Source organism: Carassius carassius, chromosome 16, assembly GCF_963082965.1.
Source record: "Carassius carassius chromosome 16, fCarCar2.1, whole genome shotgun sequence".
Taxonomy (NCBI): Eukaryota; Metazoa; Chordata; class Actinopteri; order Cypriniformes; family Cyprinidae; genus Carassius; species Carassius carassius.
The window spans coordinates 19,289,978-19,405,307 of NC_081770.1; the positions used below are offsets into that span (position 1 = coordinate 19,289,978).

At 36.4% G+C, this 115,330-nt stretch overlaps 3 protein-coding genes and 1 pseudogene across 6 annotated transcripts; 2 read left to right on the plus strand and 2 right to left on the minus strand.

The window, feature by feature from the left end:
• Positions 1-1,637: 1,637 nt before the first annotated feature.
• Positions 1,638-98,171, plus strand: LOC132159810 (rab GTPase-activating protein 1-like). 4 transcript variants are annotated; one of them, XM_059569423.1, is made up of 26 exons: positions 1,638-1,656; positions 7,901-8,084; positions 8,178-8,337; positions 8,779-8,986; positions 10,816-10,990; positions 11,059-11,219; positions 11,376-11,486; positions 12,134-12,200; positions 13,048-13,150; positions 16,233-16,399; positions 20,193-20,310; positions 26,257-26,350; positions 26,472-26,622; positions 64,873-64,986; positions 66,066-66,140; positions 69,320-69,445; positions 70,903-71,046; positions 78,950-78,991; positions 85,064-85,192; positions 91,001-91,093; positions 93,598-93,708; positions 93,781-93,885; positions 93,975-94,058; positions 94,902-94,973; positions 95,050-95,247; positions 97,290-98,171. In XM_059569423.1, the coding sequence occupies exons 2-26, from the start codon at positions 7,947-7,949 to the stop codon at positions 97,422-97,424; spliced, it is 3,081 nt and encodes a 1,026-aa protein (XP_059425406.1). In that variant the 5' UTR covers positions 1,638-1,656; positions 7,901-7,946; the 3' UTR covers positions 97,425-98,171. The 4 variants fall into 4 exon arrangements, with proteins under 4 accessions (XP_059425406.1, XP_059425405.1, XP_059425407.1 ...); XM_059569422.1 differs by lacking the exon at positions 1,638-1,656 and adding an exon at positions 7,804-7,822; XM_059569424.1 differs by lacking the exons at positions 1,638-1,656; positions 7,901-8,084; positions 8,178-8,337; ... (13 more) ...; positions 70,903-71,046; positions 78,950-78,991 and adding an exon at positions 82,644-83,829.
• On the plus strand, positions 38,177-43,151 carry LOC132159809 (G-protein coupled receptor 52-like). Its single transcript, XM_059569421.1, has one exon. The coding sequence runs from the start codon at positions 40,303-40,305 to the stop codon at positions 41,413-41,415; it is 1,113 nt and encodes a 370-aa protein (XP_059425404.1). The 5' UTR covers positions 38,177-40,302; the 3' UTR covers positions 41,416-43,151.
• Positions 98,172-100,877: 2,706 nt separating the features above from the next.
• LOC132159812 (interferon-induced protein 44-like) lies at positions 100,878-107,495 on the minus strand. Its single transcript, XM_059569426.1, has 9 exons — positions 107,309-107,495; positions 107,139-107,179; positions 102,492-103,003; positions 102,330-102,384; positions 102,054-102,249; positions 101,803-101,955; positions 101,552-101,723; positions 101,346-101,446; positions 100,878-101,269 (listed from the first exon to the last, which is right to left on the minus strand). The coding sequence occupies exons 2-9, from the start codon at positions 107,159-107,161 to the stop codon at positions 101,081-101,083; spliced, it is 1,401 nt and encodes a 466-aa protein (XP_059425409.1). The 5' UTR covers positions 107,162-107,179; positions 107,309-107,495; the 3' UTR covers positions 100,878-101,080.
• A 1,902-nt stretch (positions 107,496-109,397) lies between these two features.
• On the minus strand, positions 109,398-112,028 carry LOC132159815 (interferon-induced protein 44-like; annotated as a pseudogene).
• Positions 112,029-115,330: the final 3,302 nt, after the last annotated feature.

Sequence of the window (115,330 nt, forward strand, 5' to 3'; positions counted from 1 at the left end):
GTTCAGTGTAATCAGTCATAACAAGGATTGTCTGTTTAGTCCATGAGGAGATGTTTGAGGTAAATATAGTGATATGTTTACGATACACGTTCTTTTTATTACATGCAAAAATTTGAATATGTAAGTTATTAATCTATTTGTTTGTTAACCTGGTTTAGTGAAGGTTGATGTGTTCCTCCAGCCGACTCGTTTGATTATAATTATATGTCATTGACAAGGATGCGATGATTGAACTGGTAGCAACTGTTACTTTCCATGTGAAGAAAAACCTTTATAATATTATATTTATTTATATTATATATATTTGTAATATAATATTTATTTATAATATAAAATAATGAATATAATAGTATCTTGCCACTTCTTTATAAAATACCTTTTTTTAAAAACAGAGATCTATCTCAGAATTTTTCATTAATTCACCCTAATTACGTTTACTTTTTGTGTTTACATTGTGTATAATTTTGTGGTTATTTAATTTAATTTAATATTATTACACACATTTCAAAATAAATTAAATGTACATTTAAAAAAAAATGTTTGGCTATTTTTTTGTTTGTTCAAAAAAAAAACCCCCGAAAGATTTAATAGACTTAGCTCGGCTCTACCACTTATAATTTATATAACAGAGATTAGAGTTTTAGAGATTTTAATCATGATTTTGCCTTAATCACATTTTCTTTTTTCTTTCTTTTTGTTGTTGTTGTATTTTAATTCATTATTATATTTTATTTTAGAAGTTATACACTTCATTAAATGTGCTATAAATGTTGAATTATTATAAATGGATGAAATAATTGGTATTAATTATACTATTTTAGTTGTATCCCTTTAATTGAATTAAAATTTGTCTGATTCATTTTAATGAACTGAATGCTTAATTCATTTGTATAAATATAAAATAATTTAACAGAAATATTAAGTAGACCAGTAATAGTTTGGCTCTACCAATTCTTTATAAAATACGTTTATTTATATTATATAAAAATAATAATAATAATAATAATAATAATAATAATATATATATATATATATATATATATATGTATATATATTCTATATATTGCACTATTGTTATCATTATAAATAAAACTAAAAGTAATAAAGTTTATAAATAAAATATTATATAAGTCTACATAATTATAAATTAAATTTTTATAGTTTTTTTTGGTCTTAATAAAATTTGCATTTTTGTTTACATTCAGTGTATTATATTCGTGTTTTTTGCTCTTTTTAATTTGTTATTAGGCTATATTCTATATATATATATATATATATATATATATATATATATATATATATATATATATAAATTCAGTTTAATGCACTACGACACAATACGTTTTTTAACGTAATATTACGTAATACTAGTAGGTAATTAATATTAAAACAATAAATTAAATTCTATATATTTTTTGTTTTCCTAATAAATATCTAAATACAGAATACTAGTAGTAAGTTAGTAGTAAACACTGATCTATGTCATATATATATATATAGATCAGTGGTAGTAAACCTACAGAGGCGCTGCTGACGCGCGCGTCTGAAGCGGTGGGCGTGGCTTTCTCCAGTGACAGCGATGACGTCGCTTGCGCCATGTGGATAAGGTTTGCGCGTGTGCGCGCGCGCATCGCTCGGCTGACATACTCACAGCAAGTAAGTTGCATTTTACCCTCTCAGGAAGCTCATAACAAACACCAAAATGAAAAACCTTCCGCGTCGACACGACACACGCATTCGGGTTTGTTATGTGTTCAGCGTGGAAGCGTTTAAAAGCCTCCGAGGCTCGTAACCGTTTATTCTGAAGTTAAAGTGGCAGAAAATGAGCTAATTGTTGATTAGCAGTGGCTAGCTGGCTACCTGACTAGCTTCAGTTTAGCGAGGCTGCTCCTCACTGACAGCACACGCTGTGTTTGGGATTTTAACTAGATGTTATGATGGGTTTTGTGTGTGTGTGTGTGTGTGTGTGTGTGTGTGTGTGTGTGTGTGTGTGTGTGTGTGTGTGTGTGTGTGTGTTATGAAACACATTAACAGCAGTACAAAAGTGTTTAGTCAGCCTTATTTTCGGTTGTTGAAGGCGTTTCATGTCAGTTACTCTGAATCCCTGTTAATGTCTTGACAGTTTTTGCACTCACTTATGTTGTATTAGTTTTTAAATAGCTGGGTAAACTGGGCTCGTTTTGTTATAACGTTAGAGCACACCAAAGTCCTTAATACACAACTCATAATTTGTGTGTAAGTATATATCGACGCCGTGGGATTATAAGATTCTGACATTTGTCAAAATCGAGTTAATCACGTTTTATTATTCTGTGACAACTTTTTCTTTTATTTTTATACCTTGTGTGGTTTCTTTTATAAGCTGTGTACATTTTAAGCCATGTTTTTAGAAAAAAAAAAACCTGCTCTGAATTTCTGTCATAGAGCCATTTGTTCCCGTTCTGGTTCATTTAGCCTGTTATTGGTAAATAATTAATTTTAACACTCTTAAAGCCATTAAATAATTTATGTTACCTAAATCATAGTCAGAGCCATTAACCTGTTAAATGTCCCCCTTGCCATTACATGCTCTAAACAGGAACCCTAAAGAACCTGAAGTAATCTTGACAAACATTGGAAAGCTTAAAGACTGCAGTTTTGATATTTGGTGACTGATTTTTGAAATATTTTACAGAGCAACTGTAATTTATTAATATGCAAGAAGAGTACTCATCAGAATCACTTTATTGCTTAATTATATAGTTCCTCTGATTGTTCCTTTCTTGCTGGGTGATTTCATCGGGCAGATTTTCTCATATTACATCATGGCTGGCCCTGAACGAGAGCTCGGACTGAGAGACAAATAACTGAGGAGTGCACTCATTGGATTGGACCATTTTGAACTTTAAACGCTGTGTTGGACGTTAGGAAAGCCTTGGCTCTCTCTCAGTGGCTCAGTCTGGATGGTGTCATCATGTGATTTATGCCATGTTTTAGTAACACAGCCCTTATTTATTTATTGTCTTTAAATGATTAGTGTGAATAATACAGAAAGCAGAGTATAAACCGTCGTTAGAAGAGCCTGTTTCTCCTGCTTTGACCTTCAGTGTGTGTGTGTGTGTGTGTGTGTGTGTGTGAGAGAGAGAGGGAGTATTGTGTCTAATGCACTCCCAGAATAAATAAACTGCTACAGCTTTATCTGTGGTTTTTCACGCGACACGCACGCGTGTTGGAAGCGTTTCCAGGCAAAATATAATAGGAAAATATGTTTATATGTAATTTTGTACACAAATACATATTAATTCATGACATTTTGATGTTTGAAAGTCTATAGGTTGACATAAATTCAGATATAAATGTAATTTAAAAAATAAATAATTATCGATTTTCAAATATTGCACCTGTCAAACATAGTCTATTTTGCCGTCAATACTGTTGACGGTGTCCTTTATCAGTAGGCTTTATATTTATGTTCAACATGAAGTATAGATATTGTTGTCATGAAGACAAGAGCCTGGTCTGTCGGCGGTCTCCCTCTATGTCACCTACAGCAGCAGCAGCAGCGCGCCACGCTTCTGGCACGCAGCAGAGACGCCACGCAGCCAGTGTGTCACCGGCCTTAGTATTTTGACAATCACGTATTTTCGAACGGAGAGATATATGAATTATCAGACCCCTATCAAATCAATATTCCATCTAGCTAGTAGTAATATATGTTAAAAAAAACACGGTTGCCTTTCGTTAATAATTATAATTAGGCTACGTTTATACTGATATCGAACAAGATAGTGAACTGCATTTGAAGCTACTTTATCCAGCTAGATATAGAACACATGTAGATTTACATTATACTCTACATGAGAGCTAGTCCGTCTGCGTTTTACACAAGACATCATCGTTTCACAAAATATATGGATAGATACAGTTAGCTGAATGGATGCATACCTGTTTATTAGAATGCAAACATCTCTCTGTAGTTTCAGCTTGTCACGAAGCTCTCTCTATCTTGGAAATGCAACTCCAATATTTACCCGTGTCTTGTTTGTTCTCTTGTCCCAAAACCTTCTCAGGTCATTTATTTCACCCGTACGTTTGCGCTTCACAGAACGTGCAGGCAAAGCATAATCATGATCCATAACTAAGTTATTGATTGAGGTATAAATACGAATATAAACAATATAAATATAAAATATAATAGTCTCGATCAAGGCTAGCTACTACTTTTTCTTCTTCGTCTCGTCTTTGCTTCTGTTCACCTTTGTATTTGGCGGTTCCGCAGGAAGTTAGATAAACTAGAGGGGTCAAAGTTTATATGAAGCCATAGATGGGCGACAAAACGGAAATAAAGAAACGTGCCGTGTCTTCTAATTAAACTATAATTTTCTTCGGATTTGAAAGTTCGTGGAAACTGTCGGGATAATGTAAGTACACAACTAAAAAATATATATAACATAGATATAGTGATATCTGCTATTTTTAAAGCAGAAAAATTACATATTGCGCCTTTAACTGAGAAGATGCGCAACTAAACGTGGATTTGCGCAGCTTCTCAGTTAACAATAGCTCTGTGTAGTAACAGCTGCTCTGTGTGAAATCACGCACCTGAGGGAATTTAATTATTATGTGCATGTCTTTGTAACTATAAAAATATATTTTTGGGGGTTAAAATTACATATAAATTAGAAAGCTGATGTGATTATTATTAACTGGACTATGTCTTTGCCAGGCTAAACTATAATTCTTTAATTGACATCCAAAGAAGTGAATAGTAATCTTTATATTACTTAACTGGCTAATTCTAAAATATTGACCATGAGTTTGTAATTGCTTATATTTTTTGCCTTCTTGTCTTTCCTGCTGTCTAATTCAATTTGAATGCCTAACTGGTTCTCTCTACATGAGTAGCTAAATGCATTCTCTACAATGAAACTACATAATGGAACTACATAATGAAAATGAAGGGCACACAGAGACCTTCTGTTAGCGTTCGGTTTTATCCTGTGTGCTTTTCAATGGCTGTAATTGACGGAGGATGATGGCCACATGACTGTTGTGTGTGTGAATGTGAAGATCCTTTCACCCGCTGTGACCCACTGAAGGAACTTGATGTTATTGTATTGCTGTTTCTTTATTGGCTCGACCAATCGAACATCAGTGGTGGTTTCCTTCAGTGACTTTGCTTTGAGGCTGTGAAGATGCACTTAGACAGATGACACCTCGATAAACGTGAGCTTGTTGAATCAGCATTAATGTGTGAAATGCTAGATGGTTGATATCATTTTCAGATGACACTACTGTAACTCTCTAAAAGTGACTGGTGCTTTAGTGCTTTTTTTCTTGATTTAGCTCCTGCCTGTCTGAACATGATTAGTATCCAAAGCCAAAACTTTTGTAATGTCCCACATCATATTGTGCACTAGGGGTGGGCGACATCTCGATATTTAAAATATCGATATAGTGTTTATATTTAATTCTGATTCCGCCACTTTGCTTGTTTGTCTTCCCTGTGTTGTGCTCGCCCCCGCTCGCTCGCCCCCCACCTCCTTTCTTTTGTCCCCCCCCAACCCCTCGCGTGTACAGAACTAGTCTAAAAAAAAAAGGACAACTGGCTCCATTATATGGAGATACTTCGGTTTTCAGACGTCGGGCGAACAGCAGGCAGATGTCTACTGTAGGGCCCTATGATTTCCATGATGCAGAAAACGTGGAGGGAATCGCGGAATCCAGTCATAAAAACGGAATTTACAGTTTAACGCGGAATGGCACGGAATTTGTCAAATTTTGAATGAATTAATCAAAAGTAGGTCATTAAACTTACAGTACCTCAAATCGCGATATGGACTTATGGTCTGCAAATATTAAGCCGTAAATGTCTATTTAAATATGAATCCTGCGTGTCTGTGTTAATGAATGTCGCGGAAGCGCATCTTCATTCATTAAACACACGGTAGTGTGCGTAACGCTCGCGGTGATTTCAGAGTCGGTCATCTCACTAAATCGGGACGTAAACACATGAAGAACATCTCCAGAACTGCTCTGGGAGTCACTTCATGAGCATCTGACCGTTTGATTTGAGTAAAACTAGCGTCACATCACATTATAGACTGTAGCATCACATACACAGAACTGTAACGGTTCGTCAAAATAAAAGTATTTGCCAGAAATCTATTACCATTTAAAGGAATAATCACACAACATTTCTTACGTGTTTTATTTTTAAAAATAAATCCCCTTTATTTACCAAAAAATAAAGTTTGCTTAATTTTAAATAATTAAAAGATAAATTAAATGAATGTTTTAGGCCTTCATTTGATAACCAGAAAAATGTAAATACACAGAATTTCTGAAGGGAAAAAACATTTCACATAAGGCTATTGTAAGAATTTGTGTAGAATTTTTAAGAACTAATTAAGTTGTTTTTATGCATTTAAATAATTACACATGCTAAACACAGAATTAGGTAACAATAAAACATATGGTGAAGAAGTGTAGTGTAGGTTGGGCTTCTCCTCAATGGATCCTGTAAATGTTGTTATACACTCTTAAAAATAAAGGTGCTTCACGATGCCATAGGAGAACCTTTTTTTGTCTAAATGGTTTCATTACGAACCTTTAACATCTGAATGAAAAAGGTTCAGTAATGCTTTAGTATAGGGTCCAATTCTCACTAATAACTAGTTATTAGCATGCCTATTGTTAACATATTGGCCATTTATTAGTGCTTATAAAGTACATATAATGCATGACATCCATAATCCTACACAATACCCTAAATGTAACAACTACCTTATAAACTATTAGTAAGCAGCAAATGAGTAGTTAATTGAGGCAAAAGTCATAGTTAATGGTTAGTTAATAGTGAGAATTGGACCTTAAAATAAAGTGTGACCGAAGGTTCTTCAGATTATAAAAGTTGAGAAAGAGACTGTCCTTTAAAGAGCCCTTGACTGATTGATTTTTTTTTTTTTTTGGAACCAAAAATGGTTCTGTGAAGAACCTTTTAAGCACCTTTATTTTTTAACTGTATTTTTATTTATTAAGTTATATTTAAGCAAAATAAGCTTACTGACCTAATGTTATAAATAAATATAAAATAGACACCAATTAACTTATTGATAAATTGTTTTTATAGTACTTTACATTTTATTTATTAAAAAAATATTTTGTATAAATAATATTTTAATAATTGTTACAATTTAATTCATAATTATTACAAAGCTGGCTATATATAGATGTGTTTGTGTGTGATAGGTTATAGAAATAATCAAAAATATTGATTCACTTTATTATTAATACAAAACAGCCAAAACAGCTGAAATTATAATGTTGTATTTAAATATAAAAGACAAAAATAACTTATAAAGAGACAAAAATAAATATTTTTTTTGTAATACTTTATACTTATTTATTTATTATTAATTTTATTATTAATAATCTACTTATTTTAATATTTTTAACTTATACAAAGCTGGAAAAATAACCTTACTGAAATAATTGTAAATGTTCAGATATATATATATATATATATATATATATATATATATATATATATATATATATATATATATATATATATATATATAAAAAAAAAAAATAAATATATATATATATATATATATATATATATATATATATATATATATATATATATACATATATATATATATATATATATATATATATATATATATATATATATATATATACATATATATTAAATGTCATATATTTTGCATTCATACAAATATGCCAGTATGGTTTTAAGTTATAGCATCGTAAATTTGCACATTGCAGGTTTAAGATTCAAGGAAGTCCATTGCAGAGAAAACCATCCAGTCATTGAGTATGTAACGTTGCGCAAGTTAAAGTCGATTTTGTAATCCAGCATGTACCCAGTGTAACAGGTCTGTCTTGTTGGTAGGGTTGCAGCAGCAGTGGGCCAAGAGGGTAGACTGTCCCAGGCTATCATGGCTGACAGCTCCTCTCTGGGCAGAGTGAGCGGCTCCACTGAATCTGTATCAACCGTCACCAGTGAAGAGTTTGTGCTCGTGCCGCCCACCGCTGGGGGCTCACCCTGCAGCTCCGAGGGGAGGCCCAGACTCAAGGTGTCTCTTTCTATCCTTCACTATCTGACTTAATGTGTCATTAAGAATGAAGTTAAAAGTGATCTAGATGATGTATTCTCTGCCATCTGCCAGATGTCGTGGAATGGGAGTGAGCAGCTGGAGCGGGCGATGGAGGAGGTTTTGGATGATGTTGGTGATGGACCGGGATCTGCAGAAGAGAAAGAAAGTCCTGCAGTGCTCAGCTCTAAGATCAGACCACCCAGCCCGACTCTGGACTCTGACTCTTCCCATGGTAAATCCTGCTCACAGCAACAAACTAACTCGTTTTTATCCCAAACTCCCATTGGTCCTTGTTAAACCATGTCTTATACATATTTTACAAATGAACAGAGACATTAGATCTATTTATCTTAACTACTTCCCGTTGCCAGGTGTTGAAATTGGGGGACTTTGAACACTCACTTCCTCTCTTCCTCACACAAACATCCTCATTCAGTCACTCTTGACAATGGACCGATACATAAAACAAAGGTTCATGCAAAGCAAGAGTTTATTGTTTGAGTATTTCGACACGAGCGTAAAACACATTGTTCTACCTCTTAAATATGATTGGATGAGCCACTTGATGACTTGTATAATATAAAAAATAAATAAAAACAAACTATAGAGAAGAAAATAAACAAATACATGTTTGTGCAACCATGTGTTGACTCTTCATCGTCTGTGTCCACAGAAGCATCAGCAGCAGTTTTGGAGAGTTCGACAGAACAGGAGGAAGACAGCGTGCAGTTCAGTAAACTGTCCTATCTTGGCTGCACCTGGGTGAAGGCCCCTCGTAACGAGACGGAGGCCCAGAAAGCCATGGCCACCCTGCGGGCAGAGAGCGCCATCCCCATCCCTGTCACCCTCCATGTGCCCAGCGGTCCAGACGGTTGTGTCCGGTCAGTTATCTGCCAAAAATACACTGGGCTCTAGAAGTCTGAGACCACTCGTGTTGTATTTTCATTACAAATTATACTTAACAATTTGTGTAATTTCCAAATAAAATTCCAGATTAGTGAGAATGCTTGTATTTAGCTGCTTGTATTTTTTATTTTATTTTATTTTTTAAGATTTAGTACTTTTTTAAAATATATATAAAATCTAAATATTTTATATCTATATCTAAAATATCTTCATGGAGCATGATATTTACTTAATATCCTAATGATTTTTGGCATAAAAGATAAATCAACAATGCTGAACCATACAATGTATTGTTGGCTATTGCTACAAATATACCCCAGCGTACTTAAAGTCTGGTTTTGCGCTCCAGGGTCACACAGGTTTATCTGCATTAATTCATTCCACTTGCAAAAAAAAAAACAGATTTAGTATTCATCAAAATGAAATGCAAACTCATAATATGACACAAACCTCCAATAATTAAAGTTAAATAACACAGATGTATCTAATCCCATTTTATTAACCAGTGTCTTTGCTGCTGACCTTTGATCCACTAATATATAGATATATTTTAATTGTGCTTTATTGTTTTTTAATGCTGAAGAGTGTTGAACCTTCCTCTCCTGTGTTCTACTGTACAGACGTGAATTAACTTTTCCTTCAGCCTGAGGTTTATTCATTACACTTTTGGTGTGAAAGGGCTTTTACATTTGTTAAAAATAGAACTTCTCATATTAAAAACAATCAAGCCCTGCTCATATTTAAAAAGCAATGCGAAAGTAACACAAAAGTAACAATGCATTACTTTCCATAAAAAGTAAGTAATGTAATGAGTTACTTTTTTAGGGAGTAACACAATATTGTAATACATTACTTTTAAAAGTAACTTTCCCCAACACTGATCTTAAATCGTTTTCCCTGAAAGCTGTTTCTGGATTTATTCACTCAATTTTTCTATTAAAATATATGAAGTATTTATTGTCTATTATAAATTTACTCTATTTAGCATTTTTCTAATTTCACTATTTTTGCCCAGTTTATTTAGCTTTTTTCTAATGTAATAATATTCTTTTCCAAAGCATCTGATATTCCTGAACTTGTATTGTTATTTTTTATTTTCAGATTTAGGTTTTCATAGGGTTCTCAGACTTAACCTGCACCACACAACCAGTCACGATGTATTTATTTCCACGTGTTACTCCTGCTTCTTCGTAAAAGCTTTAAGACTAAGCACATTTAGCTTTCCTTCTTCCGAGACAAACCGCATTCAACACTAGGGGTATACATGTGACTGAGCTCTTGTGATCTCTGAGCTGCTTTTAGCTCCCACTTTCAGGTTCGTAAATGTGATGCTGCACTACTGTTTTCACACCCTGTGTGGGTTTTTTTCTTTTACTCAGGAACTGTGGCATAACCTCAGGTTTAACATCTCACTGTTTGTCCTCGCTTAACCTCAGACCATGTCTAAAGTTAACTAAGTGAACTTTGATGCACATGACATGTGCCACTGTCATTTAGCATAATTCCAGTGACAACGAACGACCTTTTTGCACCTTAACAAATTATTTATTAAAGTACTACATCAGAAAATATCTTCAGTACCTAATTTTACATGGAAATATATTCGCATTATGATTGCACTATTAAAATTTGACCTATTGCTGGTTTGCATTTTTTTGTGTGTGTGTGTTTTTCATAGCAATAAGTTAGGACTAAAGTTGATGTATATTGTAATCGATGTCCGATTATGTGAAAGATATTACATTATTATATTATACATTATTACTTTAGATTTCATTATATTTCTATTTTTTTATGGCTCTAGGATTGTCGACCAGGCCAATGGAACAGAAATTGCATCTTTTCCCATCTACAAGGTGTTGTTTTATGCCAGAGGATGCGAGGGATCTGTCGAGAGCGACTGCTTTTCCTTCACCGAGAGCTACCGCAGCGCAGAGGACTTTCAGATCCACGTCTTCTCCTGCCATATCAAAGAGGCCGTGAGTTGCATGTGCTCATAAGTGTTCACTGAGTAAATCTCAAAGCTCAACCTCATTTCTTTCTTTAGGTTAGTCGCATCCTCTATAGCTTCTCGACGGCCTTCAAGCGTTCGTCAAAAGCTGCCACAGACATGCAAGACTCGCCGTTGCCACTTTCCCCCGATAGCGACGTTTACACCTTCACCGTTTCTCTAGAAGTGAGAGAAGATGATGGCAAAGGAAACTTCAGGTCTGTCATTACTCGCTTCTGAAGAAACTTCAGTTCGTTTTTACCGTTGCTATTCACTGAGTGAGGTGAACTGTAGCTTCATTTGGTTTCCATTGAGGGCCACCAGAATATCAGTAAGTGTGCCTTTCTTGCTTTTTTTCCTCTTTCTTCTTATAGTCCAGTTCCCAAAGACAGGGATAAATATTACTTCAAGCTGCGGCAGGGTGTACAGAAAAAGGTGGTGGTCACTGTCCAGCAGATGAACAATAAGGAGCTGGTAATAGAGAGGTGGGTTAGAATTTCAGATATTATGTAATTTTATGGAACCGTAGTTTGCCTTTTAATGACTGGCATGGCAAATTATTTATTATTTGTATTTTTTTTAAATGGTTTGACAATAGGCTTTTGTTCATGTCACAGCCGTGAACCATGAATGGCTGCTTGCTATTGCTAGTAAACAGCAGACAATATTAGCAGACATTCTGATTCTAGACATTAATATATAATATTTACCTCATGCATATACATTTATATAAAAGTATATGATTATTTAAAAAAAAGACCAAAATTTGTTCATATGCTTATTATATAATAATCTATAGCAATATAATTTTTTATAACCTTTTTAAAAGCAATTCATGCATACAAGCATTTATATTTGGGTTTATAATAAAGTGTAATAGAAAGTTGTAAGTGTGATTCCTTGTGCAACCACTCGATGGGGCTGTAGTCACAGCACAAACACTTTGTGAGCTGCGCTATGAAAACAAACCCTTTACAAATGTTGCCCTGCTCTTAACCTACAGTCACAACTAATGATGTTATTTCATGAAGCGCATTACAGAAGCTCCAAATGACTCTGAAAATATTATATAATTAGTGGTCACTTTTATTTAATGCCTCATCCTCATCATCGAAACCATATTTTTTTCCAGGTGCTTCGGGATGCTGCTTAGTCCTGGTCAGAAAGTTCGAGATAACGACATGCACCTCCTTGATTTGGTGAGACACATTCCTGGCTCCTGAGTTTTTTTCCCCAGCATTCTCGGGATATGACTGCTAGTGGTTTAACTCTTATAACTGTACCTCAGGCTCAGTATTATGTTAATTTCTTATATCCAGACTCATTTTAATTACCACTCTGTTGCCAGTTTTAGAAACACTTAATGGAAATATAGGCTTTTTTATTATTCATTAAAAACGTCGTTTAGCGTTGGCCCTTGAGCAGATTAAGTTATGGCGGATTGCACATCAAGACCAAAAACAATTAGCACTTCAATCAAGCGTAATTGGGTTCATGGGGATTGTTGAATCAAACATCGTTCAAGGTTTAGTGTTGTACTTTTCTCCATGTTGCCATCTGGACAGTTTAGACAAATGTCATCATTTGATGCTTTTCACAGTTTTTTTTTCTTTATGATACATGTTAATACAATCAACATCAATTTTGCTGCAATATTCAAACAAAAATGCATTTTGATGTATTCAGTTCCTCTTCTAAAGAAACACATCACAGTTAAATAAAGATGTCTTATTAATGCTGTAGCAGGTGGTTGTCGTGATATTTAATGGGATCCTGCCATGCAAAGACTGCAAATGACTTTGCTTTTAATAAAAGTCCCATATGGGTTTGATTTATAGATATCTAATTAGCCATTAAAAGAGTCTTTCTCCATAATTTCCTTCAACTACTTTTTAGAAATCACTCCCTTATGAATAAAATGCATGTCAGATTAGATAAATGAATTTGATATGTTACATTGAACATATTTAATGAAACTCAGATTTTATCCAGTAACCCTAGTCATTATATAAGCGATGAAAACGTATTTTGTGGTTGTGTTTGAAGGAGTCTATGGGCAAAAGTGCTGATGGGAAGGCGTACGTGATCACTGGCACCTGGAATCCAAACACTCCGGCTTTCCAGCCACTGAACGAGGACACACCGAAAGGTAAGAGCTAGTACACAATCCTTGGTTATCAAGTGTCTCTAGTGCTTTCATTGCACAACATGCGGTGACCAAGTATACAGGTTTTACAGAAATTCACCCTTTTACTACTTTTTTTTTTTTTCTTCTCACGTTGCCTTTCAGTTTTCACTGCTTCAGCCATGTTGAGTTCTTGATCTATCACACGTTGAGCTGTTACGACGGCATTCAGAATATGTGTGTTACCCAAATAAAATTGTCAAACAGTAAGTCTTTGACATACTCCGTCTGCAGTGCGTATGCGTTGCATATTTTTTTACACACCCATGTTAACAGATTCCAGTTGTGTTCCAGGAGCGTTGCATCTGCAGCAGTGCAGCGATCGTTTACGTACCGAGTAGCGGACTGCAAACGCGTCCTGTGTGAAAGCACATCGAGTCTGTGCTGCACCACATGCGTAATGCACACGGACTGCATACGCACTGCAGACGGAGAATGTGTGAAACAGGCGAGAGCAGGGCCGGAGCTGGGGTCAGCGGGGAACCAGTGAGGGTTGTACCAGTGGGCCCTGTTTGAAATGGTTTAATTTGTATGTTCGTTTATTTTTATTTATTTGTGCTATTTACACAATGTTTAAGTTTTTTTCAAGTTTGTAGGTGTCAAGGTACAGAAACCAAATAATTAAATGTAAAATAGCACTGGATAGTCTTCAGTGTAAAAAATGAAATATACAATCAAACCTACATTTATTCAGACACCTTCAACATTTCTCACATTATTACAGTTTTGCTATATATATCAAAAATGATATCTGGTGACTGAATAATTTTTGGTTTGACTGTTAAAACTACAAAGTAATTCAGTCAAGAGCAGTGAGTGATTTTCATTTTCATTTTCTTGGATTAACATTACAGCAGCCAGTAGCTAAATTAGACGCGGTCACTTTAAGAGACGATGAACGCGTCCAATATAATACACAGCCCATTTTTTTCCTCAACTGTTTACTTTCACTTAAGAAATAACTGACAGTTTTTTCGAGCATAATTTCCAAGGTGGATATATTGACATATTTTGTATGTATTTGTCGGCACAAGAGCAAAAATAAGCAAATTCGATGTTCAAGTGTTTTGAGACGCCTTTCTCTGCGTGAGTCCTGAACACCTGAACATCGCGGTGCTGAATTGGGCTCTTTCACATCTTTTTGTTTGTTCAAACTGCGATCTGTATTTGTCGTTCAGGTGCAAGAGGGACTTCGAGGAGAACTTCGCTACTCTGTTCAGCTTTTCCGTGTCTTGTGTTTGGATGCTTTAATGTTTTAATCGACAAGCGGTAAGGCTTAAAAACACGTGAAAAAGATAAGCTTTCGTGACGATGCACAGCAGTGGCCCATCAACTGTCCTGAGCATCTTTTTAGGCTGTCCTCAGCCAGTCGGTTATATAAAATATCAAGGTGAAAGTCATCATAGCTTGCTTAGTATAGACCCAGCTCCCAACCCAACTTTGAGAATAGATTAACGGCAATATTTCTTTTTATCGCCCGATAAGAGTCTCACGTTAACGCAGCATGTTAACGCCGATAACGGCCCACCACTAATATATATATATATATATATATATATATATATATGCATATATATAGACACACACATGTACATACACACGTGTGTATAAAGTACATTTTACGCTTTTTTTTTGTTACATTTTATAGTATTTATTTAATATTTTATTTTAATATAATATACAAATATTATTATAGTAAATAAAAAATGCCTAAACTCAATTATTAATATTTAATTTACTAGGTTGTTTGTAAAACTGATGATAATAAAACACTATTTAAAATATAATTAAATTTTATATTAATGTATTTAAGACATGCTTTTATAAAAAATACACGTTATTGTTTTTAGAATGAAAACTGATGACAAGTAAACACTGATTGAAAAAACTGAGATATCATTTAATTTTATGAATATAGTATTTTCAAAACCGCAGCTTTTTCTATGTGGTTTGGACATTCGTCCGCATGCAAATGCTGCATCAGGTCCATGAACATGAACATTTTTGAAAACGCCTGGCAGGGTGAAGATTTTCAAAAACTCTGGTGGCAGAAACTGGAGATTTTGGCTTGTGATGTTGGAGCCTGTGTTCTCCTAACGGAAACATTTTCAGGCTTCTGATTGGCCAACATGGCTTTACGGTTGAAATTATATCACCACCTATTGGCTTGGCATACTCTTGACAGTGCATCATAGCACGCTTTTGCATTTTCACGTGGACAGAGATTTTATTAAAAACGGAAGAAGGAAAAACTGTTTATAAAAATACCAGTGTATGTGTGGACATGGCCATTGGTATGAGGCCAAACTGGAAGCAGTGGATCTCGTAATTTAATGTTCAGTTGTGAAATTATATGGAGTTTGCTTTGAAGTTTAATTCCAGTCTGGTAAATTCAGATTACCACCTCCGTTTAAATAGTGTTTAATTCAGCAACCTGAGTTTTTCATTTCAAGTCTCCACTTCATTACTCTCACAGTAAAACAGGTTTTGTGTCTGTTTGTAAGTCTCAGTCGGTCCCACCACAGATCTTCTATTATTTACCTTCCTATCTTTTCTGACCTGACTCTATCGTAATTGGAATCTATTTTCAGCGATTCCCTCATAAATCTCATAACTGTTGCTGTCTTTGTTTCCTGTTAATTGAAATAATAAAACCCCTTAGTGTGAAACGGACTAGTTTTCACTTTTTTCGTTTCTTTCAGCGGTCTGCTTTTTAAATAGTTATAGGGCTCACTTGAGAGAAAATATCATGAGATCAGTTCCCAGGATGCTGTGTTTTACCACAATTGACTGGAGATAAATAATCGAAGCTGATTGGACTCTTAGTTTCGGTGTAAACATCATGAAACATGCATGAATTTTTTACATAGTTGCATTTGTTGCATGTGAAAAGAGCATGCAATGGGAAATAAAGTGGGCGGGCTTGGTTTTAATTTGATTGGATTGTGAAATACGGGTTTGTGTTGTTACTGGTTAATGTTTTCTGCACACACATTGAGGCAGGATGTCGGTTTTGTCTTTAACTGTGAGTTTATTTCTCCTCCAGACAAGCATGTGTACATGACGGTGGCAGTGGACCTGGTTGTGACTGAGGTTGTAGTGCATGTTCGGTTCCTCTTGGAGGCGCTAGTGCGGGTCTATCCGGCCAATGAGAGGTTCTGGTATTTCAGCCGGAAGGCCTTCTCTGAAACGTTTTACCTCAAGCTCAAACAGGTACGTAAAAAAAAAAGAAAAAAAAAATTATTATGAATTATTATTATTATTTATTTATTTTTCACACAATAATTAAATGTAATTAAAGGGATAGTTCACCCCAAAATGAAAACTGTCATTAATTACTCCTCCTCATGTCGTTCCAAAATCATAAGGTCTTCGTTAATCTACAGAACACAAATTAAGATATTTTTGATGAAATCCGAGAGCTTTCTGACCCATGTGTCAATGTATGATGTATTTATATATATATAGGTGTATATGTAGATGTATATATAAATGTGTGTGTGTCTCTGTATTCATATTATAATATAATTTATAAATAAAAGTATAATAATCATATATTATTATAATATAACGTTAAATAAAACAGATTTATCTTTATTTATCTATATTATGGTTAACCTTAACTAATTGATCTTAAAAGCTGAATCTAGGGTTAAGAATTTATATACATATATAAAAAAAGCATTTATTTCACTGATTAGGTTATTTCATTAATTATAATGAACTAAATAAGAAATATATTATTAAGTGACTGGGTTCAATAAATTATAAACCTTTTATTTCAATATGTAATTTTTTATTTATTACCATCACCTTTAGTCGTCATAAAAATAATGTGACCGTGCCAAAATTAAAAAAATCATTAAGCTTACAAAACTGAATATTGAATATGACCTGGAAACATTTCTGACAGGCTAGAGGTCTTGAACTTTTCATGAACAGGGATGTATCGGCTGCACAGATTGGAGAACAAACCTTGAGGAAGGAAGTGAGCTTTTGTGAAGGGTGAATGGGAGCAGTAACTCCTGGAAGCTGTGAAGCGGCAAATGGAGGCTTTGTATAATTCGTAGCTTAATAAGAGGCCCGGCGCTCATTATCATGCTCAAGTAATTAGAGCCTGCTGCCTGCATCTCTGCCTGATTGCCTCCGTAGTTATCTTATCGCAGAGAGAAAGAATGCCTGGGCTGTAGTTAAAAGCTAATTAAAAGATAATATTATGGCGTTAGCGATAGACCCAGCCCATTCTGCACGTTATTTTATTATTTCGGATTTGTTTACGCTGCTCATTAGGTGCGAGGAATTAGCGTGTAATTATTCTGGCTGTAAACATCATTCTTCGCCTGTAGTACAGTTCCACTTTGCAGTTGAAAAAGGAAACGGTGGTTTACATAAGAGCCACATGACACGAGGGACGCGGCGTTGAGAGGAATGTTTGTGAGAGTTACTGGAAGCGCAGTGGTACAGGTGTGATCTCTGCCAACCGCAAAGGGCTCTTTTTTTATCATCACTTGTTTTCATTTCCTCCCGTGCGTGTAATTATGTATTTGTCATTTCCCCTGAAGCGGTGGAGAAGGTGAAGCTAACTTTGAGTGCTTTGCTCAAGACTTTGAGCAGTTCATCTAAAAATTGTAATTCTGTTATTTATTCACCCCGTTGTGTTTTTGACCATTATGAACTTTGTTATATTCCTTTATTGGTCCCGTGAGAACGTGATGTTATCATTACAAAACAATTAGCATTTTACATCAGTGTTGCACAATTAATCGTTTAAAGATCTCGATTCAGATACCCACGCAATATTATTACTGAATGACAATGATTCAGCTATGTCTATTACAACTGTTTCAGTGAAGCGTGATAAGCATGTTTTGTCCTTTTTCCAACATTTCATAATTTGTATTTCAAAAAAGTAAAACATGAATCTAATAACACTATTTATACATTTGGACGAATGGAGTTTGTTTATACTGATTTTTTTTTCTTCAAATGGTTGATTTACTTGTCCGAAGGACAAGCTCATGTCAAAGCTTAATGTCGAGCCCTGTACAGTATTTGAAAAATGTGTTTTTTGAACATTAAAGAATTTCATCATATTCTGTTACACCAAATACACAAAATAATGATCTTTAAAAAAAGCATCACATGACCCCTTTAATGAATAATTCATGCTGCTGCTGATCCAGAAAGAGCACATCACACATCATCATTTCTGTGTTAGAGACATTTAAATAACATAAGTACTGGGATAAAAGTTTATAGTTTTGGTATAAACACATTCTCTACAGTAAGCGATCAAAATGAAAGCATCTTAACACTTGTATGTATTGTAATGCTTTTCTCTTCCATCAGGAGGTGGTGACAACTACCCGTTTAAAAAAAAGTATTTGAAATTGAATGATTCATTTAGGAGATTGTGAATGGTGAAACAGGTCTTTATGAATTGAATGAGAAATATGAATCAGTGGATTACCTGAACGAGAACGATTCGTTCATGGACGAACCATCACTAGTGCAATTTCATATAGCCTACAGTCGTGGCCAAAAGTTTTGAGAATTACATAAATATTGGAAATTGGAAAAGTTGCTGCTTAAGTTTTTATAATAGCAATTTGCATATGCTCCAGAATGTTATGAAGAGTGATCAGATGAATTGCATAGTCCTTCTTTGCCATGAAAATTAACTTAATCCCAAAAAAACCTTTCCACTGCATTTCATTGCTGTCATTAAAGGAGCTGCTGAGATCATTTCAGTAATCGTCTTGTTAACTCAGGTGAGAATGTTGACGAGCACAAGGCTGGAGATCATTATGTCAGGCTGATTGGGTTAGAATGGCAGACTTGACATGTTAAAAGGAGGGTGATGCTTGAAATCATTGTTCTTCCATTGTTAACCATGGTGACCTGCAAAGAAACGCAAAAATATATTTTGATATTTCATATTTTGTTCAAATGTTTAACATGTATGCTGTTCATATGTTCATTTATTAGTGTGTTATATGATTAGAATGTTGTCCCGATTTTAAAATAAAGCACAGCAATGATATTTGAGAGTGTATTTTCCCCTTTCAGGAAAAGTATCGAAATCGCAATTCTTGACTAGGTATCGGTATCATGACAACACTAATATTTTGTCAGAACCACTAGTAAATTATTTGTAATTTTTTTTATTTTTTTTTATTCAGAATCGTGATCTCCAATCCAACATTATTCTCTATTTATCCAGAGTCGTGCCGCTCTAGTTTACATGTTGTTTATTGCTGTATGTAATTCATTAAAATAGAAGTTTAATTTCATAAAGCACAAGTTGATTTCAAAATGCACCTAAATTTATTTTTGCCATTTTGTGTTTTTTTCAGTTGAATAAAAGACTTTTTTTTCCAAATATATTTCATCATTGAAGAATAAAAAAAATCGAATCTTGTTCTCGTGAACCCTGTCATGTGTCTCGTCTCGTGGGATACATGTCGCGTCACACCCCTAATACATAATTATTTACATTTAAGTATTGTATTTAGTGTATTTAGTAGTGATGACTTTATACACATCGTATATTTATTAATACATTTATTTGTATTAAGTTAGTGAATTAATATCTATATCACATTCTTACATTAATAAAAGTAAAACATATATATTTATGTAGTATTTGTGTATAAATCTATAAATCAAATATAATTTGTAATCTTTAAATGATTGTTTCTTTAATTAATGTTATTTATTATGTCTATAAAGTATTCATAGATTTTTTTATAATGCATATAAATGTTTACATATTATATTTATTAATTCAAGTTTTGTATACATTAGCTTATTCATTTCTATAACACATGAAATATGAAAATATTGAATATATATAATGTTATAGCAAATAATGTTATACGTATTTCATATTAAGTATCAAAGTGTTTATTCATGAAATGTTACTGTTTAATATTTGTATAGTATTTGGATGGATAGACAGATGTATTGTAATGCATCTCTGTGTGTTTGCTGTCTCTGTTTGCAGGGCACAGGGAAGGGCAGCCAGGGAGATGCCATGTATGAAGTGGTCAGCCTGCAGAAACATACAGAATGTGCATCAGCAGCACTGCAGTCTCCCACAGAGGAAGAGGAACCAGAGGACGGTAGCTCACCATCTAGATTATTAGAGTGCTTTTCTGTGTTTTATGCTTGTGGCTTTTTTTTTATAAAGGTGAACTGCTTTAAAGGAACCATATTCTACACTTTTGTAGTGTGCTATTCCCCCCCCCAAAGTCCACTTATAATGTTACTCAAGTTTTTGTGAACTGAAAATCAGGGTGTTTATGACCATTTTTCACGTTATCTCTAACCTTTAAGATTTAAACAGGCTTTTTGCGGCAGTATATTTAAGGATTTAAGGCTCTGTTACATTGAATAAAATATTGCTTACATAGAGAGAGAGAGAGATCTATTTTATATGAATTCTTTTTTTATATAATTTGTAAAAAAAATTAATATATTTTTTTATATATTTCAAATGTATTTTGTATATGAGTAATATAATTTTTATATTAATAAAATATTAAATTTTTTGAAATATTTTTAGATTTTAAAAAAAATTATTTATGAATTTGTTCCAGGCTTTAACAGAACACTTTATACAATTAAGGTTTTAACTTTTGCCCCATGATGACCCTTACTGCCAAAATAATTAAACAAAATAAAATTACAAAAGCAACAATAAGAAGAATAGACAATTTGAGAATTAAAATTAAAATAAATTAAGAATTAAAATAAAATAAAATACAAGATAAACTTTTCAATATTGTACACATTTACAAATGAACAATATTATTGTAGGAATAATAAAATATAAATAATAAATAAATACCTAGATAATACAATTCAGTGCTCTTCATAGTGGTCTTTACATAAACATAAGAGTCTTAACCTTTTCAAAATATGTTATCATAGGTTGCCATGACTTTTTTTGGACAGATCCCTTCATTAAATATAAAGTTTCCACCAAATTCAAATAGCTTTAGATTTATTAACCTTATGTGTTATCACGTTAACATCTAAAACATGTATATTGAGATTTTTACAAAAATATATGTATATCTTTTCCTTTTTTTATGATCAGATAGTAAATGAATCTGTTAAAGTAATTAAATTTCCATGTGAGTTTGCAGCCTTGCCCCACTTACCCCCATCCACTCCTACAAATACAGGAAAAATGAGCATCTCTGAGCTTGTTCGGCTCTCTTTTCAGAGCGAGAGTTAGTGTATGTATGTATGAATGTACACGCAGACGTAAAAATAACAGATTGCCTTGGCTGTAAAGCTGTAGCAGGTCCATTTGTTTTGCTGTTTTTTTTCTTCCTATATATGTCAATGCTAGCACATCAAGTGAATGCGATCATCCGTCCAGATTTTTTCTACCACCAAATTTGAACATGATCAACATTCGCTCCCCTTGCATTTTCCTGCCTGCTGTTTTGCAGCACGAATCCATCGCAAGCTTTAATTTAGTCTCGGGCGATAGCTCTAGGTGAAGTGTTTCAGCCGTCTGTCTCTTTCATGAAGCGGAGACGGCCTGTGTTTTTGACAGGGTGCCACAAACCTGAGATGTGAAACCCCGGTGGCTTTCAAGTGGTTATCAGCACCCATTTCAGAAGAATGGATTCCAATTTGGTTAAGTGCTATTGGCTCTCGGGCTCTGTGTGTCATCTGACCACCTGGAACTGGCCCGTTTTTCTTTTTTCTTCCGTTGTCTTCGGTTCTGCTCAATTGATTTTTGCACACAATGTGGAGTAATTATCAAGTGGGTTTGAGTAGCATCTTAAAAGACATTTCTGTGTTATTTACTACCTAATGTCCACGAACGATGTGATGGTTGTGTGTTTTAAATATTTACTCTATTTGCAGGGCTGATTGCTTTGCTAGGCGTCCATTCTGGCACAAATTTTGTCTGAATATTCATCAAACGTCGCACTTCCTAAACAGTTGAACAAAGAAAGAGTGTTGCGTTGTTTAATACCAGCAAATATAGGTTATAGTTTATGTATGTAACTGCCTAGAGGGAATTGAGGGCGAGGCTGTTTACATAATTTTGGTGATGTTGGAGGTTGCCAGATTTGCCAGACACAGTGGATGTTTGTATTTTACAAATTTTGAATACAGGAACTCCATATGTTCGCAAAACAGAGCTGGAATAAAATATGAGTATCGTTTTGGATAATAAGGGCCAGATTTTCATAGGCTAAGCAATTAGTTTTCCCACACATAGTCCGTTCCCATATTTGATAACGCTAATGATATAGGACTAACTGAACTTTTGTAGCTCATAAATCAGTTGAAAAACGTGATATATAAATGTATATTATTTAAAGAGAATGAATTTATACACAGTCGATATCGGTACAGATTTTTTTTTCACAGCCTTTTTTTTTTTTTAAAGTCAACTTGCAGAAAAGTTGCATTATCCAGGGTTATTATGGTTAATCTTAACTAAAATAAATAGTTCAGCTATTTCAGCTAGTTTTTCATTTTCATTTAGTATTTTGATGTACTAAAATAACTGAAATGAAAATGAATGACAACCATGTAGACATATTTAATCAAAGACTAACAAAAATACACACATTACCAAAATTTTATACAAATACAAAATTACTTGCATTTTAATTCAAACTAAAATGAAAGTAGATGATGTAAAAATAAAATTTTCAAAATTTTAAATATTAATGAGAACTATATCTCAATGCTGCTAAAATAACTAATAATACTAATAAAGTCTAAGCGCCTGAAAAAAAATGCACCTGCAAATAATTAAATGTTATGTTGTTTAATCGTTTTTTGACCCGTCATTTTTAAAACTAGTGTTTTTGTTGTTGTTTTTTTATGATCATTGTGTCAGTGCAAAACTCAACATTTTTTGGCAGTTTGTTAAAATACGTAACTAGGGATATGCCAGTATCTAATTTTCCTGTTGCGGTTAATTGATAATGCTTTTATCACGGTATACGGTATTATCACGGTATTATCACGTTATTGAAATTTTGTTTTAAAAAAGTGGTCATAATACAGTATAACAGGTTAAATATCTTTTTTTCTTATAGCAAAAATAACTAAACATTTAAAACAAAGCAATACAGAAAAATATATAAAAGTTAAATGTTTTACACATTAAAGTGCAAAAGAACTATAAAAACCAATAGGTATCACTTTACAATAAGACCTCATTAGTTAACCTTAGTTAATGCATTAACATTCAAGGCAAGGCAAGTTGATTTATATAGCACATTTCGTACACAATGGTAATTCATAAAGAAATAAAAAAAGTAATGAAGAAAAATAATCACAAAAATAAAAAGCAATTTAAGAACTTCAAACTGAATGAAGATATCATCCTTAATTTCTTTACCACTAAAATATTTTCCAGCAGTAACTACATTTAATCAATCAAAACTTGTCTTGTCTCTCTGCAGACTTTCTGCAAAATGAATGAATGATTCCTTTTTATTCAGCCATTCTCATCGAATCTTATGTTTTGGTTTGTGCAATTTGTTCCAAGCCTCGATTTCTGGGCTGTACAAGAAAGTCATTGTTGTTTTTGGAAGCGTTTGCCCTCGCCAGCTTTCGCCACTGTTTCTGAGATCTATTGGGGAGGCAGATGGAAAAGAAGATTCATCTGCCCACATCTGCTACAAAACCACTATGTCACCTTGCGACAGAGGCTCTCTGCTCAAGGCTCTCTCTCTCTCTCTCTCTCTCTCTCTCTCTCTCTCTCTCTCCCATCTCAGTCTCTCTCCTTGCAACGTTGCCAAGGTACTTGTGCAGTAAATGTAAAAAGAAGCAAAGCATTTCAAAAGAAACCACTGTGTTCCAGACCTCACATCGGGGATTGTAAAATGTATGGCTTTTGAGGCTCTTGCTGGAGGTCATGAACATTGTAAATGGCTCAAAAGCAGTTTTCAGTTTGGTGACACATAAATTGATTCCCTCGGTTTATGTTCTGTTTATTTTTTAAAGATCATTACTTTAAAATCTTGATTCTTCTTAGCGTAATTACAATTGCAGTCTTGTTTCGGATTTACATAGTTGACTCCACCAAATGCATTGCCATCCATTCCATCCTCCTGCGGCAGACATGTTGTGGCCGCAGACCTTGAGATATGGGCTTGTAGGGCAGAGAGTCTGCTGGTCGGCTCTTAATGACCTTTGTAGACATTAAGTCCAAGACAATTTCTTTATCACCTTAAGGCGTGACGGTAATCTTGGCACTCCGCAGCCCTAACTAATGCAGGTGCGTCTGCCGTATAACTCACCTCGGTCTTCTGGATGCTGGAAGGATTCTGGCATTTCGCCTGATTGCTGTGTTTCAAAGAAGTTGTGCAGCATCCTAACATGCTCGAACGGAGTCCTCCGAAGTGCTGCCCTGCAGGGAGTTGTAGGAGTGATGTTTGCCCACAACGTACACGCATTTGCAGTCGGCGACTACAGGACAGGATGTACTTTGAGACTCAGGGCGTAGACTCTCACCAGAGGTAAAGGACTTGAGCTCAAAGTGGGATCTGATTGTGTCACTTAGATCTTAATATTGATTTGTTATGTTTAGATAAAAGGTTATGCTCTCAAAGCGTGACAGCAGCTGTAGTGTGGCTGAATGCCTACCATATGGCCATAATTGATAGAGCCAGTGTTATTTTTACAGTTGTCTTTGTTTTAATTTGTAGTTACATTTACTTGTTCATGGGCAAATCCATTTATTTTAATAGGAATAAACCAGGTTGGGAAAACATACGTAGATTTCGCAACGGGTTCAAGGTGGTCAAGCTAATTTGTTGGGGCATTTGCTTTACACATTGCTACACTATTGACAAGATATTTTTTGTCTTTGAAATTTCAGGAAAGCATTGCTCTCAATAGCTATAGTCATTTTGCCAGTTTTTTTGTTTTTTAAGATTTGGTCACATTTACAACAAAGATTCTGTCATTTTAATAGGAATACAGTAATGCATAAATTCATTAATTGCTAAATTCATAATGACGGAAAAGATTTCCCAGGCAGACTTCGCATTTGCTTCAGATTGGTTTTGTGAATTTGCCGTGTTTTCCAACATAAGCCCGATTGGTTTTGAAAATGACATCTGTGTGAGCGGTGCTTCATACATCGCTACACTGGTAATATAATAGTAATAATAATTGCCTTTTTTTCCCTTTGCAAAATATCATGAAGATCTCATTCAAACAATAACCTGTTTGTCTTTGGACAAAAATATTTGTTTAGTAATATATTTAGTAAATGGCATCTGAAAATAATATTTTAGTTGATGGGGAAAGTGGAAAGCAAAATAATTTAACAATAACAAGATTGGTATTATAATTAGGGGTCGGCCGATATGTGTTGATGCAGATACCGATTATTACAGATCAAGTAGGCCAATAACCAATATTTTAAACCGGATATATATGTCTGGTGTAAAAATTAAAATGATCATTAAAATTAAGAGTAACAAGGGTTCTGACAAAAACCTTCTTTAAATGCTTTTAAATTATTTTATTGGTAAATCGGTTTTGGAGATGACTGATACCGATAACCATAAAAATGCTTAATATCGGCACTGATAATCAGTCGACCCCTAATTATAATACACTATTATAATTTATGTACAGTATGCTTTCATTCAGTGTCCTTGTTTTAGCATTTTTTTATGAAAAGAGCTTTTTCACATAATGACTTACACATTCTGACTAGCGTGTAAGATTGTTTCCACATTTGTGCAAATGTATTACACAATATTTATGTTTTGTAATCTGTTTTTTTTTGTATGTATAGGATCTGTTTGTTCGAGTTCATTAAACTGCTAACAAAGCACTTTATAGTTTACCACTTCAGCTAAATTTGATCTAAAATTTTGATTATGAATGGATTATATGAAAGTAATTTTCGATTGTGCTGCATTCTTAATGCATTAATATTTTGTGCTGTTATTTTTTTCCCTATTTTTTTCCAAACGAATTATCGTAACAACATGTTTTTGACCTTGTTTTCTTTTGCCAGTAACAGCATTAACAAGCATTTATCTTTGTCCCCTGCTGTACAGATAGCGACAGTGAGATCTCTAGCGGGACAGGAGACGTGTCGAAGGACTGTCCCAAGAATATTTTGGAATCCTGGGGAGGGATCCTCAACAGATGGTGAGACTTTTGGCCCGACATGAGAGTATGACCAGATTTGGAGTGCAATCCATATTGAACTCGACAGCAAAATACCAGCTCTGCTGTGCTGTAATGACGCCGTCTGTCTTCCGTCTGTCAGGCAAGGAAACCTTTTGGCGCGACCCAAGGGTCTGTCTACTCTGGTGAAGCCAGGGATCCCGGAGGCCTTACGAGCTGAAGTATGGCAGCTCCTGTCTGACTCGCACAACGATCAGCCCCTGCTGGAGCAATACCGCATCCTCATCACCAAGGTAAGAAATGACAACCATTACCACTGGTTTTTGTTTTCGCAAAAGTCACATTCCATCCAATTTTTACCCAACTAGCAGGCATACGTTTCTCAACAATGTAGCATCCACATTTATGGGTCTTTTCTTGTTTGTTCATTGCAATTTAGTAAATACACTCAACAGATGTACCAAGGGAGTTTTTGTGGTTTTGAAGTGAGGTTTAAAATCGCTGTGGACCCGCTTTGTAGCAGTCTGAAGAACAGAAAAAGTCTGTGCGTATTCAAGGGTAAAATTGATGATCTTTACTTATTACTTTCCATTTGTCAGCGGGATGAACCTTTGTAGTAGAGCAGGCTGTTTATTTACTAAACATATTTTCTACCCATATTGATGCTTCATTCAGATGTTCGTTTGACCTCGTGAACTCGTGGAAACGGAGTTAGTCTAATGTTTTTAGCGGTGCTGAGAATGCATCTAATTGCTCATTCCAAAAGCAATGTCACAGCAAATTCAAGCGATGCCAGCGCAGCTATAGATCTACGACGGTTGATTATCTGCAATAGGACTGCCATTTTTGCAAGGGACAGCTTTTTTTTACATGTTTGAAAGGCTATTTATTTCATGTTGTTCCTGCGGTCAGACTGGTTCTCATGCCAAGCGTGGTCAGTGACTGGAACCTTCCCACACTGATATAACAACTGTTGACTCAGAAACATGAGTCAGATTGTGGTATTCAGCCACTAATTTGGCAAGAAATTATTTCAGTGATCCACATTTTAGCTCTGATTTCCCCTTTTATAAAAAACCTGGTGTTTTAGAGTTTAAAAGCAATTTGTCAGTCAAACACTTTATTTATTTGTTAGGTTTTTTTTTCATTTATGGATATTTTATGTGGTAATAAAGGTTAATAAAACACAATATACATTGACTAACCACTTTACACACCACTGATTTATGTTTTTTAATTTATATGATTAATGTTTTGGGTGAAGATTATATATTATGTATATATTTTTTTATGCATATTTTATAAATATACATGCATAAATATATGAATAAATAGATATTATTAAATGTTTATTATTGCAAGGGATGCACGATCATGATTTTTTATGGTCGATTCCGATACCGATTTTTTTTAACAAGCAAACTGGCCGATTACGATACCGATTTCCGATATTTTTTATTAATTATCTTTAAGCAACAAACAAGAAAGAAGGAAACTGGCTTTTGGCTATTGAAAGCAATAACCATAACCATCTGAAATTAACAGCAGTAACTGCACAGGAAGTACGTTCAATATAAACACAGATGTTACAGACATCAGCATTTAGCTTTTGTTTTTGAATTGTGTTGAAACTACAGAGAACTGGCCTTAAATTAAAAGATTAACTGTAACCATGTGAAATTAAAGGCAACAACTGCATAGTTCTACAATCCAAACACAGTCAACACACATTCAATAAGAGGTTTCTTAATCAGCATTCAGGATTTGTTTTAGTTTTTAAATTTGCTTTTAAATAAAGAAAAAAAGGTTTTTACCTGTGAGATTAAATAAAAGTATGCTATATAAATACATTATTCCAAAATGTTAAAATCAAATAATGTTGATGCGAATAAAACAAAGATGCAAAAAGCATTTCATTCATCCAATAATAATAAAAAAAAATAGGGTAATGATTCACATCTATATTTTTTACTTGAGCCAATGAAAAATAAATAATTTATTGTCTCAAGTAAAAAAATATAGATGTGAATCATTACCCTAAAACATTTTAATTGTATGAATGAAACACTTTTTTTGAGTGTGCTACAGCTGGTAATTTTTTAATCAAATTAAGTCGATGTAATTTCAAGGTAAAATAAAATAATCATCCTAATGCAGAACTGACGTTTACTTCTGGCTTTTCAAACGTGTATGCAAGTTCTACTTTACAAAAAAAAAAAAAAACATTTCAGTTTTGTCACAGTTTACTCAGTTTCGTTTCTCATCCAACACGTGAGAAGTTGATCTGCACATCTCTTCACGGTCTACTCGTGTTCAGGGCGCGGACTGGTACAGTATACGCTCTCGCAGCTTCAGTGTGCACAGAAAAGGGACTCTTATTTGTGCGCCAGTACACCAACGGCTATCTGTGCCTCAGACATGAAGCTCTGCACTTCCAGTGCTGAACGGCTGCCCGTGTCCTGTGCACAGATTTCGAAATACTTCCACACAAATGACATAGCGAACCATTACAATGTAATCTGTGCACGCGAGCGCACTTCCGGAAAAATCGGCCGAAAAAAGACCAAAAACCGGCCGATTGCCGAAATATACTTGTGGTGGTAGCCGGGTGGAAAATCCTCCTATTACCCACGGCACAAAAATGGTCTACTAATAACAAATAATGTCATTTTTAACGATATTTTAATTTATTGAAATTCATTTTAGTTCCATAGGCTACTATTACATTTAATTACATACTAATATTATGCATTATTATGTGTATTGTAAATGATGCAAAATTACAGCATTTTAATGGTAGAGTTCTCTTTACTTTGTCATAAGAGTGTCTCTCTCAGTGAATGGGACAGATTTTACTTGTAAATTTTATATATTGAATAATACATGTCAAATAATGTTTTTTGTCTTTTCTTCCTTTGGAGAAGGATTCCAACCAGAAATAGTTTACTATGAAGGAAATGGAAATAAAATTGAATTAATTGTGTAGCCCTCCCAAAAAACACTGGGACACTTATTTTGAAATGTCTATACTATTGCTGGCTGATCCTTCAGATGAGAGATAAAATATGCATTCTTACAAGCGTCTAAAACATGTGATATAAAGGTCATAAACTAGACATTGTCAAAATTCATAGTGCATAAGCAATAGTGTTGGCATAAATGTGCGCTATTCATTGATTGAGAATCACTTTAAAACAGTCTTAACTGAAACAACAGTTGTGCGAGACTGTTGAAAGTGCAACAGCTCGCCTTGTGCAACGTGCAGCACTCTTTTTTTTTTTTTTTAATGAAATAATTTTGAAGTTTAATTATGGATAGGCTGTATCGTGATTTGTTTTTTAAACCCCAAAATATAAGGCGACTTAAAATGATCATTAAGACATTTGTTTTACCATTTCATGTATTGAAGACTTTTATAAAATTAAATTTAACAAAACTCACCCAGAGAAATTTTTCTTTCTCACATGTGCTCCTTAAATACATTTTACAGTTCGCGCACATATATTTTATTTGCAACTGAAGCAAATACCCCCCCCCCACAACACATGCATCACTGCACAGAAACCACCACGGCCCATGACTTCAAGTTAGGGGTGCGCGATAAATATTGTGCGATAATTAATGCGCATCTCGTCAGTAAAGCCGGTTCTCTAATCAGCAGTGAATTCCATCAAGAGCGTGATTTCACATAGAGCAGTTGTTACTACACAGAGTCGTTATTAACTGACTAGCTGTGCAAATCCACGTTCGTTTTCAGCGTTTATTTGCGCAGCTAGTCAGTTAACAATGATTCTGTGTAGTAACAGCTGCTCTATGTGAAATCATGCCCTTGATGGAATTTACCACTGATTAGAGAACCGGCTTTACTGACGAGATGCGCATTAATTATCGCACAATATTTATCGCGCACCCCTACTTCAAGTTTTATTTTAATACCGCTTCTTTTGTGTCCTCATAGAGGTATTTTTAGGTTATCTTGAGTTTTTCTTTATGTGCAAGCCAATAATCATTACTTTAGGAGCAACTCCTGAAATACAGCACAATAATCAATGCCAGGCTATGAGAATTATGGTGAAAGGGCGCCATAAAATACCTCAGCACTGCAAGAGAGTGTCGAATGGAGTGTGGGATGAATTCAAAGAACGAATGAGAAAACAGAAAAGGAGTAATGATAAGAAAGACTTTGCCAGATAATGTAAATCCTACAGTTCCTCCCGCAACCGCTCCAGTCTTTCCTTGAACCGAACACCGTACTGGCTTTAGTGTTATGGGCCGCGGAGAGAGTATAATTTATTTATTCATTTAATTTCAAGATTCCCCCACTGCAGATCATGATGGTATAACCGTTGTGGTTCTATTAATAAAAATAAAAACACCATGCAGAGATCTGGCCATTAACGCTATATTCAATGTCAGTGTTATGAATGGTTGGTTATTGTGCCGTGGGTAGTTAATGCAATATTTGTTTGAGTAAATTAGCCACAGTTTTTTCTATTTCTCAGCTGAAATAAAAAATGTCCACTCTGGCCAAGCATGTTTTTTTTTTTATGGTCGTCTGCTAATATGTGATTATTTCGCAGTTTTAATTAATTAATTGCATATTTTAATGAATTAACATTTTATGAATACATAATTTTAGAAAATAATTTTAGTTCTGTTTTTTAATTGAGGGAGGATTTTAGTTTGGTGTTTCCCATCAGTCAGGTTCATTTAACTTGTCTAATGCTTTTTCACATCAAAACATAATCCTGTTCTTTCCACCCTGTCTGTAATAGTGTCTGACCATACGTTTTTTTAACACTCTCTTGAGTGTGCAGTGTCCTTGCTGTGGATCAATGAAAATGCAACCCGTGTGGTGTTTCCGAGAGCGTGAAACTGACATTTTCGCATCCTTTTCTACGCTGATGCATGAGGGATCTATCAAAGGTGCTATATTCTCTTGAGTCAGGGCTTTAAAAGTCTTTGTTCCTCCCCGCAAAAGCAGACGCTGGCTGAAAAAAGTATATACAGTTAAGAAATTAAGATTTTGATGACATTATACCATTATTAAATGGTACATATTAACAAAATATTAGTTATTTTGATCAGAATAAAGTGCATACTGTTCCCTGTCCTGATTTGCTCTGCATGCTACTTTTATGAAACCAAAAAAGTCTGGCACAATCAAACATCTGACCTTTTACACCATATTTTCACAAACAGCCTGTGTGTTTAATTACTTACACAGTAAAAAGGCATGTGAAAGCACAATGTTAAGTCATTGTACCATCAGCTGAGACACGTGGACCCTTAGGCTGAAGTAAATTGTTTGATTACAAGATTGTAACAGAGCATGAAACATCCTGAATGTCTCGTGCCAAGAAGCCTCCTTTCAGCCATTTAGATGATCTCTGGGCTGCATCCAGCATTTCGTTTTTATATAATTTTTTGTTCAAGCCTCTGTTTTTCCACCTTCTATTTAAAGTGGCTTGTGGGATTATATAGTGTTCACAAACCTGCTTAAGTAGGTTATAGTCTTTATGGAGCATGTAATGAAATCTTTGATGGCAGATCATTTCAATACAATGTTTTGTGCATGTTCTGGATTTGTAAGAATAGTTCTGCTTTTTCGGACTGTGGGTAGTTTTGTACAGTATTGTCTGGTTTTATGTGATCAGAGGTGAAACAAATTCGGGGGGGGGGGGGGGGGGCATGTGCATTGGAAGAAATGTCTAAGAAAAACTTACAAATGTACTTGGACAATTTCTTATTTTGGACCAGTAAATCGGGCCCTGTAAAATCTGCTTTTTCCCCTCTAAATGAAATTTTAGTAATCAAAAATCATGTTTGATTCATGAAATTTTATACAATTTAGCAACAATTTATTATAAGTTTAACAAAAATTACATTTCTAGGGCTCTATGAAATCACAAATTCACTCTTTTCCATTGGTTTTATTGATTTTATTACATTTTAATAATAAAAAAGCTTGTATTAATAATTGAAATTATGAAATGTACAATATAAAATTCACAACAGTTTAATAAAAGATTAACATAAATTAGATTTTTATGACCCTATGAAATATGTTCATTCAGTTTTATTCTACCCAAAATTATTTTTTCTATTAATTTTTCTGGATTCCCTTTAAGGAGTTTTGGTAAATGTTAATGCTCAGAAAGCCTGTCTAAATAATTGGATTCATGAAACTTATGCAGTTTCAAGGCAATTTACAAAAAGCATTTTAAGTGTTTTCTGTTAAAAATAATTCTGGATTCCATTTGAATGATTGAATTCAATTTTAATAATCATGTCTATTCAGTTAAATTAATACATTTCATTTAATAATATTTTTACAATAATATAGCCCTATGTATTTTTTTTTCCAGAAACTCTGTTATGTCACATGCGTGTATGTGTTGTAGACAAACCGCTCATTCACGCAGAGACACACAGACACAAATCCATATTGTAATTCGCTTTACTTTACAGCCCTCCATGACATTACGCGTTATACTGCAAATTTCATTTTTAGAGCAGGATTCTGTGATTTAATCCACAAACTGTGTGCTGGTGAGCTGCCAGTATCCCAGCGTATGAGATGTTTGAGACTTGTCCACAAAGCCGTCCCAGTTTGCTCTGACCAGCTGCCCCTCCCTCACAATAGCCCCCTGTTCCCAGCACAGCCCGACATGTATCTTAATGCAGTCAACATCTAGCGACTGAGCTACCATTCTCTCTGGACTATAACGCTTCTATTAGCGGCCTCATCATACGCCTGTTCTGCCACCCCAAGAATCAATAACCCGCACACAACGTGATTTCGTTCTCACAACGACACACCACTCACCAACGAGAGAGCCTTTTGGATGCGTTTATACACATGCCTCATTTTATGGCATTGTAATGTTGAAATGGATTTTGGCCCCCATCTGCACTGTGGAGTAGATGGGGTTGGCCCCTGCATAGCGTGCGCTATCAGACTGTGTCGCCGGGGTCAGCTCACTGCTGACACAGAAATGACAGTTTGTATTACCGAGAGACACACTTCATGCAGTCATATCCTTTGGTCATGTGTGCAGAGGTTTGAATCATAGCTACATGCGTGCCTTGGGACTGCCTGCAAGTTGTTTGTGCAAAATTTAAAACATGAAAACTTGCTATGAATGTTACTACGATGTGGTTATAAAACATAAGCAAACTTTTAGTCTCTGTTTAATGATGGTATTTTTCTTGAAGGATTAGTTCACCCAAAAAATTCTGTTATTTAATTACTCGCCCTCATGTCGTTCCAAACCCGAAGGACCTCTGTTTATCTTCGGAACACAAATTAAGACATTTTTGGTACTGTGAGCTCTCTGGCCCTCAATAGACAGTAAGAATTTTACTGTGATCAACGCACAGAGACGTAGTAACGATGTCGGTAAAATAGTCCTTGTGACATCAGGGGTTCACCCGTCATTTTAAGAAGCTACGAGAATAATTCTTCTCCCCGAGTCACCATCTTCCACCATTTTGGAGAGTACCCCAAAACGTGATCAATGTAATTTGTTAAGTAAGTCATGCTGAACATAAACGACGCTGTTTTTTGTGCACAAAAAGTTTACTCGTAGCTTTTGTAAAATAACAGTGGTCACATAGATTTTAACAAAGTTTTTATCCCATTTCTGTGTGTTGATCGTGGTAAAATCCTTGCTCTCTATGGAGGGTCAGAGAGCTCTCAGATTCTATCAAAGATTTCTCATTTTGTGTTCCGAAGATGAACAAGGGTCTTCTGGTTTTGGAACAACATGAGGGCGAGTAATTAATGACAGAATTTTCATTTTGGGGTGAACTAACCCTTTAAATCTCTTTTTTATGAATAAAACATTAGTTTAGATTTGGACATTTCAATGCATATAAATGTATACTGTGACTAGGGCTGCACGATATTGGGAAAAAATGACATTGCGATATTTTAATTTTTCTGCGATATATTGCGATATGAAATCTAATCAAATTTTTTCTTAAAAACAAAAATGGGGTGAGCACACTTACATTCTCATTTTAAATGATTTAAACATCGACACCATCGTGTCAATTGATTAATATGCGCGAGGGAGAGAGTTCGTGTTGTTTGAAGACTGTGAGCTTGCGGCCGGGGCTCGCTCGCTCTCTCTCTCTCTCCCTCCCTCCCTCCCTCCCTCCCTCTGTCTTTTGCTCGCTCGCTCGCTCTCTCTCTCTCTCGCGCGCGCGCGCTCTCTCTCGCGCGCTCTCTCTTTCTCTCTCTCTCTCTCTCTCTCTCTCTCTCTCTCTCTCTCTCTCTCTCGCGCTCTCCGCGAATCACATTCGTCAAGGGCCGGGGAGCAGCTGGCCCATACAGTTACTGAATAACGGATCAACTACAACAGCCTACATCGCACATCCTGCCATGTGACTATCGTGGATTCGTACATCGCGATATTGATGCTTAAACAACACATTGTGCAACCCCAACTGTGACCTTATGTTTTTATCTATTTATATGTAGGTTTATTTCATTTTCCACAGTTTACAGATTCACTTAGACATTCCCTTAGTAATTGTTCACTTTAAGACCAGGGCATTTATTAAAATCTAGTTATGACCTAAACAGGGTCCAATTAGATTTTTATGTTGTCCTTGAAAGCAGTGGATTTAGCAAAGCCCTGACCATTGCCGTAAATAATGCCAAATCAAGTCCAGTTGTCATCCTGATCTGTACTTGTACTGCCAGTGCGGTGATGAGAGCCAGAGAGTGCTTTGCCTGTCCCTGTACAGAGTCACTTGGATCAAAAGCTCAGGCACCGACAGATGAAGAGGATTATTGTTATTGTTTTCTCCAGCCTTTTCTCTTTCTTTGTGATGAATCTAGTCTAACATCATGCAATAGGACCTACTATAATAACCAGTACATATTTGTACACCAATTTTATATTTGTACGCCAATTTTATATGGTTTTCTTTGTTAAAAAAAATTGTTGTGAATGTGTTATAACTACTTAATGACTTTGCAAATTATAGGCAACCAGTCTTAGGTCTCGTGAATATGTAAGTTCTTTTCTGCTTAAGAGTTGTAAAGAGAAGAAATATGAGTAAATGGTCATTATGACTTGATATTTCGCAGCGTGACTTTGATCCTTAAAGGAATAGTTCACCCAAAAACAAAAACTCGGTCATTAATTACTCAGCGTCATGTTGTTCCAAATCCATAAGACCTCTGTTCATCTTCAGACAAATTAAGATATTTTTTATGAAATACAAGATATTTCTGACCCTCCCTAGACGGCTATGCAACTGACATGTTCAAGTAGGTAGTAAGACATTAAAATAGTCCATGTGACATCAGTGGTTCAACTGTAATGTAACGTGAAAAAAGTAATTATTGCTCGCCATTTAACCAAATCCTAAATGCACACACACAGCAGTGAACACACACATTTATGCTGAGATACCCGGCAAGCAGTTGGGGGTTCGGTGCCTTGCTCAAGGGCACCTCAGTCGTGGTATTGAAGGATGGACAGAGCGCTGTACATTCACTCCCCCCACCTACAATCCCTGACGGTACCAGGACTCGAACCCACAACTTTTGGATTACAAGTCAGACTCTAAAGCCATTATGCCACGACTTCCCCTAACATAGAGCTACGAGTAATACTTTTTGTGAGCAAAGAAAACAAAACTTACAACCTTTTTTAACAATTTCTCTCCTTCCCTATCAGTCTTTGATGCACGTTCACGAGAGTGCCACAATGCATTGTTGAATGAAGTCGTTATGTTTGTTTTCTTTGCCCACAAAGAGTGTTCTCGTAACTTCATAAACTTGCGGTTGAACCACTGATGTCACATTAAATATTTTAAAGATGTCCTTACTACCTTTCTGGGCCTTGAATGTTTCATTTGAGTTGCTGTCAGAAAGATCTTGGATGCAGGGTCTCGGATTTTATCAAAAAAAATCTTAATTTGTGTTCTGCAGATGAACAAAGGTATTACGGGTTTATGAGTAATTGATGTAATTTTCATTTTTGGGAGGTCCCTTTAAATCTATTAAATTTTTTACCATTGCTGGTAAAAATATAAACATAAAATGGTTTACTCTGTTTATCAGGGGTGTGATTCTTCCGGAAAAATCCGGAAATCCGGCTTTTCCGACCTGAAAATGATGCTCTCGCAAAGAGTATAGAAGCCCAAGAGGCGAAACTCAATAGAACGCTCCATAGCAACAGTTGCCCCCATGACGTGACGGCGCGGCCGCCGTTATTCACTGAAAACTGAAGGAAAACGCAGAGAAATAATGGGAGTCAATGGCACTGAAAAACGGGGTCGGGGTGTAGGCGGTTGCAATGGGTCGGGTAAACATAATGTCACGGATGAACAGTGAACACGGATGATTCATGTAAGCAAATCCAATATATTGTCTTTCATTTTTATATGTCTAGTAAAGTTTAACCAATCTATTGATCACTTTTGTCATGCTTCCATAACATTAATGTTAAACGATTCTGGGCTAACTTAGCAAAGTAGCCATGTTGGTTATTGCTTACTTCTAGCTAGAAAGTTTAGCAGCTTCTACAAGGCTCGAAATTGCCAACATGTTTGTCGCATATACTCCTGAAATTTAATCTGTGCAACCTAAAAATATATTTGGGAATAACATTATATGCGCGGAGCATATGAGCATATCTGTCCACTAATGACACATCCAATTTGCGAACTAATGACTCCTTTGAACCGATTCACTTTAATGAATGCTTAAATCTGATCTGGGTCGAGTTTCCCGATGATGATGTATCTTCGCTCTGAAGAGCGCTCTCTACGTGCAAGTTTACAAACGCTCGCCGCAATTCCACGCCTCTTTTCCCAAAAACTTTACTTGACATAAAAGTGTTCTACGTGCTACTTAAGAGTCGCTGTCCATTCGCAAAATTCGTGCTGAAATATAACCTATGGAATCGTATTCTGAACATTCAACCTAATAATCTTCATCTGTTGTGGATTAGCAATCATAGAAGTCTATAATAAAGCACTGACAAAATGGCAGAACAAAAACACGAGAAAAGATACCTTTCAAAAATATTGAGGGAAATAAAGATGTTATTTTTATGGATGTATAGGACACCATAGAAATAAGGAAAAACTAAACCTCTGGGAGGACAAGAAATGGCCAATAAATGGCTAGTTTTCGTGCACGTCAACAGCAAGTTATTGACAGATTTTTTTGGAATTCATCCCTATTTTGCCCAGTCTTTGAAGCATATTTCCCACATTACTCCTTTTATGATTTTTCTTTTGTTCAATCATTTAATTTAGATGTGTATTTAATTTTTCTTCCCTTTTTAATTATTTAATTTATAAATTCATTTAAACAAAAAACAAGTACAATAATTTATTATTAATTTATTATTATATTATATAAATTATGTCACTGTGTGTGTGTGGTGTGGGGGTGGGGGGGATGTCGCCGCGTCATGGTAAGTGCACCGTATAGTTTCCTGTTAGTTTATGTTCCTGTTGTCTGGATGGGATATCACATTGAGATAGTGTTTTGTTTTGGCATTCCGGATTTTAACGTCGTCATCATAATTCCATCAGACCCCCCCCCCTTCCATTATTTAATCTGGACACTCCCACTGTCCCCAAACATGGGCCTAGGACTGAAAAGTACAGTTCCCCCCCCCCCCACTTCCTTTTTTTGTCATCCCTGCTAGCAATGGCAAGGTTGGGGGTTCGATAGAGGATGGTCTTGCGGAAGTGGAGGAATACTAACACACAGCTTTCTCTGGGAATTATAGACCTCCTTGAGTACAGTCAGTAAGGACAGAGTTGCGTAAGTGCTGTCTGTTTATTTTATTTTTTTTCCAGGCACCCTTTTTTGTCATCACATTCAGTTCAGGACTGCAAGCTCACCACTCAGCTAAAATATGAAATCGTTTCACCATGGGGCTTGAACATTCAGCGGCAGTGCTGCTATGCAGGAAACATTGGCTGTCATTCTCGTAATCCCTTTGTATTTTATGAGCTCCTCTAGTTTTAATTATGTCTAGCAAACTTGTCAGTAAAACTGGTGAAGATCTGCATTTGTGATTGTGTTAGAGCAGACTCAGGCGATGAAATCCTTCCAGGGGAATGAAATCCCCCCCCTCCCGGAGTCTCTTAATTTGTTCCTGTTTATTGCACCATGTCAGCTGTTGTGAGGGAGGATCCTGGCTAACTGAAATGCCTGGCAACTGTAACCAAGGGGCAGGCATTGCTGCGCTTGGGCACTGGTCTGTGTAAGTGACTTGAAGCAGGAAGGAAACGAGAATGAGGGATAATAAAACATGGAGCTGTAGGAGACAAAAGAAGAGATGGAAGTCTTTGATTATTTTTGAATGGGGAAACATCTTCAGGGTGTGCAGGAAGAGGAGGATAATGATAAAAGAGGGAGAACATTGGAAAGAGAGAGAGAGAGAATAGTGTGCTGGGAGGAGTTGTGTGCGAAAGAGGACCTCAGGTGGCACCAAAAGGGGGAGGGAGGAGAGATAGAGAGTGAGCAAGAGCGGGAGAGAGCGGGGAAAGGGAGGAGGGAGCGAATGTGATCGAGAGGCACAGTGGAAGAGAGAGCGAGACTGTGAAGGGGGAGCCACTCACAGCATCTCTGAACACCAGCAGTGAGGGGCTGTTCTCTTTTCCTCGGCTGGTTTCTAATTTGCCGCACACTTTGGAATAGATCTGTTCAAAGTCTTTTTGCTTGAATTTTCAATTTCAAAGTGCATTTTGCACTGTGCACGCTCGGCAGGAATTGCTGTCAACCTGCTTTGGCTCACAGGTCTCTGAAAGGACAAGGACAGAAGCGGTACACAGATCTTCCGATTTCGGGAACGGACTTAGTACTTTAGAGGAGACTTTACAGAATGTGTCACAAAGAAGTTGGAGAAGCAGCAGTGAGGTCTACCTCAAAAGGAAAGAAGCTGGGTATGTACAACTAAACAGATGCAGAGGTTGGGATGCCATGTGATGTGCAAACTGTGGACTGAAACCAAGAACCTTGGGATTTAATACCTGTCCTGATGCGATCTGTGGAGAAACCTTCACATAAGGAGCTATATACCTGTTTTGGAAGACACAGGTTTCTTCTTATTTTTACGTGACCTGCTTTTATCCGAGGCACAGTGAAAGTTCATGACAAGTAAATGGAGCAAATAAAACCGAAGCCATTGCTGTGGCCCCCCAGAACACAATCTTGAAATTTTGATTAGTTCCGTTTTGCCTAACTTAGACTCCCGCAGGCTATGAGCTGTGCTCTGCACAGAGATGGCTCTGGCAACTCTCATATGCTGTTCTGTGTTTTTTTAGAGTGTCTGTGTTTTGATTTGGACTATAGAAACCAAAAGAGGGTCGAGACTGGCAAAGAGGACACAATTCCAGAAACAAAACATGGGTCATGTTACTGTTTGGTGACAAACTAATATGATCAGATTTTTATGATCAGATTTTTTCAGACTTTTGCAACTCTTGAAATTAATTTTTTGTGGACTTAGGAGAAGGTATGACCCAGGAACTTTGTTCATTTACATTTTGTTACCTTTATTGGTTCTTGTCTTAATCCTTCTTATATTGTCTTAACTGGTCACAGGAAACTTAGGACCAGCTTAAGGAATTGGTCAACTTCACTGTGGGTGCCGCGGACAATATTGCCAACTGGCCTTCAGCACAAATACCCAACCCTTTTGTTTCCAGCAGCCATAGTTTTGTTTGCAGAGGAAATATTTCTGCTTCACAATTACTGAACTGCTCCTAAGCATGACTGATTTCAGAGGAGTGCTTGGCAATTTTTTTTCTTCTCCACACAGACTGTATTGATTTTTGCCAATGCTCAATTCATTGAGATCCAGCCATGTGAAAGACAGAGGTAAAGGGGAATAGGCAGCAGATTGAGATCAAGAAAGCACAGACACAGGATCACTTTGCAGGCCATCTACAACGGAACCTTATCCAAGTGGACAAGGTCCGGGACAATGAACCGGTCGGTGCTGATCGAACCGGTTCCCACTGTAAACAGCAGCCTCAGCGGTCACTTCGTCGTGTCCCTAAACCATTCCTGCCCCCTAGGCTGGGGGCAGAACAAGGCCATGGAAGCATGCGTCGTAGAGACTGCTGTCATTGTGTTGCTGACGGTGCTCATCATTGCTGGGAATTTAACGGTGATCTTTGTATTTCATTGTGCCCCATTGTTACACCACTACACCACCAGTTACTTTATCCAGACTATGGCCTACGCAGATCTGCTGGTGGGGCTAAGTTGCCTGGTTCCAACCCTTTCTTTGCTCCATTACCCAGCTGGTGTCCAAGAGCCCCTCACCTGTCAGGTGTTCAGCTACGTCATCTCTGTTCTCAAGAGCGTATCGATGGCTTGTTTGGCTTGCATTAGCGTGGACCGCTATCTGGCTATTACCAAGCCTCTCTCCTACAACCAGCTGGTAACACCCTGCCGCCTTCGCTGCTGCATCATTCTCATATGGATTTACTCTTGCGTGGTGTTTCTCCCGTCTTTCTTTGGCTGGGGTAAGCCAGGGTACCATGGGGATATCTTTGAATGGTGTGCCCACTCTTGGCCCACTTCTGCACTCTTCACTGGATTTGTTGTGTGCCTGCTGTACGCCCCTGCGGCCCTAGTGGTCTGTTTCACCTACTTCCACATCTTCCGCATCTGCCAGCAGCACAACCGAGAGATCAATGAGCGACGGGCACGCTTTCCCAGCCAGGAGATGGAAACTGCCGAAGGGGGCAACCACGCAGGCCACGGGCCAGACCGGAGGTACGCAATGGTGCTCTTCCGGATCACCAGTGTTTTCTACATGCTTTGGCTCCCCTACATTTTTTATTTCCTTCTGGAGAGCTCCCATGTGCTGGACAGCCCTGCCCTCTCCTTTGTGACCACCTGGTTAGCAATTAGCAACAGCTTCTGCAACTGCGTCATTTATAGCCTGTCCAACAGTGTATTCCGGCTGGGGATGCGTAGACTCTCACAGACGCTCTGCTCCTCCTGCTCATTCAGCCCCTGCACTCATGATGACAAGGACTTTGGAGAGCCAAAGCCAAGAAAGAGAGCCAACTCCTGCTCCATCTGAAGGTCTCGAAGGGTTGCTTGGATCAGTCATACGCTTCTAAGTGTTGTTGCAATGGATTTTAATGTAATTGTAACTATTGGTCGTTAGAAGAAACTACCAACAGTGAGGATGTTGAAGTTGTCTAATAGTCATGTGATCTACATACCCTAGTAAATATTAAGATAACACCTGCCTTGGTCCTGTAAATACCACAGAAAGGTCACTGGCCACAACTAGTTTAACAACCTAGAGATATGCAGTTTTTAGAGCATTTGTGAGCAAAAAACAAAGCCAAGGGGTGGGTTTAAAGCTCTCGCTTGTGATGGCTCTTTCCAAATATAGAGCACACTTGCTATTTTTAGATACATTGCCCATGTTGCTGGATTGGTTGTTTTGATGTTTGTTGAATTAGTTTTGTGTCACAGCTGTAACTGTAAAAACGGTTGCTTTACAAAACGATGAGAGCTTAAAATCTTAACTAGCTGGGTCTTCTCCTAGTTGCTTTTATGGTGCAGTGTATCTTGAATCTTAAATAATCACAGGCAATTCAAGTCAAAAGCGATGTAGCAAAGGATAAACAGCTTGGTCTGTGTTTATTTTTTCAAAATCTTCATTCTAGATCAGATCTTTTTGTAGGAAATCTTGAAATACCACATGCACACAATATCAACAAATGCCTGTAATAGATGTGGACTGTAGTTTAGATCCCCAGAGGTGTAAAGCCTTAGCTGTTTGTAATTAGACCTATTTGCCTGCAGTGACCCTTTGAGAAACATGCAATACAGCATGTTTTATTTTTTAGTTCATATTTTTGCCAGATCAGCTTTAACTTAACTTGACCTGACCTTCATATTACCTAAAGCTGAGCTTTTTCAACACACTTTAATATATTTGTCCAAACTGTTTTTTTTTTGTCTAAAGTCTACAAATGTAATTTTCATTCTTACTCAGTTTTATCTCTCTCAAAGAGATGTTAATTTATTTTTATATTTTTTAATGAGTTTTAAACAGTTGACATGATATAATTATTTTTCAATTTAAAATGCATGTAAATTTAACAATTTTTTTTTAAAATAGTCAAAAAAAGTACATAGACAAATTGTTTAGTTTTTATTTTATTCTGTTCTAGTTTATACATTCCAATTCCAGTTAATACATCCCAATTATTTTCCAAGGATTTACTGATTTTCTGCACATGTGTGACTGTCACAATATACTACTTGTCATATTTGTTTCTGCAATGAGTATTTTTGTTATTATGCATCAGCCATTATTTTTGTAATGATACAGATAATACAATATATGGCTGCTTCTTTTTGAATTATAATACTTGGGTATTGTTTGGGGCAGCGTTAAACTCATTGCTTGAGTCTAGTATTGGTGGTTTAGTAAGAAACTGGATTTTTTTGTGCATATTTCAGTTTGTTTATGCCTGTAAAATTGATGTTACAGCCCTGTACATGCTGAACTACGCAGCTCTAAAAATATCACAATACAACAACTAGTTGATGTGCATTAGATAATGAAGAAAAGAAAAAAGATAATAAGAATAGACTCTTTCTTTCAAATTAAATGGTGAGGGTGTTCTTTTTTCATTCTTAATAACAACTTAGAGAAATTGACTATTTATCTATTTATTTTATTTATTTTTCAATGTCCAATGGATATGAAACTGATAAAATAGCATTATATTCCTGTATTCATTTTGCTGATGAAACTATAATGTCTCCATTTTATTTCTTGATTATGAGAATAAAAGAGAATAAAAAATACAATATATATATTTTTTTTTCTTTAGTTCAGAGATTTTTGTTTGTTTGATTTTGTGAGACCCTTTGGTTTTGATGTCGCTGCCAGTACAATAAACGTGTACCGCAAACACTGGTTTATAATGAGTACATCTTTGGATGTAGTTAATTTGGTTTCACTTAAATGAATTGAAGTTTTATCACTTCTCATTCTCTTTCTAATGAGTAGCTTTCCTGGTTTGGGCTCGCGATCCTGATTCCTCCTCCATCTCAATGTACGTCGACCCACTGTCTAATGTTTCTGGATAGATTCATAGAGTCTGGTCAGAGTTTAAGTTGGTCATGTCCTCTAAGGCTTCAGGGCAAACCGATCCCAGCACAACGGCCCCAGACTGCACACACAGCAGGGCTGGCACTCGATGACTGCCTCTAGAAAGGTTACAGCTCCCTTCAGAAGGGAAATTATACATGTGCAGTTAGAGCGAGGGGGAAAATGAAGTGACCTTTTTGAAATCTAATGAGCACATCAAATGTTTCCATGATCATGGGAGGCTTTGGACCTTGGCACCAGCATGAATAAAACATGAGTGCTCTCAGCGGTCACTAACAGTACGTCTCATTCCGCTTGCTTACACTTGTTATGTGACCTTAAAATGCGTACAACATCCTTCCTGTATCTTTATCATTACTCAGCCCAAATACCTTTTCCTCTTTGATTTGAAGTGACAATTTTATATCTGGCTGAGGTCTCATTGAAAAGCAGTGTCAGTCTTACTCTGGGAGATTTGAGAGCCTAGCGGATCTTAATGGCTATGTGGAACGATGTTTGGCCGGCACAGCTGCTCCAGGGCACTGCCCTTTGCCGACATTGAAGGTAATGCATGCCTCGTCACAGACGCTGACAAAAGTGGGCTTGTTTTTTGGCAAATGTCTTAGTACAGGTTGTTTCAAGCCGTTTCGTAGATCTATTTTTTTACGTCTCACTCAAGTTATGTGTGATTTAAAATGATCTTGAATAGCCAATGTAATGGCCAATATACATGTATTTCATTTTGTTCAATTTTAAGAATAACAACAGGGCCCAAACTGTGCCCAAATTATAAATTTTTTGTTTTGGTGTCAGCGCCAATAGCCTCGTGGGCAGCGCTTCGAAATGTAGTAGTGCCCTTGTACATTTGGCATCCTGTGATTAAGTCCTAGCTTGTGGACCTTTCTCAGTTCCATCCCTTCTCTTTCCTCTCCCACTTTGCTTCCTGTCCATCTACTTTCCTATCTCATTCAATTCAAGTCCAATTGTTGTTGGACTAGATTCAAAAGCCAGCATTGCCATTTGAGTAAAAGATGGAATTCAAGAATCAATATGGTGATCATTCAAATAAGGCATTGCAGTTAACTGACTTATATTTTACACAGTCCTAGAAGTGATATATGTATACCTTATTGCAATGAGACAGGACCAAAGGTTTCAGGGTCTCATTATGGCTTCTCTCTGGTCGAGACTCTTGCTGATGCCGCCTGCACAAGAAAGCCTAATGTCAGCGAGATGCTGGCACAGGTTGAGCTGAGGATAACTAAGCGCTGGTCCCTATAGTGTATTTTTAGACCACATTCTAGTCATGCTTCTGTCATGCCCCTGACCTTTTTTATTGCACTTTCAGATCAAGATTTGAGGTTAGGTGCTAAAAGCAAAACAGGCTTTATGCTACGCGCATGCAAATGTTAGGCACATATTTAAAAACAGTAAAGACAACATTGCTGTTTTTGTTGTGGAGTCAAGAAATCTGTAAATATGATTAAAAGATAAATATGAGCAAAACAACAGAATGTCACATTTTATTATTGGGTGTTTCAACACAAATGTTTTACCAGCTAAGAAGATCGGCACTTTTTAGTTTATCCTATTGTCTGATGTGAGCATTAGTATAGGAAAAGTTGCCTCACAGGTCTTTGAGTATCAGCTGTGTCCTGTTGCATTAATTCTTCAGATATTAAAAGCATGGAATGTGTCGTATAAGTTATATCTATTGTTTCTTCATTCTGAGTCTTGCATTTGATAACGACACACACAAATCAGGGTGAAGACGAGGAAGCAGACTCTGAAAGAAAAGCAAGCAATTTTGGATGCTAAGAGGAAAGAGGAAGTCAATAAAAGCTATAGCAAAAACAAAGGGCATGGAGAAATCAAGTGTTCGGAGACATTGGCCTGATCGGTTGAGAAAATGACAGACAAATCATAAATGCTGTGAAAATGAACCCTAAAATAGATGTATGTAAAATCACCATCAACCTCTGGAAAGCTGGGGTGATGCTCTGACAGTCTACTGTCCACTGGAGACTTTGACGCAGAATTACAGAAGCTACACATCAAGTTACAAACCTCTGACATGCACCAAAATTAGAAACGCAAGATTAGAGTTTGCAAAAGCCGGTAGAGTTTTGGAACAGAGTTTTATTGAGAGAAGAGACATAGATTGTGATGGGAAAGCAAAAGCATGGAGAAAAATGGAACTGCAAATGATCCTAAGCATACAACCTCATCTGTAAAGCTTGGTGGAGGTGATATCATAGCATGGGCATGCATGGCTGTCTCTGGAACAGGCCCTCTCAACTTTAATGAAGACTTAATGTATGATGGCAGTAGCACAATGAATTCAGAAGGGTAAAAACCATCTTGGCTACCAATATTCAAGAAAATGCCACCAGACTCATCAGAAAGTGCTTCACATTGCATCAGGACAATGACCCAAAACACCCTGCCAGTTCAGTCAAGAAGTTTATCAGTGCAAAGAAATGGAAAGTCTTAGATTGTTCAAATCAGTCTCCAGATTTAAATCTGATTGAACATGAATTTCACCAGCTGAAGAGGAGACTAAAGGCAGAAACTCCACAACAGTTGGCTACATTCAAAAGCTGAGAAAAGCATTTCAAAGGATGAGACCAAGAGTCTGGGGATGACTGTGGGTCGCAGATTAGCTTCTGTGATTGCGCGCAAGGGATCTGTAACTACCTAATAGCTTTTAATCTTTTACATCTGCCTCAAGTTCATCTGTCTGAATAATTACATACTGTCTGAATATCTGATGCTCACATCAATTAGTGGGGTGAACTCTAAAAGTGCTGTCCTTTTAATTTGGTAAAACACAGGTATGTGTTGAAACAGTTAATAATAAAATGTTACATTCTGCAGTTTCCCCTCAAATTCATCTTTTAATCTTATTTACAAATGTCTTGACTCCACAGCAAACAAAGCAATTTTGTCTTTACTTTTCCAACACTTACGGTGTATTGAAATATATATATGTATATGTGTATATATATATATATATGTGTGTGTGTGTGTGTGTGTGTGTGTATATATGCAGCTACTAGTGTTTAAAACCACGTCTATCAAATTAGTTTGTTGTTGAGTTTTGCGTTAAGTAGCATTTGTCTGTAAGAGCGAACAATTTCGTGATTTCTCATGAATATTGCTTCTTTTCTATTATACTTGAAGACATTTGTTCACCCTGCCAGTCTTTCATCCATATTCATGGACACAACCGAGTGGAGCTTACCGTCCAGGCCTGTGCATATTTATGAAAATCCTCTGCGTGCCATATTATGAATTCCTTTTAATATTAATCTGTGCTGCCACACAGCTTCAAGAGGTGTTCTCCTCCATCAAAAGGCTTTGAGTTACACGATGGTGAGCGGGAGGAACACCTGCCCCTCTCAGTTGCTAATCAAAGGTGAAGCACTCACGCTCCTCGTCGGACACAATGCTAATCACTATTGTCTCTGTACCTAATGGCTGTTTATTAGGGATCCACTCTCTCTAAGTGGTATACCGGTACTTGTGTAGTAAAGTGAGAGTTTAAAATGTTGCCAAACCCACCCAGGCACTCTTCACACTGTTATCTGTGAGTGGTGTTGGTTAGTGTTAGACCTGTAGTAGTAACCAAAGGTTGTAGGTTCTTGTAGGTTGTAAGTCTTTAAGAGACTTTCGTAAACATTAAAACTTTATTCTGGTCAGTCGTTGGACTTGGACATTGGTTTAAATTTTGCTTATTTTATTTAGTGCTGTCAAAATTAGCTTATTAATGCAGGCGATATATTTTTTTTTTCCAGTTTAACAGCGCAAATAATATTTAAAGCAGTTAACGGATCTAGGGTTGGCCACCCCACTCACAACTGGTACTTCTGTCTCTTTAAAAGCTACAGGTGCTGAGAAGCTTCAGTAGAACAACAGTGAATTGCATTGAACATCATTTCATATTCAAGTGCTAATGAAATTATGAACGTGTATCAGATCCGCGTCATGTTCAGCAGCAGCAGCTCTTAAAGTAATAGCAGCCAAATAACTAATTGCCCAGCTTCTGTGATTGTTAATCGAAGAACAAAAGAAAAAAAGGAAATCAATAACTTTTGTAGCTTTGAGGATCCATCTATATTTAATTTAGAATTTAGTGTTTTATAACTTTATTCAATTTCTATATATTTCATACTAGCTGAAGGGCACAGGTAAATATGACACTTATTATAATGGGTTGATTTGAAGATTGTTTTAAGTTCACTTAAATTAGAAGTTGTTATTTTTTAAAGTCTATTAGATGTTAAAATTGATAGCTGTCAATTATACTGTAATGTTGAATTCCAGTAGGTTAAATTAGTAAATTTTTATCAGTGGTATTGGTATCAGTGATACTTGCCTTGAGTCATAATAAAAGATGCCACTAAACAAATATAAAAAAATATGCTGTCTTTGTTGTTTCTACATTAATTTGATGATTGAATGTGAAATTATTGCAAAATAAAAGTATAAAAAAATTGTAACTTTTAGAAAAAATGGTGCGATTAAGTAGATCTATTCACAGCACTAATTTTCCTATCTGTTTTTCCATTAATCAAGTTAAACATTTAGATTATATACAATACTTTGCAAAAGTCTTAGGCCACTAGTATTTTCACCAACAAAAAATGGTTTTAAGTCAGTTATTTCTGTTTTGCTGTAGTGTGTCAGTAGGAAATATCAGTTTACATTTCCAAACATTATTTTTTGCAATTAAATGTAATAATCCAGTGAGAATTTTGTTTGCACAAGGAGTCTGACAACAGTCAGTGCTCCACACAGAGATCTCAGTTTGTCGTGAATAACATGAAGAAACAGAACAAACTGAGACAGACTCAATCCAGATGAACTGTGGCAATATCTCCAAAACACTTGAAGAAACCTGCAAAGCTACATTACTGTGCAAAGTTTTAGGCACTTGTGTAAAAATGCTGTAAAGTGAGGATGCCATCAAAAACAATGCCATGAATAGATTTTATGAATTAACTTCTATTAACTTATCTAAATTAAATCGACATTTGGTGTGACCACACTATGTTACAAAAAGCTTTTGTCCTAGATACACTTGCACATAGTTTTTTAGGTAGCTTTGCAGGTAGGTTTCCTGAAGCATCTTGGAGACATTGCCACAGTTCTTCTGGATTGAGTCTGTCTCCGTTTGTTCTGTTTCTTCATGTTATTCACGACAGATTGGATGATGGTGAGATCAGATCTCTGTGGAGCACTGACTGCTGTCAGACTAAAATCTGATATATATATATATATATATATATATATATATATATATATATATATATATATATATATATATATATATATATATATAAATGTCCCTGTATCAAATTTCTAAGTGTTTAAACTGTCCGTTTTACAGCCATTCCTGGTCTTCCCATATTAGTTTTGCACACGGCTCGTTTCCCACTTGCATTAACCTAAGTAAAGCTCTATCCTTCGTTAACCCTAGCCGGATTAATCTGTTCATCTGTAATGAAGCCGCCTAATGGTTTTTAATGTATTATGCAATACAGCGCAAAGATCCCACACTTAGCGGATGATTAGCAATATAGCCGTGAGGTCTGAGGATTCTCCCACTCTGGCCTACCACCCTGACCCACTCATGAGCAGCTGAATAGCCCGGGGTCTGTTGACGGTAACACTCACTGACAGCTGTCCACTCCTCGCTATTAGGCTGGTTGCATGCCCGACCGAGGATACTGCCATCTGTCTTTTTGTACATGCTGGAGCTGAGGAATTTTGGCAAGTTGGGGAGAAATCTTTTTTGGATCATGACCGTGCCTTTCAAAGCTGGACTGGTTTGCCATTCATTTCATTGTAGCAGCAATTAGTATCAACAATTTTGTAGCATCTACCCAGAAATATCACACATTATTCACTATTTATAGATTTTCCTTTCTAAAATGCCCACACGACATGCAGGTACCAGTTAATTACCAATTTAATTTTACCTTGCTGGCTGACATATAAAGTTTGGTCAAATTTACAAAAATGACTCATGGTAAGATATTGGAAGCATCGTCTTGTTGTAAATTACAAAGTATTTTCTTGAAATCTAAAATTATAAAAAATGAAGTGTAAAAATATAATTATATAAGTTACATAATATCATTTAACAATCTTTTGTAAATGTATAAAAATAAATGCTACTGCAATCAAAGAAAATGTTGTGATTGCAAGTAAAAATCTGAACTAGCAGAAAAATTATTGTTGACTCCAGGTTTGAATATATATATTTAGCTCATATCCACTGGCTTGATGCCAGTGCCATTGCAGCTCCCTCAGGAGTGAACCCAGCTGTTCAGTCCTGGCAGCTCACACAGACCTGCCATCCCCAGCGTGCAGCCTCCAAACTTGGCATGTCTTGACACTAACCTTCCCATTCTCTCAGGTGAGGCCACCTCTGTGGGATGCTAAACCACGTTGCTTTCCAAGGGATTTTAGATGGCTCGTTCTAAATGAAATACCATGAGACATCCGTTCCGTCTCCAGCAGGGTCCTTGGAGTATCACCAGACTTCATTTGACTGCACCACAGCGGCCAACCGTAACACCGAAGTGGCTAAGCAGCCTTCCCCAGAGAACATCGATGGACCCCTTCCCGCTCTGGATTTGCCTTGAGACGTGGATTAATTGTAACTGAAAATGAATGCCGAGACGTTATGTTCTCACGTGCGGCGCCCTCTCCTCTCCCGTCCCCATGGATGTTGAGCTCTCAGGTGGTTGTTGCAAGACTATCACGGCATCTGGTGCCACAGTGGAGGAAGGAGAGCTCCAGATGTTCCTGTGAACGATAAGGACGAGGAAGAAAGGAGGAGGTGGAGTTTGGAGGGTAACGGAAGAGCGGCTATTTTAGGCAAGGAGAATCTGTGCAGCACACTTGTTGATCAATGTGACCTTTGTTGTTTGATTTTTGTCCAGATCTTTCAATTTAATTAAAATTGCATCAATTATAAACTTTCTCAGTAAACACTGTCTGTTCAAGAAATGGTATGTAATTGTTTTAAGTTGTAGGTTTTTTTTCTTTAATAATTTAGTGAAAAATATGAATACAGAGTTTTTTCAGACTAACAAATGTAAAAACTAAAAAAAATATATATGCAAATATGTTTGATTAAAAAATATATTTTTTTATTGTTGACATTTCTGTATGGAAATGTGTTTCCGTGTCTCCGTTGAATGGATTGGTTGAACAGTGCTTGCAGAATCCCGCCGCTTGAAAATCAAAAGTCTAGTTCTGTGCCAGTCTATTTTTGGGCATATTTGAATATTAATAATTCCGGGTTGCAAATTCTTCAAATAAATCCTCTGATGTGGAGGGCAGAACACAGTCATCTTACATTGTCATGAAAACCATGAGGAAATCTTACCCCACCGATGTTTCACTTTTGATAATGGGAAATTAATTAGAATCATCGAAAGCAGGATGGCGTGCATCCACAGGCCCACTTGCGTCCCTTAGCACCACATCTCTCCCTATTGTTTTCCAAGGAAAACCACCAAGGGATCATGTGTCTGAGCCCGAAATGGCAGCATGGCACCTAATTTCATTAGTGGGTGAACAAACGGGTTATGAAGACACACAAGGGGGGGAGTGAGAAGGATAGAGAAAAGCTCTCGAGCTCTTTATGACTTAATGGCATAACAAGTGTCACTTTTGGAGAGCGTGTTTTCACATGTTCTCTCGAGGGTTTCTGTGCTGGCATGTTGCGGAGAGATCAGACTGAAACGAATGACCCTGATGGTAATGAGACAGCATTTGCTCTCTACAGGTCTCCACAGACGAGCCAGATGAGGCCCGACCTCTGTCTTTTTTTGTTTCCTCTCTCTTAAATTTTCTTTCATTTGCGCAAACCTTTGCTCTCTATCTCTCGTTCTCCAGCTTTCTCTTTGGACTCGTCTCCTGCCACGCTCTGGCAGGTTGCCTCTGAACAGACTTCACGGCGTGCCAAGCCATTTACAAATGCCTTCACTTTCCATGCACTTTTTTGAAGCTCGTCTGTCCTGCCATGGCTGTGCAGCTGTGTGTGTCTGAAAACTCATATTGAAATATGAAATCAAAGTTGGCCTTGGTTTACTCATTGCTTATGAACGATTTTTTAATTTTTCAAAAAAATCACTTTTGTTTTATATCTATTCTGTGTTTTATGTCATTGTATATAGAGGACATCAACGCTGAATTAAATACTGAAATGCAAAAAATGTAAGTTTAATTAAATTCAAATTAAAGAGTAGCAGTCAGAGAAACATTGGCAAAAATAAATATATTTTAACATTATTTTGACGTAAACAGCATTTTTACAGAGCCCCACATGATATGCGGGGGAAAAGTAAATGGTGCACACAATTTACTAATTCGTTCCCTTGTTTTAAGTTAATTTTGCATTCTATAATAATTAATTCTGTCATTTGAAATCATGCGCACTAAATAATCATTTATGTAATAATTATATTGAGCACACAATTTACTTAAAGGGGGGGTACAATGGTGTTTCGTGTATTCAGAGTTGTTCACAGTGTTAAAGAGATGGATTCTCATGCTAAACATGGCCAAAGTTTAAAAGAAATAATTTGGACGAATGACAGAGAATTTCTGTGCTGAAAATCTCACTTCTGGGTTGGTACAAGGTTCAGCTGTTTTTTTTCGATCGTGGATCTAATGACGATGGTGGAACTCTTTATATGAGCATTTCTCTCGGAAAAGCGTGCCCGCGCACATCGATTCGATTTAGATTCTCGATTCGATTTTCTATACTCAATTCTTGATTCAAGTCAATGAATATAGATTTAATACAAATACTATATGTATAGAAAAAGATCAGTGAACATAAGTTTACAATTGGGTAATTAATAAAAAGAAATCAATTACCTTTTATTTTAGGTACACTTGGGTACATTAAAACATATCCCATCTCTAATTTTCAAATGCATACAATTATGTTAAATAAATACAAGTTTGATGCAAGATGAAAAATGCTTTGTTCTTGTCCACAACACTATCGTCGTCGTCTAAAATGCTTCCATACCTCTGACTTTTAATGTGAAGGTGGCATCAACGTCGACAAACCTCCTGAAACCCTTTAAGCCAGTGGTTCTCAATCTTTTTTTCCACCGGGCCGCATTATGGTCAAAAGTACAAGTCTCGCGGGCAGCACGCATATAATTTACACATTACGTCACCAATACAAACCAACCTGATTTATAATATTATAGCCTAAATATGATATCTTATCGATTAGATTCATTGAAATAAATAATTCTACTCCCCATAAATAATACACGTGATTCTGTTGGGACCTGAACAATTTTGTGAAATTCGGCTCGATGTAGTAACAGCACAATGAAGTTGCGATTTGTAAAGCCTGTGTTATACTTTCCGCATGAGCAATCCAGATGCATACACGGCCAGCGCTAATTCGGACTTCTTCCATTTATACTTCCGAAAGTGTACACTGATGGTCCGCTCTGCAACAAACATGTGAACAAACAATTTCCCAGAATTATTGCACATCGCTGTCTTTATATTCTTTATTGACGGATTGCACAGGTTCGATTGGCAATGGGCTTCTTCACACTGCCTGAACATGTGCAATTGTGCTTTTGAAGCCTACTGACCACGAGCACCTGTCCACACGGTCGTCTGCTCAGAGCCTCGGCACACACTCTCCGATGACTCGTGGAAAGTTTAACAGAGTCTTTAAGATGCAGTCTGTATAAGACGCGCACGGGAGCATGACTTGACGCGCGACATTGCAGAAAATGTGCGTTCACAAATGTAGCCTATGTTGATTCAAATATGGAAAGCACTTTCGAATTTAATAATATGAGGTTCTCTTCAGAGATGTTTTGCCACATTTCTTCAATTAAGGATGATTGCTGCGTGGTGTTTCCATTTGCTTGAACTTCTTCAAGTGAGTTGCGGGGCAAACCTAAAATCCTCCTTCACTACTGATACTGCAACTATTCGTTTTTGTATGTGTTCAGTCGCTGGTATTCTCCACATTTATTTTTTTCTCCCTTTTACCGCACTAATGGCTGTTGATGACACTTTGAATTGAATTCTGCCAAAATGCGCACTTGGCCAGGGTTTTTTGGACCGACGAAAACCTTGGGCCAAAGCGGGCCAGCTAGGGCTAGAGGACGGTTTATGAACAAAGGCGGAGTTTCTCCGCGTCTAGAGAGCTCAGCGCTGCGGATCATTTCAGAAAGATAACAGCTTTAACACCGGACTTTTTAAAATAAGTCAAGCTCAAAACTCAATTTCAGTCAGCAGTGAGTGTTTGAAATAACTTGATCAAATGTGGATTATAATCACCATACAAGGCAGAAATATTTATCAGCGATGCAAAAGTCTGTGCATGCTTGGCATTAACATTACCATAGTAAACATGGTAAATATGACCGCTTGAAGAAATCAGACGTCAGCTTCACAATCACAATCGTGTATTTATTTAGTAACTTATTATCTGTCACAAGCCTCGTCTCGAGAGTTAAGCTCACGTTGCTTTTATAAAAATAGAAATATTATCATTCATTCTAAATGTGACTGCTAGTGCAGCAGTAAATCTCCATCTGAAGACCAGAGGACGCTTTCGCGGGAAATATCCAAATATTCCCTGAAGAAGAAACCCTGGAAATGCCTATTGCTGCAGCTCAATAAACATCAGATTTAACTGCTTTGATTGATTCAACGTGTCTAATAAACACACAACTACGACAATATATGGTTTATCCGAGTTGTTCTTATTTTATATTAAAATAAAGTATATTTATAATGCAGTGTCATTATCACTGCTTAGAATACTATGAAATAATGTTTGCGAATTGTCACTTTAAGACACAGTAGCCACCAAATTGGTTATGTGAAGAGAAATAAGGATTGTCCTTGTGCTTTTCCCCTAAAGGTTGCTCTAATGTAACGCAGGTTTGGGTTAAAGGAGCGAGACCGATCGAGTCAAATTGTTGACTTAACACCTTGTGAGGAAAAGCAGGTCACCAAGAACAATGAAAGATCGTTTTGACACCACTGTTCCCTTATCAGCCAGGCTCCACTCACAGCCCTTTAATTCATCACCAACTGTTTGAAAAGCCCTATTCCCATCTGAGACGACGCTCTTATTTCAAATCATCTCTGTGGGTTCGGCCAGATCTGTCATAGTTTAATCTACTTGACCTGAGGTGAATCTTCTGGGTCTGTACTTTCGCCTTGGAAACGGATTCTACCATTACTTCATTGTGTAAATGTGGGATTAGTTGTTCATTTGAATAACGTATCGACAAGTCAAGAGTTCCTGTCACCAGCTCTCACAGCTTTTTTTCCCCACCAGCCCCCAAGACTTAAAGTCTTGTAACCATGGCAACTTAATTCAAGACTTTTGAGAGTTCTTTTTTTAGGCTGAAAAATAATAGCCGTTAAAATAGAACATTCTCTGCTTATAATATGCATATGTTATGCTGAGGAGATGAGATGCTGCTTTCCCTCTTAATAACTTCGATCGGAATGAATTCCCAGAAGTCTGGAGCCTTTATTTGGTGGTCCTGTCCCGGATGTTGGTGCTTAACCCTTGTGGTCTTCTTTTGGTGTTCACTGAGAGTCCAAAGCAGCTTTTGGAATACCTCAAGTACACATCAAGGATGCTGTATGGGATACTAAGTGCGTCTTCTCAGGTTGTAGGTTTCTCAAAGGTCTTGTGGGTTAGTTGACACATCCACTACATGTTCCCAACATTTCCCATGTGCCCTCCGACCTGAAATGCTGGCCACATCCACCTACTTCGGTTTCTCACAGATTGCTTTGGGATGTTTTGAAGGGTCATGCATTAGTTGTCATCGCCTTTTTTCACTGGTCTGTGACCTGTGTGGCCTTTTTCTTCCGTAATAGTGAAGTGTAACTTTTATAAAGAGGAAACTGGCCCAAGGCATAAAGGGCACCTTCCATCTAGGCACTCACTTCACAAATGGATAGGTAAAGAACATCCGCTGTCCCCAGGTGAAAAGACAAATATAGCCACTATTCAGCGAGGCTTCACAACCGAAAACCTGCATGGTGGTTATTAGGGATGTTGGAAGTAGTGTTAAGTCCATACAAGTAAAATATAAAAGCAATATTTTTCTGCATTATTAGTAGTATAGAGTTTCTTAGTAACGTACATTTTTTTACAAAAAAATCAAATAAGATCTGTACATTAGGTAGCACCAATGTCTGTTTATTTTAAGTAAAATTAATCACAGAACACTGACAAGAAAAAGAGTTGTTTCTTGCTATAAATTTATTCATGTATTTTGGTATCCTGTTTTTAGGGATGTACATACAATATTACTGTAATAGTTTATTTTTTAATTCGTTTTTTTATAACTTTAGTTTTCGTTTTAATTTTTGTAATATAGCTTTATTTTTAGTTTTAGTGACGAGTACGAGTTAAATTTATTTGGCTTCATATTATGAATAATTATCGGTTATCGGTGCATTCCTAGTTTACATGAACAATTACTTGGTTTTAATTTATCAATTAATAATGTTTAATATCTAATGTGATTAAAAATATATATATTTTTTTTAATAAAGGAGTATATTCAATAGCATGCTCATTTTTCTGATATCGGTGCTGACGATATTAATGTTGTAATAATTGTAGTAGCTGTATCCATAACTGTTGCAAGTGTTTTTTCTTATTAGGTAATTAGCGTGCCCAATGTATTAACATGCAACACAGCACTGGCAATTAAAAGAGCAGTGACGGCACGCTGACAGATGAGTTAACAGTCTGTCCTGAGGACCAGATGTTGCAGGCCCTTGGGAGATCTAAAAATCCTAGAAGAGCCATGACAGAGCGGAGCTCCGCAGGCTCTCTGGTTTTTAATGTACTTGGGGACAGTCTCAGCATCTGATGAATGTTGTGAAACATGTAATCCAGAAAATGTGTTCGTTTAGATCAAATGGAACAGATCTATATTTTCACGTATACAATACTGCAGTTTTTAACTCAAGTTGATGTACGCCTTGAGCTACAATATATCAGCTTTTGACGATTACAGTTTTTTTTAATCATCTTTGCCCAATTAGAGTTTTTCAGGAGTTTTGCTGTGGATTATATACTGTATGCATGTGAGGTCTGTTGATTCGAGTGTGTTTTCGCACTGTGACACAGTTAATAACTGGTCTTCAATACGTTCACACACAGTGCTGGCATGCATTATGCATGAACAAGATTAATCTGTCTTGGTGCTTGCGAAGCATAGCGAACACTTCAGCCCTTCTTCCTCTCTCTCTTTCTCCCTTTCTTTTCCTTCTCTCAGGCACCTTTTATTTTGCTGCTGCAAGGTTGGCTGTTGTGATCAGGCTAATGCTGCAGTTTGTCAATTTCAATTACGGCCCCCTTTGAACTGCACCGATTCCAGCCTGGGAAGAAATAGGGGAGGTAATATTCCTACTGTCAATCACATGCGATTTTTCTGCCTTGCCTTTTCCCTCGTTTCTAATTTTAACCTCCTCCACTCTTGAGTTCCATTGCAGGAAGGTTAAAGGGGTCACTAGAAGTTCTATATGTAGACATAGCATTCTTATTGCAAAGATACTACCTTGTATATTTAAAGAAACTTAAATGTAAAAAGGAGTCCTCTTGGCTGACATTGTAAGTTAGGGATACACAATATATCGGTATCATACCAGGTTTTGGCTGTTATTAGAATTTTTTTTTCATTGGACAAATATGTAGTTCTCATTGCGAAGCTATTTCCTAAGTACACCTAGTATATTTCTAGAAACTAATCTGTAAAAATTAGTAATCTTGCCTGGCATAATATACAGGTGCATCAAAACAATTAGGATATCATGGAAAAGGTCTTTTGTTTTTTTTGTCATTTAATAAAAAATAAAAAAAACTTTCTTATATTCTAGATGCATTGCACACAAACTGAAATATTTCAAGAGTTTTTTTTTTGTTGTTGTTTTTTTTTTTATTCTGATGGTTACGGCTTAAAAATTCAGTATCTCAAAAGATTTGAATATTTTTTTCAAAGATCAATCAAAAAAAGATCAACAAAACAGAAAATTTAAAGATCACCAAAGCTGGTTTAATTATGTACACAATACTTGGTTGAGGCTCCTTTTGGACGAATTACTGCTTCAGTGCGGCGTGGCATGGAGGTGATCAGCCCGTGGCACTGCTGAGGCATTATTGAAGCATTAATAACACCATTGAATGTCATTTTTAGGAACTCTCAAAATAAATATTCATTTTTATACTTTAGATTATAATGATGTGATGCCTAAATGCATCACATGCCTTTAGGATTTAAAACAATCTTATTAATATTTTTTTTTAAAATACATTTATTTAGACTATATTGTCGAATTTAGTTTTCAGCTGTTTATCAGCCATAATAACATGAAAATATTTGTCGGCTTATCGGCCAGAGTTTTAATTTTGGTAAAGCCCTATAACTTTGTCATCAGAACATTAAATTAATCAGTATGAATTAGAAACATAAATTCAACTCCGAATCAGTTCACTCCAGTATCCATTTATTATAGTTTATTTGTAGCATTTAAAACAATTAGTTTAAGTTCAGTGTTTATTTTAAATATTTTTCATGCAAGTCTTCCGTTTCCTGTTTTATGAAGCTAAACGGGTTATTTAATGGTCTGTCCGGCACAACGACAACAGTCAACATCTTTATTTCATCTTCCGCAGCTGAACAGCATGAGATCATGTAATCGTTTCTGCAGACTGCGGCTTGACCTCTATTTCTTTAGATTACAGCACCAGGAGCTGACGGAGCAGATTCAGAACCCTGTAGTAGCATCTACGGCTCCACTTGGAGCAGATTTGGCTTTTGATAGCACATCCCACCACTTACTCTCTCATACTCTCTCCTCCCGGTGTCACATCCGAGAAAGAGGTCAGCTAGCTCCAGGTGGAGCTCCGTTGTCAGACCGGCACAAGATCGGTGCCGACTGCCTTAGAACCCAGTGGGAGGCCCGGCACAAACTTCAGAGGCTCTCGCGCACTGTGCCCCCACTGCAGAAGGTTCTAGAGTGATGGAGCGAGCCTGACGGCAGCTTCTCAGAGCCGGCGCGCCTGTCTCGCTCTCTGTGACTCCACACCAGCTTGTCATGCCGCAGTTCTCAGTCCGGCTTGCACTAATGTTGTTTGCTGTCATCTCAGATTTCAGAGCGACTCAGTCTTTTCTTGCGGGAGACTCTGCTTTGAGCTCTTAGCCCCGGCGTTGCTGTGACCGAACCGAGGGTTCTGGGATGCGCTGGTACAGCACTGTCTGTCATTCCAGAGCAGTAACGAGATGAGCGAAGGCCCTGTGAGCTTCAGGGTGGAAAGAACACATCTGTTGATTCCTCTTTGTGACAGCTCATTTGTTGGGCCCAATTCACACAAGGCTGCATGTCAAAATGTACTAAGCGTATGAGAACGAAGACATATTTTAGACCTTTGTGTTTTTATCTTTTAGTGTGATACTAGGTGACACCTCAACTATAACCTTGCCAGACCATTTTTTGTTTTGTTTTAAACGAAAACTTATAATTTTTTTCACATTATAGTACAGTTTTTAAATTGCATATAAAGAGTTCATTTGCAAAAACGGATAACTCCATTTATAACAGTTTTCAGAAATCATGTTTTTTCATTGTGCGTTCCAATTAATTTCAATCTGCAGTTGGGTTATTTTGATTAGGTTAAAAAATAACTAAGAAATACAGCTAACTAACAATAAAAACAACACAATCAAAAACACTGATATTTACAAAAAATTTAAATAAAGACGGAGCTGTCCGTTTTTGCAAATGAAATCTTCATTTACTTTTAGTTATAAAGAATATAAATTTAATTCCATGTAAAATCATATTTGTAATAACTGTAATATCAGTTTTTCATACTGTACTGTGATGCTTAGATTTGCATGAAGCATTTTACACAATTGATTTTAGTTTTTCGTACTTTTATTAGATAATGACTTTTTTTTTTTAACATTGTAATCAGAATTTGTTGTATTTACAGTATATAGTTCCAATATTGGTCATCACTAATAATTTAATAACATTAGAAAATCTAAAAAAATTTCATCCGTTTTTCATTCTGTACATTTTTTCTTGATGCCTAAATTCACTTGTAGCGTTTTAAATGATTAATTATAGTTTTTTTAGTCTTATTTAAAATGTTTTATTGTTTAAGTTTTAAGTAAAAATGTAGGATAAAATTTCAGTGTTGTTTATTGGTTATCAGAAATCATTCAGATACCTTTAAAATGATCTGATGAATAACACTGTTATATAATCTTTAGTAAACCTCAAAATAATTGCCCAGCTTTCATATTGTACAGTATAATATTGTAATGCCTAAATTTACTCAACTTTTTTTTTGTGCATTGTTTTTAATGTTTTGTTAAAGTTTTATTTTAGGTTTCTTTTTTTTAATGCATTGTTTCTTATTTAATTTTTTTGCTAAGGTTTTTTGTAAAATATTTGAAATGTACTGCTTATCAGCCATAACTTTTGGATAGATTTTTTAAAATTACTATTTATATTTTATATTTATTTATATTTATAAATTAAATTTATAAACACTGTTAAAATGTCATCTTATTATAGACATCACATTATAGTCAAATGTCATCTTATATCATTTTTTTTCATACTGTGATGCCTAAATTCATGGTTTAAAATTAATTCCAGTTTTTAGTGTTATTTGTAAACAACACAGTACGTTTACTTTAATTTTTCAGGTGTTGTTTTTCAAAATATATTAAAAATATTTATATTTCAGAATCTTCTAAATGAATACCAGTTTTTCATACTGTATATTGAGTTCTGTGATGTCTAAATGAATTTTAGCTGTAGTTTTTGATTCAAAATCAGACATCTTCATTTATTCATTCCCTGGGAACTGAACCATACAGTAACTTTTTCAGTTCCACACAAGGATGCTCATGTCCGTCTAATAAACTCCCAGCCATGCTGAAGATCCCTCTGATCAATGTCCCTGAAGGTCAGTGGTTTTATCTTTTTTCAAGAGCCAGGACAAATCTGACCGAGTGCACATTTAGTCAACAGCAGCGTTCAGAGCAAACCCTGTGGTGAAGTTTACTCAGGCTTTTGCCATGGATGTAATCAGATTGCATCCCTTTGTTTATCCCTCTCTCCGGGTCTCTGGTCTGCTCTGGACGCTTTTGCAGAGCCTCACAGATGTTTAGTGGCCACATTACCATTCGCAGCCTGTATCTCTGGCTTTATTTATGAATACCATTTGTCACTAACTCGCAGTTTATGAGGCAGCATTTCATTTTCATGCACGCTGCGCGATGCTAGAGTAATGGGGGTGAGAGAGAGGGAAGGAGCAACAGTGAAACAGTCCTCTGAATCAATCATGCACTATGCTGTGATTAACCCCATACTGAGACTAAATTACAGCTTTGAGTCTTTTTGTTGCTCTTGCAAAAAAACGCCAATATGGCACTTGCTATAAAAAGGCGGCTTTTGTATAATTCCCACTGAAGGTCGTTACTGTTCAAAGGTCAGAGTTCGCCTTAGGATATGGTGTGACATTCGAGTTTATTACTAGGGTTTCAGAGATTGAGAAGTTATGGCTGCTCCCATTAACTGAGAACAGTAGCTTCTGGTCTGATATATTCATATTATGCTATTTTTACTCTTTTACATGAGTAAAAATGAGTATGTGAGTTTGTGTGCATTTATAATTTATTTGAATGAAATGTGTGTACATAAATGTAACTGATAATATCTGTCTGGTATATACAAACATGCATTAATAATCATAATCAACCGAAAATATCAGTTAATTTACCTAGGGCTGTCAAATGATTAATCACGATTAATCGCATTGGAAATAAAAGTTTGCTTACATAATATGTGATCCTGCACCACAAAACCAGTCATAAGGGTAATTTTTTTTAAATTGAGCATCTGAAAGCTGAATAAATAAGCTTTTCATTGTTGTATAGTTTGTTATGATGGCAGAGATACGACTATTTTGAAAATCTGGAATCTGAGAGTAGCAAAAAATCGAAATATTGAGAAAATCGCCTTAAAAGTTGGCTAAATGAAAGACAGTTAGACAGACTGTCTTCAAACCTTTTCATATGCACAAATACACAATGTACAGACAATGAATTGTAGTGCTCACAGTTTTCTTGAACGTTTACTTGAAGATAGCCATTTCTCTGTGCATTTGCTTGGATCAAGTCTCTCCAGAGAAGACCCCTCAGTGCTTCTGCAGACTTCTTCTGTGCAAACTATTACATAAAGGACTGGAGAAATGGTCAAAAGTGTACATTACCTTGTAGTCAACATTGTATGGCTCTTTGGTGGACAAAGTTTGCCACAAGCTGCTGTAAGACTTGTTGAAATGTTTGTCTTACACGTGTCCTCAGACTTCTCCACTCCCATTGAACATAATCTGTCTGAGCCAAACAAAGCACACACAGTTATAAATGGTAAACCTCTAATGATCAAATGGGGCATTGGAGTAACATCTTACCTTTGCAGTACTTACAGACTTAGAAGAACCTGCTCACTGCCATAATCTAGTAGAACGTATTCATTTTCTGGTCATGGTTAAAGATGTTGAAACAGTCAGTCAGTTGCAGTATATGCTGGACACTGGCTGTCTTTATTTATTAGACTACCAAAGCGAGCAATGAAGGGCCTCAACAGCAACCGAAATGATGCTTCCGTATGTGTTCGTGCTTGCCTGATTAATCCATCAAGAAGATTTTATGTCTTTATCACACAAAAAAAGAACAAGGTCACCACTTCCACATGTGCTGCGGTAACCTTCATGGGAAATGGCCTTTACAGCCTCGTTCTTCTCCTGCATAAACAGAAACTGATGAAGCAGCTTACACAAACGGGTGTGCCATGTTCTGTGCTATTCAGCAAGAACTGATCTGGATCATGTAGAGGGAGAAATGGCAGAAAAGAAGGCTGCGTTATTTATAGCATGTGTGTTAAAGAGAAAAAGGAACCCAAGGTTATGATAAATATTACATATTTGTATAATTTTTAATGCATTTTGTTTTATTTTGTATTTATATACGTTTTGTGTTTGTATTTATTTTTCATTTTGTTTTGTTTCATGTTTTTGTTTTTTGCTTATTTATATATGCTTTGCTTTTGTATTGTTTGTTTTGTGTTTTTGTTTTGTTTTGAACCCCGGACGCTTTAAGATTATTCCGTTGCCTTCATCCTCTGTCAGGCTTTATTCTGCTCACCCTTTAACAAATTCTCATGTGTGGTGTGAACAGGTGAGGGGAGGTGGAAACCCGTCCTTCCCTCTCTCGCATTAGTTGACAAATGATGCCTTTAATTAGCCCTGACACACGCTGTTAATTGAATGCACCTTATTACATCTCAGCCTGTCAGAGACGTTTCCACAATCACCATCTGATGTTGCCACTGCGTGAATTCCACGGATCTGTTCACTCAAAACTTGTTGGGAAAGTCAACTGCGTAATATTCTGCTCATTTAGCTGCTTTATGACAGGCTTGTGCGGCGAAACTACACTTCCCATGATGCTGTGTGGCAGAAAACTCATTCTATAGTCAGTTCGGTCCAGATTAGATGCTTTTAAGTGGAGTTTCAGCCCTGTTTTGCATCTCAAGAGTCTGTGCATGTACTCCATCATGTGACTGGAACGCTGTCTGTATATGACTTGTTAATTCGATTTGCTGTTCGGCTTTGAAGAGCGGGCTGTGCTGAGTAAGACGCTTTCCTGCGCTTCTCAATCCGTCTCAGCTCTGTAAACACATCACACAAGGTTATTCCTTTACTCAAGGACCCTTCTTAGAGTCTTCTTGACAAAATACACATAGTGCTCTCTCCTCCACTGTCCTCAGTCAAGCTCAACCTTCAAGTTTGTGCTGGAGCTGCAGCGAGCATAGATTGAGATCAAAGGGTGTAGAGAAAGTGACCATCATATGATTAGTAATTGAGTTTTTCCAGTCCAGGCTACATGTATGACAGGACCTCATCTGTATCTCATCTGCCTGCACACTTATCTGTTCAAATCACAGATATGATCACCATCTGTCGTGGTTGATCATATCTGTCTGTCTATCAAATGTCTAAAATCTGACTTTGGTCGAATTAAAGTAGTATAAAACTGCATGTTACGGTGAGCTAAACTGAAATATATTTGGTGTAGAAGTGATGTTTGTTGTTAATTTCAAGCAAGTATCATTACATTTAACATAAAATTTTAAAATAGAAAGACTGGATTAGTAGTTACCGTATTTTCCGGACTATAAGTTGCACTTTTTGTCAGAGTTTGGCTTGTCCTGCGACTTATAGTCAGGTGTGACTTATCAAAATTAATTTGACATGAACCAAGAGAAATGAACCTAGAGAAAACATTACTGTCTCCAGCCGCGAGAGGGCGCTCTATGCTGCTCAGTTCTCCTGTAGCCTACACTGAAAACATAGAGCGGCCTCCAGCGGCTGTAGACGGTAATGTTTTCTCTTGGTTCTAAATGAATGTGACTTATAGTCCAGTGCGACTTATGTGTTTTTTTCCTCATCGTGACGTAATTTTGGACTGATGCGACTTATACTCAGGTGCGACTTATAGTCCGAAAAATACGGTACACGGAAAACACACTCCATTAAAAAAAAAAATATTAGTATTATAAAATATCAGTTTCTTTATGACTAATAATTATCTAATAATAATAAATAATTATTTTATAAAACTGTAGTTTTTATTTACAAAAAAGTAAACAATAAAGCAAAATAATATAAGTATTGTGATTGATTATTATTATTAAATATCAAATTATTTGACTAATAATGGTCTGATTATAAGAAATGAAGATTTTTATAATGCGATAGTTTTTATTCATTAAAAAATAATGGTAAATTTAAAATTCATATTATAGAAAAATATTTAAGATTACATTTTTTAATAATAAACTACATGATATAAAATGTTATAATTCAATAATTTTATCGATGGCAATGATTAGAATAATAATAATAATGAAGTGTAATACAAAATATTTTATTTTAATATTATTATTTATTTTCATTTATCTTAAATTTGATTTAAATAAGTCTTGCTAATTAATTAATAACATACCATAATTTAATTCATATTAATCAATTCATTTATACAATAATTATAAATAATAAAATGGTAATCAAATATTTAAAAGTATCACACAAAATATTGTATTATTATTATTATTATTATTATTATTATTATTATTATTATTATTATTATTATTATAAATTATTTCAATAAGTAATAATAATAATAAAAATAACACACTAGAAAGAAAGAAAGAAAGAGAGAGAAAGAAAGAAAGAAGGAAATGGCAAAAAGAAAAATGGCAGATTTTAACTGTTGACTTGATCCACAGGACTCCGCCCAGGAAGCCGTCATCACCAGAGACATCCATCGCACCTTCCCTGCTCACCACTACTTCAGAGACTCCGGCGGCGATGGCCAAGACTCTCTCTACAAGATCTGCAAGGTGACTCACTCCTGCCGTCTGGTAACAAGCATCCCCACACTGCTGCAACATCTCTATCCACTGACCTCTTGTTCTGCCGTAATACCAACGGCCTTGATAGATGTCCAGCCACATGTGCTGTACTCGCCTCCCTGCAGCTGTGAAAATAACTTGTACACTCTGCTAATTAAACATAGTTACGCGTCATAGCTTCGTTATTATATTTAGAAACAAAGCTAGAGTAATAGATTACGCAGTTATCCAGGAGGCAATTATCCAGTTAAGCACACATCTATCTCTCTATAATTAAACAGATGGTTCTGGCTGTAAAGTCTGAATGAATGAGGCATATAAAGCAAAGCCGTTTTAAACCACGCACACCTTTGACCAGAAATCAGTTGAATTCAGAATTAGTGCATCGTTATGTCATAAAGAAGTTATATTGCTTAGCACAGTAATACATTTTGATGATTGTATAATATAATAAAATGTAATAATCTTACAAATCTTATAATATACATTTGTATTATGATTTTAAAAAGATATATTACATTTCATATCATGGAAAAACAGGATCAGTGGATTAGAGAAGTGGTGCAGTGTTTTTTGTTTTCTGCTAAATCTCCTTGTGAGGAGTCTTAAGAGGTTTTCCATCAGCTGATTGGCACCGGCAGATTAAAAGACCTCTAAATTGTGCAAAAGACCTTCAATCCAGTTAATCCTGGAGACAAAATCCTTTAGCTCAGAGGGAAATACGTTGCCATGAACATTTATCAGTGTTTCCAGCCATTTATTATGAAGCAGTATTATAACTGCTTGTGATTTAAGACAACATGAAGCTGCATTCACATCACGCACTAAGTTAAATTGTGTTTATTCATTTGAAAAGATTTAGTGCTAAGTACTGTAGGGCAATACAATATCGAACAAGCTAATAATAATTGTTTTCTGTAATATAACATTTTTCTCTGTTAATACTTTTTAAAATATTCTACTTTTATTATTTTACTGAGAAATATCATTACATTATGGTGAATAAAATATTTATTCATTTTTCCTTGTTTTTGGTGCACAATATCTAAACTTGTGTTTTTCCACAGGCTTATTCTGTGTATGATGAGGAGATTGGCTATTGCCCAGGCCAATCATTTTTGGCAGCCGTATTACTTTTACATGTGAGTATTAGGAGTAGTGTTAAAAGTATTAAGTGCAACATGCATCCATACATGCTAGAGACCTGAATGTTACCTCAAATCGTGTAGCTAGTTGCGGAGAGGTGAATAATAATAATTATTTTTATTTTTTGTGCTATCTTTTGTTTTTGTTGTATTATTATTTTTTTGTTTTTGTTTTTGTATTTTGTTTAGTTTTGTGCGTGTGTTTTGTGGTATCTTTTGTTTGTTGTATTTTGTTTTTTTGTGTGTGTGTGTTTTGTTTTTTTTTTGTTGTATTTTGTTTAGTTTTGTGCGTGTGTTTTGTGGTATCTTTTGTTTGTTGTATTTTGTTTAGTTTTGTGCGTGTTTTTTGTGGTATCTTTTGTTTTTGTTGTATTTTATTTAGTTTTGTGCGTGTGTTTTGTGGTATCTTTTGTTTGTTGTATTTTGTGGTTTTTTTGTGTGTGTCTTGTTTTCTGTTGTTGTTTTTTTTTGTATTTTGTTTTGTGCGTGTGTTTTGTGGTATCTTTTGTTTTTGTTGTATTTTGTTTAGTTTTGTGCGTGATTTTTGTGGTATCTTTTGTTTTTGTTGTATTTTGTTTAGTTTCGTGCGTGTGTTTTGTGGTATCTTTTGTTTGTTGTATTTTGTGGTTTTTTTTGTGTGTCTTGTTTTCTGTTGTTGTTTTTTATTATTTTGATTAGTTTTGTGCGTGATTTTTGTGGTATCTCTTGTTTTTGTTGTATTTTGTTTAGTTTCGTGCGTGTGTTTTGTGGTATCTTTTGTTTTTGTTGTATTTTGTTTAGTTTCGTGCGTGTGTTTTGTGGTATCTTTTGTTTTTGTTGTATTTTGTTTAGTTTTGTGCGTGTGTTTTGTGTTATCTTTTGTTTGTTGTATTTTGTGTTTTTTTTTGTGTGTCTTGTTTTCTGTTGTTGTTTTTTTTGTATTTTGTTTTGTGCGTGTGTTTTGTGGTATCTTTTGTTTTTGTTGTATTTTGTTTAGTTTTGTGCGTGATTTTTGTGGTATCTTTTGTTTTTGTTGTATTTTGTTTAGTTTTTTGCGTGTGTTTTGTGGTATCTTTTGTTTGTTGTATTTTGTTTTTTTTTGTGTGTCTTGTTTTCTGTTGTTTTTTTTTATTATTTTGATTAGTTTTGTGCGTGATTTTTGTGGTATCTCTTGTTTTTGTTGTATTTTGTTTAGTTTTTTGCGTGTGTTTTGTGGTATCTTTTGTTTTTGTTGTATTTTGTTTAGTTTTGTGCGTGATTTTTGTGGTATCTCTTGTTTTTGTTGTATTTTGTTTAGTTTTTTGCGTGTGTTTTGTGGTATCTTTTGTTTGTTGTATTTTGTTTTTTTTGTGTGTCTTGTTTTCTGTTGTTTTTTTTTTTTATTTTGATTAGTTTTGTGCGTGTGTTTTGTGGTATCTTTTGTTTGTTGTATTTTGTTTAGTTTTGTGCGTGTGTTTTGTGGTATCTTTTGTTTGTTGTATTTTGTTGTGTTTTGTGGTATCTTTTGTTTGTTGTATTTTGTGTTTTTTTTTGTGTGTCTTGTTTTCTGTTGTTGTTTTTTTATTTTGATTAGTTTTGTGCGTGTGTTTTGTGGTATCTTTTGTTTTTGTTGTATTTTGTTTAGTTTTGTGCATGTGTTTTGTGGTATCTTTTGTTTTTGTTGTATTTTGTTTAGTTTTGTGCGTGTGTTTTGTGGTATCTTTTGTTTTTGTTGTATTTTGTTTAGTTTCGTGCGTGTGTTTTGTGGTATCTTTTGTTTTTGTTGTATTTTGTTTAGTTTCGTGCGTGTGTTTTGTGGTATCTTTTGTTTTTGTTGTATTTTGTTTAGTTTTGTGCGTGTGTTTTGTGGTATCTTTTGTTTTTGTTGTATTTTGTTTAGTTTCGTGCGTGTGTTTTGTGGTATCTTTTGTTTTTGTTGTATTTTGTTTAGTTTTGTGCTTGTGTTTTGTGGTATCTTTTGTTTTTGTTGTATTTTGTTTAGTTTCGTGCGTGTGTTTTGTGGTATCTTTTGTTTTTGTTGTATTTTGTTTAGTTTCGTGCGTGTGTTTTGTGGTATCTTTTGTTTTTGTTGTACTTTGTTTAGTTTTGTGCGTGTGTTTTGTGGTATCTTTTGTTTTTGTTGTATTTTGTTTAGTTTTGTGCGTGTGTTTTGTGGTATCTTTTGTTTTTGTTGTATTTTGTTTAGTTTCGTGCGTGTGTTTTGTGGTATCTTTTGTTTTTGTTGTATTTTGTTTAGTTTTGTGCGTGTGTTTTGTGGTATCTTTTGTTTTTGTTGTATTTTGTAGTTGTTTTAGTTTTTTTTGTCCTGTGTTGTTTTTGTTGTTTAATGGTTTTATTATTTTATTTGAAAATGGTTTTAATTATTTATTATCCATTTCATTTAACATATTTAATATATATATCTAAATGTATTTTTGAGGCACTAACCCAAAAAATGCAAAATTATACGAATACAGGCTTTCACGTTTTGAAATGTGAATTTGTACCAGAACAGAAGTACACGTTACTTTCTCTTCACAGGCATTACATAAACTTCTTTTTAGGTCAGTTTTATCTTTACTGCTGTGCTGGTAAATCAGCATTTTAAGAGAGCTTGCTAACTAAATAAGCATTAATAAAAGTGTAGATAGAAACCTACCTCATTGTGCCTTATCTTTGAATTTTTGAGGCTTGTTATTGAGCTAACAGTAGGTGAAGCGAAACACAAAGTGAGAGAAAGACATTGATGAAACGGTTAATTCCATATTTAATCAAAGCGAGGGCTGAATTAGATGCCGTTTTTTGTTTTTTTTGGTGCCGCCCAGTATGGGGTTTGATATTAGAGCGTGTTTGGGGATTCTTTAATGTAGTGAAATTTAGTAAAGTAAAGTTTATAATGTAGTAAAGTGTCTTTCTCGTGGCCTTGCCCAGGAAGCTCAGGAGCTGTCAGGGATATTAATGATGGAGCCCGTCTACCTGCAGGAGCCCATTGAGCTCGGGACACACGCTGTCTGTGTGATTTAATACCCAGCTCTCTGTCTGTCTCGATCTCCGTCTCAGAAACACAAACAAACTCTGATAGCATCACTGTAGACTGCCACAGACAAGTAGACGGACAGTTGGCACATCTAAACATCATGGGCTGCTTGTGTTTATTTACGCAGAAAGCATTCGCATCTGAAATATGGTGATGATGTGCCTCGCTTTTTTTTCTGTAGATGCCCGAGGAGCAAGCTTTCTGCGTGCTGGTGAAGATCATGTACAAATATGGTCTCCGGGATCTCTACAGAAACAACTTTGAAGATCTTCACTGCAAGTTCTACCAGCTGGAGCGTCTGCTGCAGGTTTGGCCTTCGGGGAATAGTTCACCAAAAAGTTAAATTTTCCTGAAAATGTGCTCGCCCTCAGTGCCATCCGAGATGTAGATGAGCTGGTTTCTTCATCAGAACAGCTTTGGGGAAATGTAGCATTACTTGCTTAAAATATGAATCCTCTGCAGTGAATGGGTGCCATCAGAATGAGAGTCAAAACAGCTGATAAAAACATCACAATAATCCACACGACTACAGTCCATCACTTAATATCTTGTGAAGCGACAGTTTAAATAAGTGTTAAGTGCATTATCCGGATATTTAAAGTGCACTTTTTCTTTTCTGAATTTTTGCACTATTACTACTTGCACTATTTTTACAACAGAACATCACATAATAGTGCTTAAGTACGCGATGTGGGACGCGCCTGCAGTCTTGTACACCCCTTGTCAGGCTATACTATATCTCCAGTGTAAGCGGTGGCCCTCTTGTAAGCTATTAGACCTAATGCGCTGGAAAATGGGTTTTAATTTTGTGCTCAAATGCAATTAGGCCTGAAGTAGCCCTCTTTCAGCGCTAATCCCAACCTGGTTAGTATCGACTAGCTCTGCTACTACAAGAGTGTTAGCATCGATCAGGAAAAAAACGTGCCTGGAAGAATTCCCGTCTCTTCCTCCTCGCTCCTCGTTTACTTTGCATGTGTTAACCTAACACTCCCACCTCTCCAATCTAACAATGCAATCTACTGCAGAAAAATATTCTCTCTTCAGCTCTGGGCTTTTTGAGATGCTAATTTAAGATGTGCCTTTGTAGATATCACTTACCTCTTGATTTATTCTCTGCTCTGTAAAGCAAGCGTCACTGTTGCTATTTCTCAAACTGCGCTGGTTGTTCAAGAATGGTGATGTGTTATTTTATATTTAGTGTAATTTATGTATTTTTTATAATTATTTGTATTTATTCATTTAGCTATTTAGTTATTTTTGGTTTCAAAAGTGATTTCTGTGATGTCCAAATTATTTTATTAGATTAACAGTGATTAAGTGTATCTTAGGCAAGAAAAAAAAAATGTTCTGCTTCATCATTGTTATTTTTATTGTTATTGTCTCTGCACTGAGCATTTCTCTAATAATACTCCTCATAACCTCTGGTTTAAAAACACACAAAACAAACACGTTCCCATGAACACAGCAGCACGAGCTCAAGGAGATCAAGGCACACGTAAGTCTCTGAATTATTAGCTGTTTTTGTGTAATGTGCTTTAGAAATGCACTCTTGACCCTGTGCTGTAGTCCTGTAGTCTTGCACTCTCAATAGAAATGCTTGTGGAAAGAAAAGGGTGAGTAGTCTGTTGTTCTCCAGTTTCTTCCCTTCTGTTTCTCAAAAACAAACACGTTTAACTTGTCATCTCAATAACCCTAACAGATAATAAAACACAAGTTATAATGCTTATTTCCCTTGCACTAATCGATTGTTTCTGCTCTTTACAGGAGCAGTTGCCGGACCTGTGGGCTCACTTCCAGGACCTGAACCTGGAGGCCCATATGTACGCGTCCCAGTGGTTCTTAACACTGTTTACCGCCAAGTTCCCTCTCTGCATGGTCTTTCACATCACCGACCTGCTCCTGTGCGAGGTGATGCATCTTCCTCCAATCACAAAATTGCAGTAGCTGCAAGTCATTTAACCAGTGAGTTGTCACTGTGGGTGAGACTAACTAAAGCGACATAAATAGAAACCCAGCGACTGACATTTGGTCGCTTTCACTAAATCGGTGTGTTTTTTCTTCTGTAGTATGAATAGTACACATTCAGACATTCTGCTTTTTTGACACACTGCTTTTTACATACTATACTTTGGCAAGTATGCATGTTTAGACATGTGGCCGAATTGATTAAAACAAGGTTAAGATCAAATTTAAATGAATTCGCACCTGTTTGTGAATCTTTTGGAGTTTCTGTGCTAGTACGCAACTTGTATGCTTATAAATGTTTTGCGATTTACTTTATATTTTAACATGTGGTTAGGACATAATGTTAAAAAAATAAATGCCTTGCAACGTGTAAATCACGTTTACACATTGCCTCTGAAACTTTCGTCTGTCATAAAAAATATTCAGATCAGGTTTGATTTTCACATCTGTCAAATGCATTTTGATAGGAAAGGATGACAGATACGAAAATAAAAAGTAAAAAACATGAAAATTTCGGACTTTGTGTGCAAGGACCTTAATACTTTACAATAACTTGTTATTCATTAACACAAGTAAGCATTTAGTAGTTCATGTTAATTATATAAATATACTTTGTTCATTTGTTCATAATACAAGAATTAATATTAGTCTGTTATTAAAAACAATGTAATAGTATATGAATGCTGTTTGTTAGTTAATGATAATTAATGCTAAACTCTTAAATTAATACAATCAGGTAAATGAATAAAATCCATAAAAAGTGATGAAAAATTATCTAATTAAAATATTACATTGGCTAGAAATGACTCTTTGTGAGAGCAATCACTTCAAACAAAAAATTCTTAAAATGCTGGCTTTCTTTGTGAGTTATTAATATTATGAATACTCGCAATTATTATATTATCTATACAGCTTGAAATTTAAATAATGTAATCACATAGAAATTTAGACCTTGAATAATAATAGATGTAAAAGTATTGCATATTGATACCTAATGCTAAACCTTAAAGTTAATAAAAAACAGATTTATTAAAATCTGTAAAAAGTAATAAACAATGTATAGGGGTGCTCTGATCAGGTTTTTTGAGGCCGATCGCTGATCACAGAAAGCAGTATCTACCGATACGATCACCGTTATCCGATCTTTTTAAAGCCTTGGTTTTATCATGTAGAATTATTTATAGTGATGATCCAATCAAGATTTTTAGACATTTATTCAGGGCCTGAATTTCATTTTTGAAAATTAATTCCTCTCATAGGTTAGTCTTGTGAGTTTTTTTTTCTCTCTCTCTCATTTGAGGGGTGGAGGGGGGCATTTAAAAAAAATATATGTATATATTTGTCACCTAAATGTTTGAACATGCACTGTATTTTTGTTTTTACGATCGTGTAATTGTTGCACAATAGCTTACACACATTTAAGCCTGATTTAGTGAGCTGTATGTGAGGTTCACACATACTCTGTTTGCTGTGTGTATGTAGTCCATGTGTGATACAGAAGCAGGACGGACTGTACTTTCACACCGGAGTCTGCTCCTGATCCACGGCTGTTTACCACAAACACATTTATCCATTATTTTAATATTAAATCCAAACATTGTTACTTAAAATGCTTTTTCAAAATTATGATTCTTTTTTTTTTTTTTTACACCATACAGTAATACAATCTTTCATCAGTTATTCAGTGCTTTTTATTTTTGTATTTACTTTTATATGTTGCTAAAGCAAAACATTTAAACTACTTTCTTACGTTTTTTTCACAAACATTCTAAATTAAAACTTACCTTTGACAGAAACAGTCAGCTCTACTGCCTTTTCTTTTGCATTTAAATCTTTATTACAAGCAATCCTGCGGTTCATAAAGAACTTTAATTAAGAAAATCATTGCCTTGTTTATCTAAAAGTGCTCTTTTCCTTTAAACCTAGCCAAAAAGCCATAGCCTATGTGTTGGCTGTGAAACACAGTAGACTTTAATTATATGCATTAATGGTGTAACTACTACATTTTTGTGTCAATGCATGTTCATATTTACCTCAAACAGCACAGCAAAAATAGACTCTGTGTGGAAACTTTCTCTGAACTGCTGCACGTGCACTGCTCCTAAACACACTGCCAGACCGCAACAGTGTGTGCAGTGTGAACACTTTTATCCAATAACATGAGCACAGAAAAAATATGCACCTCATACGCACTGCAAACGGAGTAATGTGAACCTGGCATTATTATGTGTGTGAGCTGCAAGTGTGCATTGAATGGTTTAAACACTGGCAAGAACTAAAAAAAAAAAATGCAATTTAAAAACTTTCGTGACGATGCGACACTGCCTCGATAGTGCATGTGACTATTCCTGTGTCGACTGTGCAGCGTGCAGCTCGCTTATAGAGCACGCGATGTGACTTGAGGCCATTTGCATTTTGAGAGAGAAAGATGGCGCGCTGTGATTCATTCACCGTTTGTGAAATTATGTCTCACAGAAACTTCTTCAAATCAGTTATTTAATAAAAAAATATGAATTGTACCTCACCTAAAACACTAATGATATCACCTGCACCAGACTGAGATGGTGCTCTGCATGTCGAGCCAAACCTCTGATCACAGGCGCGTCATCAGCTTGAGATCGGTTTTATGAGATCAACCTTTTTAGACACCGCCGATCAATCATCCCAAAGCGATTATCGGCCGATTGTGATCGGTAGCCGATCAATCGGAGCACCCCTAGAAATTCATGCTGAAGTTTTTCACTAGCTAGAAATTGGTCTTTAGTGAGTGCAGTCTCTTCAGTAAAAAATGTAAGTATTGCATTTTTTAAGCTCTTGGTAACCCTAAAAATAAACTTAACGGATTGCATATTTATTTATTTTTTATTTTTCTATTCTGGCTAAATAAATATTGTAGTAGTTGGGTTTCCAGTAGCACACAAATCTGACGGAAAGTTCAGTTGTTGCTAAACTTCTTGAACTCTGTTAGATTTCCCAAAGCAAGCGTCTTTGATTTCTTCGAAATAGGCTTTGTGTCTTTCCAAAAGAAACGCTTCGACCTTTCTGCTCCTCAGAGAGCTTTTCCTTTTATTTTTTTCCCACCACTTTTCTCCACTTTTCCTTTCATTCAGCGTCTGTGGTAGCCCGAGGCAAGACAATTAAAAGTTTCCTCAGCCTGTCTCAGTCAATGAATCGCATGATGAGAATCTGTTAGATGCTCTCTCTCTCTCTCTCTCTCTCTCTCTCTCCTTATCCATCTATCAGTTCATCTCTAATTCATTTAGTGTTCTGCCTTCTTTTGAGGCTCTGACTCTAAGTAACTCTCAGTGATTGTAGTCTTTCTTTTTCACGCATCTCTCCCTAAATCATATTGCATTTCAATTAATTTTTATTCAGTTTTTTTCCCCCAAAATATATACTGTTCTAAAGAAGCTTTAAAAACGTGCCATCCAATGCTATTGCGCACAAAACCAGAAAGCACTTTTTTGCTTTGGCAAGCTCTAATCTGATTGGCCTCCTTCAAACTACTTCCAGGACTAAGGACACACAGGATTTGTTATCAGTCTGTGGGGAAACAAAGTCTGGTTCACAAGGGAAGGGCTATTGAGGATTAAATAATAACTTGGCTTGCACATTTTTTTAAAGGTTACTAGCAAAAAATCTTTAAAAGTTGATTCAATTTGAACTAATAAATAAGTAGTTCTAATTAATAAGTCTACATATTTTAAGTTAATTGCCATGCCATTTTTTAAAATACATTTGTTTATTTACATTAAGTGTATAAAGAAAATATATATAAAAACTAAATGATTAAATTTAAACTTAGATTAAGTGTATATTAAACTATATATACATTATAGTATTATTTATGATATGTATCTCGAATATAGAAACTTATACATCAAACTTAGATTTACTCCTAGAAATAAATAATAAAACTGCAAATTTATATATATATATATATATATATATATATATATATATATATACACAGTACAGACCAAAAGTTTGGACACACCTTCTCATTCAAAGAGTTTTCTTTATTTTCATGACTATAAAAATTGTAGATTCACACTGAAGGCATCAAAACTATGAATTAACACATGTGGAATTATATCTGGAATTATATACATAACAAAAAAGTGTGAAACAACTGAAAATATGTCATATTGTAGGTTCTTCAAAGTAGCCACCTTTTGCTTTGATTACTGCTTTGCACACTCTTGGCTTTCTCTTGATGAGCTTCAAGAGGTAGTCACCTGAAATGGTCTTCCAACAGTCTTGAAGTTCCCCGAGAGATGCTTAGCACTTGTTGGCCCTTTTGCCTTCTGTCTGCGGTCCAGCTCACCCCTAAACCATCTCGATTGGGTTCAGGTCCGGTGACTGTGGAGGCCAGGTCATCTGGCGCAGCACCCCATCACTCTCCTTCTTGGTCAAATAGCCCTTACACAGCCTGGAGGTGTGTTTGGGGTCATTGTCCTGTTGAAAAATAAATGATGGTCCAACTAAACGCAAACCGGATGGAATAGCATGCCGCTGCAAGATGCTGTGGTAGCCATGCTGGTTCAGTATGCCTTCAATTTTGAATAAATCCCCAACAGTGTCACCAGCAAAGCACCCCCACACCATCGCACCTCCTCCTCCATGCTTCACGGTGGGAACCAGGCATGTAGAGTCCATCCGTTCACCTTTTCTGCGTCGCACAAAGACACGGTGGTTGGAACCAAAGATCTCAAATTTGGACTCATCAGACCAAAGCACAGATTTCCACTGGTCTAATGTCCATTCCCTGTGTTCTTTAGCCCAAACAAGTATCTTCTGCATGTTGCCTTTCTTTAGCAGTGGTTTCCTAGCAGATATTGTACCATGAAGGCCTGATTCACGCAGTCTCCTCTTCACAGTTGTTCTAGAGATGTGTCTGCTTCTAGAACTCCGTGTGCCATTGACCTGGTCTCTAATCTGAGCTGCTGTTAACCTGCGATTTCTGAGGCTGGTGACTCGGATGAACTTATCCTCCGCAGCAGAGGTGACTCTTGGTCTTCCTTTCCTGGGGTGGTCCGCATGTGAGCCAGTTTCTTTGTAGCGCTTGATGGTTTTTGTGACTGCACTTGGGGAGACTTTCAAAGTTTTCCCAATTTCTCGGACTGACTGACCTTCATTTCTTAAAGTAATGATGGCCACTCGTTTTCCTGTACTTTTTTCTTGCCATAATACAAATTCTAACAGTCTATTCAGTAGGACTATCAGCTGTGTATCCACTTCTGCACAACACAACTGATAATCCCAACCTCATTTATAAGGCAAGAAATCACACTTATTAAACCTGACAGGGCACACCTGTGAAGTGAAAACCATTTCAGGTGACTACCTCTTGAAGCTCATCAAGAGAAAGCCAAGAGTGTGCAAAGCAGTAATCAAAGCAAAAGGTGGCTACTTTGAAGAACCTACAATATTACATATTATCAGTTGTTTCACACTTTTTTGTTATGTATATGTATATGTATTCCACATGTGTTAATTCATAGTTTTGATGCCTTCAGTGTAAATCTACAATTTTCAAAGTCATGAAAATAAAGAAAACTCTTTGAATGAGATGTGTCCAAACTTTTGGTCTGTACTGTGTGTGTTTATATATATATATATATATATATATATATACATATAATATAATATAAAAACTTGTCTAATATTTATAAATTATAATTTTATTTATTTTTATGTGGGGTTTTTTTTTCAGTTCTTTTGAACTTTCCACTCAAAGAATGAGTAATCACCATTTGCACAAAAATATTCAAGGAAAATTAGTTTTCAACACCAATAATAATAATAATAATAATAATAATAATAAATGTTCCTTGAGGAGCAAATCAGCATTTTAGAATGACTTCTGAAGAATCGTGCGACACTAAAGATGCTGAAAATTCCGCTTTGTATCCGAAGAATGTTACATTTTAAAATATATAAAAATAAAAACCAATTATTTTCAATTGTGATATTTCAAACTAGAACAGATTTACTGTATGAAAGAGACTAAATAAATAAAATCTCACCGACCCCAAACTATTCTCAATAGTTATCCTGTAATTAATTACTGCATGTTTTAAACTCACTCTGACATTTCTTCAAGCTAATGAACAATGAATTACTCAGGTTGTTGTAAATACTCAGCTTGTTGCTGATAGTTGTTCTAGTATAAATTCTAGCAAGAATCAGTATTCTTATTTCTTGCATAACCTTCAGCTCCCAAGCCAAAGAGTAAAGTCTCATCCCTCCCTCAACAAACACATACACACAATTACCCCCCCTGCAATTTCCATTTAGCCCCCTAGCGCCATCTAGAGCCTGTCGGGGAGAGATAGTCTCTGCCGTCTGTTATTAATGGAGAGCGTGGGATATTTTTAGCTCTGTGTTGCCATGTGAACGAGTTGTCGAAGCCATGCTGGAGACGGGTGTTTCCATGCGGAGCTGACTTCAGCATTGCTTCTCTGCTCGCTACTGCGACGCCACCTGCTCCCCTCTGACACACACACACAGTCACAGCACCTCCGTCCTTCACATCCACCTGCCTGTCAGTCCACCTGAGCGTGTGCCAGCGAGATTGCTTGCCTCTTCCTCCAGCTCCTGTCACTCCCACACATTTGAGCTCTTTGTATGACTCGAGCTATTTTAGGAAATGCAAATGCGCTCGACATCGTACTTCCCTTTGCTAGTACAGCACTGTGGCTCCTCCGAACCATTTCAGTCATATAGTCTTCCTTACAATAAAGCGCCTTTGTATGTGGCCCGTTTTGTCATTCCAGGCAGTTTGATGTTCATAGAAATGATTGTGTGTGTAACGTTAATAGACTTGTGCCGGTATTCGGTAATGCGATATATTGCGGTGATTAATATGCACGATCGTGGGACTTTCTAAATACCGTGAATAAATATACATTACAAATTATTCAGAATTTGGAATGCATTTTAAGAATATTATTCCCATCATCCGCTTAAAATGCACAACATCGCTGTATGCTGCTTGAAAGAGTGCATGCGCTCTGATGTGAACAAGCACGTATGAGAAGCACATGGAGGAACACGTGAGAGATGCGTTGAAAGAAAGCACATTCACTCTCTGACAGCAGATGGCGTGAAATGTAGCCCTTACCCTGTAAACATCAAAATAATCTTAAATAACCATTCAGATTTGTGTTTTCCCTATGGTGTTTATTACAGTGCCAACTACTGAAATATTTAGACTTAATAGGCTATTTATCTTCAAACATTCTTTTTTTTTTTTTTTTTTTTTTTTATCTGGACTACAAATGCCCTAGATATTGTTTGAAAGGGTTTTGATCTTTTTTGTTCATTCACACTTTACATTATGGCTTCATTAGTTAACATAGACTGCCAATGAAAAAATTATTCTGAACATTCATTAATCTTAGGTATTCCAATATTTAATAACACATTGTTAAAATGTAAAGTTATGTTATTTAATGAGCTAACATGAACTAAGACTTTTAAGATTTTTTAACAAAGGTTAATAACATCTATATCAAATGTAGCTATTGCTCATTTAGCTGTGCATTTATTAAATGAGCACTATGTGATGTCCGAACTGATTACACTATATTTTATGTATTGCACTATTTTTAAACTCTTAAATTCATTTTAAGTCAATTTTTAAATCATTTTCAAGTTCTTAAATTGCTTGTTTTATGTATTGCTTTATTGTTTTAAATGTTTAAATAAAACAAAATTTTATATATTAAAATAATACCGTATACCGTGATAAAAGCATGATCAATTAACCGCAACAGGAAAATTTGATACCGGCATATCCCTAGTGTGTAATTGATTTGTATTTTGTTGGTTGTGTTCGCAGGGGTTGAACATCATCTTCAATGTGGCGCTGGCTCTTCTGAAGGTACAGCACCGTGCTCACATTTCCTTGTTTTAAATAGTTCAGAAAAGCCTGGGAAATTCACATGATGGAGGTGGTTTATATGGAGGAAAATAAATGAGGAAATTAATCAAATCAGTGAGAAGTCATAAAAATATATGTAGTTGTGTTCAGAAATTAGAAATTGTTCTTTTGTGAGTGAAATCTCTTATAAAATTATTTTTAAAACCCGTCATATTTATGAAATATTAGGAAAACTCAATTCATTATAAATTAATTAAAACTATAAAAAGTTAATTCTAGTCATGCTCAGGTTTAAACTGTTAGCTATAATCTGTTATTTTAGTATAATTTTAGTATTAATTTTCAATTGGCTTTCATTTTTATATTTTTAGTTTATATTTTAATTTGTTTTAATTTACTAATTTAGTTTTGCTTTCATCACAGTAACATAGTTTTATCATATCACATAGTTTTTAGGCATTTTAGTACTTCAGATTAAACTTATTTCAGTTAGTTGGCAAAACTTGGGGTTTAATTTTCATTCAGGTTTGTTAACTAAAATAATATTTAATTTCAGCTTTATTTCAGTTATAGAAAACAATTCTCATAACTTATATTTACCAATAACAACACCATTTCTTTGAGTGCAACATTTTATTTGATTATTTTATTTTACTTTTTAATTTTCTCACTTTATTTTATTAATTAATTTTTTTCTTTATTTCTTTATTTATCTCATTTTCATTTAAGTTTTTGATCTAAAATAACATTTTATTTTATTTCTGCTCTCATAATAATTTACCAATAGCAGCACCATGTATTTGAGTGCAGATTTGTTTTAATGAATTGTTCTTTATTTAATTTTATTTATTTTATTAGTTTAGTTTTTTTATAGCTTTTAGTCATTTTAGCTCTTCAGCTTAATTTCAGTTAGTTGCCAAAGCAATATTTCTCATTTTAAGAGTGCAGCATTTCTTTGAGTGCAGTATTTAATTTGTTGTTTTGTGGGGTTTGTTTTATTTTATTCATTAATTTATTTTAAGTCCTTATCCTAGCCATAAAAAGTCGGGGATATTAATTTGCTAAAATGTGTGAGAATCCTGGCACATGATTTATTGATTTTTAGTTTAAAATGCATACACTCTGCTGTAAAAAAAATAAAAATATAGAGTGTGTCTCCCTCTGCTGGTAAGAAGACATATTGCCTTAATTTTATTAAAAAATTTTGGTTTTATTTTCTGAGTTTACCGAATATTTGTGTGCAGCTGTTTTTTTCTCTCTGGTTTTGCTATGAGCAATATTAAACAAGAAACTGAAACACTTCATATACTATACTATAGTATTATACAATCTCATATACAAAAATGCTAAAAATGTAAAAAAAAAAAAGAAAATACTGGACGCTCAATTTTATTAAAGCTTTTCAAATACGAAATGCACATTTCATTTAAAAAATAAACTCCAAAACAGGATACCATTTCAAAAAAATACAAATAACCACACATGAAAACAGGTTAGGGAATGCAGCGTAAACAGGAAATAACCTCAATTTATCACTTTTCCTGCAAGCAAATGGCATTTTTCTTTTCATAAGATGCATTGGCTCGTTATGCCACATAATAAGGAAGTTGATCTGAGCCGTATGGCTGCTGTCGTAGTGATGTATACGTGCATTTGGGTTTATTGTTGTGGTGTTCTTGATCATCAGTGACACGATAGATGCCACTAGAGCTCTATTGATACAGCACTATTCATGGTGTATTTAAACTATAGTACAGCGCTTCTCAGAGGGTTGCAAGCAAAGCCCAGAAGTGCTACTTTTCAGAACAAAATTCACCTATAAATACCAAATATTTGATAGTTTCTAATTGTGGTTTTGAATAAAGTGTTTATTCAGCTTCCATTGTGGTTTAAAGGGCAGTTTGTCATTATCGCTTGGCCAGTTCTGTCTGCTGCGAAGCTTTCCAACAGCGTTCTCAGCACTAATACATTAGCTTCATCCACAAAGCCACACCTTTGTGTAAGCTGCAATGGCAGAATGACAAATGGAGCTATAGCTCGAGCGGACTGTGCTGGCCTGAATGTGTCTGAGCTAACCTATAGGAGGAGATGCGGATATATCCACTGATTTAAAGTGGAGAAAAAGACTCCACTTCCCTGTTCTGTAATTAAAGCAGATGTGAGAACCAGAATAATATTCTCTGGTTTCTTTTTAAAGCTTGGCAAACCCCAGGTGTTCATTGAAGATGTTGTTTCTTTTGTTCCACTTCTTCTGCATAAAAATGACCCCATATATATATATATATATATATATATATATATAGACACACATTCAAAAAAGAATTTTCAGTCACATTCAACTTTTCTCACATTATCAGTTTATTCACTATTGTTTAGAAAATGGCAATAAAGTAGTACAAGAACGCAGAACAAATTAATCTTGATAATGTCAGATAACTTTGATAGAAAGGGATGTAATTAATTAGATTGAATAGATGTCAGCTGTTAAATTTGAGTACACAATTAGATAATACCCTTTTAAGTAAATCAGTTAACAAGCAATGCTTAATTTTGTTTCAGTCTGTGGTGTAAAAGGGTCACATTAGCAATTAAAGAAAAACACTAAAGCAAAATATGGTCAGGTCAAAGTTTCTGAATAATTTTTGAATTTTGAATTTTACTGGTAGTAAACTGTACAAAGAATTTTTGGGTATAATATGTCACCGTTTAATTTATTCTATCCTTACTTACATTAATGAACTATAGTGTCCTTCACCCACTAGTAAAAAATATCCAAAATCATATCTGGTTTCTGCATAATTTTTGCTTTGACTATATATATATATATATATATATATATATGTATGTGTATGTGTGTGTGTGTGTGTGTGTACATGTATATATGCATATATATAATACATAAATAATATATACAAAAGATTTCTATTAAAAGAACAGATGATTTAAAAATATTTAGTGTTATAAAGCTATACATATTCTTATATTCTCTGTCATTAAAATGTCTTATAATTGATTATGCACACACACACACATATAAATATATATGTATATACAAAAACATGATTAAAAAATATTCAGTGTCATAAGTGTTAAATCTGAAAAAGATTATTATATAAAATAAATTTAATATAAAGTATAACACAAAATAATATATCTACACATTTAGTCTCATTGCATCTGAATGATACTTTGTATATCACATTTTTCTCAGTTGCAGTTCTGATTATATTTTCATTACTATAATCCAATATACATATTTTTTTTGACTTTGAGCTAATTTTCAAATAAATTATATTCTATTACTATTTTCTAGTTATTTTAATGTTCTGCAGTTTTTCCGCCATGTTTAAATGGAAACGGAAGAAACCAGTGAAATCAGGTGGACAGAAGCTGATGTGACTGTACGTATGAGGAAGCAATAGATGTGCATTAATAGAGAGAGAGAGAAAGAGACAGAGTGTGTTTGTTTGTGTGTGTGTGTGTGTGTGTGTGTGTGTGTGTGTGAGAGAGAGAGAGAGAGAGAGAGGGGAGCTAGAGCTACAGGGGGTTGCTTCCTCGCTCCGATTGGCTAACCATTACGACATTCTCCCCGAAGGCTCCCAAACCCCCTCCTCCTCTTCTCTCTCTCTCTCTCTCTCTCTCTCTCTGTCTCTCTCTCTGCCGCTCCACACCCCTCCATCTCACGCTCCGTTTCTCCACATGTCCCCGTCTGTTCCCTCAGCGAGCTTCCAGCAGCAATTAGCATTTAGCATGAGTTGCATTGGAGCCTCGGCCATGTCCACTGTCCATTCGCCCATGGTCTCCCGTTCCCTCGCGACGCCCCTCCTATCTTCCTCTCCTCCTCCCTTTCCGCCACTCCGCCGCCTTTTCTAGCATCTCTGTGAGCATCTCTCCCTCCCCATCTTCCTCTCACTTGCTCGTTGACTTAGGAAAAGCAAATCAGTGAAGCCACTGTAGCTGGAGTAACGAAGGCCGTAGGACGAGGAGACGATAACGTCCACCCAGTCTTGCATCTCTCCTCCCTTATCCCACACTTGGCACCTTTGGGATACTTCTGGACCTCGACAGGATGCCGAAGCTGACAGACTCTGGACTGTGCGAGAACGAGGACTTGGCTTGACTCCACGGACTTGGATCCACCTGACGACGACTCATCTTTTGGGTCTGAGACGCTTTGAAGACTATCAAAACACGGAAGACGTGCTGTCCGTCTTAACAGCACCACGCGACTCTCTTCCTGCCTGTTGCCAGGCAACAGATTGCAAATTTGGGATTTCGGGAGGAGCCGGCCAATGATAAACTGGGATCGAACGCGTATTTCCTTGAAGTATGTCAAGCCACTTTCGGTTTGCTTTGGCATCTTTTAAACTAGGCGTGGTCTCTGTTATTGTTTACATTGCGGACCCAATATGGATCAATGTGAGTGTGAATCTGCTTTCCGTTTTTTGCCGCCGCATGCTCGCGCTTGTGGAATCATGATCGAATGACAACGACAACCGAGACTGCTTTAGCGCTATCGAATCAACCGCCTGGACGAACTTTTCCAAGATTGGAAGCCGTCTCGCGACGTCAACGTGGCTGACTCCAGGTCAGCCCCAGAGCCTCCGTGGGAGGACGATGCTGGGGACTCTGAAGGAGCCCAAGAGGCTCTTTCACCTTTGACCCCAGAGAGAGACTTGCTTTCACCACCGCTATGGGCTCAGATACCACCCACCGTGCGGAGGCTGGAGGAAGGGGGCGCTGGAGAGGACAAGGGTGGGCTGGTCAATGACTGTACCGATAAAGTCATGGGGCTGCTGGGTATGGGTCACCGCCTGTTTGTGCCCCGGCTGCTGGCGGTGAGGCGCAGCTGCTGCAAATAGAGGACGTCTTCATGTCTGTTTGTGTGTTGTGTGTTAATATGTGGCTCTTATCGCTTGTGTGGTCTTTTTAAAAGTATCAGTAAAATATATATATTTATTTTATTTACAATACTTTCAATTTATTTTTAATTTTTTGTTTATTTGTTCTTTAATACATTAAGTTCACTTGCAGCATAAAATGTATTTTATTTTTAATTATATATTTATTTGTTTGTTTGTATATTTTGTTTTATTGACAATGCCTTGATGCCTTACAATCAGTTGCAGCTGTTCTGTTCTGTTTATTTTTAAATCGTTGTATTTGTTTGTTTGTTACAGCAAACAGTCTATTGTTATTTTTAATGTTTTATTGATCTATTCAGTGCTTTTAATACCTTAAGTTCACTTGCAGCATATAAACTATTCTTTTTGTTCTTTTTGTTGATTTTTTTTTTAATTTTAATTTAATTTAATTTTTTATGTTCAATTGCAGCCAACAAACTATTATTTTTATTTTAAATGCCTTTTGTTTTGTTTTTTCTGTTAGCAAAATGCTTTAATACCTTAAGTCCACCTGCACTACATAAACTATAATTTAAAAAAAATGTATTTGCATTTTATTTATTTGTTTGTTTGTTAAATGCTTTGAGTTCACCTGCAGCATATAAACTATTCTTTTTCAGTTACTTTTTATAATTTTATTTATCTGTAAAAGTTTTTATATATTTATATATTAAAATGCTTTGATGCCTTCGGTTTATTATTATTATTCTTTTTGTTGATGTTGATGTTTTTATTTATTATTTATGTTCAACTGCAGCAAACAAACTTTTTGTGTGTGTGTTCTTTGTTTTGTTTTTTCTGTTAGCAAAGTGCAGATTAACTTTTGTCCATACTGCATGTCAGTTATATTGGCCATAAAATATAAGTAATATATAAGTAAATGTTAGCTTTTCGTAATCAGCCAGACTTTCGGTATTGGTACTTCCTTCGAAATGATATTGTACTGTCAAATCTTACTCTTACTGTTGTTGTCATTGGATATATGGATTTTAATATCTGATTTATGCTCAACCAATACAGAATCTGTAAAAGGTTGTGTGGCTTTGTGAGGTTCACAGAAGACTAAATGCAATCATAAATGAGGAAAACAATCATCAAAGTTCCTCTTTAGGCAGGTCATCAGGTTGATTATACTGAAATCCAGTTCTGTTTTTCTCTCTGCGTGCAGACCTCTAAGGAAGACCTGCTTCAAGCTGACTTTGAGGGTGCGTTGAAATTTTTCCGGGTCCAGCTCCCAAAACGTTACAGGGCAGCAGAGAACGCTCGGCGCCTGATGGAGCAAGCCTGCAATATCAAGGTTAGAAACAACTCCAAACATCTGTCAAACAACAAAACAACAAATCACTGTGCATTTTTATTACATTTTACTTGAGCTCTTATGTGATTACTTGAGTTCTTTTGATTTGAACAAACCCCCATAAATATTTTAATTTGAATAATTTATCTACATTTTTGTATGTGCTTTGAACAGGGATTTTTCAAATTGTGTGGCTTATAGTGATGAGGTGTGCTTTTAGTTGCCTGATCAGTTGGATTTATGCCTGGTGGATGATAAAATGGGTGGAAACTTATGTACTCGTGTTGAAGGAGTTCATAATGTGATCCCAGGTCACTTTGCATTGTCCTAGAATTGTGAAGTGCTACACCACAAAGCTAGCATGCAGGTATTCAGGGAATGCAGAGACCTTGTCTGTGATTCAAGGCTCCCTTGATACAAGGTGGAGTTAAGACTCAAGGATAAATACCCACAATTCTCTGCCTGAGACTCATTCCCCAGGACTTCTATAGGCTCTGACCCATTTTCTGCTGCGGTTATTGCTGCTTCCATACATTCATGCTTTCAAGAGTTTATTTTTGTTAGAGGCAGGGGTTAGTTTTATTTATTTGTATGCTGTTGAGTGTGCATGTTCAGGAAGGAAGGAGGAGATCGAGATGATACTGTCTTCATCTTCTCCTTCATACTTCTCTTTCTCCTTGTTGTAAATGCAGTCTCGCTGTCACTAACAGCAGGATTTCCTGTGCCCCACTCACTCACTGCTGTGCTTCAGTAATGCAGTCATTGTATAACGCACTGTCTAACTAGGGATGACGGTTTGTATGCTACAATTAATTGCGACATTGAGAATGTTGTGTCCAAACGGTGTTGCTAAAGGGATGTTTTCTTGGATATGGCTAGTATGTACTTCTGTTGTCTGTGTCAGTGTATACTGGATACTGTGTGAATATATATATATATATACATATATACTCGCACGCGTGTGTGTGTGTGCGTGCCATAAAAACAGGCAATTATGACAATTAACCAAATTCTAATGACTATATTGTGAACCATTTAAACAACAATTAAATAAATCATAATAAAATAGGTAGAATGTTACAGTGTAGTATTAGTAATTATTTTAAATTTTTCTTCGTTTTTTTTGTTTTTGCCAACCACTGAATTTTTAATAATTTTCACAAGTTTAATGGCCCCCAGAATACTTTTTGTATGAATATCTGAATATGCAATATGCCAAAACAAATAACAGAGCTCCTGTTTTAAAATAAATAAATACAATTCTAGCTTCAAACTATTTTTTTTTTACATCACTTGAATATGGGTCGTTTTTTGTTTTATACTACTTTTCCCAGAAGAAATTTTCAATAAACAGTTGTTAACAAAAAAAAAAACACTTGAATGTGGGTGTTTAATAAAAAATAAAAAAAAGCAACATTTTGAACAAAAAGCGTTTTTGAAAAAGACTACATCTGAATCAGGTTTAGAATGATGATCAAAACACATGTAGTAGATCACTTCCATCAAAACCCATCCAAAACTTGCAAAGTCCTATACCTTTTTTTTATATTTATATGCGGTTTAATGCTTGATGATTGTGTTATTTTACATATGCCTATGCTTACATATGCTATCGCTTGTTTCTGCTTCTTCTTCTTGACTACATTTTGATTCAGACATTCAATAGTTTCAGAAGATGTGTAATATCATCTCCTACCATACACCAGTGAGAACGCAGAAAGACAGATCAGTTACATCAGTGGCAGAGAAAGAGTTAAACATCTGGACACATTCCGGCTACTACAGTTTGGAGGCAAAACATGCTGGCATCATAAAAATAACCTTTTTTATATATGTATGTAGTATGGCCCAACCGTTTTTTTTGTTGTTGTTGTCATTGCTTTCCTTTAAGTCATAATGTATTCTGTTATGTTGTCTATTTACCGAGACTGGACAGAGAACCATGCATTTGTCAGAATTTAGGACCCAGCGAAAGAGAAATTAGAAACTAGAGAGAAAGAAGCTCTCTGTGGGAAACCAGCACCTGAGTGAGGTGATGTAACAGGTGCATTCATCATCAAGTGCACAAAAAGAGAGCAGCTTCGTTTGATGCTGGAATCATGTATCTTTAAGGTCATTATCCTTTGGTTTTTAATTTGTATGGCACTTTCAACTCTCTATCATCCATACCCACCTCCATGCACCCTTGATCCACGTCTCTTCCACACCCTAATGAGAAGGATGGGTTAATACCTGCTATATATATATATATATATATATATATATATATATAATATAATATATATATATAATATTTGGACGTTTTTGTTCCTTTGGAGGGAAGACCTTAAGCACAAGCCATCTGATCCTTCTGATTTTGCATCTGGATTTTCTTGACATCATGCCAAGTGGTGTTTTGCCCCAGCATCTGCGTTGACCACACCTCATTATTGCCCGTGTGCATATGTGTACTTGGTAACACTTTTCTCTTTATCTCCTGCAAACAAAAGGGAAAGACAGGAAGGAGAGTAGATCAATTAGGTATTTCATCCCAAATGAGCGCAGGAGTGGGCGAATAAAGACATTTAGCCTGCCATTCAACCTCAAAAGGGATATTTTTATCCTCGCCGTCTCCAGTCTTACTGGCTTCTAGAAGATTCTGTCTTTTGGGATGTCGAGTGGATGTGTTTTATGAGACTGCTGAGAGGGAGGAGACTATGTAGCAAGGACAGGAAGCCTCGTTGCCATATCTCCATATCAGACCTGGACACACACACACACACACACAGAGAGACAGTGAAGCTGTGCACAGATTACTTCTGCCACCCGTGATCCCAGCCGTTTCCAATCACATGTGCAAGAAGAGGAAACGCTAAGAGGTTGTTGCTCTTTGAAATGGTGAATTTAAAGAGGATCAAGTCGCCGGGTAATAAGCTTACAGTGTGATGGAATTCACAGGCACCTGCGTGCGTCGAAAGCACAAGCCGTACGAACTTGCCCCATTGGCGGATTACGAGGTGAATTCCAAATTTCACATCCTCTTGATATTGAAAGAGGAGTTAATCGAAAGGAGACGTGCTTTGAGAGTGGAAACGGCTTTTGGAGAACTCCGACCATCCAGAGTCTTCGGATGTTTGCGTTGGGATACTTAATAAACCAAGGCTTCGTTTCTCTTGGGAGGCCTGATGAGAAGATAAAGAAGATCAAACGAGAGCCACCAGGGGAGTTAGAAGACCCCGTTGTGGTTTGTCTGACAAACCCAAATTTCCCCTGCCTCTTCAACCTTTTCCGCTTGTCTCGCTCTACATATTTCCAGCGGTAACCAGCGCTACCCATGAGACTGTGGCGATAAGAGCCGTCACAACCTTGCAGTTCACAGAGCGTTGTCTTTTTTGCAGAACTGAGCAGGATATACACGATCCTTGGAAGATAGAACCAGAGAAAGAGAGAGAGAGCGTGTTCCTCTGTGGTCCTTCCCCCCTGCACTTATTTCCCGCCTCAAGGGGCCGGCTCTCATCCGTAAAGAAACTTGTCTACTGGTCCCGGTCTCGGCAGACTTGTCAGCGCTCTCCTCCTCCCTCTGTCCCTCCCTCCCTCGTTTCTCGGAGCTCACCTGTGTCTAGCTCGGTGCTCCTCGCAGAAACTTGGCCAAGATGATGCAGGAAGTGTCGATAACGGTGGCTTACGACGCTCATGTCATCAATCAGATCAACGAGGAGGATTTCTTCGCCAGTCTGGTGGCTGATTCCAAACCTAGACCGGTGGTAAGTCTCACTCAAACGGCTGTTTTCACCTTCAGGAATCGACAAGAACGTGCTCTAGTCTTGTTGTAGAGCCTTTTTCCTCCAAGGCTGTGAGAAATGTCCTGTAATGAAATTACAAGGCTGTACAATTATCACCATTAAGTCCTTATTCCAAGGAATGCAGACTTGGAGCTGAAAATACTGTGTGTGTGATGAACATGGTGTTCAGGAGCAAGCGATTGGTTGTCAACCTAATGCAATTTTGCATGTCATGACTCCTTTTTTTTTTTCTTTTTTTCCCTCAAGTAGGTGTTTTGAATACTCAGTGAGCCTAGCGACTTGAATATTCAAACGCACTGGTTTAACTAATCCGATGAATCATAACAAAGCTTTGCCTTTGCTGTAAAAGAGTTGTGTGGCAATTTTTTAGTCACTCGTACTTCTGATATAGTGACGTGTTTTAGTTTGTGTGGATTCGCGTTTGTCAATGTGAATGGAAAGATCGTCTACTCATTCATAACCATGTAGGTGTTTTGTGTTTATACAAATACATCATTTACACCAACCACGTTTGAGGCGAAACCTACCGAAAAAACTTTCCGTGTGCATATGACTGTCAGTGTTAAAGCAAGTGAGCGTTGTGTTGAGAGCTTGACTGTCGGTTGTGCCATTTCACCATGTCATTTTGTGGTCTGTGGCTACACAGCACATCCGGACTAAGCGTTCGTTTAACATCTCTTCTTCTAATGATGCCTGGCCTCTTATCTGCGCCACTGACTGTCAGATTAATAGACTGATGCTTGTTCTGTTTTACTCCTGTTTTGTGTAAAAAAAATCTCTAAGACTTCAGTATTAAACTTTGGCGCATTTTACATTTTCCACGATTTAAGGGTTTTTTTTTTTTACCAGAATTTTTTTTTAAATACAAAACAGTATTTCTGGGGGAAAAAAGGTATAAAATCAATTTGATAGAAATCCTTTTGATTTTAAAAACTTTATTAAACCATTCAAATTGAATCCAGAGAATTAATGGAAAACATCGAATTTGGCTCAAGAAAAGAAAACAGAATTTCATAGGGCCTTAAAAATTTTAGATTTGTTAAACTTTTAATAAAATGCTGTTAAATTGTACATTGTTTTTTATTTTTATTATTATTAATAAGATTAAATTTAACCACTAAAACAGAGTTTGGAAAAAATTTTAATGTAAAAACTGAACCCAGACTAATTAAAAACGAAGAAGAAAAATGTAGTTTTGTTTAAAAAATTAAAATAAAAAATGTAATTTGTAAAAAAAAAAATACATTTCATCACAGGTGGCTGCTCGAAGCGTTTTTTCACAGGAGAAGTCCACTTACCCAAGAGCAAGCTTTTGCCTTGTCACCGTTACAACTGCTTTTGCAAAAACAAGCCTCCAGTACCATTGAGACTTCAGTGAGAACACAAGTGGTGTGACGGTTTCTCGCTCCGATGACCCTCATCCAGAGGTCAGAGGTCAAACACACTGAACGAAACTCAACAATGAGCTGCTGTTTTGAAGCTCTGATGCCGTTACAGATAAGAAAGAAGGTCTTTTGAGACCTGAAATGACTTTCTCAAGTGAGAACACTGTTGATATGCTTCAAATTCAGACGGAGCAGCAAATTATGAGAGGCTTTATGAGGACTGATCCCAGACCTGCTGAAAGAAGACTGTAATAAACAAAATGAAGAGATCCCCTCAGGACCGTCTTGACTTTTTTCAAAAATGTATATTTGTAAATAACATTGATATATATTTGTAATAAAACATTTCATTTTTCAGTTCATTAAATATACGTTTTTATACATTTTAAATTTTTTTGCTAATTATACATTTTTATGCATTTTTTTCATTTGTAAAATGTATATGTAATGGATAATTTTGTATTTAATATCAGAATGAAATGTTTAATTTACCCTCTGTCTTTTGAGGAGGTGCTTTATATGTTTTTGTTGTTGTTGTTTGTTTTTTACAGTATGACGCATAATGACTTTACATTCTTGTTATACTGATGTGCATTTTTTCAAACCTGATGCCAAATTCTCTGATTTGCTGTTTTCCTCAGGTGCCAACAAAGAAGCTGAAGAAGTTTGAGAAGGAGTATCAGTGTCTGAGAGAGAGTCAGCTGCAGCAGGAAGACCCTATAGACAGATACCAGGTAAGCCAGACCTTGATTGAGCTCCACCTCCTCCTCACCTCCTGCATTCATCTTCATCTCACTCTGTCTCAGTTCAGGACTGTGTAGCGGGCGCACTGGAAACCACAGACTCTGTTCGGCACAGGGAAAGAGCCAAACGATCGCTCGCATTGTAGATGCTTGTTTTGTACGCCTGTTATTTTATACAAATAATTGTATTTATTTTTTCAGCTTTTTATAAAGGAAAAGTGATTATGTGGTGCCTTTAAGTGCAAAAGGTGTTATTATATTTGAGTCTCATGTTTACATTAACCTAAATGTTTTTATTTAAATGGATTGCATTTGTTGAATGTATTATAGTTTACATATTTTTAGCTTTAGGTTCGTCATATGGAAAAAATCAAATAAAATGTGTAATCCTAAACAATCTTTGACATTTGAATGGAAATACAAAGCATCATGCAATGTTGAAAAGCTAGCCATACTATTAAAGGAAGCTCCATTACTTCCTTGCTGTCACTTCCTGCTTACCCTCTCCCTCACTCAACCGACTAACCAATGAGATTCCTTCACTTACCCATTTAACCAATGAGCTGTGGCGGGGGGTGGAGCATGGACGGGTGCTGTTGTATTTGAAGGGGAAGGCCTCTGCGGTTCTTGTTCTGGTGGGTGTTGTGTTGACTGTGGTTGGGTCTTCGGTGCAGGTAAGCCTTCAGCCCACCAGCGCTCATCAGCTACTAACCTCAGCCTGCATGTGTGTGTGTTTGAAATGATCAAGTCTTTCTGTCTGACATCAGCTGCTGTGAACAGCCTAATCAGCAATGTGTGTATGTGTGTGTTTGTAAATGGAAGTCAGATGACCGCTTTCCTCTTCCTGATAAGGAAATGTGTGTCATGTGAGGCGGTGGGAGACTCCCTGTGACAACGGCTACTCTCTAATCAGGCAACGCAGAGTCACACTGCGGTCGTTGAGTGTTGTTTCTCAAGAATGGATGTGAAATTCTGGTCTTAGATCAGCTTGTGATCTCCAAGTGTCTTTACATATGGCTCCTCGTCGCCTGTAGTGTCATTTTTTTGTAGTAAATGTGCAGCTTTTTTGGTGCTTTCTGGATTGAGTGGGCTGTCTGGTAAAATATGAATTGTGGGGAATATGTTTATATATATATATATATATATATATATATATATATATATATATATATATATATATATATATATATATATATATATATATATATATACATAATTAAAATGATTTTATTTTTTTTTTACACAAAAAAAATGCATGATTTCATCCAATTTCTGCAAAAGTTTGCAGGGGCAGACAGCATATTTGACTTTTTTTTTAATTATTTCCTAATATTTTCTCTCTATTATTATTAACATTTGACTATTATCTTTATTTATTATTTATATTACATTATCTGTTTTTATTACTGTTAATAACGTTTTATTTTGTGACATTTCTAACCATTATCATCTTTATTTGCTATTCATTTAACTCATTACCTTATCTGTAGTTTTTAATATTTTAACAATCTTTTATTACTTTATTTATTTGTACTATTGTTAGCTTTATTTTTCTACTGTTATTTATAATATAAAATAATTGTAAATCTATTTTTATTACAATCTTTAAAGGGTTACTCCACCCATGAACATTTCGTCATTAATCTCTTACCCCCAAGTCGTTCCAAACCCGTAAAAGCTTAGTTCGTCTTCGGAAAACAATTAAGATATTTTGGATGAAAACAGGCTTGAGACTGTCCCACAGACTGCCAAATAAATAACAGTGTCAAGGTCCAGGAATATATGAAAAGCATCGTCAGAATAGTCCATCTGCCTTCAGTGATTCAACCGTAACATTATGAAGCAACGTCAATACTTTTTGTACACGAAGAAAACAAAAATAACAACTTTATTCAACAATTCCTCTCCTCTGTGTCCCTCCAAATAAGCGTAGCACCATTTTGGCAAATCTGAGCTGTACGCAGATGGCGCACACTCTTCTGTATCAGCCGCGCCACAAGGATACGTCTCTTACGTGGATTTAGGCTTTGGTCTGAAAGCAAACAACACATCGGCGCAGTGCGGAGCGTACACCATCTGCACACAGCTCAGATTTGTCATCTAGTGGTTAAAAACTTTATTTATAAATGTATTAATTCACTTTAAAGTATTTTATATAATTTTCTTTTTTATCATTGGTTTCTTTGTAAATTTTTCAAATGCTCTCAGTGCTGACACAAAAAAAATTATAATCACACTTGGTTAGTACACAGTGTAGGTGCCAGAAAATGTAAACTCAACAAATATTAAAACATTTAATGAAAGTAGATTTTTTTTTTAACATTTTGACATTTTTAGTTTTTGCTTTTATTTGTGTTGGGTTTACACTGTCATCTAGACATTTGTTGTGCTTACATGTGAGTGCTTGGGAAATTTGAGTCTGTAGCTTGTGCAAAGCTAGCCTTGCAGTCTTTTCACCATAAGGTCATAAACGAAGTGTCTATGTGTCTTTGCAGAGAGAGAACCGGCGGTTGCAGGAGGCCAGCATGCGTCTGGAGCAGGAGAACGATGATCTCGCCCATGAACTGGTGACCAGTAAGATAGCACTGAGGAACGACCTGGACCAGGTATTTCTACACTAGTTAACACACATTAGCTTTGGTTTAAATCTTGTGTGTTAAGAAGCATTGCGTTTTCAGGTAGAGGACAAAGCTGATGTTTTAAACAAAGAACTGCTCAACACTAAACAACGCCTGGTGGAGACCGAGGAGGAGAAGAGAAGACAAGAGGAGGAGACGGCACAGGTAACGAGAACCAAGGACTCAAAATCCGAGTCTCTGACACTCGAATCAATTTCACTGCTATGGACTTGTACAATGTTTTTTCTTTTCAGCTGAAGGAAGTGTTCAGAAGAGAGCTGGAGAAAGCCGAATTAGAGATCAAGAAGACCACAGCCATCATAGCAGAATATAAACAGGTATGTCTGAGTATCCCACATAAACCAAAAGTCTCATAATCCTCAAAATCCACCCCACATGCTTACTTCAGGACAGGATTATTACACTGTAAATAGACACTGTGTTGCAAAAAGCATCGGGATACCCCTTTTAATGAACAGGTTTGTCTACTTTAGTCATTTCTGTGAGTATAAATCTTAATGTTTAAGCTTATAATGATATTCCAGGGAATATCATTCTAAAACTAATTTTATAGCAACCGTTGAATGGGATCCTATTCTATTCTATCATGACAATGCCCCTTTGTTTAAGGCAAGGTTCAAAAAGAAAAGACTGATTCAGTCAGTGTGGAAGAACTTGACTGGTCTGCAGAAAGCAAAGTCATAATCCCAGCTGAACACCTCTGGTTTGACTTTGAATGCATAACTTAAGCCAAAAACTTGAGGGTTTAATTGTCATATGACCTACACCAACTCCTCCCATGCCACACCGCCATCCAGTAGTTAAAAAAATACATTGAGTAAATCATAAACCAAGGGACCAAATTAGTAAATCATGCACACAATTTAGTAAACCAAGGGAACGAATAAGTCAATCAAGCACATTACTTACAGTAATAAACCAAGTGAATGAATTTGTAAATCATAAACCAAGGGAAAAAATTAGTAAATTGTAAAACAAGGGAGCAAATTAGTAAATCGTGCACACAATTTAGTAAACCAAGGGATCGAATTAGTACATTATAAAACAAAGAAACAACTTTGTAAATTGTGCGCAAAACTAATTTAAACTAATAAGATCTATAATAATATCTCACTGATACTAATGTAACTGCTTCAAATTTCCTTTCCTGTTTGCATTAGATATGTTCCCAGTTAAGTACGAGACTGGAGAAACAACAGGCATCCACAAAAGAGGAACTGGATATAGTTAAAGTGAGTAAATCATCTCTGCATAATTTTATATGACACGTTGAGCAGTGACCATCAGCATATGTTGTTGTTCTTCCAGGCTAAAGTGATGGCATGTGAGCGCTGTAGGGAAGTGTTCAGCAAAGACGGACCCCTGCAGATCCCGGCATTGAGTCAGGACAACCGGGACACAGACCTGGACGAGGAGAAGGACTCGCTGAAGGCTCAGCTCCGAGAGCTAGAACTGGAGCTGGCGCAAACCAAACTCCAGCTGGTGGAGGCCAAGTGTAAGATCCAGGTAAGACGTCACGGCATATAAAACACCATAGTGCTGGAGATTTACAGACTTGAGCTAATTATCAGCTCATCGGCAGCAGGTCCAAACCAACAACCTTTTGTGAACGTTTACACTTACTAGTATATGCTGTGCTTTTTAAACGTATAGTTAGGTCAGTGTTAAAGGGAAATTTGTGACTAGCTACTAGTAATTTGCTCTTTACACTGACTGATACTAGTTTACAATGAACATGTGACCCTGGAGCTCTTAAGTGTCAGTTTGTCAAATTGAGATGTATACATCATCTGAAAGCTTAAAGGGTTAGTTCACCCAGATAGCAAAATTATGTAATTAATAACTTACCCTCATGTCGTTCCTAACCCGTAAGACCTCCGTTTATCTTCGGGACACTGTTTAAGATATTTTAGATTTAGTCCGAGAGCTCTCAGTCCCTCCATTGAAACTGTGTGTACGGTATACTGTCCATGTCCAGAAAGGTAAGAAAAACATCATCAAAGTGGTCCATGTGACATCAGAGGGTCGGTTAGAATTTTTTGATGCATCGAAAATACATTTTGGTACAAAATAGCAAAAACTACGACTTTATTCAGCATTGTCTTCTCTTCTGTGTCTGTTGTGTGAGAGAGTTCAAATCAAAGCAGCTGGATATCCGGTTCGCGAACGAATCACCCAATCGAACTGAATCGTTTTAAACGGTTCGCATCTCTAATACGCATTAATCCACAAATGACTTAAGCTGTTAACTTTTTTAATGTGGCTGACACTCACTCTGAGTTCAAACAAACCAATATCCCGGAGTAATTCATTTACTCAAACAGTACACTGACTGAACTGCTGTGAAGAGAGAACTGAAGATGAACACCGAGCCGAGCCAGATAGCAAACAATAGACTGACTCGTTCACGAGTCAAGAACCGGTTGCATCGGTTTTCGGATCACCAGTAGTTCTTTCGGACAGTTCGATTCAATAAACCGGTTGAAGAAAACGGTTCACCGCTTCTTTTGCGCTCGACGTAATGGCGTCATTTGCGATGACTGCAAGCCTTCGGTTTACCCGCGCTCATAACATTAGCACAGAATCAGTTCAGAATCAATCACCAAAAGAATCAGTTCGGTTCAGACGCTCTGTGTGTCAGTCTGCTTCACGCTGAATTACACATGCGCAGTATCATCAGCTCCTCCGGTTCTTGAATCGGACACGTCTGACAGAAACGGTTCTTGACTCATGAACGAGTCAGTCTTTTGTTTGTTATTTGGCTCGGCTCGGTGTTCATCTTCAGTTCTCTCTTCACAGCAGTTCAGTCAGTGTACTGTTTGAGTGCATGAATTACTCCGGGATATTGGTTTGTTTGAACGCAGAGGGAGTGTCAGCCACATTAAAAAAGTTAACAGCTTAAGTCATTTGTGAATTAATGCGTATTAGAGATGCGAACCGTTTAAAACGAATCCGTTCGATTGGGTGAACTGAATGATTCGTTCGCGAACCGGATATCCAGACTGCTTTGTTTTGAACTCTCTCACACAACAGACACAGAAGAGAAGACAATGCTGAATAAAGTCGTAGTTTTTGCTATTTTTGTACCAAAATGTATTTTCGATGCATCAAAAAATTCTAACTGACCCTCTGATGTCACATGGACCACTTTGATGATGTTTTTCTTACCTTTCTGGACATGGACAGTATACCGTACACACAGCTTCAATGGAGGGACGGAGAGCTCTCGGACTAAATCTAAAATATCTTAAACAGTGTCCCGAAGATAAACGGAGGTCTCACAGGTTAGGAACAACATGAGGGTAAGTTATTAATTACATAATTTTGCTATCTGGGTGAACTAACCCTTTAATAAATAATCTTTCCATTGATGCACACTGAGTACTATTTACGTCGAGTACTTTTTTTAATCTTGTACTGGTAAAGACTTTATTCTAAAAACTTTGGCTTTATTTTTGTAAATGACCTACTTGTAGTATCTTAGCAAACAAACGAGTTGTATATAATATACAGTTACTTTAATGTTGTTTGTTCATGTACTGCACCAGGAGCTGGAGCATCAGAGGGGTGTTTTGATGACTGAGGTCCAAGCTGCCAAAAACTCCTGGTTCAGTAAAACACTGGGCTCCCTCAAGAATTCAGCCAGTAACCAGTCACCCTCCTCACCCAAAGAGGGCCAGTAGGACTCGCCATGGGCTTAAAACCAGAGGGTAGAGGAGTGTGACCCTTCTACTTGGCCAATCGGAGTAGAAAACAAGCTGTAATAAACACTACTACATGGCAATGCAGTATTCCCTCACATGGACTAATGAACTACTTCAACATGCATTTAACAGTCTGTTATGATTCCCTTTAGCTTGTGATGCCACCTACTGGACAGTAGCAGTACCACTGTCATAATAATTACATTTACCCATGTTCATGCAGTTAACCACTTCTGCAATGATTTGTTTTGTTAGTCAATTCTAGCATGCCAGTACATAAACCCTGACCTTTATCTGCCAATTCAAAGTTGTTGTTTTTTTTCTAAGAGGGAATACTGCATTCTGCTTACACTTAAAAGTAAAAAATTCATTTTGTTTTTCTTTATATAAATAATAAATGTAACCAGTTTTGTCATATAAATGTGTATAACTAAATGTCGATTTTTATTATCGATCTTGTACAGTTCTAAAAGAAAAGTGTTGCATTGTTTTTTACGATTTTGAATATGAATGTGCTCTTTATAAATGTCATAGGCAGAAAAGCACAGACAAATTGGCCATGTGTCACATGACATTCCCTCCGTCCGTTTTCACAGTTTTAAATGGCTGTAGACTGTTTGGGGATCTGTTTCGCTGAGCAGATCACATGATTTATCAGCCGACGCAGACCTTGATGTTGTGGCCACACAATATTGACCTGCTCAAGTTGCACATACTGCTTGTTTTATGCTATTTAACAAGTAGACATGAGCAACTGCGTGACGGATGCCATGCAGAAATCAAGAACATGTCAATGTGTCTCTTTTATTTTTTAATGAAAGAAGTAAACCAGGTTGCGGAGATATAGCTATCGTTGAGATCAGTGTGACTTCAAAGCCATATATGGAGTCAATCTGCGTTTCAATTTTTCTTCTGCTATTTGTTAGAATGTCCATATTACTAACTTCCCTTTATGTGTTGTATTTCACCAAGGGGAGTGAGATAATCTGCATGGCTCTTATTCACTCTAACAAGTCGCCATATTGTGAACATGCTTTTTTTTTACACTGATGTTAAAAAAAAGTTTTACTTTTTTGAAACTGTGATTTAAAGATGCCAAGCTAATTATACACATTAAGAAAGAGATGTCAGTTTAGTATAAACTAATAGTGCAGTCCTGTGGGTTTCTCTGGATGGTTACAGGTGTTTTTATATTGTAATCTACAGGACAGAAGACATTGCTTCTGTGCGTCTGGTTTATTGTCGGTTCATCAGTTTCATTGTTCCAGCCTGCTGATGTCATCTGTCTAAAAACTACCTGAGATTAAATATCTGGTTCTTGATCCCATGTTTGATTACAAGTCTGATTCATTTGATTCACTCCTTTCGTTGTTTCAATAAAGAGTAATGGTAATTAATTTGTTGACCTGTTTAATATTTCTTTGCTGTTTTGGTAGTTTTAATATATATTAAAAATATATATTTATTATTATTATTATTCCGTCTGGTCCGCTAATGTGTTATTTCATTTCATGGCCTATGCTTACTTGATTTACGTTAGCTACGTTCATTTACGCATTACGTTGTGTTTCCCGCGTAAGGTACTTTGTGTTGTACGTTGCCATGACGTTCACACGCACACAAAACTGCTACGATGATACCTCCGACGCCGTGAAATTAATGTTTAATTGCTTTGCTTGTTATGATAATGTAAAGCCATGAGGTAAGAAAAATTTAAAAGCATATTCATATATCTTAAAACTTCTGGTTTCATGAGCCTAAGCTCTTTTCAATAACGTCTATGCAAAATAGCGTTGCCAGCTGTTCCGTGTAGCCTATAGGCATATGCCGTATGGCCATCTAGACCATACAAATAATTAATCAATCATTCTTTTTGCACACATCATTGTTTGAATTGCTAACGTAGCCACTGAAAGAAGGCTTTAAGACCTTGCAGAATGGACGCTCCCACTTCACTCGCGCTTATGGCAATCTAACACCATCTGCGTTTTGGTTTTTGCCAAATCCGTTTGGGTGAATGCAAAGAAAGTGATTATTGATCATAAACACAACATCCAGCTAGGCAAGAATAATTTAATCTACATGAGGAAGGACGTCTTTCAGTATTGAAAGTTTAGTTGTTTAATAGAGAAACAAAATTACACATTTTAAAAATGTTAACTTCTTGCACATTCCTAAAGCTGGATCTCATTAATATTTAAGAACAAATTCAAGCACCAAAAGCAGCCCACACACATTTTTAAGTTCTCTTTAATTGAAAAATAATATAGTTTTCATGAAATCATAGGATATGGTTGCAATAACATTTTAGTTAACAATTTTAAATGTCATTTTTAAAAAAAGGCTTTATTGATTGAAGTTTCATAGAAATTAAGTTGTTATCCTTTTAAAATTTAATGCCATATTGTAGCCTATGTAATTTCACAGTATATTCACCTCCTAAATTACAGCACCACTTGTGCAGTCAGAATTAGAGGTAAAATATATTCAGGTCAATGCTTTGTGTATAACAAGCGTTGCATTTTTTGCATGACATTAAACTTTATTTTTAGAATAATTGTACATGTTACAATTTGCAAAAAACTTGCACCTGGTTTTGTGTTTACACGGTGGGATACGTAATGTGTAATAAAAAATTTTTTTAAAAAGTAATTATGTCCCCACTGGATGCAACAAATGCCTTGTTTGTAATGGGTTTTATTAGTTTTGTCTCATCGCGCTGGGACACATGGCATCACAGTATGGTAAGAGGCGTAACATTTCCATCACATGCTTGAGGTATTCGGCCAAAAACAACGTACTGGACAGCTGGCCAATCAGAGAACACCTCACTTTTCAGACCGATGAGCTTTGTAAAAATCAATGCATTTCAGAAGGCGGAGCATAAAGGAGCAAAAATAACGTACATTATGTGGAAAATAATGTGTTTTTAACCTTAAACCGTATAAACACATTTCACTACACCAAATACACAACATAATGTTATTTATAGCAACATCATATGACCCCTTAAAGGTAACAAGATGTAACCTTGCTCTCACTTGAAATGTATCCCCACATTAAGTTGTTGAATTTGAGGGTATTGGACCTGGAGAGTCCTTGAAAGGTCCTTGAATTTGAAGTTAACAGAATATTCCCTGCACTGACTACGCTTTGGAGATGCCATGATATCACGATACTTGAACACGTACCTCAGGTCAGTTAAGCATGGTCATAGACGATATGCCTGTAAGCATGATAACGTAAAGAATGTAAATATGTTAGATATAAGTGCTCTTTTCCTACAAACTATTTGTAAAATGCCCATATTCACTAAAATTGTAGTGAGTTCAGCCTGCTTTACTTGCAAATAATCCTAAAATCACAAGCACGTTAAACACAGTCCAGTACCTCGGTCAGTCAAATGTGTAATAGCTATTAGCAAACAGTTAACAGTGCATGTTAAGAGTTTTTTAGTACCACCCACTCACCATTCTATTATTACTTTTAAAGCAGTTTGGTTGCTTAATTATTGACACAATAAGTAACTAACAGATTTGACTACCGTTGTTACAGATTACCATCAAATTACTTAATTGACCATACCCATATTTTCTACTACATTCTAGTCTCAACTGAAACCACATAACCCAAATCTATATATATATATTGTCCTCCATTTGACCAGCATCATCCAGATAGTCGTCTGCGAAGTTGAGCATCTGCTGTAGAGCGGTGAGCAGCAGGACGTCACAGTTGAGCTCCAGCTCCAGCTCCTGACTGTAGTTCTTCACCGGTAACACACAAGACACCGGCACACCCAACCCAGAGCTCACCTCCTGCACCTGCAGACACAAAACAACATCTCTCTCACTCTGAGTCCTGTAGCAACAGACATCTGATCATGTGACCGCCTCTCACCTTCGACTTGATGTAGGAACTGACATAAACACTTTGAAGATTTTCCTCCACTAGAGGACATGCTTCATCTACTTTTGTCATCAAGACGATCTGAGCGATGCCTGAAATAGTTGAGGGATGTTTTAAGGTGCGTCACATGCAGACCTATGTACAACCTACTTACCTTGTGTATCAATCACAAGATTGGTGTAAATATGTTCACTCACCCAGTGAGTTCACTTTTCTGCGTATGGAAGCAAGTTTTTCCTGTAGTTTGTCAGACATGAGGGAGATTTTGGTGGCGTCTATCACATACACCACACAGTGGATCTTCTCCTGAAGAGATGCAGGTCTGGAGGACTTCTGCTCATCAGGTTGAAACGGTGTTGTGGGGTTGAACTGAATCAAGAGGATTTAGTATGAAACAAACATTGTTCATACTTCAACCTTCATTCATTTTGGAGATGAGTGCTCTTACTTTATAGCGGTCTGGTACGTGTCCTTGAAGAATGCTGCTGATGTCCTCAATATCCAGTCCTGCACCTGATTGCTCCTCGAGTCCCATGGTGTCACACAACACAAAAGGCAATGGTTTTCCCTCACGACCGTCATTCACTGGATACGTGCGAAACTACCAACCAAGAAGAGAATCACTTAAAGACCTGAAGTTATCAAGAGACATCGCTTGAACTCTTACTGGAACCACTATGAAAGCTGTTGAATCTGTACCTGTGTGGTGAGACTAGTGCCTGCAGATCCTGACATGGCTTTGCTGGTAATGCGGCTCATGAAGATGGAGTTGATGGAGTTGAAGAAACTGGATTTTCCAGCTCCTACAGGACCAATCATTAGGATTCGGACTCGACTCACAGATGCCATCACAGGTTTATGGTTCCTGATCATTTCCATGAGCTCATCTTTTCGACTACAACAGAGATCGCAATTTTTTAGCTGATAATCAAATTACAATGAGCAAACGAAACCAGAACCTGAGTAGAAACATACTCCGCTGTCCACAGAACATTCCTCCAAGGTTTCCCCTCAGTACGGACTTGAGAGCCTGCATAGCAAATAATAAATAAAATGTTAACAATAACGTTTTAATTAAGCAAACAGCCTAAAACTTCTTGTATTATTAGGTTAAAAAAAATCTAGCAATTGGCTTACTTTGTTCCACTTTGTACACCTCACATTCACTCAATTGAGTGTCGTTCCCATACATTGTTGTGGTATTAAGACTGAATGCATTGCCTCCCGAATTATACACAACTGGTTGGTTGTTGTAGCAAAAGTACAGCTGTTGACCAAAGTTGGGCACTCCAGCATCATCAACACGTGCATAATGTCCACTATTAATTTTGATGCAAATGGGGATCTTGCCTTGAAAACTGAATATGAATATGTCCTCATCAGTAATATACTGCCCGCTCTGAGTATAATCTACACTAGTGTATCCACCAAAAATGTAGCCTGAATGATTGTAGGCTACAAGTAAAGTGGGACCCTGACGGTCACATCTCTGATGGAAGGCAGGAGCTTGATATCCATGAACTGAACCTTTGTAGAGAAGAGTCAGTTCCACATTCCCCAGCAAAGCACAGAGCCGCTTACTTTTCTCTTCTGTTAAATTAGAAGTGAGGGACTCCACAGTACCATCTCTCACTTGCCTTTTTTGCTGCCTTGAAGACAAAAACCATGCAAATACAAATATAAACTTGAGCTTCACTCACAAACAGTAAACTTTTGTGTCCTATTATTCTTTTTTTAATGCAATGTTTATGTGCTCAGTACTATGGACGCATATGGGTAGCATTATTCAATTTGGAATGTAATATTCAAAATGACAATGCAATATGTAAAATGACAATGCATTTCTGTATTTACATTTTCCAATACATTTGTGCAACGTTTGGTGCAAAATGAAAATTAAATTACATAATTTTCATTTGGCATTTCATACACCTGTTTTAATATGTAGCTAAAATGAATACTAATTTTAACGCTTTATAAGTTGCAAAATGAAAATGAAAATGTATTACAGAAATTATTAGATATGTATAACATGTTCAAGCAAAAACTGTGGCAAAATGATCATTTAAATGCTACTTTTCTTAAATGCATTAACACTCACAGTCAAGACACTTACGATTGCATTTTCATTCAGTGTCCCGCAATGAATGTAGCAAAATTCAATGTACACATTGAAAATGCATTCCGAGCCGATCACGTGTCCGCCCCCTCCCGCCATGTCAATCTCAAATCTCAAGAAGAGGATTCAAGTCAGAGAACATGGACAAGACAGTTGGCCCGTGTACGTTTTGATCATTTTGGTTTATGGCTTCAATATTTAATTCGCACTTGTGGGCGGAGCTGAAACGCTGCTTTCATCTGATTGGTCGAATCGCTCCAGCTTCAGCTCGGTCTTTTCATTCTTTCAGGCAGAATAAGAGTCCGTGCGAGTGAAGCACTTTAATGTCTGAAACTACACTCACTGTTAATTAGCATAATATTTGAATCAGATGTAGCTGGGCACATAATTCGTGCTGCTGAGACCTGCAAATTATTTCTAGGTTGTAGTATTGTATGAATATTGTCCCACTGATAAAAACAGTGCAAATAGTTCTGTCTCCTTGGATAAAAGTGAAGTGGAAATAAATATAGTTAAATTTATGAAATAAAATAAAATAGGATTTCTTGGGAAGGTAAGTCTGGCCAGTTATACAGCAACACGAGTCAGACGAGTCTGAAGATCTGAGCTGAATTTGGTGAAGCATTAAAGTTCTAGTCTCAATTACTCTCATAATAAATAATAATAATAATGTTATCCGTATTTTTCGGTATAAGTTGCATCAGTCCAAAAATACGTCATGATGAGGAAAAAAACTTATATAAGTGGCATTGGACTATTAAGTCGCACTGAGCAGCATAGAGCTGATTTTACTATTTTTATTTAGAAATGTAACTACAACCCGAATTCCGGAAAAGTTGGGACGTTTTTTTAATTTTAATAAAATGAAAACTAAAGGAATTTCAAATCACATGAGACAATATTTTATTCACAATAGAACATAGATAACGTAGCAAATGTTTAAACTGAGAAATTTTACACTTTTATCCACTTTATTAGCTCATGTAAAATTTAATGCCTGCTACAGGTCTCAAAAAAGTTGGCACGGGGGCAACAAATGGCTAAAAAAGCAAGCAGTTTTGAAAAGATTCAGCTGGGAGAACATCTAGTGATTAATTAAGTTCATTGATATCAGGTCTGTAACATGATTAGCTATAAAAGCTTTGTCTTAGAGAAGCAGAGTCTCTCAGAAGTAAAGATGGGCAGAGGCTCTCCAATCTGTGAAAGACTGCGTAAAAAAATTGTGGAAAACTTTAAAAACAATGTTCCTCAACGTCAAATTGCAAAGGCTTTGCAAATCTCATCATCTACAGTGCATAACATCATCAAAAGATTCAGAGAAACTGGAGAAATCTCTGTGCGTAAGGGACAAGGCCGGAGACCTTTGTTGGATGCCCGTGGTCTTCGGGCTCTCAGACGACACTGCATCACTCATCGGCATGATTGTGTCAATGACATTACTAAATGGGCCCAGGAATACTTTCAGAAACCACTGTCGGTAAACACAATCCGCAATGCCATCAGCAGATGCCAACTAAAGCTCTATCATGCAAAAAGGAAGCCATATGTGAACATGGTCCAGAAGCGCCGTCGTGTCCTGTGGGCCAAGGCTCATTTAAAATAGACTATTTCAAAGTGGAATAGTGTTTTATGGTCAGACGAGTCCAAATTTGACATTCTTGTTGGAAATCACAGACGCCGTGTCCTCCGGGCTAAAGAGGAGGGAGACCTTCCAGCATGTTATCAGCGTTCAGTTCAAAAGCCAGCATCTCTGATGGTATGGGGGTGCATAAGTGCATACGGTATGGGCAGCTTGCATGTTTTGGAAGGCTCTGTGAATGCTGAAAGGTATATAAAGGTTTTAGAGCAACAAATGCTTCCCTCCAAACAACGTCTATTTCAGGGAAGGCCTTGTTTATTTCAGCAGGACAATGCAAAACCACATACTGCAGCTATAACAACAGCATGGCTTCGTCGTAGAAGAGTCCGGGTGCTAACCTTGCCTGCCTGCAGTCCAGATCTTTCACCTATAGAGAACATTTGGCGCATCATTAAACGAAAAATACGTCAAAGACGACCACGAAGTCTTCAGCAGCTGGAAATCTATATAAGGCAAGAATGGGACCAAATTCCAACAGCAAAACTCCAGCAACTCATAGCCTCAATGCCCAGACGTCTTCAAACTGTTTTGAAAAGAAAAGGAGATGCTACACCATGGTAAACATGCCCCGTCCCAACTATTTTGAGACCTGTAGCAGAAATCAAAATTGAAATGAGCTCATTTTGTGCATAAAATTGTAAACTTTCTCAGTTTAAACATTTGCTATGTTATCTATGTTCTATTGTGAATAAAATATTGGCTCATGTGATTTGAAAGTCTTTTAGTTTTCATTTTATTAAAATTTAAAAAACGTCCCAACTTTTCCGGAATTCGGGTTGTATATTAATTTTTACAATTATTTATTAATGTCACACACACATACATAGTGCCTTATGACTTAAAATATGAGAGTGGTAAATGTTACAGACATGGAACTGTTCAGTCTATTATTGATTTTTATTTCCACTTCGCTTTTATCCAAAGAAAGAGAACTATTTGCACTGTTTTTATCAGTGGGACAATATTCATACAATACTACAACCTAGAAATAATTTGCAGGTCTCAGCAGCACGAATTATGTGCCCAGCTACATCTGATTCAAATATTATGCTAATTAACAGTGAGTGTAGTTTCAGACATTAAAGTGCTTCACTCGCACTGACTCTTATTCTGCCTGAAAGAATGAAAAGACCGAGCTGAAGCTGGAGCGATTCGACCAATCAGATGAAAGCAGCGTTTCAGTTCCGCCCACAAGTGCGAATGAAATATTGAAGCCATAAACCAAAATGATCAAAACGTACACGGGCCAACTGTCTTGTCCATGTTCTCTGACTTGAATCCTCTTCTTGAGATTTGAGTCTCAGACCTTCTGCAAGCCCCGCCTTGTTCACGGAGTGATTGACATGGCGGGAGGGGGCGGACACGTGATCGGCTCGGAATGCATTTTCATGTGCACATTGAATTTTGCTACATTCATTGCGGGACACTGAATGAAAATGCAATCGTAAGTGTCTTGACTGTGAGTGTTAATTCATTTAAGAAAAGTAGCATTTAAATGATCATTTTGCCACAGTTTTTGCTTGAACATGTTATACATATCTAATCATTTCTGTAATACATTTTCATTTTTCAACTTATAAAGCGTTACAATTAGTATTCATTTTACATATTAAAACTGGTGTATGAAATGGCAAGAGAAAATTATGTAATTTAATTTTCATTTTCATTTTGCACCAAACGTTGCACAAATGTATTGGAAAATGTAAATGTAAATACAGAAATGCATTGTCATTTTACATATTGCATTGTCATTTTGAATATTACATCCCAAATTGAATAATGCTACCCATATGCTTCCATACAGTACATTCATCAAGCTCATTTCTATTGCAGGAAAAAAGACCAAATCAATATTTTTCTTTAATTTATGAGAAATATACAAGAGAAATATATGAGAAATAGACCAACATTTTCTGAAGGTTACATTCTTTATATAGTGACCATTTGTAAAATGCTGCCTCCTTACATGTCTGATTCTCTAAGGCTCAGTTAAGTTTTTTTCTTTTTTTTTTTTTTGTATACTTACATTTCTTTAAAGCTTGCTTTCATTGTTTCTGTGAACTGCTACTGCACAAAGAGTTATATGAATTGACAGATCAAAATTCATTCACTGTACATCATAATCTCCAAACACTAAACAATAACAATTACAATATGTAATATTTTATGCTCTTATAATACGCATATGTAACTCACCTTTCGCAGAGTGCTTGCTGTGAAAATGCTTCACTTGTTCTCAGAATGTTACACCCAAGACAAACCTGTTCTGTCAAGTTCCTTCATTCATCTGATACAAGAATGTTTTTAGCATTAAAATATATCAACCTTTAATGAACTGTCAAGTCTCTAAAACACAACATATGTTGAGGGAGATGAAAAACTATACTTTTAGTCAGAACAAACACAAGTACCTGTTTGTTGTGTGGGAACCGCCCATTGACTCACCTGGCTTTGTGTCTGACAAACAGGTTCTTCTTGCTCAGACACTAGTAACTAATCATAGTGAACACCAGGGGTCTCAATGTCTGGCACATACTGTATGTTTCAGTTGTGTATTTGTAACTGTTTCAACTAAAATGTTAAAATATACATGAAGAAATCTGTCTGTTGGACAGTATAATATATACAGGTGCTGGTCATATAATTAGAATATCATCAAAAAGTGTTTTTATTCACTAATTCCATTCAAAGTGAAACTTTGATATTATATTCATTCATTACACACAGACTGATATATTTCAAATGTTTATTTCTTTTGATGATTATTACTGACAACTAAGGAAAATCCCAAATTCAGTATCTCAGAAAATTAGAATATTACTTAAGACCAATACAAAGAAAGGATTTTTGGAAATCTTGGCCAACTGAAAAGTATTTTACAGCAACTTACTAGCAAAATTTTTACATACTAAATAGAAAATACAAAAAAAAGAAAAAGAAAGAAAAGCATCATCTTAGAGGCCTCCAGGGTGATACAGTAACACCTTGTCATATTTAATTGCAATCAGCAAGCCATACAGAATTTATTTTAATAATGTTTACTTTTAAATGTAAGGAGTAACTAATTCCAAAAATGGATTTCTTCCATGGAAAGGTCTGCATTTCTTTTAGAACAGTATGACAGTCCTACTTTGTAATATTGATCTTACAGCATTTTCGCAATAAAGCCTCAATAAATAAATGCAATATGAGTAATACACCAATTTTCTGGCTTAAGATACATTGAGATAGAAGATAAGCCACCTACATCCTATTCAAAGACAACGTAATATATGGACGCATCTCAGCAAAGCTTTTAAAAAAACATTGTCCTCCATTTGACCAGCATCACCCAGATAGTCATCTGCGAAGTTGAGCATCTGCTGTTTTTCATATGAACTTGAAGTTTTTCCTGTAGTTTGTCAGACATGAGGGAGATTTTGGTGGCGTCTATCACATACACCACACAGTGGATCTTCTCCTGAAGAGATCTGTCTCTTTTCTGAAGAGAAACCAGAAATCTGTTCTGAGACCATTTTGAGATGGTGAGCGAGTCAGTCTTTTGTTCGTTATCTGGCTCGGCTCGGTGTTCATCTTCATTTCTCTCCTTACAGCAGTTCAGTCAGTGTACTGTTTGAGAAAATGAATTACTCCGGGATATTGGTTTGTTTGAACTCAGAGGGAGTGTCAGCCACATTAAAAAAAGTTAACAGCTTAAATCATTTGTGGATTAATGCGTATTGGAGATGCGAACCGTTTAAAACGATTCAGTTCGATTTGGTGAACTGGTTCAAAAAGATCCGGTTACATCGAATGATTCGTTCGCGAACCGGATATGACAAACTGCTTTGTTTTGAACTCTCTCACACAACAGACACGGAAGAGAAGACAATGCTGAATAAAGTCGTAGTTTTTGCTATTTTTGGACCAAAATGTATTTTCGATGCTTCAAAAAATTCTAACCCACCCTCTGATGTCACATGGACCACTTTGATGATGTTTTTCTTAACTTTCTGGACATGGACAGTATACCGTACACACAGCTTCAATGGAGGGACTGAGAGCTCTCGGACTAAATCTAAAATATCTTAAACAGTGTCCCGAAGATAAACGGAGGTCTCACAGGTTAGGAACGACATGGGGTAAGTTATTAATGACATAATTTTGATTTTTGGGTGAACTATCCCTTTAAGTCTTGTTTTGTTTACAGCAGTTACATTGAACCACAATGTATTAAAAGGCACATACAGTAAATTTTTATCAACATAAAATATGTTGTTCACATAAAGGAATAGGAGACCAGGGATGGATGTAACACGTTTTGCTTTAACATATGCTCAATTTAATAACTCATGTCTTTCTGTAATGAAACAATTATATTTTACAAAATGTCCAAACTTTTAAGCTTATAGAAACAAAGAAATATACAACAACTGAACATCATGCAATCATTCATTAGCACTCAAACAAAAAACAGTGTTAACAGGCTCAAAAGAAAATTTTCCACCAGCAGCGATTTATAGGAAGTCATACTCTACTCGACCAGCATCATCCAGATAGTCGTCTGCAAAGCGAAGCATCTGCTGTAGAGCGGTGAGCAGCAGGACGTCACAGTTGAGCTCCAGCTCCAGTTCCTGACTGTAGTTCTTCACCGGTAACACACAAGACACCGGCACACCCAACCCAGAGCTCACCTCCTGCACCTGCAGACACAAAACAACATCTCCCTCACTCTGAGTCCTGTAGCAACAGACATCTGATCATGTGACCGCCTCTCACCTTCGACTTGATGTAGGAACTGACATAAACACTTTGAAGATCCTTCTGGACATGGGGACATGCTTCATCTATTTTTGTCATCAAGACAATCTGAGGGATGCCTACCAGATTGTATACCAATACTTAACACTTTACATTCTTTTAGCCGATAGTTTTATCCAAAGCAATTTACAAACAGAAATGTTAATTCTCAGATAATAGATCAATGGTAGTATAATTTTAGTTTACTTTGCAAGTTTACTCTTCGGCGTATGGAAGCAAGTTTTTCCTGTAGTTTGACAGACATGAGGGAGAGTTTGGTGGCATCTATCACATACACCACACAGTGGATCTTCTCCTGTAGAGATGCAGGTGTGTAGACCCTTCGCTCATTGTGTTGAAACGGTACCATGGGGTTGAACTTAAATTTAGAGAAATGTAGAGAAGGACAACTATTCATTGAACTAATCATAATAATACACAAAGCCATTTTGGAGATACATGAACCATTTTAATGCTCTTACTTTATAGCGGTCAGGTATGTGTCCTTGAAGAATGCTGCTGATGTCCTCAATATCCAGTCCTGCACCTGATTGATCCTCGAGTCCCATGGTGTCACACAACACAAATGGCAACAGCCTTCCCTCATGATGGTCAACAACTGGGTATGTGCGAAACTAAAATAAATAACTGTTACAAACAAAGACAGGTCTTGACATCCCAGAGAAAAACTGTGTTTTCCTTTTAAATCTGTACCTGTGTGGTGAGACTAGTGCCTGCAGATCCTGACATGGCTTTGCTGGTAATGCGGCTCATGAAGATGGAGTTGATGGAGTTGAAGAAACTGGATTTTCCAGCTCCTACAGGACCAATCATTAGGATTCGGGCACGACTTACAGACGTCATCAGGGGTTTATGGTTCCTGATCAATCCCATGAGCTCTGCTCTTCGACTACAACATGGAGCAAAACAATTGTGTGAGATCATCCTATGAAATCAGCAACAGTGGACAAGGAAAACAATATTTAAATTGAAACATACTTAGCTGTCCACAGAATATTCCTCCACTGCTTGTTTATGGCACTGCTCTGAGGGACTGGCAACCAAAATTATTATAAATACATACCACGCATATTAGATTATATAATCACATGAATCCTTTTCTGAAGACTTGACTTACTCTGCTTCACTTTATACACCTCACATTCAGTCAGCTGAGTGTCGTTCCCATACATTGTCACCGTATTAACACTGAATGCATTCCCTCTGTGATTTAACACAACTGGCTGGTTCTTGTAGCAAAAGTACAGCTGTTGACCAAAGTTGGGCCCTCCAGCGTCATCGAGACGTGCATAATGTCCACTGTTAATTTTGATGCACACAGGGATCTTGCCTTGAAAGCTGAACAGGAAAGGTGTATCCACCAAAGATGTAGCCTGAACGGTTATAGGCTACAAGTAAAGTGGGACCCTGACGGTCACATCTCTGGTGGAAGGCAGAAGCTTTATATCCATGAACTGAAGCTTTGTAGAGAAGAGACAGTTTCACAGTCCCCAGCAAAGCACGGAGCCGCCTACTTTTCTCTTCTGGTAATTTGCAAGTGATGGGAGCAACCTTGGACACTTGAGATCCAAATACAAAAGACTGATACATCTTTGAAAGATAAAAAAAATACAATTATTTTTTACCCTTGAGACCTTGTGGTGTGAATATGGAAATCATCAAGTTTACTCACCAATTCCATCGTAAAATGTTCTTGGCTCAGTAAACCAAACTAAATGTATTCCATAAAGAGAGGTGTGACGATTTATAAGAAGCACGTGTATACCGTCTGGTCATGTGATTGCAACATGGCGCTTCGCCCGATGTTATTTATATATATATTAATATTAAGTAAAAATTACCCAGTGAGCGATCAAATAATTTTGACGTTTGAAATTAATAGCATTTTTGCGTGTAACTTACATACGTGGTGGTCAACCACTTCGGCCAACGTTAAATAAAAGGTGAAATACTTTTATATTTCTGTATTATGTTGACTCTGTAGCTTACCTTTCACAGTCCCATTTCTCTGTCAAAGAAATAATGAATGCACTCGTTTAAGGATGGTGGACAGTGGCCATCTAGTGGCTGCGACCGAAACCTGACAAACGCTGCCTTGGGATGCATTTCAACGTGCGTGCGTGCGTGCGTGCGCGTGTGTGTGTGTGTTATGAATTAATGACCACGTAAAATGTTTATTTTTTTCTAAAATTTCTATTACTTATATTACAAATTGTGTAGTGTTTATGGTTAAATAGAATAAATTGTTTTAAATTCCAATGCAAAGAGGCAAATTAGAGTCATTTTGTGGCCGAAAAAAATAAATCATTTTCATTTGTAATGCCATGTTCTATGTACCTGTATGGCTTTTTAATAAATATACATGTATCTGTTTCTCAAAAGAGTATTGCAGGTCATGTCTGCTTTTTAAGTTTTGAATTTGTCGTAATTAAACAATATTTTTTAAGATCGGAAATTAATAACTTAAATCCTTTTCACATTTTTATTAATAATCGTGTAAGTATAATATTGATAGATGAAAGCAAATATTGAATATAAGACAAAAAAAAGTTTAAAATGTTGCTAAAAAAGGCATTCAAATGCATTCAGTAATTCAACTGCATGAATGCCTGAATGCACTTGAATGGTGTACAGAACAATTAGTTAGGTGGAAAGTAGCTATTGTCTTTTCTGTGCATACAGCAGGGTTCATATTGAAAATCTGTGATTATTTTACAGATGATGTTGTTGGCAGTGGTCAAAATATGTTTTTGAGAAAGCAGGGTGGTTGAAATAATTCCTTTGTGAATAATGATAATCTTAATTTGAAATGAGATGCATTATTGTTTGTCAGGATTAACACGGCCGCATTAACAATAGGGCTAGGGCCCGAGCAAGGAGATTGGCTGTGGATCAGATTGACCACTAGCCATCTGATTGCCAAAGTCCTACCCCACGCCCAGGGGCGTCATGCATTCATGATTTTTGAGGGGGCACATTTTTTTGGGGGGGGGGGGAATAAGTCATTCTACGAAAGCACTGTATAACTGATATAGGCTTTTTTTATTATTATTTTTTTCCTTTTTATTCAAAACAATTCCAAACATGCTTAATATATCAGGAAATATCTCGTTTCTCAAATATGTGTAGGTAAACGCGTTTTGCACCTTTATAGATTGCTATTTGATCAATATATGGAAATGTAGTGTAATCTATTAACTACACATAAAAACCTGACTTTTTACTTAAGTGCCATATCATGCCATCAAATATTTTTAATACGACTGAATTTGCATTTAATGTAAATTTTAATAACAATATTGTAAGATACTTTTTTTAACACTTTCATTTTACAGAGAGTAGTAACATTTACATTATCAAAAAAACATTTTCATTCAGTCTAGCCAGAGTTCAGGCACTCTCAAAAACTCCCATTAAAATCACTGAAGCACTTTACATTATGAAACGAATATCTTACTTACATTCGTACGCACATCTGCACTTTTTTCATGTTTCTGATGAGAGAATTCGCTAAATAATTCAGTCAGCGAGCAAGTGAACAAAACACTGCGTTTCAGTGATGACTCTTCTGGACGTCTCTGATTGGCCATTGCATCCATAAGCGCAACAGAATAGTTTCTGATTGGTTATCATGAAGCGTTGTACGAACGCGTCCGTCTCTGGCTCAGCGCCAGCCAGCGAATGCAGATTTGAATTTAGCAGCTGATGCTGTGCACTGAACGATCTAATCACACCGCTGTGATTGTATCAAATATATAAAAAATAATATTCTGCAATTCTTTTTTTTTCGTTTGGAAGCTGCATCACTTCGAATGGGCACGACGCCTCTGCCCACGCCCCCCACAAATTAGCCCTGTTATTTAGTGGCGCTTTGCCTTATATTCCATGCATTATCATGGAATCATTATCATTAATATTATAGTGACCGTTCGCAAAGACCCGCCTCATTTAGTTACTGTGTGACAAGCCAGACCGATCTCATGAGTCACGCACATCATGTTCTCACTCACGCAGTGAAAAATACATCGCGGGGCAAAGACTACGTTACACTGAGTGATTACGCGCCGACATACAAGAGAGAGCTCAGACCAGCTTACTGGGTTGCCAACCGTTCCACTTTGTTCCGTATTTTTGAGAATCAATTCAGTGCAAATCCATGACAGACACACACATAACTTTTAATATATATGCCAGACTATGGACGAAGACATTTGTAGGCTATATAAATAAAATAGCCTTTTTAGGCTATGATTAAAAAAAAACCAGACGGTGCGGTATATACAGGCCTACTAATTTCTCCCCTTTTGCCTTTGATCAGTGTAGCTTTTTAACATCTTGGAACATCATCAGAGAATGCCCTTTTTGGTTTAAGGCATTGTGAGTCACGTATCTTAGCAACGATGACGACAAGTGACAACAGCGGGAAATGTAAAAATCACTAACGTTACTTCCGAGCAGCCGGCGAAAAACAAAAGAGCACAGAAATATAGAATTGAATGGGAAAATAACTACCCGTGACCAGAATACGTGAGGGACAACGAATACAATGCCAATTGTACCATATGCCGTCGGGTTTTTTCTGTTTGTCACGGCGGAGTGTGTGATATAGCACGCATCAGGCGATAATCACAAGAGGCGCGCGAGGCTGCGGGCACACGAGGGAGCGACGTCCGTCAGACCAGACGACTACCGAGGCTGATATGGTAGGCTGTGTAATCATGTGGATTTTTAAAACTCAAATATAATTGATAAGAAAGTGATTATATTAAAAGAGATGGTGCAGGTTTAGCCTAACATTCCATATACATCTCCCCCTTCTTGTGTTCCTGTCTCCCGCTCCCTCAAAATGTCAATCATTTCTGATGGGTTTCTTAATAAGATATCTGGAGGAGGAAAATAATTATTATTTAATTAAAAAATGTTTTTAATGTATTATTGTTTTGCACTGGAAAGAAAGTTAATTATAATGAAAGTATAATTATATAAAGATATTTGCACTACACATCCTTAAAATGTTGTCTAATTAAATTACAAATACCCGGTATTATTTTTTGCACTGGAAAGAACATTCTAGAAGTCTAATAAGTTTGCACAAGGCTACAGAAAACTGATGTGATTATTTTTCTTCAATTGCAGTCTAAGCCGATGAGTTTTGAATGTTATATATTGTATTTAAGTTAAAATGAAAACGTATTATAAACTAAAAAAAATCCATGGTTCATTGTTGGCAAAATGATCATGATAGCCTTTATATTTCACATCTATGTGGTTCAGTCTTGTATATTAATTAGGGCTACTTTGCTATTCTATAAATATATAGGCCTAATAAGTTGTATTATAATATGCTATAATGTATTAAATATATTTATCTAAATGTGTCAATTAGTTTCCACAATATTCACCAGAAGTCATAATTTC

Bases quoted from the DNA above. Each gene is read 5' to 3' on its own strand.
- LOC132159810 (XM_059569423.1), top strand. From the start codon at position 7,947: ATGGCTGACAGCTCCTCTCTGGGCAGAGTGAGCGGCTCCACTGAATCT. The intron at 8,338-8,778 runs GTAAATCCTGCT...CTGTGTCCACAG, and splicing joins GGACTCTGACTCTTCCCATG to AAGCATCAGCAGCAGTTTTG. The intron at 26,351-26,471 runs GTGAGACTTTTG...TCCGTCTGTCAG, and splicing joins GGAGGGATCCTCAACAGATG to GCAAGGAAACCTTTTGGCGC.
- LOC132159812 (XM_059569426.1), bottom strand. From the start codon at position 107,161: ATGAAAGCAAGCTTTAAAGAAAT. The intron at 103,004-107,138 runs GTAAGTATACAA...TTTGTCTTCAAG, and splicing joins AAAGCAAGCTTTAAAGAAAT to GCAGCAAAAAAGGCAAGTGA. The intron at 101,270-101,345 runs GTGAGAGGCGGT...TTGTGTCTGCAG, and splicing joins GTTCCTACATCAAGTCGAAG to GTGCAGGAGGTGAGCTCTGG.
- LOC132159809 (XM_059569421.1), top strand. From the start codon at position 40,303: ATGAACCGGTCGGTGCTGATCGAACCGGTTCCCACTGTAAACAGCAGC.